At 43.6% G+C, this 112,861-nt stretch overlaps 6 protein-coding genes across 7 annotated transcripts; 2 read left to right on the top strand and 4 right to left on the bottom strand.

The window, feature by feature from the left end:
- Positions 1-3,923: 3,923 nt before the first annotated feature.
- On the bottom strand, positions 3,924-17,740 carry tasorb (transcription activation suppressor b). Of its 2 annotated transcripts, none has more exons than XM_030118603.1 (23): positions 17,332-17,740; positions 15,902-16,047; positions 15,608-15,700; positions 15,425-15,497; positions 15,070-15,161; positions 14,850-14,984; positions 14,632-14,756; positions 14,480-14,511; positions 14,091-14,196; positions 13,834-13,937; positions 13,487-13,596; positions 13,252-13,312; positions 13,024-13,098; positions 11,230-12,111; positions 9,745-10,055; positions 9,269-9,371; positions 8,371-9,191; positions 7,265-7,387; positions 6,674-6,833; positions 6,485-6,593; positions 6,199-6,377; positions 5,869-6,003; positions 3,924-5,623 (listed from the first exon to the last, which is right to left on the bottom strand). In XM_030118603.1, the coding sequence occupies exons 1-23, from the start codon at positions 17,636-17,638 to the stop codon at positions 4,428-4,430; spliced, it is 5,478 nt and encodes a 1,825-aa protein (XP_029974463.1). In that variant the 5' UTR covers positions 17,639-17,740; the 3' UTR covers positions 3,924-4,427. The 2 variants fall into 2 exon arrangements, with proteins under 2 accessions (XP_029974463.1, XP_029974464.1); XM_030118604.1 differs by having other exon boundaries at positions 3,924-5,620.
- A 1,005-nt stretch (positions 17,741-18,745) lies between these two features.
- On the bottom strand, positions 18,746-21,368 carry asb14b (ankyrin repeat and SOCS box containing 14b). Its single transcript, XM_030119104.1, has 9 exons — positions 21,241-21,368; positions 21,094-21,146; positions 20,872-21,003; positions 20,642-20,800; positions 20,304-20,549; positions 19,937-20,105; positions 19,327-19,861; positions 19,050-19,203; positions 18,746-18,963 (listed from the first exon to the last, which is right to left on the bottom strand). The coding sequence occupies exons 1-9, from the start codon at positions 21,366-21,368 to the stop codon at positions 18,788-18,790; spliced, it is 1,752 nt and encodes a 583-aa protein (XP_029974964.1). The 3' UTR covers positions 18,746-18,787.
- A 1,506-nt stretch (positions 21,369-22,874) lies between these two features.
- On the bottom strand, positions 22,875-44,801 carry dnah12 (dynein, axonemal, heavy chain 12). Its single transcript, XM_030119679.1, has 72 exons — positions 44,620-44,801; positions 44,408-44,489; positions 44,001-44,190; positions 43,596-43,665; positions 43,326-43,490; positions 43,043-43,259; positions 42,744-42,932; positions 42,515-42,668; positions 42,334-42,425; positions 42,063-42,241; positions 41,843-41,978; positions 41,617-41,742; positions 41,394-41,528; positions 40,165-40,358; positions 39,840-40,077; positions 39,298-39,483; positions 38,999-39,199; positions 38,674-38,868; positions 38,466-38,587; positions 38,252-38,387; positions 38,034-38,180; positions 37,785-37,904; positions 37,469-37,625; positions 37,201-37,373; positions 36,928-37,080; positions 36,577-36,816; positions 36,184-36,429; positions 35,952-36,071; positions 35,731-35,840; positions 35,442-35,625; positions 35,202-35,342; positions 35,020-35,103; positions 34,605-34,793; positions 34,402-34,521; positions 34,104-34,292; positions 33,880-34,031; positions 33,616-33,754; positions 33,358-33,524; positions 33,007-33,262; positions 32,621-32,917; positions 32,360-32,538; positions 32,037-32,229; positions 31,778-31,939; positions 31,491-31,685; positions 31,077-31,210; positions 30,833-30,995; positions 30,653-30,733; positions 30,379-30,555; positions 30,146-30,277; positions 29,873-29,962; positions 29,652-29,792; positions 29,316-29,557; positions 29,079-29,226; positions 28,835-28,980; positions 28,468-28,682; positions 28,199-28,391; positions 27,916-28,108; positions 27,653-27,825; positions 27,116-27,256; positions 26,852-27,010; positions 26,474-26,769; positions 26,139-26,392; positions 25,806-25,946; positions 25,554-25,691; positions 25,007-25,240; positions 24,732-24,920; positions 24,377-24,480; positions 24,079-24,283; positions 23,837-23,974; positions 23,665-23,756; positions 23,388-23,455; positions 22,875-23,254 (listed from the first exon to the last, which is right to left on the bottom strand). The coding sequence occupies exons 1-72, from the start codon at positions 44,799-44,801 to the stop codon at positions 23,061-23,063; spliced, it is 11,883 nt and encodes a 3,960-aa protein (XP_029975539.1). The 3' UTR covers positions 22,875-23,060.
- Positions 44,802-48,106: 3,305 nt separating this feature from the next.
- On the top strand, positions 48,107-49,894 carry LOC115408668 (glucose-induced degradation protein 8-B homolog). Its single transcript, XM_030119521.1, has 5 exons — positions 48,107-48,209; positions 48,539-48,668; positions 48,746-48,942; positions 49,044-49,241; positions 49,554-49,894. Exons 2-5 carry the CDS (start codon positions 48,551-48,553, stop codon positions 49,725-49,727), a joined length of 687 nt encoding a protein of 228 aa, XP_029975381.1. The 5' UTR covers positions 48,107-48,209; positions 48,539-48,550; the 3' UTR covers positions 49,728-49,894.
- A 2,529-nt stretch (positions 49,895-52,423) lies between these two features.
- Positions 52,424-62,503, top strand: slc17a9b (solute carrier family 17 member 9b). The gene is made up of 13 exons (XM_030119505.1): positions 52,424-52,852; positions 53,715-53,912; positions 54,823-54,962; positions 56,200-56,299; positions 56,666-56,796; positions 56,930-57,026; positions 57,227-57,323; positions 58,017-58,104; positions 58,199-58,233; positions 58,323-58,438; positions 59,507-59,562; positions 59,665-59,694; positions 60,049-62,503. The coding sequence occupies exons 1-13, from the start codon at positions 52,719-52,721 to the stop codon at positions 60,225-60,227; spliced, it is 1,401 nt and encodes a 466-aa protein (XP_029975365.1). The 5' UTR covers positions 52,424-52,718; the 3' UTR covers positions 60,228-62,503.
- Positions 62,504-89,624: 27,121 nt separating this feature from the next.
- bhlhe23 (basic helix-loop-helix family, member e23) lies at positions 89,625-91,598 on the bottom strand. The gene has a single exon (XM_030119326.1). It carries the CDS (start codon positions 91,036-91,038, stop codon positions 90,355-90,357), a length of 684 nt encoding a protein of 227 aa, XP_029975186.1. The 5' UTR covers positions 91,039-91,598; the 3' UTR covers positions 89,625-90,354.
- Positions 91,599-112,861: the final 21,263 nt, after the last annotated feature.

Here is a 112,861-nt window from a genome sequence, read left to right as displayed (position 1 = left end):
AATAATAACTTTGGTTATTGATTTCCTATCCTCCAAGCATGATGGGGGATGTGTTTTTATTTGTTTTGTAAAGAATGACATTCAGCCAGAGGCGCGCATTATGTGTCATTGCATGTCAACGAAGACGCCGAACGCGGTGCAGGTTCTAGCCGATAACATCAGTGTGTCGTCTTCATGACTGCGAGCTCGAAGCGGCGCTCGGTAATAAAACCACACGCAGATGCGTCGCCGCTTTAGTCGCGCTTCAAAGATACATATAGATACAAAGGGATGATGTCGCCTCATAAAAGATTACCGGATTAGGTGTGTTTCTGTAAGCGATTTCTATTGTTTAAAACGTTTAACCACACTACAGGTTCTCGTCCTTAAACGCTGCATAAAAGCTATGTTTAAGCTGCATTGTGTGTCCCCGGTGAAGCTTTACACTGATGCAATGCTGCCTGTCTTGGTGCAAACTAAAAATGAGGGGAAAAAACAAAAAAAATAAACAAAGGAAAATGGAGGATTTCCATAATCTGAAATGCTGAGGCTGAGAAGAGATACCTGTGTGCTGTCATGCTCGTTCATGGCCCGAAGCCCCTCATCCTCCAGAGTCCTCCTCTTCATGTGACACCTCGAACCCAGCCGACACCGCGAGCGGAGGCTGTTTGTCCACATGTGTAGCCCTGATTGGACTTGACTTGTTTATTGGGGCCTCCTACATGAAATACAGGAATAAAAAAAAGTGAATCTTTTCTGACACTTGGTCAAATTAGGTGTATGTTCATTCGCCTTCTATTACGCTTTATCCAACCGGCAGTCACAGGGAGTTGATCCCACCTGACTACACAGGAAGACAGAGTCCGTCTCAGACGGAACAAACACACAGAGAGACAGACAGTCACACACACTCACACCGACAGGCAGCTTAGAGTCGGGCTGCACGATGTTAGACACACGTGCAACACTTCGATAGATGATGCTTCGGTCTTAGGCCATAAATATAAGAGAACAAAAGCAGAATAAAGAGAAATAACTACATATGTTGAAGTACTTGAGGCTACAAACAGCACTTCTGACAAAAAAGAAAGTTTTCAGTGAGTCGACAGAGCCCAGCACTGATTCACATTTCCAGTGTGTGTGAGGTGAACACAAGTCAACAACATCATCACACGAACCTGCAGACTTCCATCAGGGATTGATTTCCCCTCTGAGCAGGAGGCAGGTCACGTCACGCAGGTGAGTGCACAAAAAAAGACAAGAAAGCAAACCCCAAAAATCCAGCAATCCCCCCCCCCCCCCCCCCCCCCCCCCCCCCCCCCCGCGCACCCCCACCCCCACCCCCACTGAAATAGAGTCTTTGCTGACATTTTGATGAACTATGCACGGACGGAGGGAAGCGGAGCCAGCACGAGCACGTAGCTTCATCAGCGTGGGTACATTACAAATTTAAGTTGAGGACAACTTTGATGGTGTTTCTGCTGCCGAAACCGATCGTTGCTGCAAGTTTGTCAAAGTTAAATATAGTCTGGCTCTCACTTTGAAAGTCACGGGATCAAATCCTCCTCTGGCCGTGTAACACGAACCAGATTGACTCTATGAACTTATCTCTCTGGTCAGATTCATTTTACTGCTGCTGCATAATGTCCTTGCTTGTCTTTGATGCTGGTTCGGCCGGTGAACCAGCCTCAGTACTAGTCAGAGGCCGTGCTGTACCGAAATACAACATATACTGCTATAAATACCCCATAACGTGCTGATTAAGCTGCTGATTAAGCTGCTGATGAGCTGTGATGGTTGATGCTGCGAGAGGCTTTCTCACATTATCCAGTCATTCTGTGGAAATAATTATTTTGTTGAAAAAAAATTCTCAAAAGGCTGACCAAGTAACTCCAAGCATGACAAACTCTGAAAAATGATAATGAGAAACACTTAACAATGACCTTGTGCAGCGCTCTAATGTGATTTGACCCTGAAAACATAATGCTCTTAATATAATAAGAAAGTGTCTGGAAATGCATTATGGAGTTATCTCGAGATATATGTTCCTCAAATATGGACATAAAGTTGAAAAATGACTCTTTATCTTAAAGTTCATCGAAGCAACGATGTGGCGTCTCATAAACTGGGACGTTTTCTCTATAAAGTAACTTAATATCCTAGAATATTCATGAAAGTCTTACATTGTTACATTTTTTTGTCATCACATTCTCTAAAATGGGCTTTTGATAAAACACTCATGAAAATTAGTCACACATTCATCACTGTTTGCACTTTTGGTTCAATGTCAGAGCATTTCACACCGAGTGAGTCCATACCTTTGTGATTTTGTTCATTGCATCAAACCATGTCAGGTCATCCTGTTCTGTCTGGGCCTTCTCCTCCATCGCTGAGGCCTCTGCATGATGATACACACCATACCTCCATAACTAAGCCCTCGAGTGTGTGAAGCAGGGTGCTGTACAAACACATCTCGGTCAGAGTTTGTGTGATGGTTCTTGCTTATAATTGATTTAACAGGAGCAAACGCTGTGGCTCAGGCTCCCTTGTTACCATGGTGCAGCTCCTGCACAACTGGAAAAGAGGCTGTGGAGATAAAGTGTTAACCTACTGTAGTTCCCACATTAAGGGGGAACGGCGCCCTCTGGTGCTTTTCTCCATTTGACTCCAGTCTGCTCACAAAGCAGCACAATGAAGCCACCGCAGAGAGGACAGAAACCCACCTAATGATTCTTTCAGCGCTGGCGGAGTCGCAGAGCCGGTGGCTCTCAGCATGCAGCCTTAACAGGGTTTGAGCACCGCGTTTCCTCCAAACTGCCTGGTTCACACAGTTTACTCTGCTGGGGGATAAAGGTTTAGCTGATTTCCGCTGCAGTGCCTTCTGCTGCGGTCTGAAGATACCATTTTATTGTTAAATTCACAATAATTCTGGTGTATATTTCTCTTGCTTTTTATCTCCACCAGTGGTTATCACTGTCCACAGATGTACAGCGGTTCGCACTTGGGTTCCAGGTTGGGTTTGGGGGCCTTTCAGCGTAGAGTTTGCATGTTTTCCATGATTTGTTCAGGTGTAACACCAGCTGGGATCACCTCCAGCACCTTGCAGCACTGAAATGGAGAGAGAGGTAGAAAAGCTGGATGGACACTAGGTATCAAATACAATGTGGGATCTTCCCTTTGCGAGGACGACAAGAGAACTTGAGGAGTGTCCTAAAACAATCTGGCTGCGATGCTCTTCAACAGTGTGGTTATCAAATAACTTCTTTTTCAAGAATGCAAAGGCAGTACAGTCACCAAAAAAAGCAAACATGAATTCAGACTTTCAGTGCCGTAACACAAACAGCACCGTCCATGTATTCATCATTCAGGCCTCAAGGGCGGCTAAGATGGCTAAACCCTCTGAGCGCTGTTGAGATCGAGCGTTTTTCTGAAGATCATCTTCAAACACCCACAAGTAATAATTCTCCTTCGAATCGCTGACTTCCTGTTCTTCTTACATCATGAACAATTCACAGGCTAAGATGCACCATTGTTAAATTAATTTGATATAGAAATATCTGCTTTTTATTCACCGTTTCAACTACCCTGAAATATTAATTTTCCCTGTCTTTAATAACCATTTACACTTAGAATGAACTCAGCTTTTTTTTCCCCAAAGAAGAATTTTAACTTATTTCTCACAATAATGAAAAGATGCTCCTGATGCTCCCAGGAGGGCCGACCCACACCTACAAAAAAACAAAACAAAACAGGTCTCAACTTCTCTATTCAAAGATAATAACTGGTGCTAAACGTGTCCCACACCGACGACATAATCCACTAACATCTCGGACGAGGCGTCCGGGTGGGATTCACACGGAGAGGAAATCCGCCGGGCTTCGAATCCATTCGGAAGAAACACACCGACTGAAAATGAGTGAAGGGACGGTAACACGGCGTAGATTTATCATTTTAATGGTCTGCTTGACGCTGTCATCAAACCCATAACACACAGTCTGAAATGTATTTAATAGAATTTGGACAACCAAATATTGTAAAATAAAAAAAAGAAAACAAACAGCAAAAAGTGAAATCTCATTCACTAGTTGTTTTTTTTTTGTTCCTTAAAAAAATATCAGCCTTTCTCCGTGTTCACAAACCGTCTGAAAAACTAGGACAAACAGAAATAACCATCAAATCTGAAAAGCTGGAAGGCCATTAACGTTTGTTGGCAAATATAAATATAGTGGTTTGAACAGGGTTTCAAACAGCTCACATGGAAAGAGTGTACAGACAGTTCACACGACGGTAGGACACTCGGCTCTGCCTGTATCAATCTTTATTGTTGTAGAAAACCATGATCCTTATTTAATGACTTAGTCCAACGTATTTATGACAAGGGAATATGTACATTCAGACAGCTCTGTAGTCTCTGGAGGATTCTGCCGGGTCTCCTCTCAGTTGATTGTCTATTCGGGGGTGTACTTGTGAGAGTATGTGTAGTCTGTGTAGTAGTTGTGCGGCCCGCCCCTGCCTGAAGGGTAGCCCCACGAGCAGGGCCCGCCCCCGTCCCCCCGGTCGGGCCCCCGCCCCGGCGGCCGAGGCCAGTGTCCTCCCCTCCCTCGGAAGTTCCCTAAAGAGCCGGGGCCCATCCCGCCGCCCCGCATCGGCCCGTGGTCCATGTGTCCGGGGAAGCCCCCTATACTCCCGTAGCCCCCGCCGCACATGGGGTGCGGAGGCAGCTTAGGTCTGAGCGCGGAGCCCCCCCTGGTGGCCCCTGTGGGAAGGGAGTCGACGCAGTTCACCTGAGTCCTGACCGCTTGAGGCCCGGGGGTGCTGCCGAGAAGAGCCTCCCCGGGCTTCGGGAGCCCGCTGGGGTCCGCCGGGCCCGGCGCAGCCCCGCCCTGACCTGTGACAGTCTCACAAGTGGCGGTCTGTGCCGTCCCCCACGCCCCCTCCCCCGCTCCGCTGAGCGTCCTGTCGTGCTGTAGCGGGGTCCCGCTCGCGTTTTTGGGAAGGCCGGCCAGGTAGCCGGGCTGAGCCGCGTCGCCGGGGGAGGCCCCGGCGGTCCCGGCTCCTCCGGAGTCCGAGCAGTACGGGGCGCCCAGCATCATGAGGTGAGGCGGCGGCGGAGGTTTGACCTCCAAGGGGAGCGAAGCCAGTTTGGCCAGAGGTCCTGCTGGAGCCATGACGGGCGGGGTCGGGACTGTGGGGGGAGCCGTGGCGGGGGGCCGGTACTCCGGCTCCTGGTTGCCGCTGCAGGGCGAGGCGGGATACGCCGGAGAGGCCACGTAGGTGGAGGAGCCGGTGTAGGAGGACCAGGAGGCCGAGGGGCAGAGGAAGCTCTGGTGGGGGTTGACGGGAAACCCCCCCGGAGACAGGCCGCCGAGGTCCGAGGAGCCCACCCCCATCTGGTTGGAGGCCTTGAACTGAGAGATGGCCGTTTTGAGGGCGCTGTAGTCGGACAGCGTCGGCGTCGTCTCCGGAGTTCCCTGCTGCTCCGGGAGCGGCGGGCGGAAGTCGTCCCTGTCGGGAGGGGGCGGCAGCGGGGGCTTGTCTTTCCCGGCGTGCAGGTTCCGCTCGGAGGGGTCGGATATGGTCGACGGCTCGCCATCATCGGAGTCTAATGACATGTCCTCCTCCTCCACACACTCATCATTCACTGCTGGGAGAGCAGGAGAGGACACAGAGGCAGGGAGAGGGAGGCGCAGAGAAAGATGTTATCAACTAAAGCGTTACAGAAACATTAACAACATCAACTGTGTTTAAAAAAAATTGGGGAAAAAAAAAACCCCACAAGCACATTAATCTTAAACTGGCCAGATGACTCTATAGAAAAAGAAGCAATGGAGTGAAACAATTACACTACGGCAAAGTTCAGCATTCAGAGCTGCTCTCGGCGCTACCCACCGGTAGAAGGCGGTGTTGGAAGCTCATTCTGATTAATGGATCCAATCAGGCTGTGGAAGCCGCTCATAACATCATCAATGCTCGCGATCACTATTCCGTTTCTGGAGTACTGCAGGAACATCTCAAACGGCCGCTCTGCGGAAAGAAAAAGACATTTTGAGACGAGGAATAACCAAACATCATTCTTTCACACATTATCTATATTTTCCTTTCACCTGTTCTCTTTTCATTTTTACTGAACTAAAAACAAAAAAAAAACAATCCCACTCCCATGTAAGAACCGGCGGTCAGATAGGCGAGCAGCTCTCTGATGAGGATGAAGCAGGATACCTGTGAGGAAGATAAGGTGCCGCTGCTGCGTGTGCTGAGCTTGAAGCTTGATGAGACATTCGAGATCCGGAGCCTGACGAGACTGAGTGTCACACTCGTGATAAGGGAGGAACTCCACTAAGTGCTTCTTCTGATAGGTTGTCAGAAGGTTTAGCAGCCCCATGGCATTTGTGTTTAACCTTTAAGAGACCAATACGGTTATTAGACATTTCATAAAAGACCAATTATGGCTGAAGAATTTGATGTGCTTGCTCCATTTCAGGTAATCCCCTCCTGAGATACCGACCTTCCCAGCTCCTTAAGCTTCTTATGGGACTTGCAGTGCACCTTCCATTGCCAGGGGTGTTCGGGGGTGCTCTGCTCCTCCAGGAACTTCAGCAGGCCCAGCAGACGGTCTGCACAGAAGCACCGTTAATATCGGCGCGCTAATAACTCCAGAAATCACACGGCTGCAGCGAGGCGGAGCCAAACCCACCCTGTGTGATGAGATCGGGGTTGAGGACGAACTCATCCGACACCATGAAGCCTCCGGACACAAACAGCTCGTTGTAGGTGTGGTTCTTGACGTCGTCCAAGGTGTCGACTCCAGCGAAGCTCACCGAGGGCAACTTCTTCAAAGACATCAGAGCCGGGATCTGCAGAGAGGTTGTCGATAAATTAAACCGCAGTCAGTGAAAGGAAGCGACTGAAGCCCGTTCCACCGATACACGCTGAAATGTTCTCTGGTGAAACCATCAGGGGCCACTGAATGACCCGAAACATTAAGCCCGTGTCCTGGAGAGCTGCGTTCAGCCGTAAGAGGCAAGAGAATCAAGAGTCGTAAAACAGACGGTGTGTCCCCGAGCGAGGTCTCATGTCTGAGAGGCCATTAAGAAAACCAAATGATAACCCGAAAAATGATAAGCGTGCTCACCCTGGAGACCAGATGATGTCTAAAGGAAACTGCTGTCACTTCAAAAGCTGTTTTTTTATTTTTTTATTCGCCTTATTTCAGTCTGAACAGAGCTTGTGGCGGCGGCGGCAGCTGGAGGTGAGAGAGCGGAGGACTGACAACGCGTCACCGTACCTTGTGCACATGTGCAGCGATGTCCTCGTTCTGAATGATGATGAGGAGCTTATCTAAACTGCCACTGTTTTCCAGAAATGACTGCGGGCTGCATTCGCTGTTGCCGAGACTTTTCAAGTACCCCTGAGAGACGAGACGGGAAAGACATGACCGTTAGAGACAGAGAGCCGAGCGGCCAGACGTCAACGCAGACAGAGAAAGACAAGCGGCTCCGTCCACTTCAAAACTCCACCACGCTGAGGAAGAACCACGGCTCCAAGGGACAGAGACTTGGAGTAAGTTATAGATCCCAAATATGAAAAGAAATGGAGGTATAACAATGTAAAATAAGATCAGCTTTCTGAATGCAATTGGTTGATGTATACATAATAAAATCCTGAATCAGACATTATTTTCCATTTTGTTAGACGACATACAATCCAGTCAACCGAACAAGTCTATCTTTTGAAATCAGAACTGAATAGAAAAAGTCAAATACATTCAAAATGAATATCAGCACATGTCAATTTCTGACCTTTAAACTCCACAAGACGCCCGATGCTACTGGATCTACAGGAGTAAAATTACATCTACAGCTGTGCAGTGGTAAACACAGGCCTCACAGTGAGGATGTCCCTGGTTTGAGTTTTCTGCACGTGTCGTCACTGTGGATGAGTTGCTGTATTCTAGCTTCTTAGAAGTTGGTAATTATGTGTGTTGATTCATGTAGATTTCTGGACATATAAATGGATGATGTGAGCTCGGCAGCACGGTGGAGAAGCGGCTAGCACTAGCAAGTAGCTTCTTCCGACAACCCAAATGTCAGGTTGTGTAAACTTCTTCGCGGGGCGCCAGGCTTTCTCTTTGGCGTTTCTCTTCGTTGGCTGGTGTGTTAGTAGCGTCCTACTGCCAGAGTCCTGTGAGCTGTGATACACTTCCCATGACTCCACCAGATTAGCTTCAAAACTCTTCTCAAAACATTGCGGGAACAATTTGATAACGTCCAATAATTCATCTATAAATTAAAAACAAAGACGTGCGGTTTTTCAAATCTGTTCACATTTCTGATACAGTTCTTTGCAAATGTATGTTTTTAGAATTCTCTGTGTTGAGACACAGCGCCGTACCTTGATCTCCTTGCACACTGTGCTCTCCTCCCCCTCGTCGCCGGAGTAAATGTAGAACTTAACGGTGTTCTTGGTGACGTCCTTAAAAATCTCCACCAAGCTGCTGAAGACTTCGGGCTTCAGCTGTCCGATCAGGCTGCCGGCCAGCAGGCCGGAGCCGCCGGCGGGGGCGGAGCCCGAGGACTGGGAGTTCTGCTCTGGAGAGTCTGGCGTGACTTGAGAGGGAGAGTAGATGTCTCCCGGCACCTCGGCGGATGACGTGGCGTCTTTGATCGCGCTCGTTTTAGCGCCGTGAGAGGAGGTGCTGCTCTTTGACAGGGACAGCTCCGCCTCGCCTTTAGGAGTGTGGACGGGCGCCGGCGGCGTGAGACCGGCTGTCGTCACCGCGGCAGGAGGCGAGGCGCCGGTGGAGGGAGCGGGTGGGGCCGGGATCAGCTTCTCCATCTTCTCGCACAGAGCTCTGACGTGGCCCTGAACGGACACGGGGGACACGAAGGGGGTGACAAAGTCCGAGAAGCGGCTGTTGGGCAGCCAGCAGCGGCGCAGAGGCGACCGCGGCGGCATCTGCGAGGCGTAGCAGACGCGCTGAGTCTGCATGATGCTCTTGATGTCAGAGGCGAGGCTGTGGATCTCCTGGTTGAGTATGGTGTCCAGGCTGATGGACGGCCTGAAGGGGGCTTCCTCCACAGCCGCCAACGCGCTGACAGCTGCCTTCTTCACTTCCACCGCCGCGGGCGTCTTCGGCTCCGGCTCGCCGTCCGTCACCGCCGTCGGCTCAGGCTCCGGCTGCGTCTTTGGTTCGGGAAAAGGCTGAACTTTTTCTGAAAGCAGACAGCAGACCGGTTGCAGCGTTGTCCTGATAACCACGTTCGATATGCGCGAGCGTGCTTGAAGGTACCTTCAATGCTGGGCGGTTCCCAGGCCGGTTTATCTGAGGCGTGCGGCGGCTCCGGGGGCGAGCCCGGGCTGCCGGGGCTGCCGGGGCTGCAGTCCATGTCCTCCTGAACAGGAAAACAGCAGCAGACAGAGTCAATGCACTGGAGCGCCTCAGAAAACATCAGTCAGTCCAGTTCTGCCGGGGAAGCAACCGTCAGTGCGGCAAAAGCAAACGAATCCAAACACACTCGTACATCTGCATAAATTACAATATCAATGAAGGCTTTTTTTCTCCCCAGTTATTTATATACGAGGGGAAAAAAAAAAGTTTTTAGCATTTTTAAATTGGAAAAAATATGATCATTAAAAAAAAAACAAAAACAAACAGAAACATCACATGAAATATTTTCAATTACAATAAATCTATGATAAATATGAAGCACAACTGGACTAAAAGGGCAGAGCTTCAAAAACATCAGTGAGCGCCTGGCGTCTCACCTCTGTGTAGTTGGTTTGTGACGTTTGCTCGATCTGTGCCCTCAGATCGGGGTCGCTGAAGGCGAGCTCCACCTGCCCCGAGCCCGTCGACGGCTCTCCGTGGTTGGCGGGCCCGGACACGGAGCCCTGAGTCACGGCCTTGTTGAGCGTGGCCAGGAGGATCTTGAGGAGCCGCTGGGCCTCGCTCACCGCCGAGGGGTTGGCGTTTCCCCGAGCCCTCAGGTCGGTGTCGTAGATGCCCATGCTCTCCATCACTGCTGTCAGGTTGTCACTTTGTCCACTCTCGTCTCCCATCTCGTCAGCGGGGGCTCCTGAGGGGACGCAGACGAATCATCAGGAGTGTGTCTGACGGACTGAGTCTCACGGCAGGTGAGTGAGGCATCACTGTGGGCAGCTGTGCTCCGTTAGAGCAGGAAATTCACTTCCAATATCGGTTTTTAACCTTATCTCTAGTAGAAACTTGAGGATTAGAGTCCTTTAAACACCAAGTACTTGTATGAATGTGACGGATCATATTTACACACCAGAAGATATTACTGAAGTGCGACTCAGATTTGGAAAAATAGGCTTGAAGAACACAGACACGTTCATTTTCCAGAAGTAAAAAAGTCCTGCTGAGAATAAATCATTATTGTTCATCTCGGTTCAAATCATCTGTATGAAGACTGTCTGCAGTTGCGTTTCTCGAAGTGCCCCGAGGGTTACTCCGACTCGCTGCAGGAGGCACGCGAGAGGTTTAATAATGTACATTCCGAAAAATCATCATTTACACTTCCTAATATAATAATACTAGTGTGTGTTCAATAAAAAATGTAAATGAAAGTTTAATGAAGCAATTTTTACATTTGCGATTATAATTTTCAGGCAATAATTACCTGATTATAAGGAGCCTTTAGAGTGAAAAAGGATGTTTCCACATGATGAGAAGGATTTCAAACCATCTGAGAAGTTGAAGCTGTTTGTTGCTTGGTTACTAAATCTGACTCAAAAGCGAAAAACTGGAACATTTTCCAGAGAAAAACACTAGAAATTGGCTTCAAGCTGGATTGATGCTGAAATAAAGGGGCGTTACAACCATTCCCACTCTTCTGCAGTGTGCAATGCTCGACAAGAGTCATTCATCTGTTTTAAAACCTGAAATTAAAGCCTGAAATATGTACCACTGTCCCATGTATACGTTATTCAATAGCTCATATGGATCACACAGGCAGTACTTAAAAGGATCCGTGCTGCTAATAACTGATGGTTTTACCACTGAAATGTTTTACATTCTTGCGTGGCGGCAGCTGCGACTGACGAGCAGGCAGGAATATGAACAGCTCCCTGGAAACAAGCCAAAATCATCTTGGAGCAAAAACTGTTTAAAAATGCATTCAAGTCGTTCAATCACTGAGAATTAATCAGACTGCCATGTGAAAGCAGAAATAAAATATTCATCTCTGTGGAGGCTGCAGGTGGAGAAGTGTCTGAATGTGGCCGCCTCACCTCTGCTGGGCTCCCCGTTGCTCAGCTGATCTCCGCGCTGGCGTTTGTTCACGGCGCCGCCGTCCTCCCCTTCGAACTTCCTCTTCAAGCTGTTGGCGTCCCAGGCCCCGTCCTCGCCCTGCTCCTTCCCGGGGTCCTTCACCAGCGCTTTCTTGTGCAGTTGGATCAGCTTGAGCAGCTGCTTCATTTTGTCTTTGTCGTATTCGTTCTGGGACAGCCGCAGCCTCGGGGCCTGGGGGGGCTGCTGCGGCTCCGCAGGGGGCTTGTGTTGCATCTGCGCGCCGTTCGAGTGAGCGGGGCCCAGCCGCGGCCGCACGCCGCCACTGCCGCCGCCACCGTGCTGCGGCGTCTTCTCCTGGGCGGGCCTCTCCGGAGCCGGCGGCCTGTCCGGCGGAGGTCTTTCCGCGGGCCGCTCCGATCTGTCCGAGCCTCGGTCCGAACCCCCCCAGTCAGAGACGGGGCTGTACTCCACCGGCGCCGGGGTGGGCGTCAGCACGGGCGCGGGGATCGGCGCCGGGTTCCTAATCCGTTCAATGATGTCCTTCACTTTGTTCACAGGTAAAATGTAATTGACGGGATTGTGGACGTACGTCCGCAGCACCGCCTCCATGTTAAATTTGTGCCGGGGCGCCGGGGGAGGGTTCGTCCTTTCGTCCACATTATATTTGTATTCGGGCAGGATGAAGGGCCGCACCGTGCCCGAATCCATGCGGGTCAGGTAGTCGGTGGCCTGGCGCTCCACCCCGGCGCTCAGGTCCTTGCCCGGGTTGGGCCGCAGCTTGAAGAGGGCAAAGTGCAGTGCGGGGACGAACGGCTCCACGGCAGGCTGGACGGCAGGCTGGTGGTCCACCGTCAGCCGCTCCGGCTCAAACAGTCTGGAGGCTGAGACGAGACAGAAACATCACATCGTTATTTAGATTCATCTTTGGAGATGGAAAGTTTAGAAACAGAAAACAGTCACGGTTGAAAACATCTCATCTTGTAACAGACAACAATGTCATAATACATAAATATGACTACATTTCTGGCAAATGGAAGATTTGCCTTTGTGGAACAGGTGCAGTGTGGGATAACCACTGAATAAGCCACTGCACTTTCTGCAGTTTTATTTTATTCTGTCAGTCAATTCATACAATATTATGTATGTTTGTGTTCCTTCTTTTAACAGGTCTCTCCTGAAAATGAGAATGTGCCTGAATGAAATCACCTCTTTAAATAAATGCCGAATTAAAATAAGAATAATGGGGAGCTGGCAGCCTGCAGGTCACATGCAGCCCTCAGGTAACCTTCCAGCACATGAGGTAATTACCCAACCTGGTAATGCAAGGAAGAAGATCAATAAACCACATTTTAACATTGCAAACCTGATGCAATTTAAGGTGCATATTACACAATTCTTTTTTATTTTCATTCAATTAGATCATTCTGCAGGTCTTTCTTCGTCAGCCTAACTTTGTTAACTTCGCTCAACAGTGTCGATGAAATTAAAGGATAAAGCGAGCCACTCCGTCTTATCTTGTGTCTCAGACACACACAAGACCCTCAGCTAAAACATGAGAAATGTTCCTGAAGGCAAATTCTACATTCAATAAACTCTTAACCAGCATGAAACCACTGAGTGTCTACAGACGAAGCTGTAATTAGAAATCCGTGAAAAAAAAAAAAAAAAACTGAATTAGAAAACACAATATAGTGTGTAAAGGATGGTAATCTTATCCACAACTTTACTCTGTCCTGAATGTTTCACAGATGCATCCATCCAGATATAATATGCAGAGTGAGAATGTTACTTACAATACTTGACAACCATCCTCGACTCCTGAAAGACGAACAGCGCTTGCAGGTTCCTCTCCAGCCGCCCCCGCCGCTCTGAACAACAAACAGCAACCTTTTTTAAAGCTGAACCCTCAGAGGAGGTAACAAGTAGGTGTTCAACCGATGCAACAGCAGAATTAAGAGACGAGGAGAGTTGAAGGGAAAAAAAAAAAAAAAAAAAAAAGCCTTCTGGCTGCTTTGACTCACCCATCTGAGCGGAGGACAGCAGAAAGAGAAAACCCCTGTCAAACAAGGACTTCACCAGCACCTGAATGATGGGAGGAGAGGCTGCAGTCAGAAACAGCATGGATGCACCAGATTTATCACTTTTGAGGGATTCATGTGTGTCGTTTTCAGGACGGTTTGGTAGTTTTAGCCACATAGAAAGAGTCATATGAAAACGCTTGGAGTGTGTTTTCTGGGAAAGAGTGAGGAGACTCACTATCCGGTCTTTCTCCAGTTTGTTGAGCAGAGCGGTAAGGCTGCCGTTGGTCGGTTTCCCTTTCCCGTCGACCACATCAAACAGGCTGCAGGACATCTCGCACTTCATCACTGCGGACGAAAATAAGCAGCTTCGAATATGCCACTCGGCTCAGTTTTCGTCTATATCCCATGCAGAGGCAAACGTATGCAAATAAATCCGGTCTTTTAAGCTCTGTGGATTCACGATGCAGCTCAGGCCTTTGGGAAGAGCTCGAGTGGATTTCAAGTAACTCACAGCCACCCACATGCACTGTGATTTCTTCTATCGCTTCGTTAGGAGGTACACAATACGTGGTTTGTACTGACCTTCCCGTGACATGCTGTAGGTGTCCCAGGAAAAGAGCAAAGGGGGGATCTTTCGTTTCACCTGCTCCAGCTGCATCGCTCGATTGATCTGCAGCTTCTCAGGCCTGCAGGGGAACAGAGCCGATCAAAAACCATGCCGTGATCGTAGATAAAGGTTCACTTCACTGCTTGGAAGCACTGATAATGGTTAACGGGAAATGTGAGTAGCTCTGTGAATGTTTAAGAGAAACAACAAACGGATTACAACGTTTACTCACAGCTTGAATGGGAGGTAAGGACGCGAGGACGAACGTAAACAGATTGGGAATAACTCCTGGCCCTTGTTCACCAGGGGACCGCTCCACACAGTGTAGCAGCCTTTCCCTGTAAACACATCAGCAGCTCGGGTCAAAGGTCAGGCGACGCCGAGCCGAAAGGCTCCTCATATTTATCAACTACTGAAGGTCTCTTTACAACATAACTTGAAAGGCGGACGTAAAGACACGTTCTCTCTGACAAAGCAGTGCAGTGAAAATGTGTTAAGCTTGAGAAGTAAATTATTCTGAGTAATAGTTTTTTTTTCCCCCCACAACACACAAATTCAGCATCAAGCAGAGACCACACCTCTGATGACCATTTATATAAAAACGATAAGACATGTCTCTACCTCTACTTCCTTCAGGAGAGATGGTGTTAAACCTGTCGAGAGGAGAAAAAGCACACAACTTCAAAAACATTTCTAATATTGTGAGATACTGTATATTCTTTTGATTTTTTGCAATACATTTCTAAAGAAGAAGGTCCTGCAGGAAGTGGTACCTGTGTGCGGTCATGGGAGTGGCTGCAGCCTCTTTTCCTTTGTAGTGGAACGACACCACGGCGTACGGGCACACGTGACGGGGCCGCGCTTTGATTTCATCAAACGCAAACTCAAAAAAATATTGCTGGAAGAAACGGAGGGAGAGAAAACACATCAAAGCACAAACATAAGATTTGTCGCGAGGTGTGTGTGGAGGTGAAAAAGGAGCTCAGGTTACCTGGGTGAGCTCAAAAGCTCGGTACGACAGCAGAGATGAGACCCGTGTGGCACTTTTGGACCAGTGACAGTCGAACTTGGGTGTAGGCTCCATTGCATTCTTAGGCATGTTCTCGTAGATGTGCTTTATTCGACCCTGAGAGACAGAGCACACTCATTGGGCAACAATCCCACAAGATGAAGAAAGACGAAAAAAAGAAAGACCAGACGGGTCGCCATACCTTCATGACCTTAAAAATGACAATGTCCCCTGAAGAGCCCACTTCAAAAGGATTTATCTGTAACAAATCTGAATATTTGGAGAGATAAACACCTGCAAGAGAGAGAAAAAAAGAATGAATTTAGGAGATCTGTCAGTGTTGAACATACTGTCGAGCGTCAAGAAGCCTTTTACAGCTGCTTTTTGTTGTCTTCAGTTGTAACTTTGAGATCAAACTAACAGAAACTGGGTGAAACTCCTGGTTTCCAAATGAAATCACATAGAAACATAACTCAATTTCTGGCAAACAAAGCAAAACTTTCTTTACGGCAGGAATCTGTCATTAAATCTTTCACACAGACAGAAGTTTGACTTACCCATTGCTGGATTTCCTAGTGTAGAAATCTTACAGTGTCCCACAGATAAACCCTTTTCACAGATCCACTGGAGCTGCATGAGGAAGAAGCACAACCCGAAACAAGAATGTGAAAAAAAAAAAATCATCAGGCTTTGACTGCTTTTGATAAGAGTGTGATTGAGGTTTATCTGAGAAGGCTAACCTTGGATTTGTCTGGGTATAGAAAGCAGTACGACTCTGTTAGCTCCTGATCGGTCCGTCCCTCCTGCTTCATCTCTCTCCGCTTCTCGATGAACTGGAAAACAGAGACCGTAGTTGAGATATCTATGTGAACTGCACAAACTCAGAATAGGTAACTCCAGGCATCACAGGTCAAGAAGTTTTCGTTGGCAGTGCATTCCTGGATTCACCGCAAGGTCATAACACCTTAACTGTGAAGCCTGCTAAGATTATACCTTGTGTAATTGTGTTCTAGTTCATACAGATGAGGACTGACCTCCTTCTCCAGCAGCTCATTGTGGATGAGCCTGGCCTTGCAGTAGGAGAAGGTTCCCCGGGACGATGCGTCCAGGTAAAACGAGGAAATGATCTTCACAAGGTCCTCAAACTCTCGACTGTCAGGGGGAAGAAACTGGAACAAGCCTGCACACACAGAGGGGAAGCAGCAGATCAGCATGGAGGATATGAAGCACATACAAACACAGAGGAGTTTCTACACAGGACTGACGTGTTCTGACTTCATGAGGACATGAAAGCAAAACTGAAAAAACTGACATGTTTAGGTTAGTGACACAGCATCTTGTCTGCAATGAACACAACAGTAAGCGCACAAGCATGAAGCAAACACTGGCAAATCACAGACAGCCTAGAAGAAGCATCACCTGGCAAGCTGGTGAAGGGTATGCAACTATTCATTCATTGGACTTTACTGCTTTATCAGAGTTATAGGATGCAGGAGCAGATACCACATGACTGAGGACAAAAGTATAGTCCAAACTGGGTAGGTAGCAGGTACATAACATCCACACCTACAGATAAGTTGGAGATACTAATGAAGCCCAAGCATGTGTTTGGATTGTAGGGGTCCATTCAGAGAAAGACACTACGGATCTTCTGTGAGCTGAGAGTGCTTACCACTAGAACACAGTGTAGGTGAAATGAATTCAAACGGGATAATGCAGCACACATATGCCACAGAAACATTGATTTAAGCAGCATAAAAGGGGGAGGGGGCAATGGGCACATGGCTGTTGAGTAAAGGGTAAAGTGATACAGTGGCCTCTTTATGTCGAGTTTGTATGTTTACGATTAAAGTGTGTTTCACAGCCGAGGTCTGTGTGAAGCACTGTCCACCTCTCAGGTACTTGAGCTTTGAGAGGGATGGAGTCAGTGGAGGAGGCAGCATGAGGGGGATCTACTGAGGGGCAGTGTGGTGATCTCTGGACTACCGGTGATGCGAGTTGGAGGTCAGGGTCGGGCAGCAGGACCAGATATCATGATAAAACACCACGATGCTGTGCAAACACTTCGGATGGGCGGTTGTGGTAGATAAATCCATGCCCTTCACTGAGGTCAACGAGACTGGCACATGTTGTCAGGGATGTCTGCAACACACTGGTGCCTGCAGCTGCATCCGGGAAGCACACTGGACAAGGTGAGGAACCCAAACAAGGTGAGCTCTCAGGTCTTCAAAGTGCTGCTTTCATCAGGCTGCCGGAGCTAAAGCTAGCTTCACGTCTGCACACAAGCACACCGAGGCCCGGCCTGCTCACACAGCCCGGCTCGCTTCGAGACAACACGGAGGAAACCTTGTTCGAAACTCAGTAAACTAATGAAACTTAGCCAGCTAGGCGGCTAGCGGGCTAGCGACATGCAGAATTATGAAAGAGGACAGCTCCGTTCAAAACAGCAGCGATATAGCACAACCTTTCCGCTCCCTGCTCTTCTTCTTTGGAATCTGAAACTTCCCCCGTGACAGCTCCTCGCTCGGTCTCTGGGCCGCCAGAGGGGAGCTGCTGAAGCTCCGGGCCTCCGCCTGCACGCTCCTCCGCCGCTCAGGGGCTTCATGTTCGGGCATTACACCGTCTCCACATCCAGGCTGATCGCCATTTTGGTTGGCTGTGGCCGAGGTGGCGGCTGAATTCTTCGGAGCTTCGCCGCCGTCCGGGTGGAGAACGTCCGTCTCGGTGCATCCTGAGTCCCTTTTACCCACCGCGCCGGGGTTCAGGGCCATTTTCGGGAGCCGTGCACGCAGTAAGGGAGATGTAGCTGTGACGATTGGGGCGCCGCTTCACTCACACTCTCTCCTCCTCACCCAGCCTCCGCCATTGTGAAAATGACGTAGACGTTCTTCTCCACCACTGCAAAGCGCTGCCGTCACTGTTTACATAGGAGAACATCCGCGCCCCCTTCAGACAAACGCAGGTACTGCACCCAGGCGTCCACAGAGCTCCTCTGGGATATGAGGAGTGGGGCATCAGCGCCCCCTCAGGCCAAGATGAGTACTGCATCCAGCGTGCACAAGCTTCCTCTGGAACAGAATGGGCATCAAAATAAGGGGCGGGGGCCACACGTGGCCCTTTTGGTGCTGATTGACCGGCTCATCAGGGAGTCACTGGGAAATTCTGAATCAGATGAAAATCAAAGTATATGATTCATGCAAGTTATTATTGGCTTATTACATCATCCTGCAATTTCAGGTCATTATTACAATATTGGTTAACTCTAGCATATTGGCTAGTAGAGATAGCAATTCTTACCTTGCAAAACTGTTTCTTTACTCAAAAGACAGTTAATGAAGTAATATAATTTTATTTTTTTTTTACTGAGCTCAAAATTAACAAAAATGTATTCATGATTTCCAGACGACTGGAAAAGACTCTGACTTGTATGTGAAAGTTGTTAAAATCCTAAAATCACTTCAGAGGTTAGAGTTATTGCAAAAATGGTTTGTCAATATTGTAGTGCAGAGTGTTGAAAGTTTTCATATTGAGTCTGTTTTTCTAACTCAAATATGATGCTGGTCAAGTGATTTCTGGTGAATAAACCGTGTTAAGAGATACACATTACAGAGAAAATAAGACAAGGCAATGTTATTGCAAATCCCAAAAACACTTTATTCATAGGCAGGTTGTGAAAAAAAACATTTCATAGAAAGCTTTGTCTTTATTGCCATTTTCTTTGTTTTTCTTGCACCTTCCGAAGTGGCCACAGTAGTCGTATTAAAAAGCTTTCACATGAGGTTTTAACATCCAACCATAAATGTGAAAATAAAGAAGTTGTGGATTTTTTTGTGGATTTTTTTTTCTCAGGACAAAACAATCAATGAAACCTGTCATTTCAAAACACACAGTAAGAAGACATAAAGTCTTCCATTAATTTATTAGCAGTTAACCATGCTGCCCCTGCTGTAAACGTCAAACTCTTTGTAGCGAAGGTAATCTTTCAGTCGGGGAGGAAGAGGAAGGAAGTTGATAAAAACTGGGGCTCTCAAGCGCAGGCGGCTGAGATGCTCCCTTATCCGCAACCGACACAGATGCTTCAGATTTCGCACATTCCCTAAAGAAAAACAAACACTCAGTTAAATCAATGAATATGAATCAAATACATTTCTGTATTGGCGACAGGTGGAAGAACTTTCTTACTCTGGATGTGACAGATTTCAGGCCATTGTTTCTGCTCCTGTAACGTCTCCTTCAGCTTGGTGCAGAAGGAGACCTGGTCGGTGTAGTCGAGCATAATGCGCACCACCTGTGCGGATAAGTGCTTCAGCCAAGACACTGTGATCACCTCACAGAACTGGAAAGGAAGAAAAAAAAAGGTACAATCAAAGACAATCCTTGAAGGAAACCATTACTCTTTTGCTCTCTGTCTGATCCATTCTCTCCGCCACATTTTCTTCTCCGACAAACGTGGCATTACCACCATATCTTTGATGACTGACGAGGTCCACGGAGCGTAGTCATGGGAACAGTCCCCGTACGGACAATCAAAGCAGCGCTTCACATCATAGCCGTAGTTCAGAATCATCCTCAGCATGACCTCGTCTTTCAGGGCATACTGCAGCGCTGAGGGGAAGTGAGTGGTGTTGACTCGAGAGTAGTAGTTGACGTTTGCCCCGAATTTAAGCAACGTATTGATCATTTCATAGTTGCCTTGTCTGAGAGCCACCTGCAGACAGTTGATAGGGTCCTGGTTCACCATTGCCCCGGCCTCTAACAGCAGGCGGGTGCACTGGAGATCAGTGTTGGACACGGCGAAGAAGAGAGCAGACCTGCGCTCATCGTCATAGTTTCGGCGCACCCTCGGGTGCAGCATGAAGTTTGGGTCGTAGCCGGCTTTGAGCAGGACCTCCACACAGCTGGCGTGCCCCCCAGCGGCTGCAGAATGAAGGGGGCTCATCCCACTGTCTTTCACAGCCTGCGGCTCGGTCACCGAGATGAGGCGCTCCAGGGCCCTGCAAAGAGGGACCCGGTGTGACAACAGGACTTCAGACAAAACTTGATCTGAAGCAAACGCAGATGTTCCTCACAGTCTGTGTCCGTGGTATGCCACCCGATGGATTGGCAGGTGACCACTGTAAAGCGGTACGTTGGGATCGGCACCGTAGTCCAGGAGCAATGAGATGATGTCAGGGTTTCCTGACGCTGCTGCATCAAACAAAACAGTACCAGACTCTGACTCACAGGACACACGGGCCCCTGCAACAAGAAGAAAACACTCTTCATGTACATTCCTGGGTAACTTTGGTGTATTTATAGTGTTCTATTTCACACTCAAGCGTTCAGGTATAAAGGATCTAAAACACAGGAGAAAAAGGACTCATTTTGAGGTAATTTGTAATGAATCTTCTTGATAATCTGTCGAAAAGCAAGAGGTGGTTAAACGTCATGTTTTACCTTTCTGTAACAGAACCTCCACCACGTTCAGGTGTCCGTTCTGTGCAGCCAGAGCCAGAGGAGTTTTCTGTTTGATGTCACACGCATTTGGCTCTGCACCTGATTCCAGGAGCAAATAGACAAAATTCTCCAGACCTAAAAAGGCTGACTCGTGGAGAGCTGTCCTGTTTAGAGGTCCGGTTTGGTCTACTTGGGCATTGTAGCGGAGCAACAGCGTGGCTAAGTCATACTGGTCATTCAGGATGGCTGTGAAATAAAGACACAGTACAGACAAGAATTAGAAATGATCACAACACGTTTATATGTCTGCAAAAGACCACATCCTTGGTGTCAGATACCTGCCACTAACGGAGAATCCTGCTCATCGTTCTGGAGATCAGGACTGGATCCGTTTTGCAACAGGAATGTGGCGTTGTCTCTGAGTCCGTGGAGCACAGCGAGGAACAGAGGAGTCTCACCCTTCAGGGTGCGACACTGGGCCGCACCGGGCGGAGATGCTGGAACCCAAACACAGAGGAAATGAACAAAAAAACAAGTCAGTCAATTCCAACAATATCGTAGCACCAACCTGAGAAAATGATTTCCAACATCTTCTTGTTTTTGTGGACTGCAGCCTCGTGCAGGGGGATCCATCCTCTCTCATCAACTCTGGACAGAGTCTCTGATTGCGCCGTGAGTCTGTCCAGTGCAGCCTCATCTCCTGAATATGAGGACAGAACAGCACATGAGCACCTCTGCTGTTATTCAAAATCATTCCAAACAGTGCAGAGAGGTTAAAACTGATGTTTACCCTCTTTAATTGCTTTGAAAATCTCATCAGGGTCATCACTTGGTTTCAAATCACTATTGGAAGTAATTGTGCAGAGACGGGAATCACGCAATGAGGATGAGATACACAGTTGAGAGAAAGATTTTAATACTATCCTGATAGATTAACCTTGGATGCAGTCTTTTGAGCTTCCTATATTGAATCAGGCTTTGTTCGATTATATATTGAGTTGCCTCATCTTCATCCAGGTCATCTTCGTCCGACTGATAAAAGTCATCTTCTGTTTCTGTGCTCATCTGTTTGTCCACAAAGGGCCGGTGCAGAAGGGACAGCTCTGGGGAAAGAGCCATACAGTAAACAAGACCATTAAATCTGCTGCCCCACAGCTCACACAACCTGTAGCCATGAATACCAACGACAGCACAGTGCTGCTAATAGCTCAAACAGCGACGATCCCTCATCATCGTGCTGTTCGTTTTGTGGCACCAGAATAGATTCAGGATAGAAAATCTAATGATTCCAAGCCGCTCTGCAGTGCCTTCCATTTGAGTTTAATAATTGCTTAGTGTATAAAGAAAGTGATTGTTTTTTGCCACCACAAAACAAAAACATGATTCAAATGATTAACAAAATGATTATTCTAAGCATTTCTCCACCATAAATCTTAAAGAAGTAGAGGAAATAGCATGAAAACAGCTAGATTACAGCAGGGTCTGCACAACATGGAGGCAGACCATGCAAACTTGAACAGCTTAACAGGCATACAGAGGTAATGGCCTTCCAGCTCCACTCTAATCAGCCAATAACATTATTATTTTACTGGGTTGTTTTTACCTTCGGGAGAACCGCTGGGCTCCGTCTGTTGTATGAACACTAGTGTGACAGTCCACACACAGACTGCAGCTATTTATACATCATAGCTATAAATGTCACATCACGGGGTCCTGACAACTCCTGGCTTTGACCCACTGAGCACTGCAGCAACAGGTCAACTCCTGCAGGAAGTCTTTCTTTGCTTTTTTAAATTTGCATCCAGCTCCAAAAAGGAAAACACACACTGCAAATATTTTATAATGGGTGCAAATCATTGTACATTTGAACAAAAAATTGATATCCTGAATATAAACACCAACAGCAACTGTTGGGGTGCACAATGTTCTGGAAATCTTTCACATACCTAAAGTTAGCATTAGCAGAAGATAATTGAGAATAAATACTTTTGAAACATTTATAGCAGCAAGATTTATTGCTTAGCTGAACACACGTAGCAGTTTACACGTTACCAGAAAAACTAACTTGATAGCGTGAATGCTTTTCCTCAACCGCTTTCTTGGTCCCATGGATGTGTTTTTAATTTGGGAGAGAAATAGTTGAGTTGAAGGATGACTTCATGTGGTCTGAGCTGCAGCACAGTTATGGTAGGTGAAGTTAAATACTTTCAGGGAACAGCGGAGCTCTTATAAAAACTGAGAAAAAAAAAATCCCAAAACAAAACAAACATGCAGCAGATTTTATTGTTTTATTTTTTCATCCTGAGAGTATTTGAAGAATGGTTCCTGTGAATGAGGCTGTGTACAGCAGAATAACAGCACAGGTTTTGTGTAGAGGCAAAGAAGCTGCATGCAATCTGTTTCTCAAATCCCTGTTAAACTGATTGAAACCTTCTGCTGTGAACTTGTTTAAATGAACTTTGTTTCTTCCAGACAACTGACACTTTCATTCTTTTCATCAGCTGCAGAGCATTTCATGCACATTTTATGGCTTTAAAGTGCATTCACACACTTTTTTTAAAAAACATTTTTGAGGAAATAAGTGTAGTTTAGTAATCTGTTGTAGCAATTAAACACAGATGTTTTGTCTTTCTCTTTAAATACTGTTCATAAAAAGTATCTACTTCATGCCTGTTTGAAAACAAGCATTAGCTTCTATTTTGCATATTTGAAGAGCAGAATTCGATGCCAGAGTCTTGGGCAGCATGCTGTCTGGTTTCAGTCGTCCAGCTGGCAGAGCAGGGCCACACCACGCTTGATCCAATGTTGGGGGCGCTTATTGGTGGGCAACATCATGGAGATGACAAAATTGGTGGAGTGACCCGTGGTAGAGAGCGTGCCCTTCCTCTCGCTGGTCTTGTAGAGAGGGCAAACATAGAGTGTTGGAGGTTGATCCTTACTCTTCTTTTCAGCTGTGTGGGAGAGAAAGAAACAGAGAGTGGTGAATAGATAGGGGATTTTAATCAGAGTCAAAAGAAAGAGAAACTTGGGAAGATAAATGAGGCACGTGGCTGATATTCTGCCACTTGCAGTTATTATACATACTGGGTTTGATCCAGATGATGGGCATTGAGTCAAACAGGACTTTTGGTTGCTGCTCAGCCAGAACGCCACTGGAGACAGAAGAGTAAAGAAAAAATTCACGTGGATTGGGCATTTCACTATTGGTGGAAAAAGTAAAATTACTGACACTTTGCTATAACAACTGCTAACAATTTTCCATGAAAACAATAGTGACCATCATGTCATTAGAGTGTAGTGAATAAAATCGTTTTACATATGTTTATCTGAACTCTTGAGAAATATGGAGCATAATCACTACCTTTCTTTGTCCCAACGAGCTCCATCCAGAAACAGCCCATTAATGTAAACACCATCCTCAGGTGCCGTGTCCGACTCATCGATACACAGAACCTGGAAAATGAAATGCTCCAAAATGTGGATTCATGCACTGTTAAAGCTATGACAAGATAACAACACGTGTGTTTTCAAACCTTGAAATCAAAGCCAAGCAGATCGATGGGGATGTGGTATTTCCTGGCGTAGTTCTGCATGGCCCCAGTAAGGAAGGCTTGAGTGAAGAAGAAACCGGATAACCAGAACACGCTGGGCTTGCTGGTTTCATACCAATCCTGTGGGGAAACCAAATCAGAGAGACCATGGCGGAGGTGAAACCAAAACAATAGTGAAAATTTTACAATTATCTCAACAACATTTGGTGAGTTGCCTTGCTTGCCTGCAAAAACTTGAGCCTTGAGAGAAAGTCGGTGATGTAGCTGCCCAAAGGCTTAAGGCTGGGGTAAGAGCGCTTGGCCCACTTCTCTGGGACCTTCCCCACTATCAAACTGCCTGCAACTGCCTCCAGGTCAGCATCCATCACCACCAAGCCCTTTATCGCCTTTAGCAGGTTCTGTAGACTCACGCGAATTGTGCTGCACAACCTGAGAGAGCACAAACAGCAGTCAGGTCACTGAAAATTTTGTCGTTGACGTGTTGTGCAACCTTAAGATCTGCACTGCGTGGTTTGCTCCTACGTGTTGTAGCGCTCCATCTCTTGGACAAGAACTGTGTTCATACTTTCTTCATACAGCACTGGGAACTTCTGCAGAGCAGCTTCTGTGTCAAAATTAGCCGGAAGCTTTGAAAAATAAGCAGATCAATAAGTTATGATGTATACAGAGCAGATACGATGAGGAGTTTGAAGACTGTTATCAAAGAACTGGACCATTTCTACAATTTAACAACCAGGCAGTAGACTGTAGGAATTGTAAATGTAAGGGCAGTTCATTTATAGCAGCTGCAGTTGTTGGACCAACACCAACATTGGGATATTAGTTTTGGGAATATTTGAGAGTCACAGAGTCAAGGACAGTTTTAATTAGTTGATACCTTAGTGAGGATGTCATTAGCAATGTCAAAGAGGGTGTTGTCACTCCCAGAGGTAGCGCCTCCTTTCACTCCTCCACCTTGGGTGAGGAGCAGTGAATCAAACAGCAGTTTTGTCTGCTGTAAATCTTTAGAAATGTCCACATTTTCATGCATCCCAAACACCTCTGGGTGCTGGCTCAACGGAAGTTTCTACAAGACAACAAAAAATATTGCTTGTAAGATCAGGCTCACGCCAGACAATTTAACTTAATATTGTGCTTCCAGATTATTTGAACCTTGATAAAGACAATGTACTCCTTGTAGTCAGATTTCCGGGGAGCGACATATTCTCCACTTGGCGAGAAAGGGTAGCGATATCCCCAAATGATGTCCTCGTTGTAGAAGTCAGCCAAGATGGTCATCAGGAGCCGTCTGTCCCAGTCATCTGTCACTCGACCGCCGTAGTTACACTCCCCAGTCAGATATGTTATGGCTTCCAAAGGCACCTCGTCATATTCATTTACAAAAAGCTGAAAAAGGAGAGAAGAAGTGCATTTTAGATGCTTTAGGTAGGTGTTATGTATTGATGCTAAGATAATAGTTTGGTTAGATAAATCATTAAAAATGTTATGTGTGGTATAATGGCACTACTTTATGTTCCTGTGTTCTATACAGTATTATCTATCCTTGACATGCGGAGTGATATGTGCAGTGTGATGTGGCACTCAGTCAGTAAAGAAGCTGTTTGAACGTTAAGGCGAGTCTGTGCTTTTTACAAGGTTATATTAAGAGAAGAAACATAACAGTAGGTGAAATTTTGAAAGTGAAACTTTGAAAAAGTACCTGCAGCTGTCTGATACTTATACGGAGATCAGACTCATTGAAGCCATAAGGAATGTTCCAGCCCAAAGGACCAAATTTTTTTCTCTCCTGAACAAGAGCATGAAAGAAGCACAGTCCGTACAGGAGCTTCTCCCAGACCTGGTGAATAAATTCAAGAGTTAGAGAATTGTTTGAGTCACAGAACCATAAATTAATAAGTGAATTTGAATTCCTGGTGCATATACATTGACGATCTGTTTCCTCCCAACTCACCAGTTCCTTATTGGGACAGTTGTTGAAGAAAGTTGGATCAGAAATAGGATCAGATTGATATGACTGGAGCAGGTTGAGGCGAAGACCCGTAGGAGGCTCATTTGTCATTTTCACCCCGTTCTGCAGGATGCTCACTGGAAACTGAATCCATTTATTTATGTTAGTATGTATTCCATTGAAAAATGGCTTTTTCCTCATTCTTTATATTATTTTTTCGAGGAGATAAACCCATCCAGATGAGCCATCTCATTTTCAAGGTGTCCTCAAGTTCCTATGATTGTTTCTCCATGCACATGCAGTGAAACAGAATGAATTTGATTCAGAGGGATTTACCTTGGGTGAAGGGTAGCTTGTGAGCCAGAGGCGGAAGTCTTGGTGGCAAGTTGAAGGACTAAAGTCCTCACAGATTTTCTCCAGGGTGGACATCCAGGAAACGGCCAGATGGCAATTCTGCAGGCACACCCATGTCCCGTTCTGCATTGCTGAGGATATCATCTTAGCAGCGATAGGCCCTTGACCCTGACCCAGAGAGATGGACTGGAACTTTGTACCACCCATGTTCTTGTCACTGGCAAACTTCAGCAAGCCTGTGAAGAGATTTCCATATATTACTGAGGAATTTCTAGCATGTCTCCTTTAAAATCAGCCAGCGGTGCAGCAGAACCTACTCGCCATGGGATCTGCTCCTGGAGACAGCACGAACACAAGCGGTATGGTGGAGTTGGAGTCCAGGTAACTCTTGCTCAGCTCGAATGGAGGAGGCTGGACAAAGCTTTTCCCAAGATTATCAGTGACGTATTTGGTCACAGCAGGCACGATCTTATCGGGCCTAAGGCTGCGAACAATGATCATCTTTTGTAGGTCATTGAGTTTTTCACACCACAGTGGAGGCAGAGCAACATTACATGGCTCTTTGCTGTCATAAATGGGCTTGAAGTCTCCGGGGCTCTTGATAAAAGCCTCTCTGTGGAAACAGATAATTTATTCCATTGGTCAAAAGCAAATTATACTGGCAAACAGAAGCGTGCATGAATAATATGTCTTACTTTAACCCCTGTAAGCCAGGAAGTTCACTGGCTCTGCAGATTTCATCCCAACTTTTGTCCTGCAGCCAGCTGCTGTCGGGGTTAGCTGTGGTGTTCTGCAGGCCCACTCCCCCAGTGAGCAGGAACATAAAGTCAGCATATTCAATCTCCCCCTCTGACCTAAAAAAAAACCACAGAGTAATGAATAAATTATGTATATTTGTGAAATGTCATATAAGTGTGTAAATGAGAAAAAAAACTATTCCTTGTAAAATCACCACTTACAGGAGTAGGTTGCAGCAGAGAAGGAAGGAGAAAAGAAGCTTGTCTTTCTCAAACAGAGAGCGGCACACATTGCAGTACAGGTTGTAGGTGAAGTGATCAATCAGAAATTGAAGCCTTCTCTCAAGATTCTTGGATTTCTTACTGATTAGTAGATGTAAAACACAAGAAATTTCAGACAAACATTAACAAATGAAAAGATTATTCATTACTTAGATTTCACAAAGCTGTTTGTCCATTTCACAATTTCAGCAAGTCACATTTTAGTTAAAAAAAACAACATATTTTTGTATATACAGTATTTTTTAACATCTGCACAGGATCTGCAGCTTTACTAGTTACAAAGAAATTGTATACATGCTCACATACACACTTCCTTCAAACCTTAAACAATAAATTGTGTAGTTCATGCATCATATAGTTTACCAACACCAACAACATACTAAAAGGGTTTTGTAAACTTCTGATACAATCATAGAGTCCCAGCAGATTAGTCTTCTCTTGAGATGGTGCAGAATATCCTTCATCTTCATGACTCACCTGTCCTGGATGGAGTTGATGTAGAGGTTGACAAACCAGCTGAGCGAGTACTGGTACATGGGGTCTATGTTAGTCAGGTCAGCAATACTGAAGAACAGGATGGATGAGCGCTTTGCGATTGCTCTGTAACCCTCTCGAGACTCTGCTATCTTGATCTCTGTCTTCTCAGCAATCTTTGAATCAAATAAAGTTTGAGATCAATTCAGCCAAACGTTAGACTCAAATAAACTATCTTTAGCTGCATTTTTATGTAGAGACCTCACCTGCTGTTTCTTGGATATCTCATTGGACATGCTCTTGGCAGAATCTAGAATCTGAATAGCACTCTCGTCTTCCAGGATATTTCCCTCAGACGACTGTAAAGTCTCAAGGATCTTGTCTTCAATTTCCTTTAGCTGTCTCTTATTGGCAGCTGACTGCAGGATGAGTGCATTTCTCTCTTCTTCCAGCTCTGGCCTGATGAACACATGAAGTACGAAACATGTGGGTGGTGCAGCGTCTCAAGTATTTCGGGGGCATACCAAAGTTAGAATTAATGAGTGCTACCTCTCCTTGGTAACCACGATCCCTAACAGCTGGTCCTCCAGGCCCTCTGGAGTGATCATAAAATTGAGCAGAGCCACTTTGGTGGCCAGTTCTGGCAGGAAGTGGGGGTTTCTGAGTTTTGTGGTGATGTAGAAACGGAACTCAGCGGAGTACTCAATCACACTCTCTCCGAGCCTGATGCAGTCCACACCACCTGAGAGATACACATGTTTATAGCTTTTTCTTCAAATCTCAGAAGCTGTTCGAAAGCAATCTTGTATACTCAGCACCTTGTTTGAAGGTCTGTTTGAGCAGCAGTGGTTCCAGAGAAGGGTCCAGTTCCTCTCCAACGTTTTCCAACAGCAGTGGTGTTCCAAACTGTATGCAGTTCTCCAGAGTCCTCATGTAGTCCCCGTCAGTTAACTTGATTACACTCAGATTGTTATCTTTCTCTGAATTCTTCACCCACTTGTTGGCTTGGCCCTGGGGATCAATCATCAAGGGCCTACAAGAACACACACAGTAAGGGTTAAAACCTCACAGGAGGAGGTGTATTTCGTTTCCTTTCATTTAAACAGAAACTATAATTTTTTTTTTCATCTTGAAATTAAAAAAAATAAAGAAAAATCAGAGAAATACTCTTTCAAATAGACTCACCATCTACGTGAATTACTGACAATAACACCATTGTCAATAGAGAAGGAGTCACTGGGAAGGCCTGCGATGTTCCAAGCTCTGATCTTAATTGGATCTCCCAGAGTTTGACTGAGAGAGAAGTCGTCCGATGATGGAATGTTCTTGGACTAGAGATATGGAGGCAGGTTTAAAAGACAAGATAATGAGCAATTACATTCGCCTTAGTTCAAAGAGAATGACTATAAAGTAGGAGGGTGACTCTTACTTGGCAGAGTTTGGTCCATAACTTGGTGCAGTCCTGTCTGAAGCTAACTGTGAAAGCCCCTAAATAGGCAATAACTCCAGCAGAGATCAGAACGTCTCCGGTCAGGTTGTCATATGTATTCTGCAGGTCATCTGCTGCCTTCGACCATCTAACGATAGATTTACATTCAGTCAGTGGCATATTGCAATCCTTTCAACTGCTGAAAATCATCAAAAGCTGAATATTTAAAAGCCTGACCTGGTCTTTTCTCCACCCAAACCACCAATGAGTTTCTCAGCCCTCTCTAGTTTCCTTCCACATAATTCCACCTGCTGCTCCAGCTGGGCTTTCTCTTCTGTTTTCTCCTCAAAGGTTTTCTTAAGAGCAGACAGGCGGTCCTCAACCTCTTTCAACTCAGCTCTTTTCTGGTCCAAGAGCACCATGGTCGCTGCAAGCGACTCCTGTGCTTCTGCAAGACTGGCCTTTTTGGGAGCTACAACCTAAAACAAAGGAGATGTCTTTTGTGTGAACATTAGAGGTAAAAAGAAAGCGAGTCATTGGAAGATTCTGTGAAGGTCCATAAAAAAAGTGCACCTTTGCCACCCTGTCATACACTTCCATGGCTTTGATCCACTTGCACAGACCCTCTGCAGCAGATGAGGCTTTTGCGACGATGCTGGGGTCAAAATCAGGATTAGTCATGTATTCACTGCGTATCTTCTGCATCACAGGGACCTGTATTGCAGATTAGACGGGTCATTCAGGACAAAATATACATTCTGTAACAGTTATGAAGATGTTTTCTTGACACTTACAGGAATATTGTCCTTGTCATATTCTTTAAGATCTCGCAAAAAATTCATATCACCCAGAAGCTTCTTGCTTGGACCCCAGTAGTCCAAAATCTAGACAATACAAAGGTTAAGCAAAGACATCACAGATACATTACAAAGCAATAAAAGGATACAGTGGTGTAGAAGATGGATGGATTACTGTGGTGCTACCATAAGAAAAGTAAGTGAATGGATATAAAAAGTAAAACAAAAAGCTATATTTTTACAAGATGATATTTTCTGGCTTAGACTAACCTTCTTTCCAGTCCCAGCAGGGTCAGCTATCCTATCTGGCTTTATGCCTTTCATCACACATACAGCTGCCATCACCAGCTTCACCCCCGAAGGTGGATTTTTCATCGACTTCACAATTGTGACATCCGAGGGCTGAAATCAAACAGTTGGCTTAACTTGCTGATCTGTCAAATCTGCTATGACCTGACTGGCAAAATGTGTTAGAAAATACTGCTTAGGTTGAGCGTGCTCACTTTCAAAGTGTCTAAAGCAGAAAGAGCGGCCTCCAGAGCAGGAATAGCTTCAGCCAAGTCACTCTCACATTCATCCTTTAGAGCCTGAGCCTCATCGGCTTTTATAGTTGCTGCCTGCTCGTCAACACGCACAACTTTACTTTTGGCTTCCACCTCCACAGACTCCACTTCAATCACCTGAAAATTTACACAAGTAAACAGATGCATGAATTCATATTTAAAGGCTGAGGGGGGGTTGATGCTCATGTGGTGTGAAGGTGTGAAATATATTCACCTTCATCATCTTGGTGTTGTCAGTCTTTGCCTGCTCCAGTTTGGGTTGCAGTTCTACCAGCTCCTTCTTCATCTCCCCCACCTACAGAGACGACGTTGGAACGAGTCGTGCAAAGGTTTGTTCAGATTTCCAAATCAAAGAAGCACTGGCGAAGCAAAACAACTCAGCAATGCAAAATACCTGTGATTCAGCGAAGGCGAGTTTGTCCAGCCCATTGATGTATCTCTGTTTTGCTTTCATGACAGTTGCTCTTTTTTGAGTGAGGAGCAGACGGAAAGCTGCAATCAGCTCCAGGTAAGATGTGGGCGTCACATAGTTATGTCGGCCAAGCTCAGAGAGAAATCTGTATTGAAACCAACAGTGTAACTAAGCGCTTGCATATATAATTTACCATGTAATCCACAAGCGAGACATAATACCACACCTCTGTGAGAGCTGTTTAGCGGACGTGTGGAATGTTTTGCAGATGGGAATGACCTCCTGTCTCTCATTTTCACTCATATCCAGGGACTCCAGGAATGAGTTAGCTACTCGCTCAAGAGCCTCCTCTGGCCACGGCTGTCAAGGCAGATAAAAATATTATGAAGAAAGAGAAGGTAGGAAGAAAGGCAGCAGATAGGTAGTTGACCCTGTGCCCAGTAATGTCCATCAGCTCAACCATCTGTCATATTTTCTCTCTCTCCCTTGTTATTAATGTTATTTCTGGTTCAAGGAGCTTACTGACTGACTCACAATCTGACGCACAGGAGTCTTACATAGTTTTTACAGTTTAAAGTGTGACACATGAAATATAAACAAGATTATAACAGATATAACACAAATAATTTCTAAACAGTACCTGGTACCAGTCGATGGTGCAGCAGTTAATAAGTGATGGGAACTGGCGCAAGCGGTTTCGAAAGGCATCCCCAATAGGACTGAAGGCCACAACAATGTGGAGGTTTTCTTTGCAGCGGGCCACAAAGAAGGCAAACAGGCTCAAAGGGCTTAATTCCACATTTTTATTACCAGCCTGAGCAATGGGACGTACTGTCTGAGGAGAGGAGAAGGTAAGATAGCATCAAATAAAATTCAGATAATTCTTACGTAAGTTATTTTAGATTTAATGATTTCATAGTCGCCTACCTCCATGATCTCCTGCTTCTCATCTATAGCAAACAGGTTGGGTACCTCTCCTGTGTTTAGAACACTGTCGACATCTTCTAGAAAAGCCTCGTCTTTGATCTGAGCGTCAGTTATCAAGAACACTGTCTTCTGTCCTTTAACACCAGCGTTTTTCAGAAGCATCTGCAAATTCAGGAGAAGTGAAGACAGGGGATTCTGGTTAAACATGTTAAAAATGTCATATATATGTACACACACACACACAAATTAATAACCTAACCTTTAGGTCATCTCTCCATTCGGTCATGCCATAACTTTTTGAGATTTCAGGCTGAAACAGGGCCATGTGGGACATGGACGTAGCCAGACGGACGATGGACTGCCGGCCACTGCCTCCTACTCCCACCAGCAGGGCATTGCCCCCAGGCTGCTTCAATACACGGCTGATTCGGGACAAGTGCTCCAGGACATAGCTACATGTTGGGGAGTTTTTTCAGAGAATGTGTTGGTAACATAAAAACACAATTTTTCCTCCACAAAGTCAGTTGGCTTCAAATACTGTACAAATTTTTACAAAAAATTGCTGTGATAAAAGATGTTCACCGGAATATGACGAGGTTCATTCGAGTCTTGTGCATCTGGTTGTATTCCTGCAGACAGGACTCCACCACCTGTGCAAAGCTTTCCATTGAAGGCACCTCGGTGTACAGGCGCTCATCACCCTCCAGGTCAGGCTTCATGTAGTCACCAAACAGAAGATTTTGCATGTCTTCCTCAACCAGCTGGAAAATAAAGATTACTTAAGTACAAGGCACAGAAAAAGACCAAATCAACAATAACACTGCGGTGAAATCTCAAGCATACTTTACTGCCTTTCTTGAGGTGATCGAAGACCTGGTCAAAAGACTCTTTGAAATGGTCTTTGAGGATGCCATTCATGAGTTTGAAAAGCCATGTTCGGTCTTGTTCCTCAACCAGACGATCATAGTAAACACGGAAGACCTCATGGACGAACAGTTTTATCATGGTGTGCTTGTTCTCCAGTGACTGTTTCTTCAGCAGCAGGCATCCTTGGATGACACGCGAGAAGTCTCGCAGGTTGAAAGTGTAGTGAGACTTGGCTGGAGTAGGAAGCAGGTGCTTCATGGCTTTCTGATACACCTTTTTAAAACAAAAACATGACATAAGTGATTAAAAACATTAAATATTCAAATAGTTATAATGTAGCTGTGTGGTTTTATAGCTCTCACCTCCATTGTAGCCATCACTATTTGGTTACCAACTGTAAAACATTCTGGTGGGAAATTATTATTTTTGAAATGAAAAGCCATAATGTTGGAGAAAATGCGAACCATGGTGTCGTCACTGAAGGCATTGATACTAAAGATGTTGAAATGTCGTAAGAAGCGAGGTGTGACTGCATTCCTCCCACCACCAGGGGGACCCATGGCTGAGATGAGCTGTAAGTCCACCAGGGTGATCCTGGAGGTGTCCTTCAGGTCATACCTGCAACAGTACAACAGTAAAATAAATGTTCATGATCATTTTTTTAATCTCTACTTTTAAAATTACGCCAGCCTCCAAGAGCAAATGGTTCATACCAGTTTTTGTGGTCAATGTACTGTCGGAGGAGCTCCACAGGAGGCTGAGCTCCAAACTGTTCCAGTGCCGGCATGTTCATGTCATCTACAAAGATCACACACTTTTTCCCCATGGGGGGTCCGAATACCCCTTTCCTTCGTTTGTCTAACCTGGACATGATGATATTCTGATAGAAAATACAAAACAGATGAATATGCTTGGATATTCATCAAGCTCCTTATTCCAAAATGACTGAGAATCTTGTGTGACCTGCCGACCTGGGTTTGGTTTGCACTCGTCCGAGCTGAGAAGTTGATGAAGAAGGGAAGGAAGGAGTCTTTGTCCAGATTGTTCATCAGTTTCTCCTTAACATAAACAGACTTCCCAGTGCCAGTAGTTCCAACAAACAGGGGAGGACTAAGAATGAAGACAAGAGAAAATGATGATTAATCATGACAAACACCAAAACAGCACTCTGTGACCTACAGAAATAGATATTTGAAGCGTCTATAGACAAATGACACAGTGAAGAAGCTTCTTACACTCCATATGTGATGCAGAGGTCCATCAGATAGGAGTAGCGAACCGTGTCAATAGTGGGAACGATGATCTCTTGCACTTTGGTGTTTTTGTCTCCTAGGCTGACATTCTGAATGGATTCATTCCAGTGAATCCATTTGCCTCTTCTATTAAACTGTGGAAGAAATTACAATATTATGCAGTGATAGAAACAAATGAATTTCTTCAGAATGTCACTTCACAATACCTCATAAAAATAGTCATAGACGAGGCCTTTCTCATCCATTGGACACTCCCATTTTCCAACTGCGTCAGGGATCGGATTTTCTTTCATTTCTCCTGAAATCATCGCCCTGAGGAAGTCACTGAACTTCTCTCTGCTGTCTGCATCGCAACTGCCGCCAACTGACCACACCAAGGAGAAGGCAAAAGCCGCCTGAAAGCAAAACAGAAGAGTGGTGCCCAAAATATCAATGAAAGAGCAAATGAAGACAAAGACAAAAACGAAAAATATTTAAAAAAAACTAAAGTTTCAGTCTTCTGACCATGATCCAGGTGCGGATACTGCTATCTCCAGGATCCGTCGTAACCGGCTCAGTGAGAAGCATCTCAAACAGTCGACACAACGACATCACAGTGTTACTGTCGCTGGTGGACACAACTTCCTGTGAACAAAAAACATGACCTTCAGTCAAAATCCATGGAAAATTGTAAATGCCTGATAACATCTTGGCCAGGATTCAATTACTCTGCAGTTTTTCCGCAGCATCTTGAGAGCAGGAGGCAACATCCAGTGAAAGAGCTCCATCAGCAGAGAGCAGAAGTCAGGCTTCTGCAGAGCTTCCGGAAGGGTTTTCATCCAGGAGACCACCAAGGGCTTCCAGCCCAGCTGAGACGGCTCCATGTAGATCATACCACAGCGGCTGACTGTGGCTGGCTGCCGAGAAAATAATCAAAAAACTTCACATACACAAGTCTCAGGTATTGAATCTTTCCCACCAATCAAGCTGCGCTGACCTTATTGTTACATTTATAACATATTGATGAACACTGAAGCTTCAATAATTCAGAATCGAAATCATTTGGCACATCATCTGGCAAATTGCATTGTTGTGGAGAAATGTAAAATAAATGTCTGAATTAACTGCAGGTGCTTTACTCACAGAGGCCTGTGACAGATCCATTGCCTCAAAAATCAGACTCATCTGACTGGACATCTGAATGATTTCACCACTCATCAAACACAACTGTGGGACAAGATTAAAACAAACAAGAGCTTAACTGGATACACATAAAAACAAACAGTGAAATCACTTACAGAGTCAAGTATGTGAGTACAACCTACCTTTTTGTTGTCATCGAGCACAGTGTTCATGCTCTCGATCCACAGAGTATCTATTGGACCATCGAACACCACCCACTTACGATCTGGTGTGTCAGCAGACGCAAACTCACGAAATGTGTTGGCCACAACCCCATCTGTCCACTAGAAAGGATGCAAAGTCAAACACATGAAAACATCACTGGCTTCCATCATTTACGTCACAAAAACTCTTTCACCTGCAGACTGAACACACAAATTTACCTCATGTGAAACTTGGTCAAACTGTCCAAAGAGCTGTCCCATAGTTACAGACTTTGGGTTTAGAGTCCTGAAGATCACCTTCTCCTCCAGGCCCTGTCCTCTCTCATTCATGAGAGTCAGAGTGTCGGCTAGAACATGTAGCACTTTGGTTTTTCCAGCAAAAGGTTCTCCAACCAGCATAAACCTGAAAATGACAGGGTGTTTTGAAACAACAATATTGTTTAATACATACTTTTAATCTAGCAAGCAGTACATCAAAATACAACATGGCAACTGAAAAATAACCTACCCATGCCTAACTATCATCATCTCGTATGTCTGGATCATCTTTTGTAAGAAGACCTCCGTTGGCTGCACATTGTGATTTTTACAGCACTCCTCAGCAGCGGCCAGAAACAGCTGATGCAAACAAAGGAAAATACAGCTTATAAAATACATAACATAAACATACAGTACATGACAATGTAGCTGGATGTAGAGAAAAATAATAGTGGAATCAATGTGTCTGACCTGATAGTCTGCCTCAGGAAGAGATATTCCTGGAAACAAATCACTGGTGATTCCACTGAATAGTGGAATATCATGCGACAGAAACTTGGGTTCATTAACATCCTTTATGGATCTCAGAAGCTGAAAAACAAGCAAACAAAAATGTGAGAAGGGTTAAGAAAAAAAAAAGATTAATGAGGTTGAAAAATCAAGACATAATGTTTAGTTCATCCACTCATGTAAGCACACATACAATAATGTCTTCATTCTCATCGGGATACTTGAGCTTGAGGTTTCCAGCAGCCACGAGTACAGCTTTCACTGCCCTCATGCCGTAATCGTAGTGGAACTGAGAGGAGAGCTGTTCTGAACAAAGCCTGTAAGTCATGACGATCTTCACCGAGAGCGGTTTGGCATCGAGGAAACCGTAGGAATAAAGAGAGATTTCTGCTATCAGGGCATAGTTGGGGACCATCATGGCCACTGTCCGGAACAACACCTGTATCAAGAAACATGAAAGAAATTCAGTATTATCAGTGCTACAAAACTGAAAGTAGAGGCATAATAAATAATGTCAAATAAGCAATATTATTTTTAAGAGATGATGCAGCTGTTTTTTGGATTCATGAAATATTCAACGAGAGACCTTGAGGTTGTCTGGGAGCTCTGAGCGCCCTGCATAGCCAGGATTCATTGTAATGGATACAAAGCAGTTGGGATTGAGTTTGAGCATGGTGCCTTCAAAGTCAAAGTAGTCCAGCTTCTGCTCGATGGCCCTCTGAATGCAGAGAACCTGCTGAGCCACCACAGACAGCACCTCCAACTCGATGCGGTTGAATTCATCAAAGCATGCCCATGCACCAGACGAGGCCAGACCTTTAAAAAACTAAAACATGAAAACAAATGCATGTTAACAAGGAATATGATGCATATCACATTGCAACAATTAGATTTCCTATTTACACTTGATTATTTAAAAAGTAAAAGTGGATTTTACTTTCCCCATCGCCAGATAATCCAGTCCATCTGAACAGTTGAAGACCACACACTGGACAGCAAGAGCCTTGGCTAAATCTTTGGTGGTCTCAGTTTTTCCTGTTCCTGCTGGGCCTTCGGGTGCACCGCCCAAATTCAGGAAGAAAGCTCCAATCTAAGACAGGCATGTTAAAATTAATTGAAAGCTAAAATAATTTGCAACTGCAAGCATTCACATCCATTATGAATGTAATGTACACTGGTTGAGATGGATTTTTTAAATATTTTTTTTTACCAGAGTTCGGTAGCATCTGTCAGTCAGAGGAGTGATGACAAGACGCGGGGAGTTCCCCAGGTACTCATAAGCGTATTTAACGTCACAGTTGATTATGCGAACACGCACATTGTCATTGCTCCAGTAGTAGCGTAGCTGAGCCAGCCACTGAAAGTCAGTTTCATGTGATACGCCTGTTAAGCAGTGGACAAAAGTGTAAACATATTTATCTCTGTGCTCTGCAGTGTCACAGTGAAGTTATATGACATACATGAGAGCTTTGAAGTACCTTTTTCTATGAGGTCCATGACTACATCCCTGGCATGAACATCAATCGTGACCAGAGCTCCCAAAGTAATTCGCGTTTGCTTGGGCAGTTCTCCTCTCACCAGCTCCACGATGTCATTCAGCTGATTCTGGAGCTGCTGATAGTAGTTCTTTAGGGCCTGTGTAAGAAAAAAACCCCAAAAAAACACCCATTTACCACATTTAATAATTTTGTTTTTCCCAGGCATGACATTGTTGTGGTGTGAGACTAATTCTGAATTACACTGCAAATACTTGAAAGGCTTAAGAAAAATGTTAAAATAATGGAAAATCCTCACATCTGGCCCTTCTCTGATGGCCTCATGAACCTCCAAAGTCCAGAAAATCTGTGATGTGCACAGGACCACCTGGCCAGGCCACTCCTTCACCCACTGACTCCGTGGAGTCTCTTCATAGGCCTGTTCACAAAATAACATACAGTCGCACTGCTCTCACCCACATTTATATCCAAACTAAGGAGGAACTTGATCTTGCATGAATGCACAATATTCCAACATGATTCAGGCTACAAGGAACTGAGATCTCACCAGTCTGGACCGGGAGATCACATCTCTGACGCTGCGAAGCATCACATCCTCCACCTGAACCAGCCACTTCTCCACTGCTCCTTTGGCTTCAGATGTGGAGATGTGCTGGATGAGCTGAACGCGCTCTCCCTCACTGCTGTACATGGCCTGGGCACAGAGGTCATACTGTTTAATTCACCATCGTGTCACGTAGCAGAAACAATATGCGACTATCTTACCTGAATGTCCATATTGGGGAGGAAGTCCAGCTTTGAAATGCCCTCAAAGCACTTCTTCAAATGAGGCTGCACTCGCAGTGGGTCCTTGGTTTCAGAGAGAATCTCCAGCATTTCATCGTTGGATAAAAAGAAGAACCTGGCAGCAACATTAAAATGTTCTTATAGTCACAACATTCTGGGTGGGGAAAAAAAATTGCAAAACCTTTTCATTTACCGAGGAAAAAAGAGACGTTTCTTCTCCAGATATGCATTCAACCCTTTCATAATGTTATCAAGGAGGGTGTTGGACTCCTGCAGTTTCTCTAACAAGCCAGGTAATGAGGTTGCTGGAAGAATCTATCATCAGAAATCATCAGGTAACTCAAACTGAATGTGTAACTAGCCGTCAGATTTTTTTTTTTTTTGTCAACGTATTTTCTTACCTTAGGATCTTTAACACAATACTTCATCACAGCTTTCCAGTTACTGTCAACAGTTTGAAAGAGTCGTCCCTCTTCTGGAATCTGCTGCATAATGTCCTGAGATGAAAAGATGGGCTCAAGGTAAAGCCACTGGACCTGAACCTTCAGCCACTCGTCTATGGTTTCCTGTATCCGGAGCAGACGCTCCTCCCAAAGCTGAGAGCACAAGAGAAACAAATAAAACTCTGCACATCTGGATACAAGCACATGATCAACGAGCAAAGCTGTCATACAGATTAAACATTTATTTGTGATGCAAACAAATACATTCAATTCTGTGGCAAACCTTGATTTCACTCTCGAACGGCTTGATGAATGGTGAGCCTCTCATAGTTTGAGTTTTCACAATCTGGTCGTCCAAAATCGTCTGAATATCGTCCAGAGAGGTCAAAATGGACACACCAGTGTCTCTGTATGGTTGATGGTGGAAGGAGACATCATCCCAGACACACTTCATGGCGTGCATTGCCTTCTCCAGAGAAAACTCCTGCAAGAAAATGTATCAGACACACACAGAGCGTTTAACACACACACAGCTGATACATTACACACATTCTGTATTAATAATATGTCACCAGTTCTCACTTTACTGGCAGCGGCACTGATTGACTCAAAGTCTTCCAGAAAAGGAGTCAGATTCTGTTTGAGGATTTTGCGGAGAGTTGTCCCAGCATTAGGAGTGAGATCATAGCCTGCCACCTCTGATATCTGCTCCCAGTGGCGAGCTCTGAGACCGGAGTTACACAGGATGGACACCACAGGGATGTACTCCTGTTGACAAAAGCATATCCCCCAACATTATTCAGTGGGAAGAAACAATGTTTCACAAATTTTGAATAGCAATCGTCTTAAGCCTCTTATTTTCTGTCACCGTTGGCAGGATTTGGCATTCCCTTAATTTGTAGCTGTTTATGATGTGCAGATAATTGAAAAACTCTGGTAAAGCAGAGAAATAGAGCTCTGACTTCACATGACTGTGATTATGATGGATCCAGGATGTCACCACTCTGTCATACATTTAAACAAGAGCTTCACTGCAAAAGCAGTGACTCTTTGCACATTTCCCCCACAATTCTGCATTCATGAAATCAAAACAAATATAGTGGTCCGAGTCATAACAGCGTCACCTTGAAATGTTTGATCTGCTCCATCACAGTGGAGCACAGAGTTGTTGTGGGACTCTGCTTCCTCCCGTCCTCGTCATGTTGGAGCCTCATGATCCCTGAAATCTTCTCCTTCTCTTGTGCAGCCCTATTCTGTTTCTGCTCAAAGAACTTCACCATCTTGAAGATCTCCCGGAAGAACTCATCCACTTTCGCCTCCAGACTTTCACCATCTAGGTCCTGGAAGGAACCATCCAACCATCTACAAGGAAAGAGCATAAAAAACTCATCAGGTATTTAGAAAAAAAAAAAAATTGCAAAAATAACAAGATTCTAAAAGAGGCGAAACCTGCTCTCTGTGCGCTGCCAGTTCTGGATCAATCCAAACAGCTTCTGGTATGGTTCAATACTGTCTTTTATGACTTCAGCTTGTGGGAAAGTTGTAAGGTCCCATTGGTAGAACTCCTCTTCTTTGTTGATAAAGGCAATCTCCTCTTCAGCCTGCTGGAGGAGTTTCTGAACTGTTCTGGTATCTGCAACATACTGTTAAAAAAATGAACAAATATATTTATAGAGCCATTTCTATGCATCAAATTATTTTCAGAGACACTTTTGATCTTGATAACTGCAATCCTTCAGCACTATTGAACCTGCTCTGCAAAACAGGATTGATGTATTCTGGATAATTTTGATATTTCTTTGCAGTGAATATCGGTTCTTGTTTTTCATTTGTTTTTGATTTGTGCTCCTTTTTTCTATGCTTTTTCTATGACAGTTCTGCGCACCTTGTCTGGCCATGTCTTGCCGAAAGACGGTCTGCCCTCCAGGCCCAAAAAATGAGGGACGGTTTTCCCTGGTGGCGGTCCCTTCACTTGGTGCAGTGGTGTGTCTCGTCTTCTAGCGTGTGTTAATTTACACAGAGGTTACCCTTACTTTTATTTTATTTTTTTTTTGCTTCTTGGTGACCTTCAGGGCAGCTCATCATGAGGTTTAATGGTCAGTAGACCTTAGGAAAGATGGGACCCTTGAGCTGATGCATCCCTTCCTTTCCTTGAAATTGATTGGGCTGCCATTTTTAGATTTTAGTGTTAACCAGTTTTAATATTGTTATTGAAGTTTGATATTCTTTTTGGAAAACTTACGTCTCTATCCAGTGTTGTTGAATCTTGCATGATCTTCCCTTTATTTAATTCCAGGGAGTGAAAGGCCCCAGGTGGCATTGTTGCACAGTAAAATCAAATAGACACAAATTTAACCCTTGCTGTCATGCCACATAATGATACCTGTACTCTTTTACGATGTAGCTCAGCCAAGTGAAGCCGTATTTTTCATGAAAATATAAAGTTTCGTTCCGCCAGCCTCTGTTGTGCTGCCTGTGTTTCATTGTGAATATGAGATAAAGAGCTGTAAATAAAAAATATTTAATTTACACAATACTGATAATCAGAGAGGAGAATTTGTTGTATTTATTTAGTAGATGTGAGAGTAGCATCATCAACAGATTGGACTCTATATAAGAAAAAAAAAGATGATTCCATATTTACTGAAGGCCATCTGTAATGGTTAATGACACTGTACCTGCCGCATCATCTGCAGGTCAGAACAAAGTGGAAACTCTTCTATCCTGCGCCCCAACTTTTCCAGCTGCACCATTAATCTTTCTCTCCGCGCCGTCAGCTCCGTCTGGCCTTTCTGCTTGGCTGTCTGCATCACCTGGAAAACAAACAGAGCTGTCCTGGATCACTTCATTCGTTTAAAAACAGCCATGATATATTGTCCTATGTATACACAGAAGCATTACCTCATCACTCTGTTTAAACACATGAAGGATGTTTTTAGGCCAGAGAAAAACTGTGGAATTCAGCTCCAGATCTTCTGGTTCAAAGATGTAGACATCCAAGAGGTACACTAGCCTGTGGTAGGCTTCCTATTGTGTGATGAAAAAGGATACAGTTTGTATAATTGTAATCAATATGGGTTTCTTTGTTAAAAAAAAAAAAAAAAAAACACAATGATTTAATACTCACCTTTATTTTTTCATTAAGCACTGCGATACTCTTTGTCTTAGTGACACTGACGTATTCACTCAGCTGAGCCATCTGCTCTGTACTTTCTGTAACTTCGGTAGCTTTCTTTCTGATGGTTTCGAATTCAGAGCAGATCCTGTGTACAAACACAAAGAAGATTAAACACATAGGAGCATTTTACTAACAAATCAGCTTGAAGATTGTGACAGAAGTGACTCACTGTGTATTTTGCTCCCGGTGTCTAGAGACCAGTTTCTTGAGAAGTTTTTCAGCATAAGCATTAGATTTGTTGGCAAGCCCTTGTTTCAACTCTGAACAGTCGAGATGAACCATCGTGAAGCTGGCTTTCGATGGGAGGCTCATAATCTCTTGAGACAGGGCACGAAACTCCTCCACTTTCTTTAACAAGTGGAATTAGACATGAGGAGGCTTGAGAAAGTTAAAACAAGACAATAAAGGGCAAACACATTCAGTGTGAAATCATGTCTTACCTTTGTGTACTCATCAAAAGAATGCTCCTCTTCCATTAACGTTTCTATCTGGGCTTGTGCAGTTCCATTGACTAACCAGCTGTATTGATCCACTACAAGAAAACACACAAAGTCATCAGTCAACTGAATCTGAAAAATGGTCGGTTGTGGATTTTTAACATGAATCATTGCAGAACGTCACCATAATTCTGGAAATGCTTGTCAGGCTCTTCCAGATTTTTGCGCACAGCGTTCTTCACAGAAACTTGAGCACAAGCAATTATCTGATTGTCCACCTTTGCATCCACAGATGAAGTTGTGTTTTGTGCCAACCACGACTGGACCGTTGGTACTTTCTGCAGATCGGTGTTAGAAATGTCGGGGCAAGATCAATATGTACTTGAAAAAGGTGCCAAGAAACAGGGCCTCACCTGCAGTGTATTTGTTACAGCATTAAGAATCTCCAATACAGAGTCTTCCAGATCTTGCAAGGTGGGGTAAATTTCCATCTTTTCATCATCAAATGTCAAAGCCATATGAAAGATTGGCAAGAGGTGATGACAGCCTGGATCGAAAACATTCACAACCTCCTCTACACTTGCCTGCAGTAAAGATTTCAACTGGGAAAATGCACAAGACACATAAATGAAAAATACGTCAGATATTAAAGAACTGAGAAACTTCTGTCAAAGCTAAGTTTCAAATGAAAAATGACAGAGATTCACTTCACCTGATTGGAAATGAGAGTAGATGCACAGTCATAAAAGGAACCCAATCTCTTCTCTTTCACTACTCCAAGCATTTTTTTGTCGGTTAGTAAGTGAATGATTTTGGGGAACCAGGTGTTCATGATGCGATCTTCTGTTCTCTTACACTCCACCAAGGTTTTATTCTGTAAGCTCTTATAGTCCACAGGCCCTGAGGCTCTGCAAAAACATAAACCGCCACTTATTCAAAGAGAAAGAAAATGTTCACATCAGACAGCATATGTGCTATTAGCTGGTTTTTATTACCTGTATCCTGAAAGATTTACTAAAACCAGGGTAGAAAATGTCATATAGCCAATGTCCAGCACAGTTTGCATTACAGGATGCAGAATGTGCAGATTCATCTGTATCCTCCTGCGGCTTTTGATAAAGCTGTCATGCCATGGTTGGGTGGAATCAAGTATCGGTAGTCTGCAATTTTTTAAAAGCAATCTAATTCATCACAAAGAAAGGAACTGAAAAAGAGTAAGTAACTTGTACATGAATGAAATGTGTACTCGTATGTTAGCCACTTACTTGGATTGAGTGGTTGTTTGTTTGTCTGAAGTCAGTTCTTCCATATCTGGATTCTTTAAGACTGTGTCCACTAAAATGAGCAAATATGAGATGATGAAGTGGTTCACTCATCTCAAAGAATAATACGAGTTAAGCACTGTACTAAAGCTGAACAACACTGTGGCTGTTATGGTTCTTACTCGGAACATGTTTCTAATTCATTTTGTGGTATAATAATGACCCGAAGCAGTTTTGCAGAAAGAAGGTCAAAGAATACTATGAGAAATCATATGCTGCAGACCTGGATGTCAGTATATATACAATACTGACAGATGTGAGACACAAGCACCTTTATCTTTATTTTTTTTAAATTGTCTAAAAACTTTGTAAAAACTGTACTCACAGCCAAAACTAAACTGCTCCTACCTGTGTGCTTGAGAATGACATTCCTGAAGTCCTCACTGACTTCTTCACAAAGCTCCTGCAATAGAAATTTTTTTCCCACAGTATCTTTAAGTTTCGGTGAGATTTTGGCCTCAATTGACTCCAGCCATTCACTCTGGATTGGAGCAACAGGTCGCTTCTCCACACAATGCTTCAGAAAATTGTACTTCATCTAAAAAGGGCACAAAAGAAAATGAGATCCTGTGACCTGCACAAAAACATGAACTCATTATGAAAAATAAACATACCCTTTGCTTCCGTTTTTCACTGAGCATCTGCAAAATAGGAGTTGAAATAAATTTTAGCCTATTGTGCAATATTTCAATATCATCATGTATACTTGGTTATTTTTTGTTCAAGATGAGTGCAGAAACAGATGGTTATCATACAGATGGTGGGAACTGTGGTTCAGGTGAGGGGGTGCGCACAGATTCCCTCGCTTTGCTGTAGTCCTTTATCGCTCTGGAAGCCCTGCAATGATTGAAGGTGATGAAATGTCACACTGCAGGGAGCCCAGTGTCTTAAATAATATTTAGAAATAACAAGAGTAGACGTCACTGGCATAAATGTAGAAACATGCTGAAGAAATGGAGAAACATACAATAGCATGTTCAGTTCTTTTCGCTGCACGCTGCGTCTACTGTGCTTCAGCAGCTTCGTGTGAGCTTCCATTTTTTCTTTGAACTCCGCCAAGGTTGCTTCAGCCTCCTCCATTTGGTGATGAAAAGGCTTCCCTCTGATGGGGGGCAGCACCGGGAGCTTTGGCACCCCGCCCTCGGCCATCTCTAGAAAGACAGACAGTATACTGTCAGGACTGTGTCAGGAGTAACTTGACACCTTCTGTGGTGGTCAGTGAATGCAGCATCTGTCTCTACAGATGTGTGTTTGTGAAACAGTACATGGAAATGAACGACTCACTTTCACAGTATATTTTACTTAAGACTATCACATCATACAGTGTAATTCCTGGAAGATTATTTGAAACCTTTCAAAATAACCGAACAAAATTTTGGGTCAAAGAGGTTTTGACAGTTTTCTCTATATTTAACTTAATTTGTGAAAAAGAAACAATTTGAGATTTCTGTAGCTTCTAAATGACGTGTTGTGTGTGTTTTTGGTGGCCTTTGCAGCACCTTTAGAATGTATTTTATAATTTCTGTTTAATGTTACTGTGCTGTTTGGACCATTGATGATGTTCAGGTACATTATTTACTGCCAAGAATATTTTACAACTGATGGTTTAAACAAATAGTTTTTAAATATAAAATGCCAACGTCTTGGCTACGTCTTGCCAGTTAGCAACGTCTCTCCCTGCGACATCTTGGCGATGAAACTAGGAACGTCGGGCCAACGTCTATTTTGCGGCGTTTTTCTCTTTACTGACGCGTAAATAAGCCACGATTTGTGTCTCTAACAGCAGGTGCGTTCGACATGAGAAAGCCAGAGGCAGACTTTTAAGACTTTTGAGCCGCCCCGCCCAGATTTGGCCCGGCGTCACTGATATGTAGGACCTACGTAGGGCAACGAAAACTCGTGAGACCCAAACCAGATCGGTCACAGAGGTTTTTTTTTTTTTTTTAATTAAAAAGGAAAACACACATATACAAACTCTTGCGGGGGCAAACAGTCAGGGAATCAAAAAAAACACAAGCAAAAGGATAAGAATAAGAATTACAAGGGGGGGGGTCAACAAACAAACATGGCACACACAAATCAACACTGATTAACGTCAATTAAATATACAATGGTCTGGGTCTTCTATCAAATCAAAAGAAAATGGGACATATCATGGCATATTTTTTTGGGAACAGCACCTGACATTTTTTTTAGAGACAAAAAATAAAGATCAAACTGATTTTTGAAATGATTAAAGGAGGGTTTTTTTATTCTTCCATTTATTGCAGTGTAAATGATATTTTCCCAGCAGAAGAATTATATTAATTATCGTAGAGAGGGCTGTGTCTGAATACGTTTTATAATAAAGGATGTCAGAGAGGTTCAGACTCTGAAAAAATTTTTGGAGTGATGTTAGAGACTGGATTTCTCTTATGATCTGTGAAGTTCAGAGATCGGTCACAGAGGTAGCCGGTGCACGCATAGGTGGCGAAAAAGTAACGGAGCAACACAAAAACAGAATCCACAGATCAGAGGCGCTGTTCTACCATGTCCAACAACGTATGATCATTAATCACATTGCTAAAAAGCACAAATAGTAACAAAACAAATGATAAAATAACCAGCCCTCACCTTTAGTAGAGCTGGAGTCTCCTCTTTTTTTATTTTTCATTTTTGGAATTTTGAATAGCACAACACTTCATATTGATTTGACCAAGCCAGCGGAGTTTGCTGTTGTTTTTTAAGCATATAATAGACTGAAAACTTTTTTTTTTTTTTTTTTTTTAATGAAATACTATATTTTGACTGAGGGAGCGAGGCAGTCTGCCCCCCTTGACGCCTGGTCCGCACTTGCAGCAGCACGCACGCGTCACATGACAGAAGCCGAAAAGTAACTTAAAATTATTTTGTTTATAAATTTTATTTATTTCTGTTAACTGAATATGAATTAACACAATGTGACACACAAAAGAAATTATGAATTCTTTTGTTTTTAATTAGAAAAAAAAATTACCCCTCTGACAGCCAGGGGGGGCAAGAAGGCAAAGGGGGGGGGGGCATTTCCCCCCTAATTGACACCCCGGACGCCGGGCCTGTAAACACCCCCGACGGTGGGAGTCATGAGAAAGACAAACATGGAGAACGTCGTCTAGCTCCGTCTACCTCTGGCTTTGCCATCGTGAACAGACCTCGCCTGCCATAGACGTCGGGGAGACGTACGTGTGCTGTCTGGGTCGGACACCTGAGAGACGGGCTGATCAAAGCTGTTATCAAAACTAACTTCTCATACCGTCTAGCGAGGCGGGCAAAAAAAACTTTTCAGACATTTTTAGATCGTAGATCGAGTTTAGCCGAGACGTCTAAAGACCGAAACAATCAACGCACCGAGCGTTATTAAAGTTCATAAATAAACTCTCAAAACAGTATCATACATTCCAAATATAATTGAATATGCGGAATTAACCTACTTGTCCCTCCAGTGTCGTCGTCCTGCAGTCTGTGCCGTACCGTTTAACTGTTGTAGTTACTATGGCAACAGCAGGCACGTGCGGGGGGGGGGGGGGGGGGGGGGTGCTAGAGAACCTGCTCGTTTCCCATTTATGCCCAAAGTGCTCTTTTGTCGAGTTTTTTTTTTCTTTTTTCCGGTAGTATTTGTAAGTGTGTGTGTGTGTGTGTGTGTGTGTGTGTGTGTGTGTGTGTGTGTGTGTGTGTGCCCAAAAATAACTAATTAAAAAAATAATCAGTCGGTCATGATCATGTAGCGTCACTCACTGAGCTCAGACTGTCCTGGAGTTGGAGTGTTTTTCCTGTTTATAGAGGCAATGGTCATGTTATTTCTCTAAAACAATGCAATGTACCTTTTCACATAATTTTGGACTATTACACATACAAAAAAAAAATTACAGTGATTTTCTCAAATTCTCATTTAAACATATCACCACTTTTGTTTTTTTATGCTTAGCACTGAATGATAAAGAGCAGATTATGAATCAGCACCATGGAGCAAATTCACGGCCATAAACTCACTCACACCCTTCCTCTACTATCTTTCCCTGGTCTATCTTATATAATTTTATACTATCTTATTAATTTTTCCTCTTTCAGTTTGTTCAGTATGTAACATACAATACATGTCTGGTAATAAATACAGGATGACACGTTTCATGTTGAAGACATGCTTGTGTTTTACTGAGGTTAGAAAACAAAAATAATTATGTGAAATTAAAAATAAGAGGTGTCACAACTGTTCACTCTTTGGCCTCCGATTGTAGTCAAACTTAAAAGCAAAAACTCCTGAGTAGCCATAGTGATACAGTCTAATGGTGATCTAGATTCAGCTTAACACATGATATTCCTCAGTCCTAAATGAACAGCTTGAATTATGTCTTTGTGGATTTAGGCTGTACCTCAGTTTAGTAGTCTGGCCTTGACTGTGCCTCAGTGTCCTCTGGGGGGCGATAGTGCAGGAAGCTCGGTGTAGTTTCTGCTGATGCGCGGAGGCGGAGAAGAAGTGGATCGACCGCCCCCCCGGTTAGCTACCTAGCTCTAGCTGGGAAGTAGCGACAAAATCTTCAGGTATTGTAAATAAAGCAGCCTTTATATCGACCTAGAGGGATTTAGTGTTATACACGTAAGACAGTAAATGAGAATAGGACTCTCCCAAAGTGTATCCATTCGAAATAAATGCACGTGGAGGCGGAAGTTGCCTTTGTTTTGATTCTTTTAGACGAGTCAGGCTTCAGTGTTTTGAGACGGAAGGCCCGAACCATTGTTTGTTGTCAACATTTTTCTTACTGTTGTGTTACTGTTGTTATAATTGCTGACATTGATTGGAATGTCTGTTAACGGATGTCTTTCTAAAGTCACAATGTTAACTTAGATCGCAACTCTCCTGTGCTTTGTAGGATATTGTCATAATGAGTTATGCCGAGAAACCGGAGGACATAACGAGGGAGGAGTGGATGGATAAACTCAACAATGTCCACATCCAGAGAGCTGACATGAACAGGCTCATCATGAACTACCTGGTGACAGGTGAGGTAAAACCTTCTGTTTTCGAATGTTTATGTGGAACAGATGTACAGGACCTCATCACGTTTCCTTTCCAACAGAGGGTTTCAAGGAGGCAGCAGAAAAGTTCAGGATGGAGTCTGGTATAGAACCTAGTGTGGATTTAGATTCTCTGGACGAAAGAATTAAGATCAGAGAGATGATCTTGAAGGGACAGATCCAGGATGCTATTGCACTCATCAACAGTCTGCACCCTGAGCTGCTGGATACAAACCGTTACCTGTATTTTCACCTACAGGTAAAGCCAACTGCAGTACAGAGTGTGAAATCTATTTATGTTTTGTGTCCATTTGTATTTTTCTCATAACCATATTGTTTGTTTTCTGTGCTTATTTCCAGCAACAACATTTGATTGAGCTGATTCGTTTGAGGGAAACTGAAGCTGCCCTTGAGTTTGCGCAGTCTCAGTTGGCAGAGCAGGGAGAGGAGAGCCGGGAATGTCTGACCGAGATGGAGAGGACGCTAGCGCTGCTGGCATTTGACAACCCAGAGGAGTCACCTTTTGGAGATTTACTCAATATGATGCAGAGGCAAAAGGTAGGCTCAGTAAAGTGCACACATACTTTCATCTAATGCCAATTGTGTGTGTTTGGTTTTATTTCTGTTTTTACTGATATACCCAGCGTCAACTTGCTGATCAAAGAAGTTTTGATTCCTATGAGAAAACTAGATTGAAAATTTAAAAAATCTTCCTTGTGATATTTCAATATTTATTTCTAAATCAAGGTACCATTTAACTCACACTTTCCTTTATCACTCATTCCTATTTTTCTCCTGAGCTTTCTCTTGCCTCAGTCAACGTCTTGAATTTGAATTCTGAGCATTAACATGCATGTTTTCATCTTTCAGGTGTGGAGTGAAGTGAACCAATGTGTGCTAGACTATGAAAACAGAGAGTCCACCCCCAAGCTGGCGAAGCTCCTGAAGCTCCTGCTGTGGGCTCAAAATGAACTCGACCAAAAGAAAGTGAAGTATCCTAAAATGACTGACCTCAGCAAGGGAACCATCGAAGACCCGAAATAAGGAGCCCAACTGAAAATGTACCACGGCATTATTACATGGACACATTTCCTTTATCTATTTATACACCAACAGACTCATATAGAATACAACCTTTTCTTTTTTGTAAGGGTTGCTTTTTGATACTTTAACCCGAATTTGCAGAAAAACTGGATTGCTGGCATTTTAAAATGGCCTGTCACACTAAAATAACCCACAAACCTTCATTTCACTCTGTAATGTAATTTACATATTTGTTAATGTCAAAATCATTATATTTCAGTTTCACTAGTTTTTCTGTCTATTGGCAGGGAACGTTGTTGGCATAGGAGGGTGTGAATAATGCCTAAATTAGGCTGTCACTTTCTGTGTGTGACCACTGAGACGGGACAAAGTTTGATCATAGAAAGTTGGACCAGTGTGCACTGCTTCAAGTATACATTAACTACTTCCTTACAAAAATATACACATTTTCGCTAGTGGTATTTTAAATGGTACTTTCATTTAGTGGCACTTGCCAAAACAGAATATTTTGGGGTGTTTCAAGCTACTGTGACTTCAGATTTCTATTGCATTTTTCTTGGAACATCAAGGAAAAACTTTTAAAGTATATGTTGCGGTAGCATTTGGAAGAAAAGGTAAGATTACTTGAAATGCTATTAACTATGCGGCGTACTGTGACCTGCTAGCTTAAAAAAAAATCCTCTGTTTCAAAGTGTTACTGCAGATGATGGTTTAACATGTGAATAGATCATTCAATGTCCACAGACACAGAGACACTTTTAGAGACAAATTATTTACATTTGAGGAACAAGTAGCTGTTTTGCAAAAATTGATGTGCTTTCTTTGCTGTTATATTATTTTGCAATAAAAGTAACTTTTTAATCTGCAAATCATTCGCATTGTCTTTTAATTTTGGGAACTTCAAACTGATCTATCAACAGAAGTGAATGTACTTAACAGGTGTGTCTCAAAAAATGATAATTCAATGGAAAAGTTGAGGATTGTTTTAGCCTATCATTTAGATTTATTGCACACAATCTGAAATAGTTTGTATACTAGTTATTTTCTGATCAGATTGTATGATAATTCAATCATGAAAAATTATCACATCGCTGAAAGAGGAATGTGGTAGATAAATTCTTTATTAGAGTGAGGAATAGCAATCAACAGACCTGTACTGTTCAGTTTTCTGTCGAAGTATTTGCACGTAACTATTGATAGTGCTTATTTCTTATGTTTGATTTTTCATATCTCAAACATATAAATCTTAACTTTCAAAACACATTTATATCTATACAAATGCAGTTCATGCTTTGTCCCTGAAGTTATTGTGTGTACAAACTCACGCAGATCACACAAACTGCAACTAATTATTACATTTAAAAAAAAAGGCCACTTTATTGAGCTTGAGTGTTTTGGGGGGGTTTTTTCATATTGTTTGTGCCATAAAGACTTCCAAATATCAAGAGAGACCAGAGGCAATAATAACAGAATAATGTGGCAATGCAGTAATAATAGATTTTATAATATAGAATTAATAACACAAAATATACCTTTTATGTCAATTTGTCACAAAATGACTTGACCATGGGGAGAGGAGTCAGCTCGTCAAGGTTGAGGTGGTCATAGGGATAATTAGAAAACATGATCACAGTTGATGAAAAATCACATTCAGCAAGAAAATTATCCAAGAACTCAAGTGATTGTTTGGAGCTGCCATCTCTGAGAACAGAAAGGGTGTCTATACATTTACAGTATAATATTAATAGTATTATTAGCATACTGAAAAACCTTTATTTTGTAAACACAATATTTCTACTGCGTGCATGCTTTCAGATCTCCCTTCCATTACAGTGACATGGAGTTTAAACGTTTGGGCATCCTTTCTCCAGACTTTTGATACTGTGACCAAAGTAGGAGGAAGACAAGGTTAAATCCAGGAAAGTGATTTCCACAAGGGGATTAATACAGCTTGCAAGTTCAGAGTGAAAAGGAGAGATTTTAGCTCAAAGTCAGCTTCTAATGTAATGAAAGAAATGACTGTTACCAGGTTAACATGTTAATAGTGGAGGTGAAGATAAGGACTGGAAGATCAAGAAAAATATCAGCAAGAATTACTCCTAGGATTGCCAGAGAAGTATGTCAGATCACTGTTTGAGTGTGAAAGGCCTTCAAGTAGATTTTGCACACTGGAGTTGTGATAGTGACCAATTGTTCAGGGACACCTGCAAAAACATGGCCCTCGTGGAAGGGTCATCAGAGGAAAACCTGTCCTGTGACTTCCCTTAATTTTGCAAAAGCCCCATGCATTTTCAAAAGAATCCCTGTGGACTGATGTGGTTAAAACAAGAATTCCTCTGCTCCAATGAGCTTAAAGAAAGCGTAAACATGGAGGTGGGCCAATCATGCTCTGGGGTTTATACTAGTTTTCAAAAAAAAATGTTAATTACAATAATATAATGTTATAAAAAGCCAAACAGATAAATTACCACCCAGTTTTGCATGTTAGATGTAGGATAATGTAATCTACCCTCCGTGGACTCCACTGCGAGACTCATCCAATATGGCGGCAGGGCTGGACCGTGTGTAAGGCGTCTGCGTGTTTTAATAATGGAGACATTAAACTGTGATGGATGTGACGGTGACTGTGCACTCCGATGACTTCCTGATTAACCCTAGCGACCAGACGAGGAACTGCTGCTGGAGGAGGAGGAGGAGGAGGAGAGAAAATTTGACACGTGGATTACTCCTCCTCGGGCATCAGGAAAAACAGTCCCTCCTCATCCGTCCTCCTCCTCCAGCTCCGCTCATGATCGTCGCCTCAGCTCCTTCGGATTATGTAAATTAACGCCGATTAGCGGTGATGTGATTGCGGAAAGACTTTATGAAACGGTTTGTTTTGTTTTTTTTTTTCCCTCCGAACGGTGACTTTTCTGTACTGATCGACCCGGAAAGAGATTGAAAGTGAGTGGCCGGAGCGGCTGGAGAGAGGCTGCCGTCACCTCGCGTTGAATGGCAGTTATTCAAAAATATGGCAAAAACTATAGTGCAGATCTGGTCGGTCACAAGGAAATCCACCCGCCTGACAAGGTCGGAGCACCTGGATGCCATAAGAAGTGGCCTGAACACAACACCAACTGGTCGAGGTAATGTGCATTTCTTTTAAAAAAAACCTCTCTCTTTTTATACCACAGGATTGTTTACAAGCTACAGATTTACCCAGAGTCCCATACAGGGACGATAAGGAGGGGGTTTTAGCCCAAATCAGTGCTGATACTTCAGAAGTCCTAATAAACCCGGAGGAGCCCGAGCTTCTGTAAAAATGACACGTCTCATCTTTGGCCCTTTGCTGTTTCAGTCCTTCAAAAATGCTTCATGTTTTGTAAAGAAGGAAGGAAACCCAGCTTCTTCTTCTCTTTTTTTTCCCTTCATTTTTTTTAACTCTCTTTTCATTTCTTTTTGTGTTTTGCCACTCATTGAAAAAAAATACTTGAAGTGTTCCCAGATTTTATGAAGCCATGTCCAACTTCTTCTGTACAGCTTTAACCAGCCCATGTTCAGGGGGGCAGGAGGCGTCACGGGACACACACACACACACTCTCACATACACATCAACACTACATTTACTGTCACCAATCAGTCTGGAATGCATGTTTTTGCACACGCATACAAACTTGCTTAGGAAGCCAGGAACATGAAATGCTGCCTACATTTACCTTATTTGTGCTGCACCGATGAAAACAAACTTTACTTTTATTGCTGGAGCTCCGAGATTCCATCTGAGTACTAAAGTACTCAAGAGGAGCTGATCCCAGCGAGCAAAGGGCAGCAGGGTATGGTGTTGACCGGTCACCAGTCCATCACAGAGTAAACACACACACACACACACACACACACACACACACACACACACACACATCTGTGGGCAGTATAGAGGAAGCTGGATCACCTGAATTTATGTAAGACTCTCATTGTTCTAAAGTCCACCTTCCTTTTCGCCCTTTGCAGGCCCGTGGCGAGGGTATGGACGGTGGTGCTGCTGCTGGGCACGTGCCTCCTGTACTGCGCCCGCGTGGCGATGCCCATCTGTGCCGTCAGCATGGCAGAGCAGTTCGGTTGGACCAAGCGGGAGTCGGGCATGGTGCTGGGAAGCTTCTTCTGGGGCTACTGCTTCACGCAGGTGTTCGGCGGCTACGTCAGTGACAGGTGAGAGACGTATGGCCGTCAAACACACGAAAACAACCCGCGGACGAAGGTTTGTCTCGTGTCCACACAGACATCTGCCGCCTCTGGGATTGTGACAGTGATACAAGTTTTTAGTTGACACCTGTTTCAGCCTCCTGCTTGTCATTAGCTTCAAGCTTTTGTTTGCTCGGGATCCTTGCTGGCAGTGATGCAACCGGCCCATTTATGTTTGCTCAGCCTGCAGAGATAGTGAAGTGAATACAGCTCAATGTTGTCTCAGTATTATCCGGTTCCTCACTGTGGGCTCATTCTGGCAGTACCAGAAGAGACGCTTATGAATGTAATAGTTTTACTCATCATCGAACCTTCAGTCCAAATTAATTATTCCTTCAGGTATCAAAACATCCCTTTTTATGTTTTGCGGAATTATGAAATTACTGATTGTGTGACAAGTTATGCAAAACATTGGGGATTTTAATGAGATGACCCTCAATCACTCTCTTACATGAACCCTGAATATGACAGATTGCTACTCAAGACTGAGTTTTGGTTTTGGCATAAAAAGTGAAAAACTAGAGGGACGTTTAATGAATGAAATATGTATTTTTAATCATTTAACTATCGTATCTTACATCCTTGTGGTAGATGTGCTCAATCAGAATGCGGCCCTCAGGTTTTCAGGATGAGATGGCTTTAAATTTCTCCGTGTTACCCATCAGATGTGAAATTGTCTTGATGGCATCGATGTTCCTCACAGTAACCGAACTCTGGGTCTTGGAGATTTGTGATACCGCGGTCACCCCACACCAGCTCTCACCCCCGTGTTGATGTTCTGAAAACACCACTGAAGCACAGCTCTCGCTGTTGGTGCTGCACGCAGCTGTCTGCCGAGTCAAAAGTCAAAGCTCACGTCTGTAATCTGCCTCCACAGGGTGGGAGGTGAGAAGGTCCTCCTGCTGTCTGCTGCAGCCTGGGGATCAATGACAGCCTTCACCCCCATCCTGGCCCACTTCTGCTCCCAGCCCATCCTCTCCATGACCCTGGCCCGCTTCCTCATGGGCCTGCTGCAAGGTGAGACCACTGCTTAAAAGTGGGACACATTTTTTTCCCCCCCCACCTCAACCGCCCATGTTATTTATCAACATGTTTCGAACTCAAAAGCAGGAAATGCATCACCTTCCTGCGGGGTCGTGCACAGGAAGCGTCTGTCTGTGTAAAGCTGAAGATGTTGTTGATCCATCTCAGTGCAGTTTGCAGCCAGTCATTGAGCAACAAGAGCAAAGCGCGATTACCGTAGTGTTGAAGGCTCGCAAACCAGAGTGTGTTTCTTCACAGTGGAACACGCAACACATTAAACATGGTCATTCCTCGGGTGTTTTCAAAGTTTTAGTCATAGTGGCGTAAAGTGACATCACATTTTATGTCACAGTTCATTTTGGTTCTTCTTGCACATCTTTTTTTTTTTTTATTTGTTTATTTTGTCACCCTCATATGATCCCTCAGTTTGAATTCACCTTCCTCCCGTCAGACCAAAAGGAGAACTGCTGTTTTTAATTGAATGAAGGCTCCTGGTTGCCAGTAAGATCTCCTGTTTTTCAGCATCACGAGGATGAATGCATGTTCTCTCTTTAACCTTAAACTGACTGGGAACTAAGCTCCTTGTAAATGCAGTGTGTTTGGTATGAAGTGAATAGACTGTTGTCTGTGTTGGGTTTTTAGGCTCATGCATAGAAACAGTCAAAGCCTACTGCAGTGAAGTGTGTGCCTTTTCTTCGATCAGTGAATGAGCCTCTCTCTTTAAAACCATTTAGAACTCGCAAGTGATCCAACCTGAAGGTATTGACTATAAAGGCAGCACATCAGACTGAGAATATCATTACGTAACAATTTCATCTTTGAAGTTACAGTTTTAGTGCTGCTTGAAAATCCATGTATTTCCAATCAGCAACCCACAGTTCTCTCTGTTCTGGTAACTGAAATGTGTTTTCTTGTGTGTTCTTTACATAGCATGTATTTTTAAAAGGAGAGATTAATAATTACATTTAGAGATATCGGGAAATCCGAAGACATCTGTGGCCTGTGAAGGATGCATTGTTTGTTGTGTTCATCCCTCATTTGGCTGAAGAATCCGAATTATTATTACTCTCCCTCAGGAGACACATGATTTCTATTTCTACAGATCAGATAATACAGAACATATGTTTCACTTCAGGATCTGCAGTTGTTTTATGTAACAATGCCATGAAAGTGCAGTCAGATTGTGTCTGACTTTCTTTCTTTCTTTCTTGTACTTTCTGCCTGATTTCAGGAGTTCATTACCCTTCTCTGGCGAGCCTGTGCTCTCAGAAGGTGGTGGAGAGTGAAAGAGGCTTCCTCATGAGCACTGTGGGCAGTGGCTCCTACCTGGGGTGAGTCAAGCATTATGCAATAAGCAGGGCATTATGTGGACAAGTGGCTTATTCTGGCTGTGAAAGACATTTGTTTCTTAATTGAGGGATTCATCCACTGTGATCTCATAATCACACCAAAATCATGTCAGCTCTTTCCTGTGTCCATGTTACGTGATTTTTATTATTCTTTGTTTCTGCAGTTATGTGAAATATGAAGATAATTGCTGCTTATTATCTTTGGGTGACACTCCAGGGTGTGTTAGGATGTCATGGAATGATGATTTGAATATTGTGATGACGTCTTGACCTTCATGAATGTGACTAAACCTGTTTGACCTGTGTTGTGACCTTTTTTTTTTTTTGTTTGTTTATTTTTTGCTCCAGCACTCTGGTGATCGGGGGCGCTGGCTCCCTCATGCTGGACCTGTACGGCTGGCAGAGTGTTTTCTACGTCTCTGGTCTCCTCTCGGTCCTGTGGGCCTACTGCATGTGGAAATACCTCCTCAAGGGAGAAGGCAGGGAGAGCTTTTTGCTGTGTCATTAGTATCACCGCTGAACGCTCCCGTCTTACACCGGCTTATTTGTACAGCTAATTGGAGCGGAGGATCTCCTGCATGACCGCCCGCCTGCATTCATCTGTGTTTGCAGGACCCATAATTACGCTGGAGTCCCTGGGCAGCGGTGGGGTCCCATCCAAACTTTCCAAAAGACACTGGTTGCGGCTCCTCAAGCAACCTGCAGTCTGGTGAGATGACAACGTGCGGGCGGGGAAGTGTGTGTCAATGTTTGGGCTGCTGTGTTGTCAGTGTACATTTTGTGGTCTGTGCAGTTTTCTTTTCTGACAAATACTGCTTCAGGATGTTTTATTATTACCCTGGCACTAACCCTGACGAGTCTGTGGCGTCGTGGTGTGTATTTATCTGTGTCTGTGTGTTTCCCGGACAGTGCTGTGATCGTGACGCACCTTTGCACGGCGAGCACCTTCTTCACTCTGTTGTCGTGGCTGCCAACGTTCTTTAAAGACACTTTCCCCGATGCTAAGGTAAGTGCGACATTTTCTCAACCTCTTTAATATTAGATTTGTCCTCAGGTCCGTCCTCGACTCTGCTTTATCCAACACATTCGCGATCACAATTACACTCAGTGAAATGTTTTCGGACTGTGGGACCAAAACCAGAAAAGCCTCATGACCACTGGATCAGTATGCTGCGTACTCATGACCGCCTTCTCTCTTTAAACACACAATCCAGATCAATGTTGGTGGAATAAAACACAGCGATGTTCACCCAGGGACAGTTTCGTCAGCCACGATCATTGAATGATCTTTTATACGATTTCACTTATTCTAATAATAATTTCGACATTAATTGTTCTCGTTCCGTGTTTCGCCTTTTCAGACATTAAGCAAAGTGCGATATGAATAATTGAAAAAAAATCAATAAGTAATGAGACCACTGTGATGTGCACTTTGCTGCGTGCGCTGCAGACAGCTTGGAGTATTGCAAGCAACATTTCAGATGATGTGTATGTTTGTTAAAAAAAAGAAAAAAAAAAGTATTTGTATTGTAGTGTAGTGAAACCTTTATTTGCTCTGACATTGATACTGTACGTTTAAAAGGACAAGGCTGAACGTAACGGACCGATAAAGTAGCAGAACTTTTCATCTGTGGTGGTGCAAGTCCTAAAAGCTCTCAGCTGTCCTTGATAAGAGACAGAAAATACGATGTACTTGCAGGGCTGGGTGTTCAATGTCATCCCTTGGTTGGTCGCCATCCCTTCGTCCCTGTTCAGCGGCTGCTTGTCGGATCACCTCATCAGTCAAGGTAGAAGACCCCAGAAAAATGGCGATCACAACCGTTTTTAAAAGCAAAATGATGAAACGTCTGTGTAACACATTTCCTCTCCGCGTCCCTCCAGGGTTCGACACAGCCTCTGTGAGGAAGCTGATGCAGGTACAGCACATGTGTCCTGTTACTGAGTAGACAAAGCGCACCTCGGTCGTCTTTCCACTGTGTAATTTCTGTGTTTTCCTGCGTGCTAGTTTTTCTCCATGGGTGTGTCCAGCGTGTTTACTCTTCTTCTCTGTGGCAACACCACCTTCACCTGGGCTGTCGCGTTTGTGTCTGCCACCATGGGCCTCACAACCTTCAGTCACAGGTACTGCACACTCAAAATCCCACATTTAGCTTTCACCATAATGCTGTTTTTTTTCATGCTAGATATTAAAATTTTTGTCTATTTTTTTTAACCTCATGGTCTCTCCTTGCAGTCAGTTTAAGGCTTCCTTTGTCCAAAAGGAAAGATGTGACACGTCTCAGCTTTTATTATGCGTGTTTAGACAGTTTCAGTTAGAGCTGGAGAGGCTCGGTGCCTGTGAGTCATCTCATTTCTTTGTGCTTCATTGATGTTTTAAGGATGATTACCTAAAAGTAGAGCCTTGTTGAGCTTCATTTGTGTGGGAGGTTGTACCTGAAAAGACTCAGTCGAATACATCTCCAGACTTCTTTCAATTTTGAATGAATGTGAATAATAGACATTTGGCGTGCTGAAGAGTCTGCACCATATGTTAATAATTTTAAAGGGAAATGTAGCCGTGACTCATTTACATGTTTTGAATAGTTTGTGGTTAATGAGAAAAAGCAACAAAACCTTAAGAAAACACTGATAAAGTTCAAGAAATGCCACAGTCACCTAGGAAACTGTAAAGTGAGCTGTAATTGAATACAAATTAAAAAGACAAGGTATAAACAAGGCTGGGATTTTTCTCATTTCTGAATATTTTTAATTAAATAACTTTGTAATACCATTACAAATTGTATAGTTAAATTGAATTTTACAGATCAAAGAAAGTTTTACTAAATGAAATTTTATCGGTGTTATGTTTCACACTGTAATTGCCTCAACTCTCCGGTGTCACTATTATCTCAATGTTTTGTAAGATTATAATTTCCTGATCCTGCAGTTCCACAGCACCATTATTTTTAACAAGGGCCCTACCAAAGGAGATGGGATTTGACTTTAGGCGTCCAAATGTATAAGATGGATTAATATATGTATTCAGTAGGTGGCAGCTGGCGTCCCCTGACAGGCGCAGACAGATTATCAGGCTGGTTTTATTCTTGAGATAATCTATTTAGCTTCTTTTGGAGAAAAAGTGTTAAAAGCAGGCTCTCTCTCTCTCTCTCTCTCTCTCTCTCTCTCTCTTTCTCTCTTTTTTTTCCACAGTGGTGTCTCTGTGAATGTCCAGGACCTCGCTCCATCCTGCGCAGGAGCCTTATTTGGTGAGATTTTAAAAAAATAAATTTTTACAGATCATTTCTCGAGAGCGCGTGAAACATTAAACGTGTGATGAAAGTGACACCCTGTGTGTGTTTCTTTCGCAGGTGTTATGAACACATGTGGTGCTTTCTCAGGTGGGTTGCTGTTAATTGAGAAGTACCTGAAATCAATCTTTGACCAGCAGGTGCGGGAAAACGCGAAATGGAACGAGCGATTCTGTTTCCTGAACCCAAACTTTGAGCTTGATGGCCTGTCAGTCACGCCGCCTCCTTTGTGCCATGCATATTTCATCAAGGGAGCATAATAAAGTTAGTGTCAGATGAATAATAGAGCGAACAGAGGCTGACAGTTAGCGATCCTGTGAGGGACACAGAGGAGTCGGTGGCAGCTGGGGGCGTCTGAACTGTACCGGCACATGAAAGACGCAGTGTGTCCTTTCTGTCTTCCTGATGGTGTTTTATTAATGCCTTCCACGTGTTTGTGCGCAGGGGTCCTTATGGTGTATTTCTCGGGGTATCTGATCGAGGCCACGGGCTCGTGGGCGTCCGTGTTCGCCCTGATCACCACCGTCAACCTGCTGGGCCTCTGCACCTTCCTGGCCTTCGCCGAGGCGCGCCGGGTCGACATCGACACCAGTAAGGTTCGCCACCACAACATTCACATCTGAGGGTCGCCCCCGAGGAAGAGTCGACCTTGGGCAGCCGGCAGCATGGACACCGGAGCCCCCCGCCCCGTCTGATATGGAGAGCACATGGACAAATCCACAAACGGCATCTGGGAAAAAGGTTTGACTGCCTTTGTGTCCATTAGAAGAGGTATTGCGACAGTTACTCAAAGCACAGTGTAAAGTCTTAAGGAGCTGCAGACTTGAATCCTGGAAGGCAAAGCTGCATTAAAGCAGGAAGGAAGTAGGAAAAAAAAAAACACTACCTCAAGGTCACAGCTTGCGGTGGTCAAATAGTTTTTGGGAAAACTGTGTATGTCTGTTACAGCGTGTGCGTGTGTGTGTGTGTGTTACCGAGGAGTGGCAGAGATTATCTGAAAGCCATAGCTGTCTGTTTCAGGTGTGTCTGTGTGAGTGGAGCTTGGAGAGTGATGGATGTGTTAGTCTCAGGAGCTCGGTGACAGCTGTGACAGACTAAGGTGGTGTGTTCCTACCCCGCGGGGACGGCAGGGCGACGCGGGGAGAGTCCGGCCTCCCGGTACCTGAAGTCTTTTATTAGTACGCCCCACTCACCCATCGGAGAGAGAGATCTGTCTGAGTGACACCTCATTACCCAGACACTAATTACCTGGCAGCGCTCTAATGTTCTGTACCATTTCCATGCTCTGGTCCCCGTCGCCGTGGTTACAAGCTCATCTTACCGTTTCAGGAAGGGTCGAAGGAAGCTCCTTTGACCGAGCACCTTCTCTCCGAATGTTGTCTCAAAGAATATGTCTCAAGGTGGAAGACCAAAGGTTATTAATTCATTTAAGGAAGTGTTTTTTTTTTCTTTGCTGTTGCACGCAATAGAATTACCTCATGTGATTGTTTCAAGTACCTTTTCTGTGACACGACTTGTTGAGTTTCAAAAGCTTTTTCACAGTAAATAAATGTTATTCTAAGTGACAGAAAGCAAGAAATACACAAGACAGGATGACAGGTATAATCGGATTGATGCGGTGAGGAAACACAAAGACTTTGTTCTTTTATTTAGTTATTTTCTTCTTGGAAATGAGCCTTTTTTCTGTCAACTTTATTGTCTGAAATGCACAACTGAACACCCTTATTATCGCACTTAGCACCTTAGTTACCCAGGCAGGAGGTGTCGAGAGTATTTCGATGGGAGCGGTGTTTGTCTTTGTCTTGTGAGCCGGTTTCCATCCCTCAGTATCCATTTTACACACTGATGTGACGAACGCCGCATGACAGATGGGAGGATTAGAAACCTGTCTTTGGCTGGGTGCAGGTGATCAGCTGAAGGCGATTTTGGCGATGTGATGTTACTGCGGAGTGTGTAGCACGGTAAAGCTCGCTGCATAGCTTTGGATGAATGTCAGAGTGACTGATCGTGGCACACTTTCACACACTTTGGTCACTTCATGTCAAGGTTTACTTGCCATGTGTACTTGGAAACTATGCATTTATTATTTTGTGCCTGATTTTGAGCAGCAGCAGACCTGCTTGGTGTGCTCAGTGTGTCAATGCAGCATCTGTTACTGATCATTGTAAATCACATTTTGCTTTTGTTGAATTTTTTTTGTTTCTGAATATCATTTGCTGTTGCTAAAATAATGTTTGTGTCCTAATGGATAATTTCCATGAACCTTTTGAACTGGATACCTTAAAGTAGAGTCATTTGTAGTAGAGAAGAGCATAGTAATAGGACTTATTTAAAGCTTTGCTTTCTGTATTGTAAAGATTATTTTTCTGTGTTTAAAACACAGAAACTTAGTTACTATACAGAATAATTTATTTTGAGAGCTGATAACCATGCCAAATATCACAGCTAGTCTGCACCAACACTATGTATTGTGGTGATTGTACACAAAATGTATTTATTAATGTAAGACCACTGTACGAAACTGTCAGCCTTTGAAACAACCCGGCCTGTTCTCGTGATTTAGGAAGACACATTCCGTAGATGCTCGGCTCAACTCTGCAGATGTGCTTTATTTACGACCGCCTTCTTTTCTTATTTTGTTGCAGTCGTGTTGCAAACCGCCTAAAGTTACGTGCTGAATACATTCTGGGGTTCTGTGCACCAACATATCTGTCTGGATTTCCCTGAAAGCCTTCTGATGAAGAGTTTTGTTTTTTAATCAATATGTAACATATATATGATTCAGAAAGAAAAAAAAACATTATTGTAAGAAGATGCAGTATTCTAATGCTTTGGAGATATGTTATATTTAAAAAGAATCTGTCACCTTTGAATAAAAGTATATTTTGTCAACAATGTCGAGGTGTGTCAGTTGTAGTATCTGCATGTATTTCCTCCTCTTGTCCACTGAGAGGCAGTACAGTGTCAGAAATGAGGGGAGAACACACACATTGAGCCTCCAGATGCATCACGCTTCCTGTTAAACACTTGTACAGAGAACAATGAGCGCTTCCACCTTCAGTTTTAAGGATTCCCTGTCACTTTTAAACTAAAGATCATCAGCATGCATGTCCAAAATGTCACGCCCTCCACTAACGAAGAACTCGACTCACTTCAGGGATCTGATCCTTCTCTCGTTCCTGGTACAGGTTCTGCTTCAGTGCCTGGTCAAGGGTCTGGCCTAGTTCACTTCCTGGACCTGGTTCAGTGCCTGGTCCAGGGTGTAGGCACTGAATCGGGTCTAAGACCTGCACCTGGATTCACATCAGGACTAGGATATGAAACGAGACCTGGGTCAGTTGCTTGTCAAAGTCCAGTTCCTGATAGTTACTGGTCCTGGTTCAGTTCATTGTCTAGTTACTGGTCCAGGTAACGGTCCAGGTCCTGGTCTAGTTTATTGTCAAGTTCTTGATTTAGTACCTGGTCCATGTCCTGGTGCAGGTTAAGGTCCTGTTCCAATTCCTAAACCAGGTCTTGGAACAGTTTATGGTCTAGTTCCTGGATTACATCCAGGTCCTGGCCCAGTTTATGTACTTAGTTCTTAGATTAGGTCCAGCTCCTGGTCTAGTTTATGATCTAGTTCCTGATCCAGTTACTAGTCCAGGTCCTGGTCTAGTTACTGGTCCGGGTCCTGGTCCGTCCTGTTCGCACCATGGGCTCAGATATGGCACCATATGGCAGGATGCTGGGTGCCATGCTGGCTCGCTGGCACTACCCACGTGTGAACGGCCAGACGCGAGTCAACCATCCCTCCTCCTCGCGGGACTGAACAGCTCCGGTCGCCATGGAGACGGACGGCTTGCGGATGCCGCGTGGCCCCGCGGAGAGGAGGAGGGGTCAGAAGTAACGAGTCGGACAGAAGTAATCCGGGCAGCCGCCGTGACTTTGGCCCCTTCATGTACAGTTCATAGAGAAACAGAGGTGGTTGTTCACTTACTGGAGCGCCGCGCTGACACAAAACGATGCTGTAAAAGGAGACATAATCATGATGAGTGGCCCACTATTTAATTAGCAGAGATGAAACAGTGAGGGGAGAGTGGAGGCGAGGGGAGATAAAACCTCCCCCAACTTGTTGGCTGGTAAGAGTAACCCAATAAATGCGGGGCCCATCAGAGAGGCAGAGATACATGTAAATGAAATAGCCCCATTAATTAGTAATTAACATCAAGTTAATGACATTTCACTGTGTCGCCATCTCGTCCTATGTCCTTCCTCTGGTGGAGGGGCCTCTCCTGGGCCCCTGATCTGAATGCTAATTAGCGGAAAGCTAAACTGCCATATAGGGCTCCCTAATAATATAGAGGCCCAGTTTAAGAGTGGTCATTGTGTGGGGAGGATTAATGACTTTGCTGTAATAGATCAGGAGGCTTTATAAGTCTGTCACTCCTGAGAGGGCTGAGGGTGATATTGAAGACCATTGACAGGTTTAATGTGCTAATTGCGTTGTGCCTGTTAGCCTAACGTTTTGTTATCCCTTATGACTTAAGATTACTTCTTCTCTTTTACCATTCTCCTAGTTATCGCAATGTATCTAAGAAATACTTCTGCTAAATGAGGGGAAAACGGTTTTGTTTCGGGTCTCGTTATTTCAGAGACTTGCGTGGATTCGTTGAGTTTGAACTTGGCGGTGGATTCGGGTCCCCTCCTGAGCCAAAATCAGCTCTGTGACAGAGGTAATTTTACATGATTTGACTGCAGCCCGCCGCATTATCTCTGTGAAGCTAGATGAAACATGAAGTTAACACTCTGCGCGCAGCGGTATTCCTGCAACGGACAAGAATGTCAGCTCGGAAATGAAGGAGATGTAATCACACATTGATGTGCCGGGTTATGTCCTGCAATGCTAAACTTGGCTTTGAGTCTGCGGTGGGGTTCTTTTTTTTTCTGTCCCCCAATGATTTATTCTTCTCTCCTATTGTAGCCAGCAGCGTCTCTCCATCCACCGCTCCTCTTTTTCTTTTCTTCCTTTCTTTCTGGATTCTGTTCTGATACATAATTGGGCCTTTAAAGCAGTCCCCTGATGCCCAACCACATCCACCATTAGCACACCATTACACATACACACACCGAGCACACACACACACACAAATATGTTGATTTCTGTCAATTAAACCCCATCAGCTGTTTGCCTCCTGCTAGACATATGGCCTGTGTTAAATCTAAAGAGCAAATGGAGCTACCATTGAGAGGGGCATCATTTTAATGGAACCCTGAGGGACAAGACCCACACCTGCGCAATAATAACATTAAACCGTGCTCAACCCAGTGGCCAGATGAGGACAGTGTTGGTTTGTGTGTGCGGTGTGTGTGTGTGTGTTTGGATACATGAACATGGCATCCTGATTCAGACTCACCTGCAGCCACAGAATCACTTTATAACACAAACTAATATGAAACTCGGATGGTGTTTCTCCTACGAGGCTCCACAGGTAAATTTGCTTCGCTTACACTCATATGTTTACTGTGTTCTGAGCCAAAACAGGTGAGAGGTGGCCTGAGCTGTTTTCATCCTCTAATATTTGTTATTATATAAGCCAGAAAAAGCAAAGGCACAAACGCACGCCATCACTGCAAACCAAGTCTCCCCTGCAGTCAGAGTGAGAGTACAGATTCTCTTTTCCCTTTTTTTTTTTTTTTTTTTTCTTGGCCAAATGAATAATTATGGAGTTCACAAGTCTTTAGTCAGAGACAAATAAATGAACAAATGTTTAGAAATATAATTTTAGAAAACAATATGGTATGATGCCTTTGGCAGAAAGAGTCAGATGCTTAGATTTAAGACAAGAGAACAAACTGAAGGCTCAGATGGAATGAATACAGCAAATCTTTCCATTTCATATATCATCGCCCTTTAAAACAGTCTTTTTTTTTTTGAACAAGCGGAAAAGACATAAATGAGCAATAGTGGAAATTTTAAAAATTATTTATCTTAAAATCTTGCCTTTAGTTTGCATTTAATCTTATGGCTATGAATACCTCCATCCCACTTCTTATGCTTGTACTGAAAGATACCAGTCAAATATTATTTTGATTATTTCTCCGTTGTCTCTTTATTTCGGTAATCTATAATTTTATTTATTAAAATTAAATGAACTTGCTGTGTTTGAACAGCCATGTAAAAGCATCCAGAAGGACAATTAATCAGTGTCAAGGATTTTTGAAGGGTGAAATATATCAGCTCTCTATTTTAGCTCAGTGATTTACAGACATTAGCAGAATGAACTGATTGCATACACTCCTTCTTTTAATATGTGTTGAAAAGACTGTGCTTATAAATGAAAGGATTACTTGATACTGTCTTTACATTAGTCAGGTTAATTAAAAAAAAGTAGTAGTTTGACTAATTAGTAGGAATTAGAAAGTTGGCTTAACTCCTAAATATGAACAATTTGTTTTTGTCTATGCAAAATCTGTAGAAGATTAAGACACTGCACTTTATTTATATATTTGATCATTTCTATTAATTCTTTCAGCATGAAATGAGGCATTTCCATAGTTTAGTCTCAGCGATGCTATAGTTATTCTACATGTGACGATATAAAGCAGCAAATATTCACATTTAAGAAACTGCAGCATATTTGGCTGTTCTGCATCAAAATGGACGCTGATTATTTATCTCTTGCCACAATAATTAGTTAATTGGTTAATTATCCCTTCATGTTTTTGCAACAAATAAATACAGTTTGATCATCCTTTGTAAACCAGTGAGTGAATGTTAACAAGGTTTGGAAAAAAACACGGATTTTAAACAAGTGATAACATGAAATAATAATAAAATGTTTTTGAATAATTCTGCTTAGGTTTTGGGGGGTTTTTTTGTCTGTCACTTGCTAATAATCCGCAGCATTCTGTTTGTGCATGCACATGAGGAGGTTAAATACCCCCACCCCCCCTCAGTACCCCTCCACTCATCTGTTCCAGCTCTCCCCTGCTTCACACCGCTCACATCTCCAACACCACCAGATCTCCCCCTTTTTTCCTGCTTGCTCTTTACTAAAGTTTGGCTGTCAATCAGCACTGGCCTCAGGCAACAGGCACTGATGAAAAGACCCCTGAGACAAGGAGACCCAAATTAGATTTCAATAAGGATGTTGAATATTCATATCAGGGAAACATCTAAAGGTAAATGCTTTTTGATCTCCTCACACAAATATCACTTGTGTGCATTCCCAGGTCCTGCCGCTCTGGTTCTACAGTGTTTTCTCCCCAGCCTGGTCCAGCCCCGGCCCCGGCCTCGGCTCTGTCTTGCTCCTCGGGGGATGCGGTGGAATAATGATGATGGAGCTACAAAGGAGAAAAAGAGCCATAATGAATGTTTATACTAAAGGGACTCAATAGAAAGGGCATCCGTACTAAGTATTCAGTAATTAGTATTTAGCAGAAGTTGATCGGTGAGTGCACACATTCAACCACAGAGAGAGAGAGAGAGAGAGTGAGAGACACACACACACTTAACACACATAGACACGCACGCATTCAGGGCAGAATCACCGAGGTAAAATCATTTACTGTGTAAACTTTAGACAGGGGAACCTCCCCTGACAGCGGCAGTCAAAACACAGTTTCATTCCTCCTGTCAACATGTTTACTTTATTTTCATAATTGACTCACTTTGGGTCGATCTCTCCAAAATGTCAGCAGCATTCACAACGAGGTTGTCTCCTTTCCCGAACATACCTGCGTTCTCTGGTTCATCTGCTCCGTGCAGAATGATAATTATCACCTCAGCACATTGTGGAGGGCTGAGTCTCCTAACCTAAAAACCTTTTTGTCTTGCCTTGATGTGCTTTTTGCTTGTAAACCACACTTAAGAGAAGAAGAAGAAGAAGAAGAAAAAAAAAGGGCCAACATTCTTGCAATACCCCGAAGAAATTGCAATCACTTCCATCTTACTGGAGATGGAAATGTGTGATGGTGGTGGAGGATGTGGGGGGGTGGGGGGGGGGGGGGGGGGGGGGCATGTGGGGGACTGCCTTAGGCTCTTTTCCCCACAGAGAGTCCACCTCGCTCGGGAACGCACAATGAGACGAGTCCTGAAATGAGACCAAAGGATGGAAACACCATCCCTTCTTGACACAGGAAGGGACCATCCAGCTAATAGCCCCTGTCAACTTCTATCATCAACAATGCGTCAGGAGTGAGCGTGATAGTAGCAAACGAGCAACCGTGGGCCGGTGATGCAGGACGACAGGCCGACTCGTAAGTCCGTCTTTCAGGCAGGACTACCAAAGAGGCATCTATTCTCTTACATTATACTTTTCTCTTGTTATTTCTCTCACTCTGTGTTCCTCTCAACCTCCCCCGCCCCTTCCTTACAACATGATGGTCAGTCTATTGCCAGGCAATCTGGTCTGTGATGTTGTTCACACCTTCGTCGAGCCAAAAAGGAGGAAAAAAAAAATTCTTTTGACAAGATATGATGACTTGCCCAGGTGGTGTGTTTCACTGGTCTCTTGGTCTTATGGGTGAGGGCAGCCAAGCAAGGTATGCTTGTGCATGTGTGCGTGTGTGCGTGTGTGCGTGCGTGCATGTGTGTGTGCGCCTACAGTATATGATAGTGTGTTTACCCTGGGCCTCGATGCTGCAGTGCTGTGATGCTGAGTGTCACCCTGCTCCGGCCTGAGCCCTGCAGCCAGAGAAACCAGCTGTGAAACTGACAGGTTTGTCTTCTGCACTCACCTACACTCTTTCTTCCCCTCCACAAACAAATACACACACACACACACACACACACGCACGCACGCACAAATCCCATCCGCATGCAACCACATACACATAATTGAGACTCGCACACACTCAATTTTGTGGCCCGAGGTTTAAGTACACATGCACACACGAAACACCACCCCCCACCCGCCCCACCCCCCTCAAACATCCACACATATCCACAGACCATCACACAAGCTGCGGGCAGTCTCTCTCATGCCAGCTACAAACACAGCGCAAAAGAATATGCTTACAGAGTTACGATATATAGTAGCTACTCACTGACCACAACCTGATGAAAACCAGAGGACCAAATATGAAACATGTGAATTAAATGTACCCTAAAATTCACCTCTTTGCCTCATAAGATCATGTGTAGTGCTAATATGGTCAGTCAATCAGGATGACAGATAGACCAACACAAGACCAGGTCTGTTTCTTTTACTAAAGGTAATAAGAGAAAAAAAAATAGGCAATGCATATTTGATTTTTGTGACATCTCTGTGACATCGTTTTCATTATGCTTTGTTTTATGTGCTTTGAAATGTCGATAATAGGAAAGATATTTAAAGTTGTCCATGTGTCAAGATGATAAAGTTGATATTGGAGCATTTAATGTTTAAGTGAAAATCCAAATCAAACAGGTTTAAAACAAGTTCTGTTTCATACATTTTTACAAGGATGGTAAACAGCAAAACTCAGTTTTGAATTTAATGTAGATCATCTGTGTACTTCAAAGCAATGGCTTTGTTAACTATCAATAGGTTTTTTTGTTTGCTTTTTTTGCTACTTGACTTTTTTTTCTCCTTGACAGAACAGCTTCTATTGAACATTGAACCTCATCAGCTGTGCAAACATGACCATGACAAGCATCTCCATGATTGAATGAGACTTAATCAACCCACCTGAATCCATGAATCTTGCAGTGTGCACGTGTACGTCGGCATGTAGGTACGTTCCACATGTGTACTTGCGTGCATTGTGTTTCATGTAGGTCAGTGAGGACATGCAACATTGCCACAAGCGTCTGAACTTGTGGTCCATCTAGGAAACGCTCATGAGTTACCCCCTCAGGAGATGCTGCCCTCCATGGCACCTTCCCCCACACCCAGTGCACGCCCGACTATCACACACACACACACACACACACACACACATACACATACACACACGTGAAGGCACATGGACCTTGACACACAGTAGTGAAGGATGCCATGTGTATCCAGGTGTCTGGCTGTGCTGTAGCACCCTTCAGATGTCACTACGACAGAAATCAGCGGTCTGACCAGAAAGTCTGCAGGCTGCACGTGTGTGTTACTGTGCCACGTTTGTGTACGCGCACGCGCGCGCGCGTGTGTGTAAGTGCATCTGCGTACACTCTGCATGCGTGTACTTATATGTGTGCTCGTGGCTGCCTATTCCTAGAGGGTGGGGGTGAGAAAAACAAGTGAGAAAACAGCAAAACAAGTTAAGAGACAATGAAGAAAGCAACACTGGCACCTGTTTCCCCTGGTGTGGAGGGCGAAGAATCCACCTCACACACCACAGTGGCTCTTCCTCCTCTGCTCCTCTGCCAGTAATAACGCTGCCGATAATGTCAATTTGACACATTTTTGTCCAGTAGCATCCACCGTATCACCTTTATCTTCCTCTCTAACCTTCCTCAAACGCACTCTCTTCCCAACACACATGCACACTTTTTTTTTCTTTTTTTTTTTTGGGTTCAGTTATGTGGCCAGATGTCCAAGTTGACATAGCGCTTAAGGCGTTTGACTGGATGAAACAGTGCATTGGCTGCGGGTAAAGAGGGATTAAAACAAGGCCTGAGGCACTTGTGTTATATTGAAAACATCCTGGGCTGCTTTGTATGGAGATTTGCATACATTGGGGTCTGTGCAGCGATGGCCCATCTGCTGAAGTGCATTGTCCCCAAACAACAAAGTGTGTTTAAATATTTCACATCTCCATCTTCTGGGACAGAGGTACACAGAAATGAGAGAAAAGTGAGTGAGAGAAATAGAGGGAGATAGGGTGGCGGCGGTGGTGGTGGGGGTTGAAAAAAGACAAAAAAAGGAAGGAGTAGATTGGCACAGCTTTGAATTTGAACTGCTCCCAAATGTGCCTCAGTCAGAGCCACAGTAAATAACACTATCGCCGGCCAGAATCCGGGAAAATGAGGAGAATCTAAATATAATATTTTGTAAATCTAAAGTCTACTGGAAAACATAGTTGCCTGAATACATAAATGAAGATGTGAAATGTATGTCTTGGCTGTGGCGTTTGTCAAGTAAAGCGGGCTTGAATGCCACACGCGCAATTTCAAACATCTTACAAGAATTTTACTTGTGAAACCTGAGTCTTTTGTGTGTCGCTAAACATCTCAATAGCGACGCCGGACAGACATTTTAAACTAATATTAGCAAAAAAATGTTGAATAATGAATGCAGTGTTGTTAACTATGAAAGACACTGATGATGTTGGTGGAATAAAACTGGCAAAAATCCACAGCAGACAGTTTGTTACAGACTGGCTGAGTAGTAAGTCATCATCCCTCTGGCCCAAAACCTCTTTATTGTATTAATACCATAACTCTGGATTTCTGTGACATTTAATGGCACTGTAAAATTAGATAATTACTGTAATATATCTGTGTACTCATGCCCGTTTCCGAGGTCAGAAACATAAAAATTAATAAGGAACAAGTGGGAGAAAGAGGACGGAGAAGAGAGATTAAATGAGTGTGTGAGTATGTGTGTGTGTGTGTGTGTGAGAAAAGTTAGTTTTATCAATGCAAAGGAAACACGGCGGAAAGTTTTTTTTTTTTTTTTTTTGACAGCCAATATTTATGCGTCCTCTCTCGGTAGCCCTGCATTTTTATTTTCGCTCTCTTCTCCCTGTGTGTCTTTCATTTCAACCAAAACACACATCAAATGAAAAACATGCTCAGGGCAGTGGATGGTGGATGGAACAGTAAGGTGATTTAACGACGGGACGGTTTGTGTGTAGGCTGGACAGCCTGGTGCAGCCTCCATCTTCACAACCCGCACACACATTTGCACACACGCACGCACGCACACACACACACACACACAAACACACACGCACACACACACACTGACACCAAATATCTGAAGAGAAAAAAAAAAAAAAAAAAACAGCCAAGATGGACGTGAGGAACATGTTGCTTGCACGGGGGAGGATTTTGGAAAGAAGAGCGTGGTCAATCTGTTTGTTTCTCTGCCACATCCAAGAAGAGTGATAATTTCATTTTCTTTCATTATTTTCTCCCTTTTATTTTACTCCTAATGTCAGATTTTGAAAGCTGCTGAGGTTTATGTTCGAGACAAATCAGACAATGATTTTCGTTTATTTTGCGACGAGATGTCGCTCGTATTTGCTGCCACGGAGCGAGACGCCGAGGCGAAGCCACCGGGGATACCTGAACCTTGGGCCTCCTCCTTGTTGTGTGCCGCGTCTCTCTTTATCTAATTACGCCTCATGAGCCAGTTCATTTATGTGGACAATTTAGCCGCAGAAGGTCACGGCGGGAGAGTCTGTGAAAAAAGTTTAACCGACACGCATTAACCCCCATTTAATCAGGATTACAGAGAACAACCAAGCATTATTTAACACACATCACAGAGTATGACAGCAGTAGGAAAATATGGGACACACACACACGCACGCACGCACACACACACACACACACACAAATCCAGCACAATCAATCTAATGGTGTGCATTAGTTAACTGCCAAATGTTGGGCTTTTTATGGCAGGATCACCCGTCCCTTGAAAAGATAAATACGGTGCACAGATCCCAGTAATTACAGCAATCCCCTTACAGCACACAGAGAGCGTCCTCGCCGCCCAGCGTCTCTGGAGGGCTGCTGCCCTGGACACGAAGCCTTTCAGGACAGTTTTAGGGCACTGGGCTGACGGGCGGAAGAGGAGCATGATGGAGAGGAAACAAAAGGAGGGAGAGGAGATTTTTTTGGGAGGGGTTGTATTTACCAAAAAAAAAAAAAAAAAAAAAAAGGAAAAAAAAAGGGAAAGAAAATACACAGAGTAGTAGACAAATAACAGCAGACGCAGTCAAATGCTTGTTGACACACCTGTAAAAGACAGGCAGACACATGAAGCTGCGTGGGCTTCGGTATACTTCATTATCACCACTTCCCAACGGAAGAATTAAGGAAAAGAAACTTCAGTCGGCACGTGCATTAAAAGCTCATACGCTTTGTACGGATATTATCCAATGAAAGTGGAATAAAGAGCATTTTTACAGATTGTCTCGCCAGATTAAATAAACATTTAAGATTATCACTCATAAGCTTCTGGCTTCCACAAAAAAAATACTCTGAATAAAATGGGTTTAGAAAAAGGATGGAGACAAATAACCTCTGCATAGACACAATTTCTATTTGTAATTATTAAACACAAACACTGGGGAGTGAAAAGCTCGAGGATCCAGTGTGAGGAATTGAACTGCTCTGCAGGAAAATGTGAATGAACTCAACGCTTTACTGGCATATTTTTGAGAAAATGTGTTTCTTCATAAACAACAATAAGCTTTACATTCAGGGAATTCGAAAGAAAATGCACAGTGTTTTCTCCAGCTTGTTGAATGCGGCTTCTTCCAAATAAAACACACAAAGCAGATTTCATGAATGTCTTCAACCGTGCTCTGTTTACGTTGAGGTTTGCTGGGAAATGCTCTGAAATTCATTTGCTTTGATTTGTGCCAATTTTTGATCTCTCAATAGCTGAAATAAGTGGCAGTAATTCATTTTATATCATTTGTGTGCAGGATAAACAAAGCAGGAATACATAGGCTCACAGTACAGTCACATTTACGGGATCTATACGTCTTTTGTTTTCTCCTCTGTCGTCCTCCACACTGTGACAGTTGAATTTGCTCTAAGGGGGAGTTTTAGGCCCACAGTACATACTTCTATCTCCACCTATGTGCAATTTTAAGTCACTAATTAACCTGAAATGTATTCAAAATGATCACTGATACATTTTGTATTGATTTTTAAGTTGATGGTATTCAGTAAGTCAGTGGACGTGTCTTGTTCCTGTGGACGCCCAGATGGACTCCATGTTAGCTCCCTCTGGTCTATATTTCCATATTGAGATGTTTGTAAGACTGAAACGCTTTTCTTCAGCACCTATTTGATCTGAAAATAGCTGAAATGAGTGTCAGACATTGATGTTTGTGTTCTATATCTATATATCTACAGCTTTGTTGTGTCCACTCCATGAGAGCTCAGTCATTTATTCTGCTTCGCGCTGTATCAGACATTTTTCATAGACGGACATTTACAGTCATATGTGATTCATTGCAACCACTTTTTTTTTTTTTGCCTTATTGGCATTTTATTGGAAAACTATTGGTTCTGATTATTTATCTGAAGAAGCTTCCAAGTAAACAACAAGAAGCTTTACATTCAGTAACATTTTCCTACCGACATGATGTTTAAAATAAAAACACGCAAAGCAAAACAGAAATTCTAATCCTCACCTTTGACACTTCAGTTAATTTAGCCAAATTTTGACAGAAAATTTGAAAAAGATAAATGCAGTAGTTAGTTTCATGTCATCGAATTCTTGAATAAATTTTGGACGGATGCAGACAGAAATATCCTTATGACTGCATTGCTTTATCGCGCTCCGTGGTAAAAAAAAAAAAAAAAAAAATCTATATGTCCAGAACTATTTCAAAGCTGTTTTCATTGTGAAAAGTGAGTCATCTCTCGTACTGTGTGTCTTCTCCAAGAGCGTGCAGCAGACTGTGATAATACACCCCTCTCTCATGTGGACCACAGAAGGCTTCGGCTCCTCGGGATGCCTCAGCTGCTGTGTGTGTGTGTGTGTGTGTGTGTGTGTGTGTGTGTGTGTGTGTGTGTGTGTGTGTGTGTGTGTGTGTGTGTGTGTGTGTGTGTGTGTGTGTGTGTGTGTGTGTGTGTGTGTGTGTGTGTGTGTGCGTGCGTGTGTGTGTAAAGGTCAGCGACGGGTGCAGTTTAGCAAAGGGAACTGAGTAAAGCCTTCAAGCCTTCAGGCCATTCGGGGCGATTGATGTCCAGTGGGTGGCTGAGGAACACTAACTCACACTGCTCTGCGACCGCGGATAAAACTCTCATTAGTTTAAGTGTGTGAGAGTTCTCTGCCTCTGCACCCTTCAGACTACAGCGAGCGGCGAAGGGCCAAAATATGCCCATCGGATGACACGCATGGAGACTAATGTGCATGTTACCACAAATACACACTAAAAATAGAACCATACACACATTTTGGTGTCTCTGTGCTCTCTTTTGTTTGTTCTTGCAACATGCATGTGCATAACCATGAGCATGCAGCTTAACAGCAGGGCCTAATGAGGTCTGAAATATGAGCGGTAAACATTTGTATGGACAGATGTGGATTAATGTTCATCTTTTCTTCAAGCCAGAGATTAAACCTGATTTACTGCCTAACAGGTTTTAGTTTTGTTCTATTTTATTTCAGAGGGACAGAAATGAAGGGAGGATGTGAGCGAGGCGCACAGAGAAACAAAGGAAGGAAGCAGAGTGCTTGTGCGATTGTGTCTCTTACTTTTGGGGAAGTTGCCAGAAGAAGCCAGACAGTGAAAGTGGAAGGAACAAAGGAAGAAAAAAAAAAAAAGAAGAGAGAGAGAGAGATGTATTGGATGGAGGGAGAGGCAGAGGGAATCGTCAGATGCTCCTCATTCCTGTATGGGTTGCTTAAGTGAAGGAGGAGAAATTTGAGTCATGGGGACGGAATCAGAAATGTCAACAGATTGAGTCAGAGCAGAGCTGGGACCGTCTGGAAGGAGAGAGTATCAACACTGACTGAGGGGCACGCAGGATTCTGGGACCGCCACCGAGCTAATGGCAAAATTATTGGACATTGCGTGTGTGTGTGCGTGTGTGTGTGTGTGTGTGTGTGTGTGTGTGTGTGTGTGTGTGTGTGTGTGTGTGTGTGTGTGTGTGTGTACGTGTTGCATGGGGGCGGATGTGGGATTGGCTTAGTCTGCTGTCTATAATGAATGGTTAATGTTAGTCGGGGAAAAAATGAATACGGTCACCATCTGCTCGATCTAAGTCTGCGTTCTGTGCATGTGTGTGTGTCACAGTCATGCAGACACACACACACACACACACACGTACACACACACAATGTGCTCTTGGAGAGGGGATTTAGAAATATGGAATGGAAGTATGAGGAGGGAGGAAAGAGGAGAGATGCTACAAAAACCTGCACTGACAACAATGAAACAGAAGAAAACAATAAAGAGATAAAGAGATGGTATTTGTGCCGGCGACTTCACGTGTGATTAGATGTAGCGGAGACGAAGATACAGGTGAGCACAAATAGGGCACGGGTGATAAATTCTGTCAGGTTTCTCAAGCGCATGTAGCCTGTGGCTGCAAATACACACACTCCTGACACAAACACACACACACACACTCCTGAAACATACGCGAGCACCACAAAATCACACAGAAGGCATAAAGTTCACAGATGTTATCATCATCTGCACTCTAAATAAAAAATTACAAATATATACAGTATGTAAGGTTGGAAGCAACTGTATTATGCAAAAAGATGAGTAATTCAGTTTTTCAATGACATTTTACTCAAGTAACCAATATTACATGTAAATGTATATTCTTTTATGTATTTAGCTAAATATATGATTTTTGCAGAATGTCATTTAATTACTCAGCTGTACTCTAAGGAAACTGTGGATGCTGTTAACATTTAATGCAATCTGGTAGTTTATGATAAATTAATTTACCATTATATAGATTTTGTAGTATTAAACATTTGTGTTCACAACATATGTTAATACATAATGACTTAAATGTAACTTGAAGTGCATGTATTGAGTAGAATATATAACAAAATGTACAAATGATCCCTCAGAGTTCTTTGCAGTTGAGGAGAATGAATCATTTTAAAGGTAAACAAAAAAAAAAATGTTACATAAAAAATGTCTTTTAAAATATTCTGACTGAATTTAGGACCACTTGGTGTATCTCTGTGCTATCTATTACCGGACAATCTGAGTACACAGTAACAGTATTTAAAGCTTTAGGGAGATTACAAGTGTTGAGGAGGACACCGGAACAGTATCATCTCCGACTGTGCTCATACACACACTCTCTCTCTCTCGCCCACTCACACACCAACACAGAACAAATCCTTTTTTTTTTTTTTTTTTGGTTCTGTGAATACATCATACTTGTCTGCAAAGTTTAATACATAGAAACTCAGCTCTTTCCATGCATCATCATGCTCTTGGAGAGGAGAGAAAAAAAACTGCAGCACAGTTAAAACATTTGTGACACATCTCTGAACACTGGGTTGATAAGTAAATACAGCCTACATCAATAATCCTCATGTCACTATGCACTCTGTATTATGCAGGGAGTCACACACACACACACACACACATGTATGCACACACACTCACACACAAGCACAAACACACACACACACACTGCCAGGTTGTGATTAAATTCTCTGTGGCCTATGATCCCTCTCTAAATCTTTGCAATTTTCATTTTATGCAGCTTTAATATGGATCATAGTTGCTCTCAGAGTGCCCCATCTCCTAATCTGGAGCAATCTGAGCTGAGCCTGGCTGGGCCAACAGCTGACGCTAAGCCAAGCAGTCACACTCAACCAGCCAGCAAGTCAGCCACAAAGCCTCAGTGCAGCCAATGGGCCTAAAATACTGCAAGACAAGGCAAGTTCCACATATTCTTAAAGGGAGTTTGTTAAAATAGTTTGGTGGTTTTGCAGAGTTCAGTGTAAAAGTTGAGCACTTCAGAAAGAAAAGTTGTTGCAGGAAAAAAAAAAAAAGATAAATCAGCGTCAAATGTCAAAGATGGTAGCTACCTTACAGACATGCATTGTAAATGGCGATCTGTGCGTGTTTGTGGAGAGGCAGACCTGTCGTGTTGGCGGAGGTCACACAGCTCTGGTGTGTTTGGGGGGCTGTCAGGATCACACGCTGTCAATTTTTCTCATGACATTCAGGCCACACATACATACACACACACAGATTAATATGTTTTTCTGAACATTGGAGGGTCATAAGAGGATTAAGTAATTAAGGGTACACAGTTAAAAATGTATATTAATATTGAAATGCAAAGATCCAGGAAACCTAAACATTCCCAACGAGCATTAGTGCAATGACTAAGTTCCAAAAAGAAGGAAGAAAAACTTTTTTTCCTCTATATGAAGTCTGAATTTACATGTTGGCATCCGATTATTGCCATGTCGACAAAGCTGTCATGTTGAAATACCACCAGCTGAAGAGTTGGACCTGGAACAGGCCCCCTGCTGGGACTCATGTAAATAATACTGCTGCTGATGGGGGGAAAACCCGCGAACTGAGCAAAGCTAATGCCGAGCTTAACTCTCTCTGCTTCACTCGCACATGCAAATACCTTCATTCCCAAGCATAACATTTTGCGTATGCTTCGCCTCATTTTTGCAGTCCTGCGGCCACTGTTGATCATTTCACCTCTTTGCATCGATTAACCTCGGATGATGATCCCCTCTGATGTAAATGAGGGACGGAGTGAAAATGTGAGAGGGAGAGTGAACATCAGGAGACGGGGATCGCCCCCCTCCCACCTCAGTCGCGTTAATCCTCCCGGTGGCAGAAGGCAGGACCAGTCAGATATCTGGGAACCCTTATGGACATATTTAACACACGGTTTCTGTAAGAACACGCTGGTGAGGGCACCGGGGTTCAACATGTATGTGAATATTTCAGGAACTGTAAAACTGCAAAAACAGAAATAAAGGTTTATAAGTGCGATGCTGCATGTTAGACACAGATGGCAAGATTCTAGACTGCACTGAACGTGAATATCAACCACGGGCTGCACGTACTCACACACACATACTGGTACTGTTTGCAGCTTACTTCAAAACCCCCCCCAAAAAAATAAACATTTTTGCATTAATTGCATCTTTTGTGCATTGTTCATGACATAGTTTATCCTCATGACATTTGCTTAACCATAATCTCTCTATTATCTGTCTAGGGATCCTCTACTAATCCATCTTTGCTGACATCCTGTGTCACATTAAAATGTTAAAGATCCCCCCTCCAAACGCCGAGCCGACCTCCCCCTGTCACCCAGACTCATAAACCCTCCATACCCCTCTTCAACCTGTGCATCTTTAGCGTAAAACCTCAACAAATATCTGCTGTGGATTCTTCATTGTTATCAATAATTAAATTAAAAACACCACCGAATTGTCCTGCTGTCAGGTATTTTCTGTGCTGCTGAAACCTGGGGAATAAATCTACACTCTTGTCAAAAACAATTAGATATAAGCTGCACCACAGCCCTGGCTGACATGTTCCCTCACTGAGATGAACATCCACAGAGCAGATCATTTCGAGCGAGCTACATGCACACCGCCTGCAGCTGTAAATATCCACCTACTGTTTGAAAGTCCCTCACACATGCACCATTAGCTTCTGCTTGCTTAAGAGTTGCTAAGAAACTGTGCAGCTGTTTTGAGAGAACATAAAAAAAAAAAGACGTGGGCAACCGGCGGCCCCCCCCCCCACCCCCCCGTCCCCGAACTTTTCAGAAATATTCGATTTTAAATTGCATTCCGGTTGAAATCATTCCAAACCACTGGGTTTATTTCAGGGTGGAAAAAGAAATGAAATGCATGCATACTGAATAAAATTCAAATTAAATCTTTACAGCCCTCATAATGATCAAAGTTGCCTATCCCTGACATAAAGCATTAAAAAAATCAAATAATCCAATCAGAGGTTTGTAAATTTAATCATTGAGAGGGCAACTAAAAAATTCCTCTTCGATACTGGCTGGATGGAATGTGACCTTAGCAGTTTCACCACAAGGATACGTGAGAATTATGGCTCCTAACTTAATGAAAAAGAACCAACTGTATGTTTTTAAATCACATTTGTTGAATCAAAATTAATTGAATGACACGCTAATGGATTACAGAGTGATTCCAATTGATTGGCTGAAAAAAAGTTTAAAATAACCTTCAGCATCGGATCAGTTGGGAAACCAGTAATTTATAGTTTTTTTGTAATTTGAGTTCGTTGTCAAACCTGAAAACTACTGTTTGTGTGTGTGTGTGTGTGTGCGTGTGTGTAATACGACACAAAGACATTGTTCGGCTATTATTTGCCTTCTTATATCCAAACATCAGACGTCTGAACGCACCTCCAGTTCCACACAGTCGAGCAGACCATCCCAACATGAAGCAACATTGAGACTCATCACTAGAGAGCAATGGGAAAACTTGTCCAACCAGGTCTTATCTGAAAGCGTGCAGCGTTTTGTGTGTGTGTGTGTGTGTGTGTGTGTGTGTGCGCTTTGCAGCAGCAGCAGCAGCAGCAGCATGGTGGTAATACCTACAAACTTGTCCCCGTCTGTGCCGAGATATTAAGACCACTTTCTGCCTGTCAGGAAGTGGATGAGTGCAGGTTCACCTCAGTGGACATGATTAAATCACACAATAACCTCCTTCCCCTTATCAAATCCTCTTAAGCAGGCTGTATTACATAGCTGCCAAACAAAGAAAACTCAATCAGAACAATCAACCGAGCCAGGCCAAGCCCGCCCTGCTAGCTTGTCTGATCCCATTGTCGTGATTAAAATGAAAATGGAGCTGGGACATTACCAGAAATCCCATGTTCACCTTATAAGAGAGATCAGAAATGTGTGTGTGTGTGTGTGTGTGTGTGTGTGTGTGTGTGTGTGTGTGTGTGTGTGTGTGTGTGTATGTGTGTAGTTGAATCACTCCTCTTGTGGGAACATAAATCTGTTAATGAAGCCACAGTGTGAAGACCCGCCTCCTTTTGTGGGAAAGAAAGTGACCATAATGTAAACCATTAAAATTCAGTTTGAAGACCTGATTAAATGTTCGAAGCAGAGTTAGTGTGTGTGTGCATGTGTGTGTGTGTGTGTGTGTGTGTGTGTACATGCACTAAAGGGAATGATATGAATGTGTCCTCCTTAATTCCCCAACTTGGACCAAACACAAAGCGGCGCTTTCATTGTTTTCAATATTAATAGAAGAAAGATTACGGTTGATGGGATTGGATTACTGATATTTAGTGTTCATTCTCAAGTAGTAATAAAATAATTTGTTTATGAACTGTGGGGATAAACATGTTTTTGACATAGATTAGGGCAGCACAGATTCACCTGTAGTGGACTCCAATATGAATCTCTCTGCTGTTGTCAGATTAATCTTAAAACTGTTGATCAGGTAGTGTTTTCCTACAGGACCACCAGTATTTATGATAATTATTAAGTAAAATTATTATTATTATTATTATTATTATTATTATTATTATTATTATCATTATTATTATTATTATTATTATTCATTTCACTTTTTATACAAAAAAAAATTAAGAAGACAAGTCATGTATATCCACAATACACTGCTTGTAATATTTCTATCAAAGAGACAAGTTATTGCCCCTTAATTCTCAAGGTTTAATTTGTTCTGTAAAATATGAAATTGAATATGCAGACACATAGATTGTATATTCACCTCATCCTGTCAAATGTCATTGTAGTTAATAGAGCAGATACTGCTTCTTGTGATGGATACTTGACTTTTCAGACTTTTAAAACATTCCTCTAACCCCAGCTGGTTGTCTGCACTGGATTCTGCCTCTCGATCAAGAACTGGACAGTGGTCTTTAAAAATCACAACTCAGCACGTCTGTTGCTCTGCAGTGGATTTGTGGAGCTCTAAACATCCAACAACACTTCCTGACAAGGAGCATTCAACCCACAATTTAAGCCACTGGAGAAATGTGCTTAAAAACTAGACTGTGTGTGTGTGTGTGTGTGTGTGTGTGTGTGTGTGTGTGTGTGTGTGTGTGTGTGTGTGTGTGTGTCTGTGTGTCTGTGTGTGTGTGTGTGTGTGTGTGCGCCCAGACCTACAGTACAGTAAGAGGCACACTTCACATTACTGTTGCTCCAATTCACTTCCTGGGATAATCCTTAACACAACAGAGGGAACTGCAGGTGACCTGGACCAGCAGAGATACAGTATGGGGCTCCATTAACAAACACACACACACATTGCATGCACATAGTGGCACACACGGAGTCACCCATTCATAAATAATATCAATATGACCCTCCCTTCACCCTGCGCTCTGTCCCTCCACTTTATCTTCGCTCCTCTATCACATCTGTTGGTCTTTGCCTCCCCTCCTCAACTCTTAGTGGAACATATTGCGGCCCTGCAGCCTCGCATGACACCGGTGTCATTCATCCACAGCCCCAAAGTCATCCCGGCCATTAACAGCGCTCTCTAATTAAACCTGTAAATGACAAACACATAGACACAAATACAAGCTGTGCTCTAATGGCCCGCTGTAGCAGGAGACTGATGGGCAGCTGTCTCTTGTCCATCCTCGCCGCAGATCAACCTTGAGACAGGAGACCTGGGGGACGACAATTGGACCACCGAGATAACACTGGAAGGTTAGCAGAGCATTGATAATGAATGGCTTATATACGGCGGCCTGGCAGCCAGATAAGTTAATTGATTCATTAGTTGGAAACAATATTGTCTTTTAACAAGGTGATGTTTTGAAAGCGGTGCATGGTAGGTCTCACATACGATTTCATCTCTGTCCACAAAAACAGCGGGGGGCACTGGCGGAACAAACAGGAGGTGTTTTTCTGTTGTTTGACTCAGGACCAAAAACAAAAGGGAGAACAACGACGTCCTCCGGGGATCATATCTGTGTTATTATCCTCTTATTTGCATTCTATGGAAAAGGAATAACAAGGTAGCCGTGGCTTATCTGGAGCTACTGTATTAACCGCTGTGGGATTAGATTAGCATCCAGAAGCTAGCGTCTTCATGCAGCGAGAGGTTGGCAGAAACCAAAAAGCCTTGAAAGTCACACTTTGTCACAGCGAGAGGAGAAGCGAGGGAAGAGAGAGCGCCGGCCGTGTTGTGTAACATTTCTACTGAAACTCTACTTCTCTGTGCAAAGCGTCACTCAGTCGATCTGTTTCTCTCTATTTCAATCACTAAAAGCAGCCCCCGGCCCGTTGTCATGTCCTAAAGAAACCTAAGTCAAAAACTAAAATCCATTTCTATATTGGTATGAAAATGTTAGAAAATTTCAGAGGAATTATCCCCACCACAAAACAGAATAAAAGCCCCTTTATTCCCACTAATCCCTCAAACCCTGTGATATTACCTGATAGGATGTTGTACAGTGTGAATACTATCAACAAAACATGCCGAAAATAATGTAAGCAGGTCCCCATTGTGGAGATTAGAGTGAGCATGTCTCTCTTCCAATTTATCTCTTCCCCGAAACGCGACGCCTCTTTTCTCTGGATTTGTGCCGCTCGCTCTGTCGTCTTTTCACTTGCTCTCATTCCAAAGTAAATTATACCGTTTTCTTCAATTTTTTTTTTCCATGAAACATTTTATCAATGAACACGGTTAAACAGGGCCGAAGGTAAATGAGAGGAAACAGACTCAACGCGTCCTGCAAAGCTTGTCGTTGTACAGTTTTTGGTCATGTAAGTGACGTTGATCTGGGATTGTTGTCATCATTTGGTTCATCCTGTGATATTTCAGAAGCAATGAGATTAAACTTCATAAAAATATTCAATCTTCCACAACAACACATGCTGATGACTTTGTTTTCTTCGTATTTAATCTATGAGACTTTTCCAGAGTGTAACTCCATTATGGACACTTCAAGATTAAGTCTGTTTTCCTACATTTCCCCAGGGGAAAAAAAAAACACATTTTTTACAGTAAACAAAACACAAATAATCACCTGCATGGCAAAAAAAGAAGAAAAAAAATAATAATGAGAAAAAAACAGTGATTTGTGAACTAAATCTTATCAGTCTGTAACAAAGAAGCTGTGTGAGAAAAACGCTTATATGTGGTAATTGGTCCTAGAAAGAGGGAAATCCCAGAGACTGATCTGTAGCACACTCAAAGCCCCTCAAGTCCAGCTCTTTCCTGCTGTCTACATATTGAACAGTGGAGTCAGGGGGCTAAGAAGATTATCACAATGGGATGAAGAGGCTGTAAGAGCCTTTGTAGCCTCGGTGTTGTGGGAGGGTAAAAAAAAAAAAAAATGCACAATGAAAGTTGTGACAGAATTCTCAAGCCCTTAAACTGCTTGACCTTAAAAGCTATGTTTACAAGCTCTCGGAGAAAATAAAAAAATCAGTGAGAAGAGGAAGCACATAAAAAAAAAGACAAGGAGTGAGAAAACATGGTGTTCTTAATTCTGCATGGCGGGATTGCTAAAAGACAGAGAATATTAAAACATTGTCAGGCTGACACTGGATGTCATCAGGATCACCTGGAGCCAAAATGTCTCATTTTCACTCAAAATGTAAAAAAAAGCATTGTTGCTCCGTTTCCGATCAGCCCAGGATTGTTTCGCACGCAGTGTGTGCGTGCGCGCGTGTGTGTGTGTGTGTGTGGTGAGAGCGACTGAAGCATTGAAATGACATGAAGAGTTATTTGGGCTGTAATGAAGCTGCTTAATGAAATCAGTGCCCTTGAAAGTTCTTCATCAATTCTAGCTCCCTTGCTCACTTGCTTGCACTCCACCATTCCGGCCTGTCAGCTAATCCACGCGCGCGACACAATATTAATTAAACACAGCGTTTCCTGAAGTACTTAAGTGAAGCGCTATCATTGATAATGAGCAGGTTTAAAGGAGTCACATCCTTCCAAAATTACTTTTTAAACCGGCCTTATTAAGCAGAAAATGAGGCCCAAATCAGCCTACAAGCTCCTCATTAAAAGCCACTGATCCTTGGCCACGCGCATGTTCCAATGGTTTTAATTAGGCTAGTGCAAGCTCGTCGGCGACAGGAAGTGCCATTAATCTTGTCTTTTCATCCAGAGAAAAGGGGGTGTGGAGGGGGGGGGTACGCAGCATGTTGCAGCCTGGCGCTCCAGTCTGGGCCCAGTGGAGTCTCAAACAGTACAAGATGACAATGAAAAAAAAAAAAAGAAAAAACTGGACGTGATATCCTTTGAATTGTTCATTTTTGTAAAATCACATGAAAAAAATTACAGATATGCAAAATGACACTTTCATTCAGTTGTCATGCCTCGGTATCAGCTGGCGCCTTAAAATCCAGTTGTGCAATACCAGTGCAAATCAGAACACACACACACACACGCAAGCACGCTCACACGCACGCACAGGGTAACAGGATGAAATGTGTCTTCATTTTGTCGGTGTGTGTGTGTGTGTGTGTGTGTGTGTGTGTGTGTTTATGAGTTGCTCCCAGTGCAGAGGATGGTCCCAGCCCTGCCTGTCACGCCGTCTCCGCATGGAGGATTATGGATGGCCAATTACATCGCTTTTGTCATTAATTAATGAGGATAACGAGCTCCCCCTGCTCCCCACGAAACCACGGTGCTCCTCAGCTGGTACTGAACACTCAGAGAGCGGTGCTGCGAGAGTGTGTGTGTGAGCCTGCTGTGTGTGTGTGTGTGTGTGTGTGGATACTTTGCATTTCTCCTGTTGTGGAGACAACAGTGTGTTTGTGCAGTCTCATTGGAAGCATGGGCCTCCCCCCTAATTGTCAATATTAAAAGTGAAGACTTGGTTTAGAGTGAAAGTTCTGGTTGGGGTTAGACGAGCAGTGTCTCCAAAGTGAAAATGAAAGCTGTGTGTGTGAGTGTGTGTGTGTGTGTGTGTGTGTGTGTGTGTGAGCGTAGGACAGAAAAGGAGGTTACACTATGTACCAAAGGCTACACTCACAGATGATTGTTGACCTCAAGGGGTTCTCGTGTACGTTTGTCTAGTGAGCTGAGGTGTGTGTACATGGGTAGACGCACGCGTGCACGTGTGTGTGTGTGTGTGTGTGTCAGTGTTTGCTCACCACCAGTCCTGTATCTGTGCGACCATTACAGAGATTAGGCCGTCCTACAATAACGGATGCCCCCGATTGTCAGCTCACATTTTCTGTCAAGACAACAAGCTAAAAGAGAAAGAGCGGCGAGTGTGATGAGCGGAGTGAAAGGACAGGGGGAGGGATGGTGGGAGGAGCGGCAACGGCAAGAGACGCTCGCAGGAGGAGGAGAAGAAGAGGAGAAATTAGACTTTAGCAAAGTGGGAAGAAAGTTGGGCACTTGAGACAGAGACCGGGCGAGAGCTACATTTGCTTGAGCCTTATCTGCTGAAAACGAGCTCCTGTGCAGTTTGACTGCAGCCTGAACCGGACATGTCATTCGACGATGCCTCACACTGTTGTCATCCGTTGCATCCTTTGCCTCCTCCATCTCCACTCCCTCCCACCAGGCCCAATTTGGCCCCTGCCACACTGTCTGGGTCTACCATGCGTGGTGTCAGGTGCCTTGTGGCGATAGGCAAAACGCTTTGCATGGCTGCCATGTTTTGAGGGTTTTCAGCCATATGAGCACAGAAATGCACCCGCGCGCACACACACACACACACACGCACGATACACAAGCACACAGTCACATACAAACAGACATCGCCTCTCCTGCCCACCCCCCTCCCTCTTAGACGTCTGATTAACAAACGAAGGGCCCCGGCCCATCCTGCCGCACTTGCAGCAACGTCGCCCCGAATCACATGGCTCCTCGGAACCAACTGACTCACCCGCTCATCGTTTCCGACAAGGCGGGACTGGGAGGGACGACGGACTGTGATGTCATAGTGGAGCTGGGAAGTTGTTTCGGGGGGGGTCTCTTCTCGGGTGGGCAAATGAGTGCCACCGCCGGCGCTCTTTCATCCTGAGCACATCCTCTCTCTCTTCATCCTTGTCCTCTGCCCTCTTTTTACCACCTCACTCACTGACGGACCCCCTTTAAACACACACACACACACACACATACATACACACTTGTCCAGGTCTTTTGTTCACCTCGCATCCTCACCCCCCTTCTCCTCTTATGAACCTGCCTAAAAAAAACAAAAAAAAACAATCCCAAAATCTTCACATCTGACGTCTAAACTATGCCTCTCTGAGATAATTTTTAATGGGAGGGTAAAAAAAAAGAGAGAGTCTCTAATGTTTTATAAAGCCTTTGGTCCCTCAATGTAACCATAATCAGAGCTGAAGTGTGTTCATTTTCCTTCAAGGCCCCAGTTGTAAGTACAGGCTGTGTGTGTGTGAGATGGAGTGCTACAATGTGCATCAGACACATGAGCTTGCACATGGAGAGAACTTAATTAGAGAAAACAGCGCTGTCAGATGCATTAGGCTGAGGTACACACTTAAGGGCATATGGTTTTAGTACTATACCATCGGGTTGGAGAAAAGCACACAAACATACCTCAAAGCTCCGAGCCATGCTAATGAAATCACTCCCTTCCTATCCCACTGAGAGCAAACACAAATGTTTACAGACATCACACAGTCTGTCCGTACTCCTGCACCACACTGGGCTGTCGTGAGAGTGGCAGAGCTGTGACTGTAGTGCAGCGTGTTCGCTGATTAAAGACAATGTCAGCGAGAGACGAAAGGTGAGAAGAGGCAGTCGGTCTGTAATAGCTCTTTGTAATGTCGGTTCACGTGGTTTATTTTATCCTGTCACATTTATTTTGTGCCCAAAATTTTCCTTTCAGCGCTTTTTGCACGCATAATATTTTAATAGCCAGTGATTTCTTTTTGTGAAATTAAAAGTCAGCAACAGTGTAACTACACAAACACTGATTAATTATGCTGCCATACTCCTACTACCTGAATTTAAAAGATTGTTTTTTTTTGTGTGGAGCGAACATTGATGACGCAAGTTGATGTTTATGTTCAGTGTGTAGGGGGGTGACTCCACATCCTGCCATGATAAAACAGCTCCTGAAATGTATTTTTGGAACAGAAACATGTTAAATGGCAACTTCAAGGACCATTCTATTAACAAGTCAGTAATTTAAAAACCACATCAGCTGTTTCTGCATTTCTCACTAATGGCGAGATATATATTTTATATGCATTGCTAGAGGAATGTTCTCATGTGTGTTTTATCCATGCTTAAAATGCAAAAAAAACCCAAATCTTTATTTTAACAGTCCTTGTGCTGCATGCTACACTCACAAATAATTCAGCTTAATTTATCTAAAACACACTTATTATTAATAATACTGATGCATAATATACAGCAACACAAATGCAATAAGTTATTGTCTCTTGAAAATAACGGCACCGTAACAGTAATTTACACATTACTCACAGCAAATCAAATGAGTAGATAACAGGTGCTACTCTTTCAACACTGAAGGTATTCTTTACCCACTCATACAATCTTCACGTCGAGATTTACATTTGAGAAAGGCTGTAAAATACAAGCACAAACGCAGCGATAACACCCCAGATCCACAGAACGGCCCTCATTATACAGAAAGATGAAGATTACTGGTGACTTGATGTACACTTCATCTACAGCTGACAGGCTAAAAGACCAAGATGACACCACCATGTAACCAGTTAAATCACAGTAATGTATGGACTGATTGCACGCCAAAATGACACACGATCACCACGCACACTGACAGCCATTAAGATAATAAGGTGGCAATGTCAAACATATATGCGATCAGTCCGACATCGGAGGCCTATAGGGTGAAAGAGTGACCACCTGACCATCCTTACACAAACGCAACAATCTCATTTGTGACAATTAGGCCGTACAGAGAGTGATGGAGCGCAGGGCCAGAGTCCTCCCATCATTGGAAGCATTTGTCACATTTCATCCCTCTGCCCTGACTGTCTCGTGGGGCCTCAGACAAGGCGTGTGTCATCAGAGGGCCAATTTAAAATGCCATGGGTGGCCTGTTGTTGTGACATGTATTTAAATTGTAAGACAGAAACTGGGGTGGCTCACTTAGTCAGTCTGAGACCACCAGAAACACACTGGCCTAAAGTAAATGTCTGATCTGATGGTGTATGAAGCCTGGCTTGGCTTGTGAAGAATTAACACAAATTAACACATATATTTAAAGAGTGTAACAATGTTAAAGAGGTAGATGCATATCTGAGAATAATATCATATATTATACATAAGTTATAATAGAATCTCAAAGACGAGTGCTGTTAGAGTAATCACTTCAAATTTATTCAGCTTTGTAGACTGATGCTAATGACACAGAAAACGTTATTACTGACCTGAATTTATAAGCAATGCAACTGAATTCTGTATAAGTGTACTGATTGTAAAAGGACTTATTTCTAAACTCCTGGGGTGTTAATAAGCTAAATAGGAGTAAAGCTTCTCTGAAAGGGGAAACACGTTTTGTTTTTTTGTTTTTTTTTTTTTTATTACTGTTTAAATTTTACTTAGAAAAAGCAATGGGTGATTTGAATTGTAATAATTACGGTGAAAGAGAGCAGTATTGTAGCACTTGCACTCAAAGCAAACATAAACAAATGTCGACAAGTGTCACTTTCCAGGTAAACCTGCCTGCTGTCAGGCAAATAAAGACAATCCAAGACAAAGAACCCCCCCCCCCCCCCACCGCGCGCACACACACACACACACACACACACACACACACACACACACACACACACACACACACACACACACACACACACACACACACACACACACACACACTTTTCATAGGGGGACGGTGGAGGTAACTTTAAAGTCATTTCTGGTGCGTATAATTTCCATAACTGCGTTCACTGCTCAACCTGCGAAAGAAAACTGACCCTGTAATGTTTACTGAATTAAATCTACGAGTGAGACAGGAGCAGAAATCCTGTTAATAGCTGTCCAGAGTGTAAGAGCCCGCCAAGGAAGGCTGCAATCACCCAAATACCCAGAGACAGGTCCTGGGCGCCCCGGGCGGCTCTTGCGCCCTTCCCCTCAGCGCCACCGAACCCGCCGCGTGCCAAACGGACCCCACCAGCCCCAGCAAGCTCCTTCAGACCCATCTCTTCATGTCAGAGCTTTCCTCGTGCAAGGAAACAAAGTTGCCAACTCATTTATTTTTTTTTTTTAAGAGGTGAGAACTGGAAATTATTTTTAGCAGCTTGATAACACTCTTATGTTTTTCAGCTTTCGCTTCAAGAAGTAGATAAAATTCAAGTAATCAGTAAAATGTGCTGCACTGCTTTTAAAAGCTAAATAAAATGTGATTAAAACTTGACATAAAAAAAGAAAATAATTCTCGTGTGCACAGACTGGCTTTGTAAAGGTAATTTTTAACAAATACGCATTTAAAGTGTTGAAATGAAGCAAACCGGGTCCGAGCATAGATATGTGTTTTTAATTATAAAGACATATAAACAATATATGAAATCCATGTTGCAACACAACCAAAACGCTTCTTCAGTGTATAGGCTGTAGTTATATAACCATTACTATAACCGGGCTTGAAGCAAATGTTTTTTTTTCCAAAGTTGTACAATACAATCATGTGAGATGTGCAATAACTTCAAACAAAAACAAACTCGTCAAAACATCGTATCAGAAAATATATCAGCCAACATCACATCAGATTAGTTTCCCCACATAGCATCATACAGTCAAAGGAAGTCCTGCTTTTTTCTCGTCTTCTTTTAATTACTGTATTAAATCCGAAAGTCAAGATCAGGTCGCATTTCTTGGCATTTCTACTTTTCGTGTTGTTTTTACTAGATGTTGCATAGATTACAAATGACAGCTGTTAACAGAATCTTTCCCAAAATTGTCCAAAAGTCAGAATTTGAACATGGCCTGTAAGAGTCTGCAGAGAACGAGCGACAAAGTGACAGGGACGTCATCCTACAAGAAAGGCCTAAACAGTTTATTTTCTAAGTAGCGTTTGTTGAGTCCGGAGGAAACACTGCAGTATAATTACTTAACCATATCTTAAGATTATGCATTAGACTAAACTTGTTTTATTTTCCACAGAATGATTTAAAAATAACTAGAATGGGAAGGAGACCGACATGGGTGCAGTATAGGTAAAAGTTCATGGAGAGTTAAAATGAAATCAAGGCTTGTCGTTGCAGTGTTTGAAGAGACTCGACGGGGCCCCAGAATAAGTGGTGCACTTTTCGGCACAGGTGGCGAGCGCAGAGCCCGAGAAGGGGTAGACGGCAGCCTGTCCAAAGGGCGCCAGGGCGGTGGGGATAGGGGAGGTTATGGTCTGTCCCTGGTTCAGATACGCCACCAGCCGCCTCATCTCCTCCAGAGCCTGAGCCTGCATGAGGATATAGTTCTTGGCCAGGAGGAGAGTGGCTATTTTGGAGAGTTTTCTCACCGAGGGGCTGTGGGCGTAGGGGATAACGGCGCGCAGGCCGTCCAGCGCGTCGTTCAGGTCGTGCATCCGCCTCCTCTCCCGCGCGTTGATGCTGAGCCGCAGGGATCTCTGCTCCTTGGACTTCTTGGCGAGGGGCCCCCCGGGCTTGTCGTCCCCGAACGACGAGCCCCTCTTCCGGGACTCCAACGAGTCGAAGCCGTCCTCGTCGTCGCTGGTGTGCTCCCCGCCGCTCTCGTTGGACTTCGCGGTCTGCCCGGAGAGAAAGTCGGTGGCCGGAGTGAGCGGGAAGCGGCCGGGGCTTCCAGCACCATGGCCAGCTCCGAAGCCGAAGGCGGACTGGCCGTAGCGCTGCGTCAGGTCGAGGAGCGCGTCGTTGCTGATGGACTTGAGCAGGTTCTCTTCGCTGACATTCATTTTTTTTCTTCTTCTCTCTCTTCCAGAGCAGATTCAGACCAGGAAAAGTCTAGTCTTCCGCTGTTCTCCTTTATCCCGGCTTTTGTTCGCTCAGGCGCTGGCACTCGCGTAGTTTCTCTCCAAGAGTTGTTGTTTTCTAGGAGTTCCTCTCTTTGCCTCACTCCTTTCCTCTGTCAGTGCTGTGACTCTTCAAGAAGGAGGCTGTGAGTCTGAAGCTGAGCCTCTACATGCGTTCACCTCCTCTGTGCACTGCGCTCCCCCCTTGTTGCACGCATAGCCCACGTTCAACAACACTTCTCTAATTGTGCTCGCTGAGACCGGAGCGATCCTCTTCCTACAGTCGCCTTCCTCTCTCGCGTCTTTCTTGCCCTCCCTTGCCTTGGGCAGATTGTGACTGGCGCTCTGCCCTGCTCGCAAGTTAGTAGGAGCAGGCGGCCCGTCGGGATTATCCGCCCGTCCAATCAGGGGGGCGTTTTAATTAACTCGGGGAGAGCGCAGGTCTGCTCCCAATTTCAATCACAGAGCGATAACCGCAACGCAAACTGACACCGAGAGCAGCCGCGTCTGTCTCTGTCTCTGCCGTATACCCTGCATATAGGGGAGCCCGTTCTGGAAGACCGGGAAACCACTTTCTGTGGGAATCTGTTCCTTTTGTGCGCGTGTTTTACGCACAGTCCGGCGCCTCAGCAGGGAAGTCGTGGGTTCGAGCCCGAGTTCAGCCTTTCCGTGAGGAGTTTGTATGTTCTCCCTTTGCAGGTAGATCTCATTTCCTGCCACACTGTAAAATTAAATTTTTGTACACTGTGTTTCTAACGTGCAGTGTGTATCCTTCACCCTTTTTTGGCTTTATCAGTTGTCAGTTACATGGTATGAGATGTAAAAGTCCCAGAGACCACAGGATGCAGGTTGAAAAAAAAAAAAGAAAAAGAAAAAAAGAAACAGATAGTAAATGGAAAGGGTTTGCAATATGTCTGATAAAAATGGACATTAATAAGTGAAACCTCTTCAATGAAATGAGATCCCATCATAGTGACAGTTTCTTGGCGACTCTCTGGATTCTGCTTGCATGTCTTGGATGGATCCTGCAGACTATAAACTTGCAGACTAAGTCCTCCAGACTGCACGCTGGCACAGTCAGCACCAGATGCTCAGAGACAAGTTACAACCTGGCACCTTCACAGGTGATGTAGCTTCTTCTACTGGTTACTCAGTAATTAGTGAAAAATGTGTTGTTGTCGTTTTAAAATTAATATTCCATGACTCATGAACCCAACTTTCATTTAGAGAGGAAATTACTTCTGGCAGGCCTACAACTGACCAGGATAAAGACCTTAAAATTCAGAAAATGTAAAGTTTTTCTTTTTTCAGTGCCAATACATCACTGACAACTTAACCAGTAACTCCAGAGAAATAACATTAAGTGATGATATTCGTGTAAATAACGCAAACATGAACTCAGTCTGGACTTACCGGTGGAACTTTGGTCGAGGTTAGGAAACAGGTGTCTCTTTGATAGAGAAAAAGGTAAGGGCGCCACGATGTGTTCAAAATGCAGAACTACATATATGACTCTGAAAGTTGTTGTCCACGTGATGCTGCCACCTTGTGGAGGAAACTAAAACATAGCACCCCTACCAATGAATGAACGAGGTACTTGTGTTTTTGTGAACAACTTGAGTGTTTTGAGTCTATTGAGGTTAATAAAATATGCTTAATATCATCCTAAATCTTTCATAGATCAGATTTATCAGCTTAAGGAGTTGAAGTTTCCGAGAGACAGGATTTAAATCAAGTGTCTGTCTTTATATGCAAATGTAATTATGATCACGTGTTTGACAGATGGTGTCTATTCATTACTGTTATAATTACTATTGGGTTTACTCATACCGCCTTGAATTCATTGTAATAAAACTGTGATTGCAGCTTCTATTAAAAGGGACACACAATTAATTTGTATTTAGTGTGTAATGATTTAATTATTTAGCTATGCATATTAAACTGTCCTCATGATTTACTGAAGTGGAGATCAAATATTTACATTGACAACTGATGTTCATCTTCATGTCATTTATGTCATTGTTTGTAGGATTTACCAGAGGCGATAAACTATTATATATTGAATATCGAAATAGTGTTTAGCAGTGTGTTTAAATCAATTATCAGTAGTTTTACAAAGCTGATTCTTTTTTCACTGGACCATCATTAAAATTTCTACATTTTTATACTTTTAGTTTGATTTTAATTTGGGAAATCCTTGTTTTGAAAGGTTCAAAAGAAATAGAATTTTACTTACTTGTCTAAAAAGTAAGAGAAAAATGTAAAGTCGTGGGTCAGTGTTGAAAAGAAGAGTCTGAAATTCACAGGTTTTCATCAGTCTCAGGCCAAGATCAGGTCAGCTGCACAATGATGCAAATAGTCTCTAAAAACAAACTACACAGACATCTGACAGATGTGGCTTTCTGAAAACAAAATTAAAACAATCTAAAATGAAAATGATTGACAAATCCGTTTAGCGGATGAATGAATGCTAAAGTGATCTATTATGGTTTTGTCAAATTGAGCCATCATGTAGGATACCAAAAGTGTGTAAAAGGAGATGCAAATAGAAATTCAACCATCAATAAATTTATTACTCACAGTGCAACTTTTCTTACATAATCAAACCAAGAAAATCAAACACAGCAAGATCATTACAGAATGACAAATTGATAACTAATGCAAACATGTTACAGAATATAACCTCACGTTTAATAATGGAAGTAAGTGGAAAAATGTTAAATATCACTCAAAAACAGGTTATGTGCGTTTTTCACTATATGGGAATTGTTTCCGGTCCATTTTTGTTTCAATGCATAAATCCAGAGAGAGTCCTCTAGACAGTGAGAAATCTTTCTGATGCTCAAGCGTGAATTAAAATACTTTGACCAGCAGATGGCAGGAAAGTCAAAGAATTGTGAAAAATCACACTCTCAATAAAAGTAAGCATCACAATGACAGCGAGGACTCGTTAGATTATTATTCATGGGAGTAAATTTTGGGAATTTACTTCTGTTGATATTTTCTTGTGTATAAGTTGATTCTATAAAGCTTTAAAGAATCACTTATAAACCAAGCAAATGTAGAGGAGGGACTTAAACGTGCACACCTTCAAAAAGTGGTTCAGATGAGCCTTCTGATCCCCTAGTGTTCAGCTGACAGCACTGCAGAGTCCAGTGGGACCCTCCACTAAAAGCTTCACGTTCACCGAGAAAGGAAGAAACGCACAAGTGTCAACACACCAACTAATAATACATGATGCTTTTAATGCCTGCAGCTCTGTGTCGCCATGGCAACTGCAGCTTCAGCTGCCATGCAATGGTGATACACTACATTGTGTGTGTGTGTGTGTGTGTGTGTGTGTGTGTGTGTGTGTGTGTGTGTGTGTGTGTGTGTGTGTGTGTGTGTGTGTGTGTGTGTTGGCAGACATTGCAGTGAGAGAGAAGGACCGCCATGTGGCGGGAAAGTATTTTGTATTGCTCTGAATTCTGTGGCAGAGTCACATCTGACAGAAGGACACATGCATGCATGTACACATGCACACAAATGTGTGTATACCTGCACAAAGATGTGTAGCCTGAAGGATCCGGACTGCACATGAGCTGTGTCACTGATAAAATGTCATGCTTATACGTGCAATTCCCCCCTGCTGGATTATATAGTCATATAGATAAATCTGAATGAGTTCATTTCTGCAGTCATCCATCTGCAGCTGAGTTGAGCCGGAGAACAGGTTTCAGTGTTTAAGTTTTGGTGATAATCAAAGTTTCAGCAGGTCTTCATTACTGTTAATATGCTGCATATTGAGCCCCAGCAGGACTCACATATGAGAGTTTTCTCTTCAGGCTGTCTCTCATATCCTAATTTTCAGCCCAACTCCCCCAGTCTGACTCACCTCCCCGTCTCTCTCTCTCTCTCTCTCTCTCACACACACACACACACACACACACGCGCACACACACGCACACACATCAAAGTGTTGCTCTGAGTAAAGATGGAACAGGCTCCTTTGATCTCTCCCTGCCGACTCTGATTAATGTGTGGATTTACAGTGCAGACCTACAGGGACCTGGCAGCCATGACACCCCTCTGCTGCACTGGAATCTAGTTCTCTTTTCAAATAATTACAGCCCTTTATTTTATTCATTGCTCCAATAACGATGCTTTCACTTAGAGGCACTTGTGAAACAAACCCAAGCCTCGCCCTCAATCTTGAGCACCCAACACAAAGTCTCCCAAATCCCTCGGCTGTCACAAATCGCGGGACTCTGTACTCCGTACCTGCCCAATCACAGAGATTTCACAAAGTTTTTCTGCTTCAGAAAGCCTGTCAACCAAATCCGAGCACTTAGTTTTCATCTGAGAAAAGACAGGAAGTTCGTTAGCAAGAGAGAGCTGTGATCGGTGTGGTAAATGTTTAATTCAGCTTGTCTTGGCAGTGGAGTGAAATGGTGGGTACAGTGTTGGTGTTTGGTGGGAGGTTTGCTGACAACGACAGAGCGAATGTTGGAAAAATCTAACATCCAGCATCAAAGGAAGTGTTTGCAGAGCACACATTGCACATTGTACTTTGTGCAATGCCCATTGCACCCACGTTTCATCACAAGCCAAAGCGAGTCAACAAAGTACACACTCTTGACTTTGTCTCCGTTCTCATTACCCCGAAATTCGCTCCTTTATATCCTTCCTCCCTCAAAATGTCTTTCTCTCTCCATTTTGTCTTCGCTCACTGCAGTGCGATGCAGATTTTTCGCTGGGTGGAGGTATGGTAGAGATAGGCGGGGTCCCATGAATAATTGTTGAAGATATTTTTACTCTGACCCACTTTGGAATGCCTTTCGCCCCCCTTAAAGGTGCCGCAGCCCGCCTCTGTATTAACTCAACGCGGGGCGTTTAAAGGACCGCCATCAAAAGGAAGAACAACTTCACTAGTGAGCTGTAGGGTCTCGGCTGTCAGATACTTCTCCGCACCTTTCGAAGAAGAAGCGCCATGAGGACTGAGCCCTCTTGGCAGAATGTGACGGTCCCCCGCTCAGCAGCTCCGCTGAAAGATGCCTTACAGTGAACACAGTCTGTCAGCAACTAACTGTTCAAAACAGAAGTGAGGACTAAACACAGGAATTAATCTTTAGCACCGCAACCCCAGAATGAACTGATTATAGAAACGCAGTGATTTTACTTTACTTAATTCATGATATTTAAGTCGACAGATGCCATATCTGTCACATGGACCTCATTCAACTGGCATGCGCGCTGCATCACACTCCAGGAGAAACATGAGAGGAATGACAGAAGTCCTGAAGTAAACGTGTGCTGTACTACCTGGATTTAATCGTTGTCTGTAAAGCAAAGAAGAGGAGTGAGTCATATCTAGGAATAGCATCTGCGGGCACCGAAATCCAACTGGCTGACAAAAAAAAAAAAAAAAAAAAACAAATCTCAAAGCTTCCAAATGCTTTTCAAGTGCTCCTCTGTGCTGCAGTCTGGCATGCAGGTGAAACCTGGAGGGTGGGGTGTGCGTTCAGAGGTGGGAGCAGCTGAGTCAGGTCGAGTGTAAACAGGTTTTTAGAGCTATACCAGCTCCTCAACAAGTGTGCAGTTACAGTAAAACCCCGAGCTTACATCATGAGTTTTACTGCAGAGATGTGGAGCTGGGATGTCTGTTGAGTCTGGGCGGATTCTGAGACTTTTCAGTTCAGTGGAGTAACGTCGGCCTCGTACGGCTGTCATGCTGTCATTTGGGTAACGGAGTCTGGCCAATCAGCAGCTGAGTAGAGCCAGCACTCCAGCCTTTCCATTTTCCCATACATTATGCCGCATGAGCAGAGAAGATTCAGAGTCGGCAGCAGATATAGTGACACCTTTCACTTCTGCAAATAACTTACCCCAGTTTGAATTTCCTCACTGGTTCCAGTGTGACTCAAGCTTTCCCATCATCTCAGCACAGATGCTAATAACTGTTTGAACCGTCCTTTGTTCTTTAAAAAAAACTCATATCTTTCTGACTGAGTGATAATGCCATAGATGTGTTCACATAGTATATAATAGTTAACAGTTAGTATTGAAAAAAAACTGGCAGCCAGCTCTTGTCTCCTAGTCTGAGTTTATTCTTACTCTACAAATTGGATGTTGCACGCGATCAAAGGACAGCAAAGTGAACGCAACTTTAAAGGAATTAGAAGAAAATGTTTTTCAGTCTTTTAACAAGTTAGTGTGCTTAAAATGTTTGGAGAGCACAGAAATGTTGTTACAGTCTTTGAATGCCAACATGCCTGCAGTTTGTCACCTGTTGGAACAGATGTTGAGTTCTAAGTTGTCTAAAGTCTTTCAAGTACAACATTCAATGCTGTGCCCAAACTGTAGGACTGTAAGGAACTTTCAGCTCCTCTCTTGGTAGCAGCTTTCAGTATCTGTTAGGGAGGTTAACAGTCTTAAAGCGACTTAAAGGGATAGTTCGGGATTTTTGACATGAATCTGTATGGCATCCCAGTCAGCAGTGTTGTTCATTCACGCAGACTTACCCCTGACAGCGTCCAGTGAGCGGCGATCCTGTCCGGTTTAGGTCCAGAGGAAAGTAGTCCAGCAAGTTTGCTGGGGTCCCGAAAATAAAGCGTTTTTCTTCTCAAACCAATATGTGTTCGAAAGAGTGATATATTTGCATCACAAACCGTTGTCGGCGAAAAAGTCAGACCTCGTAAACGCTTGGCACTATTTTCTCTCCCTTCATATCACTCCGCGCTGGAGATGCTAACAGCTACAGCTGGAGCTAGCTACTTCTTTACTAGCGGTAAACAAAGTGAAACCAGCGCGGCTAAATCCAGCTGGAGGCGGCGTGGAGTGGTATGAAGGGAGAGAAAATAGTGCCAAGCGTTTACGAGGTCTGATTTTTTTCGCTGACAACGGTATGTGATGCAAATATATCACTCTTTCGAACACATATTGGTTTGAGAAGAAACACGCTTTATTTTTGGGACCCCAGTAAACTTGCCGGACTACTTTCCTCTGGACCTAAACCGGACAGGATCACCGCTCACTGGACGCTGTCAGGGGTAATTCTGTGTGAATGCACAACACTGCTGACTGGGATGCCACATAGATTCATGTCAGAAATCCAGAACTATCTCTTTAAGGCAACTTCACAAAATTTACCTCAGTGCTGCCGCGATAGGCGCTGTGGGGAACTGCAGCCACCAGCCAAGGCGGCACGGGAGCACGCACCGGCTTTGGTAATTTTTTTTTTTTTTTTTTTTTGACTCACGAGATAACGCTGATAAAGTCCTTTTTTCTTCGTGGTGGCACTTTTTTGTAGGCTTTGAGTGGATGCAGGTCGTTTGATGGCTGCTGAAGAATCCATTTGTATCCCTGCAGTGTTTTAGTCCGTGTCCACGGCAGCCATGTTCTTCCTGTTCCAGAACTGTCTGGAACGCGCATACAGCGTCAATTTACGTCACATACTCACGATTGCGCGGGAAATTCGGACCGAACTGCAACCAATTCTGTGGCACACAGCCTGGCAGCAGACAGATACGCGGATTGGCCTGTTATTTTAGGTTTTTAATGCTTCACGGCCCATTAGCATTGAATAAACTGGAAATGCATGTATAGTTTTTCACAAATCTTGCCTTAAGTCCCTTTAAGGTCTCCTTTGACCATTTTCTCTTGAAGTTGCTGTAGGTTTATAATGCTGGGAGACCTTTACTGTGGCGAGCTGCTTTTCTCGCTCTCCAGGCTGTCATATATCACCTCTGAATGTCACTTACTGTAAGCATCTCCCTCTCTCGCTCCATTTGTTGCTCTCTACCTCTGTCCTTTTCTCTGTTTCTATACCTCTGAGTCTCTGGTTCTTCAGAGGTTTCTTCCCAAGGGATTTTTTTTTCCTTTCCGGCCTCCCCTTTCTTCACTCATGCAGGATTATTGGTAGTTTCTCTGTGAAAGTGTCGGTGGATGGACTCGCCAGGCCCGTTGTAACAACTGCTATGTAATTAACACTGAACTGAATCAAGTGAAATGTGAAAATGTCCAAAATTACATTCGCTTCATGTTTACGTAACCGAGAGAAAAAGCAGCTTTTACAAGTATTTTCTCGACCATGAGTTATGTCTGAATTCAATGGGTCATCGGGAAAGGTGAAATTATTCTGTGGGATCCAAAGCAGAAACTTCAGATGTGACAATTTAACATCAGTGGTTGAACTGATCTTGTGTTTTATGACTTATCAAACATAACTGGATGAAAAATGCTCAGAGGTGATAGATTCCGTTATTCACACTACTGTTTTTTTTAAAAATGAACACAACTGTTAACAAGTTACAAATTCTTTATTCATTATGCAACTTGGAGCTGAACTCAGACGAGCAGCCAAAGCTGTTCCTGTCCATGCTTTGAGATACAGAAAAGAAGCTATCAAATTGGATTTTTTTTAAATAGATTTCTGTGAGGGGAAAAAAACCCTATTTGTTACAGTTGGATTTGGAGTCTTTGAATTTTGAATATTACTGAGGTGATCACAGCAGAATCCATCTTCCTCCCATCGCTGCTTCCCACAAAGTCTTTATCCTATTCTATTCTTTTTTTTCCAATCTTGTTCTTCATTTAGGTAATCACATTTTGACATTTGTTTTTCTGTCAGTGCTTTGAACATACATAACAATGCACAAAAACATAAAACAAACAAGACATGTCATGAATTCAGAATTGCCCTGATGTGTGTTCTGTGCAAATTTAGAGAGTTCTGACAGGTCCGCTCCAGTTTCCACCTCACTGCTCATGTTATCTCGCTTTGCTTGGCCTTTTTATTTTCTCCCTCCTCTATATTTCTCTCCCTTTGTTTCGCCGTGTGATACAGTTTCTCTTTCTGCCTCCATCTTCCACGGATGCCCCCCTCTGTGCACCCACGCCCTTCCCCGTACCTCGCAATATGAAAAGTCACCCAGAGTTTTCCTTCTAGGGTTTTTGCGGGCAGCGGACAGGAAGTCCATATTTAATGAAGTGACTCTCTTGTTAAAATGTTTTTAAGTGCTCCTGTGCAGGGCTCCGGGCTTGAGGGGAGGGGAGGAGGCGAGGGGGGGGGGGGATGAGGCTTTTATTTATTCATTGGGCGGTTCAGTGCCTCTTCCCCGCTCTGGCTCTGTGAAGAAGGGAGAGGATTAGAGGAACGAATCTCCTTCCCCACACACACACACACACACACACACACACACACACACACACACACACACACACACACACACACACACAAACGCACAGACCCTTCCTCGCTCGCTAGCCTCCCTCCCTTGGGGGACACCCGTGCGTCAGTCCACATTAACATCCATCAGAGCACGGCGCTCCAGAGAGGGACCAACCTCTGTCCCACTGAGTCGCATGTACATGCATGAATACATGCAACCTTGTGCAAACCCGTACACGGACGTGCAAAGAGAGTGCCCACGTGAGGGGGCGGGGGGGGGGGAGCGGACACGCTCCCAAACTAACACCCCTCACAGTTATGAGTCACACACACTCCAAGTGGCTCCGTCCCTGCCTTAAGATCGGCTCGCATTGGGCTTTGTTTATATGATGCATTCAAATTGGTCCTGTTTCCAGAAGGCCCTCCAACATTTGAGTTGCACAAGTGCAGCTGTCCCCTCCTTGATCAGTAGGCGTATTTGAACAAGTTTGAACAAGCATCTGAGGACTGTTGGAAAACAGAAGGAGGAGACAGAAGACAGAAAAAGAGGAGAAAGTTTCTCCGAGTGAAGGCTGAGATTGCGTGTTGTGCTGATTCCTCTCCTCTTTGTGTGAAGTTTTCGGCGGTCTGCTCCCTCGTTATCTCCCTCGCTCGCAGGGTGGGAGGGGAGCCGAGGCTCGGGCTGGATGAGAGAGGCATATCATTAACCAAGAGTGTTTCTACAACAAAGCACAGACTCCATCAAATCCCACTCATTCCTACACACTAGTGTCATTCTCCTGCATTGAACCGCTGTGTGAAAAAAAAAAAAAATGCCCTCATTTGTTGAAGACACACGTCTTTTTTTTGTCAGCAGGCTAATAGAAACCCCTTTACTATTTTCCTCTCACAAATCTTTGGGAATTTTTGCAAAACTAGCTCTCATATCTAAAATTGGATTACATTTGCAAGGGCTTTATTGATGTATGTGGGTGTGTGTGTTTGTGTGTATGTGTGTGGGTGTGTGTGTGTGTGCATGCACATCATCACTGAAGGCCTCGCTGCAGTCATGCAGATTCTTTCTAATTCACCACACTGACCTAGATTCCAAAATCAGGCATGTGAAAAGAGCGATGTTGCTCCGTGTCAGCACGTTCAGGCACACAAACACTGAAACGTGACCAAGAAACACTAAAAGAAAAGAATATATAATGCTCTCTCTCTATAATGTGTTACTACGTCTCCCCTTTTCATTCTTCACGTCTTATCTTGAAAGATTCAACCGCTGATTCGATCTGTTCACACCACATTGCGCATCTGTAATTCTCCCTCTTTTCCTCATTTCAGAGCTTCCCCTCCTTCTCTCATCTCCGAATCTAACATCAAACCAAAATGTTAAAATGCAAATTCATTCTTACCAGCTAGCTCAGTTCACACAAACTTATAATTGGATTCTGCCTATTAATATAAAAGCTTTCTTCATCCTCATCATTGGATCTCATATTAGCATTACCACAATACACATGAACTGGCCTCATTCCACGAAAAGTCACAGTGAGAGAGAGAGAGAGACAGCGTGAGTGTATGTGTGTGTGTATATGTGTGTGTGTGTGAGATGGAGGCCAAGGTGGACGGAGAGAACAGTGGTCTCATTAGCATGAAAAAGTGTCTTATTGAATCCAAACTAGCACGAGTTAGGAATTAATCAGCAACATAATGTTAGAGTGCACATCTGCTTTGTTAGCGTTCGGTCACTGATTTTACAGTTAACACTCTTCCACTTGGTTACATTATCTCTCGCCAGCTTTTCTTCTTTTTTTTTTTCTCTTCCTTCGTTGTTTCTGTTTCCCTTCTGCCAATCAGCTGCCGCGTTCGAGCCAACCTGCGAATGTTTTTCTGTGGAGGATGGGAGACGAGAAGCTCGGCGAGGCGGAGGAAGGGAAGCTGCGCGCCCTGACCCGGGCTAACTAGCATGCGCGGGTTAAGAAACACTGATGCTACCGAAGCACGCGAGGAACGGAGAAGCAGAAAATGATGGTGTGACGGCCGGGAACGAGACAGACGGGCTGAGAGGGAGCACCAGATGCTGTGTGGGAGGGTTATTTAATTGATGATATCACACCTCTCCTTCCTTCTTTTCCCTTCCTCTTGTTCTGCCGGTTTTTTTTTCGTCCTCCGGCGAGGCACACATGTGCACGAGCACACGCGTGAAGACGCACGCGCGGCGAAACGCACGCGCGGTGTATTTGCCCTGTCACCTCCTTGTCCTTGCATGACACGCCACCCACACATCCATCTTCTCCACCCTACCCTCCTCCTCTGGCTCCCCTGAGGCTCGCCAGGCCTGAAACTTACGAGAACCAGGAAAACCGGAGGAGCAGAAACCATTAATGCAGCGGCACGATGATGTATAGACACCTTATCTCAGATTATGGCGAAAATGGCGAAGGAAGAATATTCTTTTCAAGAAAGCGTCTGAAAAGATAAAAACTCCATTGTGTGTTTCGCCTGCTCTGTGCATTAAGCCACTCACTGATATGTAACAACATAAATTTGCCTTCCAGTGTGAAGAAAGCAATCAATACAGCCACAGCTGTCGGCGCCACACTTTATGCGTTCCTTTCCCTCTTTTCTCCATCATGTTTCTGCTCATGCAGGTAGAAACTGTTCCACATGCTTCCTGCCAAAGTAGAAAAGCCCCAGAAAATGAGTCTCATTAATTAGCTTCTCATTTGTAAATGCAAATGAGCTTAATTAAAAAATAGACTCTCCTTTTGCGGGCTTCAAAGGGAGACAGTGAGGCCTAATCAGGAGGTTTGTTCAGCTGTGGCACTAATGAGACATATTTGGCCTAACGAGAGAGCGATGCCCTAATTTGTTTATGCTAATGATATGAAACAGCGCTTGTCCTTTTGGTGTATCTGGGAAAGGATCAGTCACACACACGCCTCCGTGTGATGTACCTTCAGGGTTCCGATCAGCGTTGGCGAGGTGGTGCAGTGGCCTCGCTGAATTGTTTCAGTGGGTTAATTGGCTTAATTAGCCTAATAGAGATCATTGGGGCGACGACTCAATGTCATGGCATATGCGGGTTTGTGAGACATTTTCCAGGCTGATGTTGTGCACTGAAAAGCAGACGCATGAATCTCAGGGTTGCTCCTGCTGTTGTGAAGATGTGAGGTCGACCCTGATCAGGTTGGAATTCTCCTGCTTGAAGGACGAGAAGTTTTAAATACAGAAAAGGCTCCTTTTTTTTCACCTTAATTCCATCGGTTGTTTAAGAATGGGGAGCATTGCCAATGAAATTAGGTCTGAGCTTTCAGAAAAACCAGCGTTTACGCACTGAAGCCTTACTGCCATAAGCGGGCAATGTAGCACTTTGATTTTGTTGATTTGCCAGGATTCAGAGAGACAAGGGTCATACATTTCAGGAAAATTTGGGTTGAAATTGAGTCCAAAATCTACAATGCCCGACAGTTTAGCTGATATGATCTTGTTACTTTTTATGGAGATCCAGATATTTATTAATCCGTCAATGGATGAATCTATTCTGGTGAAAGAACAGAAAATGAGCTTGAAAAAGAGGATAGAGGCTGAATAACACCATCAGATGAACTTGTCTTGATCGTTCCAATTAAAATCTTTTGTAGCAGAGTACAGACCTAAAAAAGAAGTTATGGAAAAAGTGACGACTGAACAAATCAGGTCTGAACATGTTGAAAATATGTCTGTATGTTTATATATTTAGCTTCCTGTGTTTTGCCAAGTTCAGAAACTGGAGGAAACTGCTGGATGCAATCTGAAGACGCCTGAGACAGTCACAGGTCAGATTTAATGATCATACTGAGGGGATGAGAAGCCCGCAAGGGGTTTCACTGCAAAAACTGCAAAAACCTAAAATCTTAAAGTCTTGTTTTCAGTCAAAATATCTCATCTCACTTAATTTATTTCTTGATTTTAAATTCTTATATCAAGATCTCTTTTTAAGTAAAATGTACTTGCTGCATGGACAGATCATTTCACTAGTTTAAAGAGTCATTTTCTTTCATTTAGTGCTGGTATCTATATTTTGGTGACCGTTTTTTGCAGTGTTGAAGTGTTCAGATGTTGTCCTTTTGGTGACTTCCTGCAGTTACAAAACAGACGCTGTCAATATTTATCATAAAACTCTGGAAAAAGTAAAACTGACCAAAATCATACTTTTTTTTGAGAGCTTTGAAATGTAACTAAATGAGACACATTTATAATGTATTACTGAAAACATGTTTTAAATGTATAAGTGTGTTTATTGTCAGAATTCTTCATATGTCATTTGATTAAAAAAAAAAAACATCATTCAGACAGTGCTTTAGTCGATATATGAGAATTTTAAATCAGAAATGTCATGCTGTGTCATCATTTGTACAAATAATGAAAATCCAGCTCTCACTTCAATGTGTCACAGACTCATGAGATTTTCATAAACTCACCATTGTTTTCACCAAATACGGCCAAGAAAGGTTTAGGCCCTCACATTAGGCTCACGTTGAGGTAAATCCATTAGTACACGTGTTGTTGTGCACACCGTATGCACGTACGTGTGCATGAGTGACAGGAGACTCGGCGCCGCTTAGTTCACCGTTGACTGAGTGTGAGGCCGAGTGAGACGGCAGCATGGCTGGACCTCGCTGATAACTAGACATAGACACACACACACACACACGCACACACACACAATTAATTAATCAAAAAATGGAGGAGAAATCGAACAAAAACACTGTCTCCACTTTTAATTGGACTGACTGTCGTCCAACCATAAAGAGAAAACAAGCTCAATCATTCTCCTCCATCTCGCAGCTTGTTGAATTATTGATGGACAGAGCACACTTCACGAAAAAATGAAACGGGGGAAGGAGTACTGGGACGGAGTGTGTTTGAATGTAATGATAAAATTTGATTATTCATGTGTGATGCACGCTGCGTGGATCCTTGTAGCGGAGAGGACGAGCACACAGCCTCTCCATAGTGACTGTGGAGAACCTGCATGTGCCAGACCAGCCAGCTGGTCCCATGTTGTCCAAGTACACAATGCTCCAGCAGGAAGACGATAAATAACTGATGTAAATGAGCGATGTGATCAGTCAGATGTCATCATTCAGTCATTTCTGAATCGCTGTTGAAATCACATCTAGTAGCTTTGGATTCTTTCTGTTTTTAGTTTGGCCATGTCCACACAGAGCACATCGATAAAAATAAACTTCCTGAATTTACTGCATCTATTCATTTGTTATTTCACTGCGTCCTAAACTGGCCAGTCCTGCTGAAAGGGTGATGAAATATATCAGTCTGGCTTGTTTCCAGGAGCCGCCCCAAGATTTTTTTTTTTTTTTTTTTTTTTTTAAGATTTTGGCATGTAAGCTTTCTATTTGTCAAGATGCTCGCCCTCCCATAACTCCGGCTGACAGGAGTCAGCAGGGTCTCTCTCCTATTTAACTGAACTGATCCAGCTCTCCAAAATTGAAATATAGTTAAAGCGCTCCAGAACGACCAAGAGGTTGTACAACACAGGTGATCTGTAATGTTGCATAGACATGCAATTAAATTCCCATTATAAAATACAAAATCAATAACGAGCTGTTTTAAGTACTTTTTTTTTTTTTTTTTATGGATGAGTTGCTTTAAAGGAAAATGATTAAATTTTTTGACCATCAGTGTTTCGATACTTCAACCAGATAATGAGAAAAGGGGGAAATCCCTGAATGGGCTTCTGTGCTTTGACAGTGACAAAACATGTTCGACTTAAACTTCTAGAGGGCCAAATAGAGACCTTGAAATATTCCCTTCATCAATTAATCTCCATTCAATGACACACTGCTTTACTTAGCCAACCATTCAGCCTCCTCTGACTGCTATAATTGTCCCAGTTAATTGCTTTTCAACTCTCTTTGATTACAAGGTCGGATCTGAATGGCTGGTGTCCATGGCTCAAAGTTGGGCGCTATTCGCTATACCCTCCTCCTCTCCCGTCCGTCTCTTCATGTCCTCTCCCCGCCGTCTGGCTCCGAGGTATCAGTGCTGTCACAGATGAGGGTTTCATGAACCTATTCATCACGGCGACACACGTGTATGACGGTGTCCCTTAACTTTGATGTACTGATACATAATAAAGCCGTCCCCTTTACAGATACCGCTGCAGAAGGGAAGTGACCGCTTGATACTGGGGCACTTTGCATCTTTTTTTTTTACAAATCTGCAAAAATGTTTCTCATCTGACACACTTGGAATGTTTAATTTAATAATGAAGTGTGTCTTTCTGGGTGGACCTAATGTAGCAGAGGTGTCTCCACTGGCACACGTTTTAATTTGATGTGGTCTGAGAAACAAATGAAGAAACTCTCAAAGCACCAAATCACCTTAGAGAAGCTGTTTTGTAAATGATGTGTTTTATGAAACTATTACCACAGGACCATTATCATGATTGAATTTTCTCATTGCTTTTATCGCGCATTAACAACAGAGAAAATTCTCCTCTCTTTTTGCTGCGTACAAGCCAAATACTAGCATTAGCCTTAGCATCAGTTACCGTTTTGTCAAACTATGGTTTATACAACACAACATTATAATAGCTTTTGACTATAGCTGTGATCCATCCCAAACACAAATGAGTTTTCAAGAACCAAAAACATCCATTGGATCATGAATGGCTGACAGAGTTCAAGTCAACTTTAACTTTGAAGCGTTGAGCATAATTGTAAGAGCAGTTCTTCTGTGTGCAATCACAAACCCAAAAACCCAACGGACGTTTCCAGCTGCAACAAAAACTGAATATAAACTGAAGCGCTGACAAGACACGAAAAGATAGAATATTACTTCAAGTGTTCTAGATGTCTCCTTTTCCAAAAAATGTTTGCAGAATTTGGAGAACAATCAAAAACCACATGAACTACAATACATTTATGATGCTATTAATGTCAATTCAACAATAAATCAGTACAATATTAGAGTTTTAGTTGCTATTACACTGAATAACTCCACCATTATAACATTTGAAATGTGAATGTGAAAATGTAAATATGTGAATCTGGTTATTTTTTACGCTGTCGATACACATTTTGAACTGTGAAAACAAGATGTTTTGGTCTTAATATGGCACAAGCACCCTTTTCTACTTGTAAAATGGTCTTTCAAGAGTGGAATATATTTAAAAAAAAAACTAAATGCAATCCAAGAAAATGGAAACAACTGAAAGTATTATCAGAAGGAACACAAAACATTTTTTATGGGTTGTTTAGCGCACATGCTCTCCCTCAACAACTATATCACTATTAAAATGACTGTATCATACATTCAGGAGAAAAATTCCTGAAAAAAATATATACAGACAGAAGAGGTGTGTGTGTGTGTGTGTGTGTGTGTGTGTGTGTGTGTGTGTGTGTGTGTGTGTGTGTGTGTGTTGCTCCCGCGTCTTTCTCCTCTCCCTCCGAAGCTCACACGGAGGCGACAGAGTCCCTCTCATTACTAAACAGCATAGCCCCCAAACAAAGGCTCACACACCAATGGTGGCGCGTGTTCGATACCGATAACTGCTGTGGCCTCTCATCTGAATTAGCATGCAGTATGGGTCTTGACACATATTCACACCAGTATGCACGCGCACAAACACACACATGCAGGTCACCGCAGACAAGAAAGGAAAAAAAAAAAAAAAACACCTACATGTAGACAGGCTCAAAGGTCCACCCTTATTTGCAATTATTCACGCATACACTCACACACACACACACACACACACACACACAACCACACTCCTTGGAACTCTTGTGGTGAACAGATAGCGATTACCGGATTACTCTGCAGAGGCAACTTGAATATGCATTCAAGCTTTGCGTTGTCAGCACTGGCTTTTGTTCTCTGTGTGGAGAGGAGCCACACAAAGCTGTTCTGACATCAAAGACGCAGCACAACAGAAATAGCAAATTGCAAAATGCTAACTGGTTCTAAGGAACGCCGCTGGCCTGCAGCACAGCAGAGGAGCCGTGCAAATAAGCAAGGCAGCATTATTTCTGCACCACTTGAGTGTGGTTTTCCCCTCAGCTGGCCAGTTCCATGTTTCACACCTGGCTGGTTAAATGTGCCACTAGGCCTGGACAGACACACACACACACACACACACACACACACACACACACACACACACACACACACACACACACACACACACACACACTTACAAGGCTGACTTTCACAATCATGTTAAACTAGGTTGCTCTAATGCAGAGTTAGTGAAATATACAAACAGTCATCAAACATTAGTGTTGTGAATCGAAGTGGCCAGTAGTTGAGCTTGTTGCTATAAATAGACACCCTTCTCTTCTTGTGGAAGCTATGAGGTAAAAAAGCAGACGGGAGTCATTACCTCCTGTTGTGACTAATATCTGCAATCTCCTCGTCTCTCTGCCACACACAGTTACGATGGCTTATCTTGCTGTCATATTTCTTTGATGCTATGTTGCTTTCGGCTGCGGTTGGGCAAATAGTCCCTACATATAGTGAGATGCAATAACAGTGGGGAGCAAAATGGGGACCATATTATATTCCCTGTATGCAACCATACACACCAGTACCAGCATTTTTTTTTCTTCTCTTTTTCAGGTGAACAGTTTTTCCTGGATTCGTTGTACTATCTAGATTTCAAAGGACACTTCGACGCAGGTGGGAGTGACCTGTTTTGCAAATGAGCCCGGGCTGGAGGAATATTTACCGAACAGGTAGAGAGCATGTCATTTCTCGGGCTGATAATGAGCAGGGAATGTGAGGGGGGGGGGGGGGAAACATCGAAGAGGAGGAGTAGAGGAAGAGAACTGATGAGAGCCAGAGAGCAGGAAGGGAAGCCTAAAATATGCATGTCATCATGTGGATGACTGATAGGTTTCTGTGAAAGCTTCTCTTGATGGGCGCGTTCGAGGCAGGCCTCTAATTGAGCTCCGCTGCCAATCACAGATGCTCGCAGTGCGTGCGTGAGAGTGAACGTGTGTGTGTGTGTGTGTGTGTGTGTGTGTTTGCTCGCCGTGTTATATTCCTCCACTGAAGCATTGAACAAACATACAGAACTCTGTCTTTGATCATCTGAGTGAGACTGTTCTCCTCCGTGTTGTAATTAGCCTGGTGTTAAATGTGAGAAGGGAGAGAGATCAAGCCGTACAGCCGCAGACGATCAGTGCGAAGCGGGACTGCAACTAGCAACCTTTACTCTTCCTGTCGGTCTGAAGGGTTGACCTATCATACCTGAAACTGTTACTACAAAGAGACAAAGAAAAAGTGCACACAGGCAGTAGAAACTCGGGTTAGAACAGTGTTTAAAGGTTATTTACAATGGTATCTTAACCTCAAGAATGTTTTTTGACTGTATTTTTATTTGTAGAGGAGTACAAGCTCAACACAGCCTGACCTGAAATGAGGATTTTGCCACCTTGAGGAGAGAGCGTTAACCACTGCACCACTGTGAGGCCTTTCAGATTTAGAGTTCAAGCGTATCAGAACTGTCTGAGCCATTTCCATTGGTGTCCCCAAGCGAATTCTGTGTTTTAACTGGTGAATAGAATTTATTTATACACCGCTCCGCATTTATACCTCTCAACAGGATTTGTTACATGATCTGTCCCAACTGCACATTCAGGCAGACACACACACACTCCCACTCACCGGCTGCTGCCATGCAAGGTGCACACACACACCATTGGGAGGAACTTGGGGCTTAGCGGACACATAGAGATGGAGAAATCACCAACCTGAACACTGGAACGATCCACTCTGTCAACTGAACAGGGCCGTTGAAGATATCTCTGCATCCAAAAATCTGAACAAAAACACTGGTGGCCTTATAATGGACATCTAGTCTGATGAAATGGCAGAGACATCAACGTAAATGAAAAATATTTCAATAGAATCAAAGTTAAGATAAAAATTTCTAATCATTGTTCAAACAACCATGATAAAATGCAACAGCACCAGTGTGAAATTAAGAATAAATATTCTATTTGTTAGTTTTAAAAAAGTTTATGTCCCCCTGATGTCCCAGGTGAGTGGGGTCATTTCATAGTGAGGTGATCTGCCTCCCTCTCCACCAGCTGCAGGTCGCCCCTGTCCTCCGCCGTGCGGCTGGACAGCCGCTCTGCAGCAGGAGTTCAGGAGTCTTTCTTTGGCTGACAGCGGCAGATATCAATCAGTCAGCAGGAGATGAGGTATACGGTCTGATGGGACGTCCTCTCCTGATTAAACTAAACCAAAGTGTCACCGTCAATGATTTGAATGCCTCATCATTATGGGGACTGGGCCCAGATTGATAATGTAGAGAAACACTTGGATGATTCTTACAAACTGGCATCAACACGAGATGTGACAAAGTGAACTGGGACTGAATCATTTAAACGTCATTTATACATTTTCTGTAAATTTGTGCACATTGTAGACCATTCTTCTGCTCAGCCTCAGGGTGAAACAAAAGCATTAAAACATACAATAAAAAAGGATGCTTGACAAAAGTCTTCTCTAAATTGTTGCAGAATGGACACTGTATATTTCACGCAAGCTCAGTGATTCAGATGGAAGCATTTATAAGGTTATTATTTTTATTTACCTCCGTCCAAAATATGAGAAGCCATGAGTTCAAACCCTACAGTTGAACCTGGAGGTCTCACTTCACTCTCTGGGAATAAAGAAAGGAAAGCCTATGACAGAACATTTTGTTTGCACCAACTCAATTTGCACTTCAGCCCATGAAAATGTTTCAATTTGAATGACATCCAAAAAAAAATAAAAAACAAAGTGAAGGTTCTCTGTTTTTCCACCCTGTGCTTCCTCCCTCTGCTGGTCCAAAATCTCATCACATAGAGACGGCAGCAGCTCACAGAGGAGTAATATCAGTGTCTCCCACCTCCCCGCCATCCTTTATTACCCCCCTTTTTTCTGTCTCCCCCCCTCATGAATAAACATCCCTTACATTCACCCAGTGCTGGCATGAAATGGCCACACAGCCGCTGGCACACGCAGGAGTAATGCCGCAATCATTATTCCACTGCAGTGGTCCCACACAAGCATATTTCACCAATCATGTGGCTCTCTCCCCTGGCTTTTGTTTGGATGACTTAAACAAATGATGTGGCAGTGAGGAGGGCCTTGCGTACCACAGCTCCCCCTGTTAACACGGCAACCGTTGACACAGACACAGCAAAATTTGCATAAGAGTACGCCTGAGTGGTACTGGCAATTCCAACAGGGGTCCACAGATTTTTCCCTCTCTTTCTGTGAAGAGGGTGGAGTTGAGGTTGGGGGTGTAAACGGAGGGGTGGTGTGTTATTTTTAGTTCTCCCGCTTCTCTCTTTTCCTTTCATCCTCTCTCTCTCTCTCTCTCTCTCTCTCTCGCTCTCTCTCCTGTTGACTTCGACTCTGCCAACTCGCCTTTTCTCTGGGGTTTAGTGTCGAATTGGAAGTAATGAAAGATGCACACATGCCATGAGACTGACTGGGCTTTCTGCAATAGAGATGGAGGAAGTCTTTTTGGCAGAGCTTTTAAACACGTATGAGACAATGGTGGCCTCTAATAAAAAAAAAAATAAAAAAATCAGCCCAGTTACAAATGATTCATCCTGAAGATGGGAAATATGTATACAGAAGTACCGCGCATGCATGAGTGAGAAGAAATAATTGCCTTTTAATTGAACACATTACGACACTGCTTATTTTTTTAAAGCATTTCAGCAGCAGTCGCCGAAGCATCTCAAAACAATAGCCATGCTAAATATGACTGTGATGAGGAATCAATGAGAGGAGGGGGCTGTTTAATACAGCCTGACATTTTGAAGAGCTGCTGCGTCGATCGGGGCAGTGATACATGTAACAAGGACGGTGCGGCTGATGAAGACCAGGAGGAAGATCATCATCATAATGCTTATTTCTGTTTTGCCTTTTTTTTTTTGTTTTTTTGTTGATGTTAATATCTGGAAATAGAACTCGGAGTGCTGCATTCGGAGAAGTTAATCAAGCAGCCCGAAGGGCCGCTGCTCTGTCCTTTCATGTGCATCTCTCTCTCTCTCTCTCTCTCTCTCTCTCTCTTCTATCTTCATCTCTTACACTCTCCTTATCGCGCCCTTCTTTAATCACAGCATATCAATGTGACTGATACATCTAAGGCGGCTATTTGCGTGCCGCCTCACTTTGTGAGAAAGTTGTATTTGAATTCCACGATGCCGCTCTGGCTTGACTTTCAGGCTCCTGGCGGCGAGGCGGCCGCTCACACGAATACCAAACAACGAAAACAATCGCCAACGTCTCCACAAACACTTCAAGCCGAGCGACGTGCGCGTTTCGGCGCGCGCGAGCAGGGGCACCCGTGACACCGCCGGGGTCCTGAGGGTGGGTGTGGCACGCCACGGCTCAAAGGTTGTCTCCATGGTGATAGATGTGGGGTCATCTCCATGACGATGGATCGGAGTCGATGTTGGCCGCCAAGGTCGTGGACCAAGGACAAGGCGAGAGTGATTGCAGCCACCCAGACAGGAAATCGAAGAGGAGCACTCCAAGGGGGAGGGAGTCGAGGAAAAAGGTGCAATTTCACGAGCCAAATTACTTCTGGGATGGAGGAGAGAAAAATATCACAGCAAT

This window comes from Salarias fasciatus, chromosome 20, assembly GCF_902148845.1.
Source record: "Salarias fasciatus chromosome 20, fSalaFa1.1, whole genome shotgun sequence".
NCBI classification, from domain to species: Eukaryota; Metazoa; Chordata; class Actinopteri; order Blenniiformes; family Blenniidae; genus Salarias; species Salarias fasciatus.
This window is presented reverse-complemented; position numbering and strand designations above follow the sequence as displayed.

Excerpts from the sequence above, each read along its gene's own strand:
- asb14b (XM_030119104.1), bottom strand. The coding sequence starts at position 21,368 with ATGAGCACAGAAACAGAAGATGACTTTTATCAGTCGGACGAAGATGAC. Across the intron at positions 20,550-20,641 it reads GGATTCTCCGTTAGTGGCAG|CCATCCTGAATGACCAGTAT; the intron begins GTATCTGACACC and ends TTTATTTCACAG. Across the intron at positions 18,964-19,049 it reads TGAAATCTGTCACATCCAGA|GGAATGTGCGAAATCTGAAG; the intron begins GTAAGAAAGTTC and ends GTTTTTCTTTAG.
- bhlhe23 (XM_030119326.1), bottom strand. The coding sequence starts at position 91,038 with ATGAATGTCAGCGAAGAGAACCTGCTCAAGTCCATCAGCAACGACGCG.
- tasorb (XM_030118603.1), bottom strand. The coding sequence starts at position 17,638 with ATGGCCCTGAACCCCGGCGCGGTGGGTAAAAGGGACTCAGGATGCACC. Across the intron at positions 14,512-14,631 it reads ACTCCCATGACCGCACACAG|GTTTAACACCATCTCTCCTG; the intron begins GTACCACTTCCT and ends TCCTCTCGACAG. Across the intron at positions 10,056-11,229 it reads CAACGGGGAGCCCAGCAGAG|GAGCCCCCGCTGACGAGATG; the intron begins GTGAGGCGGCCA and ends GCGTCCCCTCAG.
- dnah12 (XM_030119679.1), bottom strand. The coding sequence starts at position 44,801 with ATGGCCGAGGGCGGGGTGCCAAAGCTCCCGGTGCTGCCCCCCATCAGA. Across the intron at positions 29,963-30,145 it reads CTGCTGGGACTGGAAAGAAG|ATTTTGGACTACTGGGGTCC; the intron begins GTTAGTCTAAGC and ends TGTATTGTCTAG. Across the intron at positions 29,793-29,872 it reads ATGACAAGGACAATATTCCT|GTCCCTGTGATGCAGAAGAT; the intron begins GTAAGTGTCAAG and ends TCTGCAATACAG.
- LOC115408668 (XM_030119521.1), top strand. The coding sequence starts at position 48,551 with ATGAGTTATGCCGAGAAACCGGAGGACATAACGAGGGAGGAGTGGATG. Across the intron at positions 48,669-48,745 it reads CATGAACTACCTGGTGACAG|AGGGTTTCAAGGAGGCAGCA; the intron begins GTGAGGTAAAAC and ends CCTTTCCAACAG. Across the intron at positions 48,943-49,043 it reads ACCTGTATTTTCACCTACAG|CAACAACATTTGATTGAGCT; the intron begins GTAAAGCCAACT and ends GCTTATTTCCAG.
- slc17a9b (XM_030119505.1), top strand. The coding sequence starts at position 52,719 with ATGGCAGTTATTCAAAAATATGGCAAAAACTATAGTGCAGATCTGGTC. Across the intron at positions 56,300-56,665 it reads GGCAGTGGCTCCTACCTGGG|CACTCTGGTGATCGGGGGCG; the intron begins GTGAGTCAAGCA and ends TTTTTGCTCCAG. Across the intron at positions 59,563-59,664 it reads CTGCGCAGGAGCCTTATTTG|GTGTTATGAACACATGTGGT; the intron begins GTGAGATTTTAA and ends TTTCTTTCGCAG.